A 114,634-nucleotide genomic window follows, 5' to 3' on the forward strand; every position below is an offset into this window, starting at 1 on the left:
CAGCTGATGGTAACATAATGTGTCAATTGCATTGAATTGATGTCAAATTTTGACATCTTATGTTGCCAACAATTGCCGATGCGGCTACCTGTGTACTTGTACCATGCCTGACACTTGCCCTCTACATTTAACCCTGCGTTTACACATGACAGAATAGTTGACTTCATGTATTGATTGTCAAAATCCCAAAACTTTTAAAAATTATGAATGAAAATCATAGATTTTTTGTTTTTCGTTCACATATTTTTTCTTCATTTTCTTTTGTTTTCAACACATTTCAATTATTATCTCACTTTTTTTTACAAAAATGTCAAAAATTTGTTAGCCCGACTGTCTTTAAAAAAATGATGGACAGCTGGAAGGCGGCAGACAAATGTATGTAGGTGTTTGTAAATCAGAGTTGTATTTGAATGTGTTATCGACAAAAATAGGTCTGTACGATAACCCAAAAGTTTGTACAAACTTTTTCAAAAAGCTGTTCGGTAATAAACATGTTTAGTTAAAGAGAACTTGCAAGTAGTTGCAAGAACCTGCAAATACTTTCTACTTGCAAAGTTATCGAACAGGCCTAATATTTAAATTATACCCCGGTTACACTTAACCGGAATAACCCAGTGGGTTCGGGTTTCAAATGTCAATTTCATATTGCAAATGTCCAATAAATCCTCATAAAGTGAGTTAACCCGACAGAAAGCGCTATGGAATCGACATTTGAAATCCAAACCGTGCTATTAATAGACTCTTACAGGTTCTGGAACACATCGCAAATGTTCGTTTTTGACAAACTTGTAGTTTCTAGTCTTTCTATTTAAAACTCAGCATCATTTTAATACAATTTTTGAGTTCATAACTACTAAATTGATGTATATTTCCAATTTTACTCTGTTTATTATCCAATTTAATGACATACAGAATAAGAGGTAAATGTATTATAGGTATTAACAAGATGTTACACAGCAATCGGGATATGGTTTGGTGTAGTCTGGGTCACAAATTTTACTGCTACGTTGGCAACTGAAGAATAAAAAATGACAGAAAATATACTCATGTATTTCATTTGTAAATCAAATAAACGTAAATCTAGAGCTTACACATTAATTTGTATTACATAATCATCGCGACAATAGACACTCAGACATTTCTTTTCAGTTCCATTGGAGAAATAAGTTTCATTGACTTTAATGCTGATTTCATGTTCATCATCCCAACAGTGATTATCCAGAGCTGCAAAATTTCCAAAAATATTAATAAAGTATTTTTGAAAAAAAAAAATCACCGGAATCACTCACTTGGATGTTTCTTATTTCCCCTTAATACGGCACTTTGTGATGCTGCCAAAGCAGTAACCATGGCCAAGATTAAAAATCCAATGCACTGCTTCGAAAACATTTTTGAAAACTGACTACATCTGCATTAGAAATCTATAGTCTTAAGGCAAAAGATGACGGAATATTTGTGAGTTTTTATTTTTTTGTTTGTTTAAATATTATTCTTAAGTTGTTGTTGTATATATTGCAAATTATTGGCAAATTTCTCATTTGCTAAGATTCTCAAAGAATATAAACAACAAGATTCTCAAAGAATATAAACAACAACAGTTGAATCCGGTTTGCGATTAGTGTGAAAGATAGCTTGTTATATATTTTCGGGAGAATTATCTGAGAGTGTTACACTAGTTAACAACTTTTTTGAAAATTTATGTGTTAAAGGTAAGAACACAATAAAAGCCTGGGTACATAAGCTGCTTCGCCTGGTTGCCTTGCTTTCCTGCTTCATTTCTGACGTAATAAAAATAAAAGAATAAAGAAGGCCGAGCCAATTGCGAACTGGGTTGCCCTTTTCTTTTTTATTCTTTTATCAGAAGCAAGCAAGGCAAGCAGGCGAGGCAGCTTATGTACCCAGGCCTTAAGGCCTGCGTACATAAGCTGCTTTGCCTGATTGCCTTGCTTTGCTGCTTCAATAAAAAAATAAAAGAACAAAGAAGGCCGACCCAATTTCCAACTGATGGCAACCCAGTTCGAAATTTCGTCTTTATTCTATTATTTTTATTACGTCAGAAATGAAGCAGGTAAGCAAGGCAATCAGGCAAAGCAGCTTATGTACGCAGGCCTTTAAGGCCTCGACATATAAGAAGCATGGCATTCTTGCTTAAGGGGTAGTTTACACTATATGTAAATGTCATATGACGTGAAATTTTCCATCATTATATAGTCACTAATATGTGCAATATTGGGCATTTTCCTTACGTCATTTACTTTGTGCGTCCACACCAGCAAAAATTTAATGAAATTACGTCTCCACATTGCCTACTTTCGTGTCATATGACATTGATAGATAGGGTAAACTACCTCTAAGTCATATCTGGTAAATGACTAAAGACCAAGTTCGACCTAATAAAAAGATTTCAGAATCACATTTGAATTAGGTCAAACTTTTTCTTTACTCATTTACGAGATATGACTTAATTAAGAATGTCATGCTTCTTATGTGTCGACGTCTTAAGTTTTATGTACCGAGGCCTATATTATTTCGGCAAGTAATACCCTGTTTACATTATAGCTTTTATAAGATTATAGGATTTATTTAACGTATACCCAATGGAATTTTCATGTGAAATGCAAATCCGGTTATATATAAATGTACTATAATTCATACGCCTACACAGGATCAATGCATTAATATATGTTTTAAATGAAATTAAGTTCACACTTTTGCAATGAGGTCACCTGTACGTTGTACGTTGTTTTATTCTCAACCAGACAATAACATTTACCTTGCCCAAGTAATTGTTGAGATGTTTTTTTATTGTTAAATGAGCTCAGGTATTATTGGGATTAATCAATGTGGGAAAATGGGTATGAAAAACAATTGAGAAAAGAAGACGTTTGCCGTTGCAAATGAATATATAAAACGGCTGAAAAATATTATTTTAATTAAATATCAACTGTTAAGAGGAAAGAAATTTTGTTTTTGAACGGAAACAAAAACAAGAAAGCAAATGTTTTCCAAATATTTTATTATCGCCTGTGCACTATTGGCATTTTTAGCAATGGTCACCTCACAGGCTACATATTTAGGAAATCGAAGACATCCAAGTAAGTAATGAGATGTTCAATATCTTCAATTTGTTTGTATTAAAAAAATGTGCCTTTTTAATATTTTTAGCTCTGGCTGACTACTGCTACTATGAAGACTACAATCTTACCATAAGAATTAATGAAACTGCATATCCACAAAATGTAAACAGCTGCTTTAAAGTTTTCTGTCGTGAGGATTATGTTTTGCGCCTTAATCAGTAAGTTGGGGCCCATTTTCGTTGTAGTTCTATTGCCAGGACATCAGTTACCCTGCGTTTACAAATGACAGGACAGTTGACTTCATGTATTGGTTGTCAAAATCCCAAAAATTGCCTTTGTGACGTAGGCGTCCAGACAACTGCAAAAACAGTTGTAAAATTATGAATGAAAATCGTCGAATTGCTTTTGTTTTCCGTTCACATATTTTGTTTTTGTTCATGTTCTTTTGTTTTCAACACATTTCAATTATTATCTCACACATTTTTACAAAAAAGTTCAAAATTTGTTAACCCGGCTGTCTGTGAAAGAATGATGGACAGCTGGTAGCCAAACGACAAATGTATGTATGTGTTAGTAAATCAGAGTTGTATTTGAAGACAAACTGTCTAGTGTAAACGCCTAGTTAAGGGTGAAACCTAGAAAGAAGTGTTATTGACTTGAACCTAAAAGCCTCGATACACAAACAGAACGGCATTCTTGCTGAAAGGCATCGGTAAGGCCGTCATCAGACCATCTGCTTTTTCACAAGTATGACATCAGCTGTTCTGTATATTAGTATACACAAAGTGACAAGATACATGTGAAAAAGCAGATGGTCTGATGGCCGCCTAAATAAACAGCTTGACATTCTTGCTTAAGTCATTTCTGGTATAAGAAAAAAAACGACCGACACGAATTCGAACTAGGTTGACCTTTCCGATTAGTCTTCTACCATAAATAACGTAATAGTACGGTTAAATTATTGCTGGGTTAACCCACTTCATGAGGATTTATTTGACGTTTGCGCTAAGAAATTGACATTTGAAACCCAAACCCACTGGGCTAATCAGGTTAAGTGTAACCGAGGTGTAAACAAGAAAGCCCGTTTTCTTATGTGTCAAGTTAGAACCATTGCCACGATAATAAACGGTAGTCTAAACTTGTTTTTAGATTTACGCCGAAAACACATCCAACGTTTCAGTAAAGTTGGGCGTCCTTTCTAATAAAAGAATAAAAGAGCAAAGGCACCATAGATGGAATTTTTCTTTATTCTTTTATCAGAAATGACACCCAACGTTACGACGTTACTTAATTGAAACGCATTTGCTTTGTCATTATTTTCGCAATTTTATATTCTCTTTCTCTGTATTTACAGCTGTCCACGTCGAGCTATCCCATGCGAGAGAACTGATTTATCGAAACCCTTTCCACAGTGTTGTGTTTGTATTTAATCTAATATTAAAACCATGGCGGAATAAGAAGGTGTCACATCGATAACAATAATCGGTCAATTTACCAGACCAAACGTCAAAATATCGCACTACTGTGAATTGCTGTTTACCTTTTGTATGTAATTTTATTCACAATAATGCATTTTGACAACTAATGTGATAATCAGCTGTTTTTGCCGTTGTACCTGTATTATTGTGCCATGATTAAAATTAAAACTATAATAAAAAAATCAACTATTGCAATTGGTAGACTGTTCGAATACTGAAGGGAATTCGTATTCAAAATGCCAAGATCTTTTCACGGTTGATCTGCTTTTTTATAAAAAATAGAATTGTTTTGAAATAATTTCCAATAGTTGAGGGGTTTCTACACGGTATGTTTTTTACATAACGACTGTCTTTTTACACATCTGAATTTTTTGCACATGGTGTGAACCATACAAAAATTTCAATCCATCAAAGTGATATGGATATACATACATATGCACTTTTTCCAAATAGAACGCGCTCTATTCTCGTCTGTACAACAAAAGGAACACCGCTGTTTCGTTTGTTCAAAATATAAAAAACGAAGACAAAAGAAAACGAACGAAAAATAAATTTATGCTGTGCAGAAGGAATTACATATGGGCGAAAAAACAGTGACAGTTGTTGTTGTAACAGTGTTTTTTATTATGTTTCTATGTTCGTTCCTCTGTTCAATCTGGCTCTGGGTCTATCTCCAGTTCCAGAAAAATGGCTGCTTCGATGGGATGTAGCCACAGATCCACTGGAGTTAGATTTGTAGGTTTGGCGGGCAGTTTATAAGGTGTTCTGTGTCGTGCGGGCCCATGCCGCATACTGGGCAGATGTCTTGCACGGCACGATCGATTTCCGACCAATAAGAATTTAGGCGACTGCAATATCCCGAGCGTAGTTGAGCCAAAACTAGTCTGGTTTGTCGTGGCAGCTGACGCTCCTCAGCTGCGATAGATGGGGGATGTACTCCGAGTACTTTATTCATACTATAATTGCTTAAGGCCTTGGCAACTGCGTCCGTGTGAATGCGAACGAAAGCATCTCATTGTATTGCTTTACTGGAAGAATCTTTGCCTCCTCATGTAGATGGTCCACTGAAGATGTGAGGAGGCACCCTGTTGCTGTTCTCAATGCGGCATTCTGGCAAGTTTGAATCTTTTTCCAATTCGTATCACATAATCTCGGGGACCAGACTGGAGCCGCATAGCTTACCACAGACCGACCTATCGCGTTATATGTGGTCAACAAGGTTTCTTTATCTGCACCCCAAGTGCTGCCACTAGGGACTTGAGGACCTTGTTCCTACTTTTCAGCTTGTCGCAGATAGCTGTGGCGTATGCGCACGACCTGAATGTAGTGTCGAATGTGACGCCTAAAATTTTGGGGCAGTTTGTGGTCGGAATTCTGCTACCATCGACCACCACATTCAACTCACGTCCTAACTGCGCTGTCCATGTGGTGAACAGAGTGGCTATAGATTTTGTGGCGGAAATCTGCATATTCCTCGAATGGAAAAAGGTGGTAAGATCGGTTAAATAGTTGTTCAGTCTCTCACAGATGTCATCAGGATAGGTACCCGACGCCTGGATCGTGCAATCATCCGCATACGTTACGATCTCGATGCCGTCTGGAGGGGGCGGAATACAGGAGAGGTAGAGGTTAAACAGATCCGGAGATATCGCCCCACCTTGGGAGACTCCCAGTTTCACTCTGCTAGGTTTGGACTTCTTATTCCTGAATTCCACGTACGACTGGCGTCCACACATATAGTTGACTATCCAACGTTTCAAGCTTGGCCGGAGGGTTGTCTGCTTAATGTCCTCAAACAGCGTTTAGTGCCTGGCTGTATCAAAGGCTTTTGATAAGTCAAGCGCCACCATCACTGTTCTATCGCACGGTCGTCTCTGGTTGAGTCCTTGACAAATATATGTGGTAATGGCGTGCAGCGCTGTTGTAGTGCTGTGCTGCTTACGGAATCCATGCTGATGATCGGCAACTTGATAGCTATTTCTGATACTGGGGAGGAGCAAGGCCTCAAGTGTCTTTGCTACGGGCGACAAAAGCGAAATCGGTATGTACGATTCACTTTTGCTGGCATCCTTGCCTGGCTTCCGCAGTGGGACCACCCTGCCCATTTTCCAGACTTCGGGAACAACGAGGGTGGCTAGCGACAAGTTGAGAACTTTAGTGAGCCAGGGCTCATCCAGCTGCTTCAGCATTACCATGGAGATTCCATCAGTGACCAACGCTTTGGATGATTTAGCGTTTCTGATGGCATTGGCAACATCATCCATTGTAAATTGTGGTGGTTCATCCTCTGCAGGAAGAGATCTGATGCGACGTAATACTCTTCTCTTCGCCCTGCCACTCTCGGGGTGCTCGACAAACTGTCGATTGAAATTACTTGCGCACCTCTTCGGGTCAGTCAACGTAACGTCGCCAAATGTGACTGAGGTCCTATATTCCTTTCTTTCAGGGTTCGAGAGTGACTTAACCGTTGCCCACAATTCACCTATACCGGCTCTAATGTTGCAGCTCTTCAGATGATTTAACCATTTGATCAGCTTATGCTCGTCGACCAGCCTGTTAACTTCCAGTGTCAGCTCCCTGACTCTGAAACTCGGCCAATCAGCTTTCTTATGATTGACGATCCCCCACCTCCACTTCTGGTGCGATCTTTCCTTAGCACATTGTAACCATCACAATGCTCTAAGCTGTGGTTGTCGTTCAGCTTGGTTTCTTGCACCACCGCGACCTTGATGTTCTTCTGACTCATGAAATCTACTGTTTCCTCGATCTTACCTCGGAGTCCATTGCAATTAAATTGCAAAAAGGATGCATTCACTGGGATTGGGACAACAACGGCTGGTGTTACAGGCTGTGTGTGCGGTTGTTGTCGAGGGGACTGCGGAGGAGTTTCGTAGTCAGACGACGAGGGAGTTTCGTAATCCGACGACGACTCACTGGGGACTGTGTTCACGCAGCATGCAGCAACATAGTCCCTCACGTGGACAAGTCCAGAGCAACACCATAGATGCACCTACTCCTGACTGCACCTCCTCTTACTGAAGGTTGGATGTGGGTGGAGATGTAGATGTGACAAAATGAGCACAGATATATTGGTCCTGGGTTTTCCTCCGTCCCGGCACGGGCCATAAAATTCGGAGCAGGCATTCCGGGATATGCTGCTCCCAACACAGAAAAACGAAACAAATACAAACATATGTACACTGAGGTGGCAGCCGATGGCCGGAACTATGATTTTGTGTTGCTCCGGGTCAATCCGGTACGAAAGAACCCGCTGCAGTGGGATTGCAGACAGGATTGTGACAGTTATGCATAACATGTATAAACATACCTTGTAGAAACCACTTTATATATGTATAATCATAAAGGCCTGGGTACATAAGCTGCCTCGCCTGCTTGCCTTTCTTGCTTCTGATAAAAGAATAAAAAAAGGGCAACCTAGTTCGAAAATACGAGAAAAGATCTTTATTCTTTTATTTTTATTATGTCAGAAATGAAGCAGGAAAGCAAGGCAACCAGGCGAAGCAGCATATGTAGCCATGCCTTAAGGGCCAAATACATACGGTCCATGTGACGCGTTGAAAACAACAACCACATGAAAAAAGTATAAGTGATGCCAAGTTTGTTCTTGAAGTATTCATGTGGTTGTTGTAACGCGATGCTCAACGGACCATATGTGCTGCGGCCTTTACGTGTATGTACATGCTTTCTGTTTCTGCTTAAAAGTCTCTGTACATTAGTCCCGGTCCACACAGCGTGAATTTCAGTAAAAAATGTCATTAGCTTTGTTCCATTACTTTTTTAATGGTAAGAGTGGTAAAAGAGAAAAGTGTCAAAATTGCTCGAAATTGCTCTCTCATGAACAATTTTACCAGAAAAGTAAAGGAACGGAAAAATGGTAGATCTGGCAGCAATGTCAAAAAGAAACATAAAAAGATCTATTTTCATATTTTATTTCACAGTTTTTAATTTAGTTTTGTCAGCGTTCGACTTTTTCTTCTGTTTTTCGTCCTTTTCTTCTTCATTGTGAAATAATCGTCAAACAAAAGTCGAAAAATCAGTTCTCCCATTTTTACCTGCAGAAATTTTGCTGGTAGCCTGTGTAGAAGAGATTTTTTTCGATCTCTCTCCTCTCTGACTATCTTAAAAATTGATTCCAGTTTTGCCACTTTTCGGGGTTAAGGAACGCTTTGCAGGTTAAAAATGGTAACAAATGGTAAAAATGGTAACCTCATGTAAGTAAAGGAACACAGCTATTAACATTTGTATTTCTGGATCGAGTTCCATAGGTCCGTGTTTAGACACACAAATTTCTCGGGAAAGTAAGTTCAGTTTTTAGGCAATAGGGGGTAGGAAAGAGTATTGAGGAGCTCTTTCCTCTCCGCCCTCGCCCAAAAAACTCAATTTACTTTCCCGAGAAATTTGTGTGTCTAAACACAGACTAGTAGAGTAAAATCATAATAGCTATGTTCCTTTACGTTCAGGAATCTTCAGGTTCCTTTATTCATGAAATTATTCTTTTATTTTTGTTATGTCAGAAATGAAGCGGGAAAGCAAGCAACCAGGCGAGGCAGCTTATGTACCCAGACCTTCAAGGGGTGATTACATAAGCTGCCTTGCCTGCTTACCTTGCTTGCTTCTGATAAAAGAATAAAAAAGAAAAGGGCAACCCGGTTCGAAATATGCTCGGCCTTCTTTATTCTTTTATTTTTATTATGTCAGATATGAAGCAGGAAAGCAAGGCAATCAGGCAAGGCAGCTTATGTACGCAGGCCTTTACTTCGGCAAGTAATTCATACGTCAACACAGGACCAATTCCTTTATATTTGTGTTAAATGAAATTAAGTTCACACTTGTTGAAAGAGGTCACTTGGGGCTCAATTCTGTTCCTCTGAAAATATGAAATGATAACTTTTATAAAGGAAAGAACTGTCAAATGAAAAAAAAAATATAAAGACAATATTTTTCATTTGAAATTTTGATAGAACAAGAATCCAGCCCCTGTACTTTGTTTTATCTTCAACCAGACGAATAGTACATTTAGATTTAAAAATGCACTCGAAATTAAATATCAATTCCATATCGTATACGTCAAATAAATCATACCCAGCAAAATTTGAAGGAAGGGGTTCCATACGACGACGTGATTTCATGGCATCTTTTGCATTGGTTCAAACGAAGTCGTGAAAGATCCGATCTTTTCATCAGCATTTGAACCCATTCCATCGATCCAATAGAGATGAATTTTGTGTTTTTATTTATACACATTTTTCTAAATATATATTATATATATGTATTAATTATTTACAATAGGCTTCATGTTATCAGAGACTCGAAATCACAACCAACATTGTTAAAACTCTCGTCGTAATGAAAATATCATTGCAAAGGTTTGCTGAAAATGGCCTGCCAAAGCATTGGTAAAAAGGGCATGTCAAAGCATTGGTGTAAATGACATGCTTTGGATCCAAAAATGAATAGCATCTATTGGGGTCCACGCTCATATAAAATTCATCGATGAAGATGCTAAAAAGATGACATGCCAGATCACTTGCACCAATGATTGAATGACATCTTTGGCGTCGAACATTTTGCTGGGTAGTTATAAATCGACTGATTGTATTTCACGTATACGCTATGGAATTGACATTTTAAATGGAGTGGTTTTTGTAACTCTAGAGTCTAGACATTGTTGAAAAAAGTTAAACACCCAAGTATTTGTATTTGAGATAATGTTTTTTTTTTTTTTTTTTTGTTAAATTAGCTTAGATATTATTGGGATGTGGGAAAATGGAGAGGACGTTTCACATTGCAAAACAAATATAAAATGGGGAACAAAAATTATTTTAGTTAAATTTCAACTGTTGAGTGGAAAGAAATATTTTTAGTTTAACGGAAAGAAAAAACTGGAAACATTTATAAGAAATGTTTTCCAAATACTTTATTATCGGCTGTGGGCTATTGGCCTTTTTAGCAATGGTCACCTCACAGGCTGTATATTCAGGAAATCGAAAAGATCCCAGTAAGTAATGAGAAATACATATTTTTAGTTTCAGTTATTTAAAAAACCCTCTCTTTTAATTTGTTTAGCTCTGGCTGGCCACTGCTACTATAAAGAATACAATCTTACCATAAAAGTTAATGAAACTTTGTATCCACAAAATGTAGACAAGTGTTTTAAAGTGTTCTGTCGTGAGGATTATGTTTTGCGCCTTAACTAGTAAGTAGTGGGCCCATTTTAGTTGTAGTTCTGTTCTCAAAACATCAGTTAAGGCTGAAATCTACAAAAGAATCGGTGCTTTTACCTTAACGTCGAAAAACACAATCAACGTTAAAGTAAAGTTTTGCGCCATTTCTGATAAAAGAATAACAAAAAAATCAAACTTGACTGCACTTTGTAGCTCTGTTCCTTTACGTTCAAGAGTCTTCAACTTTTACCACTTCTTACTCGGAAAGCGTTCCTTTACTTCAGACACCATACAATTCATATGGGGGCAGTTTACAACTTTTGCTACTTTTGCCGGTTTTACCATTTTCAGAAGTAAAAGAACAGACCATGTCTCTTATTATTTTACCAGAAATGGCGCAAAACTTTATTTAAACGTTGATTGTATTGTCGGCTTTCGGCTCAAACGTTAATTGTGTTTTCGGCTAAAGGTCTCGGCACGTAAGCAGCACGGAATTTTTGCTAAAAAGCCAAGCTTTAATGAATTTTTATTGTTTGATTCGCTTTCTTGGTTTGTCATTTCTGGTAAAAGAATAAAGAACTACCGAGACAAATCCAAACTAGGTCGCTCTTGCCCTTTTATTTTTTTTTTACCAGAAATGTTACAATGCCTCGGTGCATAACCAACTGGCTTTCACTCTTAAGTCATTTCTTATAAAAGATTAAAGAACGACCGTACCAAATTCGAACTAAGTAACCCTTTGATTTTGAACAAAAATAATTAGTTTCACAATTTAATATTTCTTTCCTATGTATTTACAGCTGCCCACGTCGAGCTATCCCATGCGAGAGAACTGATTTATCGAAACCCTTTCCTCAGTGTTGTGTTTGTATTTAATCAAATATCCAAACTATAATAAAAAATTAAAAAAAAACACTTGTTTTGAAAAAATGGCCAATAGTTATATATAAATGTGTATACGTTTTCTGTTTCTGCTTAAAACTTATTTCAGACTATACACTTACCCCCAGTTTTTGTAAAAGTTTTTATTCTTCTCACACGAATTGTCAAATTTTGTAGATCGATTTACTTGCTTTAGCGCAAATGTAGAGCGCTGATTTTTAAATGAGGAATTCTTAACGATATATGGAACGGGTATACGAAAAATTAGATGTGTATGTCTTCTTGCAGCTGAGCTATGGATGCCTAAATTATTACGAATATAGACGAACGAACAACATGAAGGAAACCCCCCTTCGATTGTATATGTGTATGTATTGAGAAAATGATTCCTAGACAAGACACTAGGGTGACTTGATAAAGAAAAAGACTTCCATAAATACTTCATAATTACAAAATTGTAAAAATGTTTGTATAAATAGAAGTTATCAAAATCAGCCTTTGTCTTCTAGCCATTAGCATTCAAATACGCCTGATGAGCCTGGCTTAAACCACCAGGCGAAACGATCGTAGCGTAATGGTTGAGTGTGTGGTATTTCGCTAGAATTCATTTTTCAATACAAAACTCCTTAGGCCATATTAGCTCGATTAATCCAATTAATTAATTAAAAACTTTCATAAATAATGGCCTTCGTCCTAAAAAGACAATAATAAATAAAAAATAAGTTACAACAAGTAAAAAAGTTAAGTTCTGCCGGGGCCAACTTTTTATACCTTTCACCATAACATATTCTGATACTAAATGTGCAATATTATTTTCTTTCCTGTCCACAATTTTAGGGGGAAATATTTTGTGGCCACGGATACCCAAAATGCATCTAAAAATGTCTTCAATCGGGCTGCACCTTTATATGGAACTATATCAAAGTATGGACCTGTGTTGAACATTTTTGGTGTAGAAGTTTTGTGACCGCTGAGAACCTCAAATTTCGAATCACAGATAGGTCGGTTAACAAATGTAGCTGTACTCCTCAAAAATCCTAAAATCGGGTAGTAAAAAAATGCATCTAAAAATGTCTTGAATCTGGCTGCAAATTTATATGGAGCTATATCAAAACATGGACCATAATAATTTTAGGGAAGAAGTTCTGTAACCATTGGGAAACTCAGACGTCAAATTACATATGTATAACTCGGTGAAAACATATGTATATGTACATAGTTAAAATTGTCAAAATACCTAAAATCGGAAGGTGCTGTTATATAGAGCTATACAGAAGCATGGATCTATAGGTCTGTACGATAACTTCGCAAGTAAAAAGTACTTGCAAGTACTCAGCAAGTTCTCAGTAACTTCTCTCCACTTATTTTACTCTCTCGAAGATAAAAATTTGCAGAATGTTATCGAACAACAATTTGCAAAAACTTGCAACAAGTCAGCTGATTTGACAAACAAGAAGTTTGGCGGATAAGATTTAATTTAACAATCGAAGATTGTTTACGAAAATTGTTTGATTATCCATTGCTACAAAAATAATTCTCTTTCCATATCATAAATTAACGGCTGGCCGTCCACATAGTGATCCTCCACCTCCATGGATGCGCCGCTTTTTGCTGGGATTTGATACCTTAGAAATAAAACAATCATCACAAACTATAAAATAAGTTATTTTACAAAATAAGTCGTTTTTCATAATTTATTTAGTTATCCCTTCTCTTTTTTATCTTGTAATTATTTTAATAACCAATCGTTTGTTTATGTTTTTTGCCAAGAAACATTCGAATTTACATCAGCTGATCAAACTTGCAAATTCTTACAAGGAAAATTTTGCTTGCAAAAACTTGTATCTTCTCAGTAACAAAAGTCTCCAAAATTCTCTCACAATTCTCTCCAAATTCCCTCTCTTTTACTTTACAAGTTTGTTATCGAACAGCATTTTGTAAAAGTTTTTACAAATTTGTACAAACTTTTGGGTTATCGTACAGACCCTATGTTGACAATTGTTGGCTACAGGTAGTTGTGTGGATGGAATCCCCAAAAACACCTAATATCGGGAGGTATCTTTATATGGGGGCTTATACCAAAAACATTGACCTGGGGCTCTATTCTGTTTCTATGAAAATGTGAAATGAAAACTTTTATAAAGAAGAAAACTGTCAAATGAAAAAAATTATGAAGAAAATATTTTTCATTTCAAATTTTCATAGAACAAGAATCCAGCCCCTGTATTGACAATTTTCAGTGTGCCAAAAATTTTTCAAAATGACAAAAAATTGGAGAACCCGTTATATGAGCGCTATAACAAAACAGGGACTTATAGTTACCATTTTTGGTGGGGACGTCTTGTCATCACTGGGAACCTCAAATGTCAAATTATAGATAGTTCGGTCAAAAAATGTAGCTAATATCATCAAAACACCAAAAATAGGGAGGTACCGTTATATGGGGGCTATACCAAAATTTGGACCTATGTTAACAATTGTTGGTGGAGAGGTTGGGTGGCCCTTGGGAACATCAAATGTTAAATTACAGGTAATTCGGTAAAAAAAGTAGCTAAACTCCTCAAAATACAGAAAATCGGGAGGTGCCGTTATATGGGGGCTATACCAACACATTAGCCTATATTGAAAGTTTTTGGTGGATATGTTTTGTGATCACTAGGAAACTCAACTGTCAAATTACAGGTAGTTCGGTCAAAAATTGTAGCTAAAATCCTCCAAATACCGAAAATCGGGAGGTACCGTTATGTGGGGGCTATACTAAAACATGGACCCATGTTGACAGTTTTTGGTGGAGATATTTTGTGAGCACTGGGAACCTCAAATGCAAAATTACAGGAAGTTCGGTCAAATAATGTAGCCAACATCCCCAAAATACCGAAAATCGGGAGGTACCGTTATAGGTGCTATACTAAAACATGGACCCATGTTGACAGTTTTTGGTGGAGATATTTTGTGACTATACTAAACATGGACCTATGCCCATATCTTTTGTAATATAAGTTTTTTGATCACTAGAAACGCTGAATGTCAAATTATAGCTAATACGGTTTGTATATGCGACTAAAAACGGCAAAATACCTGTACTGATATAGGCCATCATCGAACGTAAACTGCCTGCAAATAAAAGACGCATCTTCCCAAAATTTCAGCGTCCTATCTCCATTTTTGGGGATGCTAGAGTGATTACCACAGACGGACGGACGGAAATACACAGAGCGACTCAGAATTTTACGCTGATCAAGAATATATATACTTTATAGGGTCGCAAATGATTATTTCAATGTGTTACAAACGGAAAAACAAACTTAATATATCCTCCATTCTATGGTGGAGGGTATAAAAACAGGGGGTTATACGATAATTAAGTGCATTTTCTCGATTTGTTTGACGTATATTGTACAAAAATGACAACTTAAATCCACTGGATTTGTTAAATCCAGCATATATAAATCTATATACATATATATATATATATATATATATATATATATATATATATATATATATATATTGTTACGAATGTAACTGATAGGTTTAAGTTAGTTTAGTTTAATTTCCGTTAATTTAAAAATTTGAATTGTAACGTAAAGTTTTTATTACGCAGTTACTTTATTTAAGCAACAACAACTACCATGTAGAACTCTCTTCATTATTCTAGATGTTACTTTACCTTTCATTATGTGCTTTTATTTTGTTTTGCCATAATCATGTAATTATCGTTAGTTGCTACTTCTTTCTGGCATTTTGTTGTTGTTGTAATTACGTCATTACTGTGCTTGTCGTCCGCCTGTATTCCCCCCATGTATGTATGTGAGTATGGTTGTTCGCTTAGTGCGAATGTGCGTCTGTGTGTTCGTTGCACAGATTCGAGGTGTTGCCAGACTTTCTGGATAATTCTAGACCAAGGAGACTTTGGGGTATAAATACAGGGGAACTGGTAATGACAAGTTAGTTGTGTTTTAAGCGTTGAACTGAACAGATCGGTTAAAGAATAGCTGCGTGCTAACTAGATACAAGCTGTGTGCTTAGTAATTAAAGTCGGATTTAGCGCATTATCAGGTTTTATTTGCTAAATCCGGCCAAAATCTAAATCTGTCATAAATCCTCGTATACAACTCTGTTTTTTGCAACATGTTGCTAGAAAATACAAAAAGTTGCAAACTGACACAAGAAACAAGGTAGATGCATCGGTGAATTGCTACACTAAAAATAATTTAAAATGTAAAAATTTGTAAACAAGGCGGAAAAATTGAATTTGTTTTGATGTACAAAGTTGATTTTAATCAACCAAGACTAATATTTATGATGTCTAGACGATAAAATAATTCGTTTATTTATTTTAGATGGGCAAATTGCGATAAAATAATTCTTTATTTGCTCTTTAGTTAGCTTTAGTAGCATAATGTGCTAACATTTACAGTATTAAACAATACATTTCTAATTTGACGTATGTTTTTTGACACGAATTCAATTTACAAAAAATTCTTTTAACGTTTCACATTCGTTCAGATGGGCTGATGCATCTACCTTGGTAATTGTGCTATGAACAAAAATCAGCTGACTGCCATTGAAATCCTCCAAAATGTATATCTAAATGCAATGAGATTTGTACTGGATTTATTAAATCCAGTCGAGGATTTATGGCTAGTCTAATAGGTCAATTAGATATGACTTCATTAGCCGGATTTAGCACATTATCAGGTTTTATTTGCTAAATCCAGCTAAAATCTACCAGATTTCCCATACAAAAATAAATACTCGTATTGAGTGGATTTGTTTTAAATCTGGCATAAATCCTCGTATACAACTCTGTTTTTTGCAACATGTTGCTAGAAAATACAAAAGGTTGCAAGCTGACACAAGAAACAAGGTAGATGCATCGGTGAATTGCTACACTAAAAATAATTTAAAATGTAAAAATTTGTAAACAAGGCGGAAACATTAAATTGGTTTTGATGTACAAAGTTGATTTTAATCAACCAAGACTAATATTTACGACGTGTAAACGATACAATAATTCGTTTATTTATTTTAGATGGGCAAACTGCGATAAAATAATTCTTTATTTGCTCTTTAGTTAGCATTAGTAGCATAATGCGCTAACATTTTCAGTATTACACAATAAATTTGTAATTTGACGTATGTTTTTTGAGACGAATTCAATTTACAAAAAAATCTTTTGACGTTTCAATTTCGATCAGATGGGCTGATGCATCTACCTTGGTAATTGTGCTATGAACAAAAATCAGCTGACTGCCATTTAAATCCTCCAAAATGTATATCTAATATGCCATTTAGATATGACACCATTAGCCGGATTTAGCGCATTATCAGGTTTTATTTGCTAAATCCAGCCAAAATCTACCAGATTTCCCATACAAAAATAAATCCTCCTATTGAGTGGATTTGTTTTAAATCTGGCATTAATCCTCTTATACAACTCTGTTTTTTGCAACATGTTGCTAGAAAATACAAAAGGTTGCAAGCTGGCACAAGAAACAAGGTAGATGCATCGGTGAATTGCTACACTAAAAATAATTTAAAATGTAAAAATTTGTAAACAAGGCGGACAAATTTAATTTGTTTTGATGTACAAAGTTGATTTTAATCAACCAAGACTAATATTTACGATGTCTAAACGATAAAATAATTCGTTTATTTATTTTAGATGGGCAAACTGCGATAAAATAATTCTTTATTTGCTCTTTAGTTAGCAGTAGTAGCATAATGTGCTAACATTTTCAGTATTAAACAATACATTTGTAATTTGACGTATGTTTTTTGAGACGAATTCAATTTACAAAAAATTCTTTTGACGTTTCACATTCGTTCAGATGGGCTGATGCATCTACCTTGGTAATTGTGCTATGAACAAAAATCAGCTGACTGCCATTTAAATCCTCCAAAATGTATATCTAAATGCAATGAGATTTGTACTGGATTTATTAAATCCAGTCGAGGATTTATGGCTAGTCTAAATGAGCTATAAATGCACTGAGATTTGTACTGGATTTAATAAATCCAGTCGAGGATTTATGGCTAGTCTAAATGAGCTATAAATGAGCTATTAGAAGACGTTGAACTAAAACTTCCATTTCGAAAAAAAAATAATTTTATCCTTTCAATTTTGAGTTAAGGCCTGCGTACATAAGCTGCCTTGCCTGCCTACCTTGCTTACTTCTGATAAAAGAATAAAAAAGAAAAGGGCAACCCAGTTCGAAATTTCCTCGGCCTTCTTTATTCTTTTATTTTTATTATGTCAAAAATTAAGCAGGAAAGCAAGGCAATCAGGCAGAGCAGCTTATGTACGCAGGCCTTAACTTGCCTTGTAAGAAGTCACAACCTTATACTATGTTTACATCATGGTACAATAATACAGGTAGCATTATAATGCCAGCTGATGATAACATAATGTGTCAACTGCATTGAACTGATGTCAAATTTGGACACCTTATGTTACCAACAATTGTCGATGCGGCTACCTGTGTATTTGTACCATGGTTTACATTTACGAAATCCACTCGATTTCATCTGTCAATTCCTTTGTGTATACGGCAAATGAAAACTCATCTGAAATCCATTGGATTTCATTTGGCGTTTAACCTATGGATTTGACAGTTGAAATCGAGTGGATTTCGTAAATGTAAACCAAACCTTACTAATGTTTTTAAAGTTTTTAAGAGATCATACGTAAATATCAACTTCTTCTGTTTTGTTTTGTTAAATACCGTTATAAATTACAAAAACAGTGCTGGAATATTAAAATATGATGTGTTAAGTACCGGACCACACTACAGTAATTTCACTTTAGTTTTGATATGAAATTATGCGTCTCTAGATCGACGTCCATAGTAGAGTAAAATCATAAAATTGCCGTAGTGGGGAGTTCGATTTATGAACACCTAATTTCACGAAATTTTTTAATGAAATTCACGCTAGTGTGGACCGGGACTTAGAGACAATTTGCTGAATTGTCGCAGAGATTTGCTGACATCGAGTTTTATATTTTTGTCGCAGTGTGCATTATCTTTATTATCTCGAATTACGTATTTTGTGTTTGAACATAAAATGAACAGAATGGACTTTAATTTAATGCATAATACGGGCAAATAGCTTTAACCGTCCCACAGATATGGGTCGCCAAATAGCCAAAAAATCGAGACTTTCATAACATCGAGGCTACTGGGGGCTTGTTAACATATTCCAATTGTGCTCAAACATTGGTAATCGTAAAATCCAACAAAACTAAACAGTATAGGCTGCATACCCCGCCTAAAAATCCGACATCGATTTGTTCCCTTTGAGTTACAACCAGCCTAAAGGCCAGAACAGAATCAATCATCGCTTGCTTCCCAAATGTCAAATTATAAAGGAATGTCAGAATTCCTTTATAATTTGACATTTGGGAAGCATGCGACGATTGATTCTGTTCTGGCCTTAATGCTACAAATTAAGAAAAAGAGAATATTAAATTTTACTAAAGTGTTTGCTAATCAAATTTTATATTTTTGCATAGTTTACTGTCGTAAAGCCCTAAACACATCCAACGTTTGAGTAAAGTTTTGTGTAATTTCTGGTATATGAATAAAAGACAAAGTGCTGCCAAGTTTAAATTTTTCTTTATTCTTCTACCATAAATGACACAAAACTTTATTCAAGCATTGGATGTGTTTAGAGCTTAAGGGGTCTCAATAACATAATAATCTGCTAAAAAATCGACGTTAAATGGCCAACTATCTTATATTGGAACACTTTGAAGATTTTTAACGATGTTTCAACTTTAATTGACAATTTTACGACTTTAAGGACGATTTTCGGCCAAAAACTTTTTGCATATTTTTTGCATAAATATTTTTTAAAAAATAGGCAAATATACAAAATCCGATTTCTACTGATCATCGATAAAAAACAGAAATAAAACAAATTTTAGAATTTCTAAAAATTTTATTTGTTCTCTCTTTCTTAAAATGTATAATCACAGTTAGTACAACAACGTGGGAAAGGTTGATTAGGATCCACTACACCACATGTGGGCATACCTCTAGGGCAGCTGGAAAAATAGAAATGAAAAGGAATATATTATTTGTTGTTGTCATTTCTAGTAAAAGAATAAAAGGTCAACCTAGTTCGAAATTGGCTCGGTGGTACTTTATTGTTTTACAAGAAATGACTTAAGGCCTCGACACATAAGAAGCATGCCATTTTTGCTTAAGTCATATCTGGTAAATGACTAAAGACCAAGTTCGACCTAATAAAAAGATTTCAGAATCACATTTGAATTAGGTCGAACTTGGTCTTTAGTCATTTACCAGATATGACTTAAGAGCTAGATACATAAGCTGCCTTGCTTGCTTCCACGATGAAATTATAAGGTGGCGTAAAACGGCCAGCTGATTGGTTTCAATGTGTCAAATATTTTGTTATTGTGAATAAATTGTATGAAAACGTAAACAAACATTTTGACATATTGAAGAATTTTCGGCCAAAATAAAGTTGTTGTTGTGCTACTTACGTGACCTGTTAAATAGATCTTGCATGCTTCTGATAAAAGAATAAAAAGAATAGGGCAACCAGTTCAAAATTTGCTCGGTCTTCTTTATTCTTTTATTTTTGTTATGTCAGAAATGAAGCAGGAAAGCAAGGCAACCAGGCGAGGCAGCTCATGTACCCAGGCCTTTAAGCAAGAATGCCATGCTTCTTATGTGTCAAGGCCTTCAGCCATAAAGCGAGAAATTAACCCTGCGTTTACTAGGCGTTTACACCTGATTTACTAACACATACATACATTTGTCGTTTGTCTCCCAGCTGTCCATCATTTTTTAATAGACAGTAGGGTTAACAAATTTTTGACATTTTGTGAAAAAAGAAGTGAGATGATAATTTAAATGTGTTGAAAACAAAAGAATAGGTACAAAAACAAAATATGTGAATGGAAAGCAAAAATAAATCTATGATTTTCATTCATAATTTTACAACTGTTTTTCCAGTTGTCTGGACGCCTACGTCACAGAGGCAAGTTTTGGGTTTTTGACAATCAATACATGAAGTCAACTGTCCTGTCTTTTGTAAACGCAGGGTTACGCATGACAAGACAGTTGACTTCATGTATTGATTGTCAAAATCCCAAAAACAGTTGTAAAATCCTGAATGAAAATCTTCGGTTTCTTTTTGTTTTCCGTTCACATACAGTCGGACCTCGATTATCCGTGAAGGTCGGGACCGGAGGAGGAAATGTGTTTTTACTCCCAGGTAATGAAGTTTATAACGAAAAATAGAAGAAATGGATAAAAGTCCAACATATCTTTTCTATCACGGATAATGGATGTTCCCGGATAATCGATTCACGGATAATCGAGGTTCAACTTTATTTTGTTTTTGTTAATGTTCATTTGTTTTCAACACATTTCTATTATTATCACACACATTTTTACAAAAAATGTCAAAAATTTGTTAACCCTTCTGTCTGTGAAAAAATGATAGACAGCTGGGAGACAGCCGACAAATGTACGTATGTGTTAGTAAATCAGAGTTGTATTTGAAGACAAATTGTCTGGTGTAAACGCCTAGTTATGTGTCACCATCTTTAAAGGTCTTGGTACATAAGCTTGAGGGTGACTTGTATAGTCACTTCCTGTAAAAAAATAATGGTAGAAACACAATGACTTTTGTTGCTTGCATCGCGCTCAATTTTATGTAGATGTATAAAGACCAAGTACTACCTAATTCAAATGTGATCCTGCATTTCTTTATTCTTTTACACAAATTGAGGCTTGGATAAGCATGAACTTCTCATTGTGTTCTCACCTTAATGTTTCGTTTACAAATGACAGGACAGTTGAGTTCATGTATTGATTGTCAAAATCCCACAACTTGCCTGTGTGACGTAGGCGTCCCGACAACTGCAAAAACAGTTGTAATATTATGAATAAAAATCATCGATTTCATTTCGTTTTCCGTTCACATATTTTGTTTCTGTACATATTCTTTTGTTTTCAACACATTTCAATTGTTATCTCACTTATTTTTACAAAAATGCCAAAAAGTTGTCTTCCCTTCTGTCTGTGAAAAAATGATGGACAGCTGGGAGACAGCCGACAAATGTATGTATGTGTTAGTAAATCAGAGTTGTATTTGAAGGCAAACTGTATGGTGTAAACGCTTAGTAAGCGATAAAGGACAATACAGTTCGAATTTGGCTCGGCCGTCATTTATTCTTTTAACAGAAAGGACTTAAGCAAGAATGCCATTCCTCTTATGTACCGAAGTCTAGGAAAAACGTCTGGAAATGTAAAATGGAAGTACTTACTAAGTAACATCTATAATATAATCCTCGCGGCAAAATACTTTGAAGCATTCGTAACGAATTGTTGGATGCAAAGTTTCATTTACTTTAATCGTGAGTTTATGTTGATCCCAGTAACAGTGGTTATCGAGGGCTTAAAAAGAAGAAGAAAGAAAAACAATCACATTAAAGGGGGTGTATAGTGCGTTTACATATAACTTAATTAAATAAATAAATCCACTGGATTTTAAATTTCAATTCCACTGCGTATATGAGGCGCTCATCGCCAAAACGGCCTAAACCACATGTTCAAAAAAATCATACTGACCATAAAGATCTAACCAGGTCTTTTTAAAATACATACTAAAAAAAATCCATTCTGCATTGTTAAACACTAGGTTATACTACTTGATAAAACAATGCAATTATTGCAAAAGGTACCGGTTAGATCTATATAGTCACTTTGATTTTTTTGAATATGTGGGTTAGGCCGTTTTGGCGCTGGGCGCCTCATACATATATCAAATAAATCCTATTAAACAAGGTTATCCCGGCATAAAAGCTCTGTTGTGTATCGTTTTTGTGTACTTTTTAAGATTTTATAGCCTTTCACTTACTAGGATGTTTTACATTTCCAAAACTACGAAAGCCCTGGCTGGAAGCCAATGCCAACAAAACCAAAAGAACAAAAGCACAGTATTGCTTGTGACACATTTTGTAGACAACTGATGAATTGATTTGAAACAGTTTATAGTTATATAACAACTGTGGATTTCACAGAATTATAGCAAGAAAGACTCATAGTAAAAAAAGTCATAATTTTTTGAAACATTTCAATACTACACCATTGCATTTGAAGAGGAGGGGACGGCTTTGTTTAGAAATCTTTGTACTTATCTCTAAAAATTAACCAACTGACCTAGAACTAGCAGTGCTCAGCGTAATAACAAATAAATTGTATTTGGAAGTGTTACGTAAAGAATTCAAATCTTATCAGTAACAGGGAAAACATTTTCTGGAGTCTTCAATTGTTTAGAAAAATTAATATTATTACAATTAAATAAATTAAGCCGAACACACGGTACACATTTATTAAGGCCTCGACACATAAGAAGCATGGCATCCTTGCTTAAGTCATATCTAATAAAAGACTAAAGACCAAGTTCGATCTAATAAAATGATTTCAGAATCACATTTGAATTAGGTCGAACTTGATCTTTAGTCATTTACCAGTTATGACTTAAGCAAGAAAGCTATGCTTCTTATGTGTTGAGGCCTTTAGGTTGTGTCAACGGCGAATTACGAATATGTTATATTAAATATTTCAAACGAAATCCAGTGGGTGTCAACTGTCAATTTCATTGCGCTTTGTCCTTTATATTTTTACCCGAAATTATGTGCGGCTTCCATACCAAGGCATGCAAATTATCTAAGCCCCAATTTATGTAAAAGAATAAAGAAATGCAAGAAAAGTTGCGAACGGTCCTCTTATCAATTGTATGCTTCTCGAAGTAAAGGGTAAAACTCAGTCAGATCGTTGCTTGCTTTGTTCCTTATTCTTTTACCAGAAATGAAGCCACACAACCAAGAAAAATCCATTGTATTTCTACCTAAAGGGAACGTTTTTCGAGTAAAAAGTGGTAAAACTTGAAGATTATTGCACGTAAAGGAACAGAGTTTATGTTTTGAAAGTGAAAATTAAAAACAAGTGTATCTACAGCCGTCATTCTTTTTCATTCTTTTAATATCTTACATGCCTTCTAATCTCTATTAGAATGCCGTAATACATCTTGTACAGCAAGTTTTTCATCTTAAACGCATTGTATGCTTCGTTTTGATGAATGACTAAAATATACATATAGAATGACTAATTTTTTATATGTATTTTACATAGATTAAATCTTGACAATAGAACACCATGAATGAACGATTGAATTTGAATTGCTAATTTATCATTAAAATCTATAAAAATGTATACAAACAACTAGCTTGCATTTGAGTGGCGTAAATGATTCCAATAATTTTATTTCTAATTTGTTCTCAATTGCACAGAGTCTTATCAAAACAAATATATTTACATACATGGCTGACTACCTAACTAATTAAACTAATTAATTATTTCAGTGGCAAATGATAAAAATAACTACTTTTGACAATTATTTTATTGGGCTTTAATTAATTAAGGAGCATTAGGTACAGTTGAAAAAATGTCTACAATCGTGGAAGGTTTTTATGTTGATTTTGGGGGGGGGGGGGGGGGGATTGTCTTTAGGAAAACGTACTTTAAAAATAATACTTAAAAATATTAAAGCCGAAAACACATCCAACGTTTCAGTATCGTTGGGCGCCATTTCTTATAAAATAATAAAAGAGCAAGGGCAACATAAATTGAATTTTTCTTATTTTATCAAAAATGACGCTCAACTTTACTGAAACTTTGGATATATTTTAAGGCCTCGACACGGTATTCCTGCTTAAGTCATATCTGATAAAAGACTAAAGACCAAGTTCGACCTAATAAAAGGATTTCAGAATCACATTTGAATTAGGTCGAACTTGTTCTTTGGTCATTTACCAGATACGACTTAAGGCCTAGGTACATAAGCTGCCTTGCCTGCTTGTCTTACTTGCTTCTGATAAAAGAATAAAAAGGAAAAGGGAAATCCAGTTCGAAATTTTCTCGGCCTTCTTTATTCTTTTATTTTATATTATGTCAGAAATGAAGCAGTAAAGCAAGGCAACCAGGCGAAGCAGCTTATGTACCAAGAATGCTATGCTTCTTATATGTCGAGGCCTTTAAGGCCTGCGTACATAAGCTGCCTAGCCTGCTTACTTCTAACTAGGCGTTTACACCAGACAGTTTGTCTTCCAATACAACTCTGATTTACAAACACATGCATACATTTGTCGTTTGTCTCCCAGCTGTCCATCATTTTTTCACAGACAGTAAGGAAGACAAATTTTTGGCATTTTTGTAAAAATAAGTGAGATAATAATTGAGATGTGTTGAAAACAAAAGAACATGAACAAAAACAAAATATGTGAACGGAAAACAAAAAGATGTCGATGATTTTCATTCAAAATTTTACAACTGTTTTTGCAGTTGTCGGGATGCCTACGTCACACAGGCAAGTTGTGGGATTTTGACAACCAATACATGAAGTCAACTGTCCTGTCATTTGTAAACGCAGGGTTATAAAAGAATAAAAAAGAAAGGGCAACCAAGTTCGAAATTTCCTCGGCCTTCTATATTCTTTTATTTTTATTATGTCAAAAATGAAGCAGGAAAACAAGGCAATCAGGCAGAGCAGCTTATGTACGCAGGCCTTTGGGCTTAAATGTAATTATTCCTTACGTTTGAGTAAAGTTTTATGTCCTTTCTGGTAGAAGAATAAAGAAAAAATTAAACTTGGCTATGTCTTTTATCGATTTACCAGAAATGACACAAAACTTTACTCAAACGTTGGATGTGTTTACAGCTTTAGAGCCTTTATGTCGCTGCTTTAATGGCCTGCGTACATAAGCTGCTCTGCCTGATTACTTTGCTTTCCTGCTTAATTTTTGACATAATAAAAATAAAAGAATAAAGAAGGCCGATCAAATTTCGAACTGGGTTGCCTTTTTCTTTTTTATTCTTTTATTAGAAGTAAGCAAGGTAAGCAGGCAAGGCAGCTTATGTACGCAGGCCTTTAGGCGTTTACACCAGACAATTTGTCTCCAAATACAACTATGATTTACTAACACATACATACATTTGTCGTTTGTCTCCCAGCTGTCCATCATTTTAACAAATTTTGACATTTTTTGGAAAAATGTGTGAGATAATAATTAAAATGTATTGAAAACAGAAGAACATGAACAAAATAAACATGAACCAATAAAAAGAAAACGATGATTTTCATTCATAATTGTTTTTGCAGTTGTCGGTACGCTATGTCACACAGGCAAGTTTTGGGTTTTTGACAATCAATTCATGAACTCAGCTGTCATGTCATGTATAAAAGAAAGGTAAAGGCCTGCATACATAAGCTGCCTCGCCTGCTTACCTTGCTTGCTTCTGATAAAAGAATAAAAAAGCAAAGGGTAACACAGTTCGAAATTTGCTCGGCCTTCTTTATTCTTTTATTTTTATTATGTCAGAAATGAAGCAGGAAAGCAAGGCAACCAGGCGAGGCAGCTTATGTACCCAGGCCGTAAAACCTGGCTTGCTTGTAGGGATCTCTCTAAAGCCGGCCAACTATCGATATTCCCAACATTACATATCGACGCCTCCAAACAATAGTATGCTAAGTCGACTTAGCATGTTTTCAAGTTCTTTACATTTTTATATTTAACGTCCTTTAACTTAAATTCTGTCAAATTTTGGTAATGATCGGACAATCCGAACAGAAGTTATAAACAAATATTTACTTAGCATAGTACTGAAGGTCAAAGAAATTTCCAAACTTTTAGAGCTTGTCCTGCAAAACTCGCTTTTCAGAATTAGCAAACTATTATTTGGAGGTGTCGAACATCCTTTAACTTAAACTCTGTCTAATTTTGGTAATGATCGGTCAATCCGAACAAAAGTTATAAACAAATATTGACTTAGCATAGTACTGAAATTCAAAAAAATTTCCAAACTTTGAGAGCTTCTCCTGCAAAACTCACTTTTTAGACTTAGCATACTATTATTTGGAGGTGTCGATATGTTCATGGCAGAACTACCAGGTAGTGGCATCGTAAAAATTTGAATATGTTATGTCAAAACTTTCTTTATGTTGTTGGGGAAATTACAACAAAAATAATTTTTTTATAAAGGGATTTGACTTTTCATATTCGATCAGCTGGTGTGATACCACTACCTGGTAGTTCTGCCATGCATATGTTCGATATGTCATTGAAAGAATCACAGAAATGTGTATAAAGGAGATTTTATTTAATAATTAAAAATTTTATATAATGTCCCCACACAAAAAAGGATGAATTACAAAACAGATACCGAACACTGTGCACAAATCTATCGAAATGTAATACAAAAACATCAAAAATTGAGAAAAGCTTCAGTTGAACAGCGAGAGTGATGGAGGATTGACACCTGATATTTGCTTAACAATACCAAAGTATATTATTGTTGTGTATTTTTGTTTAAACATTTGTATAATCAATGTTTTATGTTTGTTTTTTCTAAAAAAGATCCCTGATGATGACCGTCAAAGACGGCCGAAATATTGGAAATAAATAATCAAAATAAAACAAATGTTTTCGTTGTTTTATTAAAAGACCTACAGCCGAACAAAACTCACAAGAAGAAATTTAACAAATCAAAGGTCGACAATAAATAAAAAACAGAAACAAAAATATAAAAAATACATTTTACTTAAAAAAAAAAACGGACTAAAGCTGTAAAAATGACACAATTACCCAGGTAGTGACATTGTTCAATTTTGAATATGTTATGTCAAAACTTTCTTTATGTTGTTGGGAAATTACAACAAAAATATTTTTTTATAAAGGGATTTGTCTTTTCATATTCGATCAGCTGGTGTGATACCACTACCTGGTAGTTCTGCCATGCTGTAAAGGTAGAAACACAATGAAATTTCATCAGTTTCATGTAGAAGATTAAAGGTCAAGTACTACCTAATTCAAATGCGACCTAATTAATTTGAATTATGTAGTACTTTGCCTTTAGTCTCTTACATGAAACTGAGCGTGATAAAGCGGCGTATTTCATTGTGCAAACACAATGAAATATGGCGCTTACTTCACGCCCAATTTCATGTAAAAGCATAAAGGGGAGGTACTACCTAATTAAAATGCGATATGTATTTATTTATTCTTTTACATAAAATAAGGCTTGGAGAAGCATGAATTTCTCATTGTGTTCTAACCTTAAACACATCCAACGTTTGAGTAAAGTTTTGTGTCATTTCTGGTAGATGAATAAAAGACAAAGTGCTGCCAAGTTTCAATTTGTCTTTATTCTTCTGCCAGAAATGACACAAAACTTTACTCAAACGTTGGGTGTGTTTAGAACTTTACTTTCTCATAACTACAAAACAGAAAAGCAGCATAATTTATATTTATTTCAATAAATTTTAGGTTAAGGATTTTTAATCCGATAATATCGATAGAAAAAATTATCTATCGATATTGAATTTTTAAATTTCGATCGATTTTTTTCCACCTCTGGATCTTTCAACAACGGCTTATAAAATGTATCGAATATCGAAAAATGTAAAGCTGGGTACACATTGTCAGTTTTGAATGACAGCTTTGCGGTTGCTTGCTAGTGTGGCAGTTCATTTCTGTCATTCATCATGCAACCACAAAATATTTTGTGGTTGCTGGACGGTTGGACAGTTATCGATAATTTCAAAAAATCGTCATTCAAAACTGAAAATGTGTACTGCACTTAAAACTTTGTTTGGACTGCATCGAATCATGCATTGACTCCACATTGCACAATTTCTAATGTTTTGCTGGGTTTGTTACCATTTCCCTTTTATTCATGTACGAATACGCTAGCCAATGACTTAAGCCAAACAGCGGGGCTTCTTCTGTATTGAGGCCTTCACTCTCTTGAAAATGGTCATATTTTTTTTTTTTTTGGAAATGTACCTTATTAAGGTAGAAATCTAATGGATTTTCCTTGCTTGCGTGGCTTCATTTCGGGTAAAAGTATTAAGAACGACCAAGACGAATTTGAATTAGGTTTTTTTTTTTCATTTATTCTTTTACTGGAGCAAAGCAAGCAACAGGCTGATTGTGTTTCTACCTTTAAGGTTTTACAAAGATTATTTAGGTAACTTTTTTAAAGGATTTGAAAGACGTAGTTCAAAAATGGTCACACTTTTCTTATATATCCCTTATGGCCGCGGCACATACGGTGCGTTGTGCGTTGCGTTACAACAACCACATGAAAAAAGTGTAAGTGAAGCCAAGTTTTTTGAAAAACAACAATATGGCTGACGCATTAAAGTTAAACATAATTTAACTGTTTTGGGACAACGCGTGTCTCAACGTGTCACTAAACGGACTGTATGTGCCGAGCGCTTTAAGGCCCCGGCACACGCGGTCCGTTGAGTGTCGTGTTACAACAACCACATGAAAAATTTGAGAACAAACTTGGCATCACTTACACATTTTTAATGTGCTGTTGTTTTTAACGCGCCACGCGACTCACAACGTACCGTTTGTGCCGGGGCCATTAGGTAGGGTATTTTTCCAAGAATTCACAGAAAAATAAACTGGGATTTTTTCATTCTTTTGATAAGCATCCAATGCAATTTTCAGACAACAAATCTGGGATTTCAAGCACTATTATTAATACGTCTCGTTAGTTAGCTTTTTAACCTCCTAGGTAACAGATATTCGGAACAAAATGAAATATTATTTTGTATTTGTTTTCATATTACAACTGATAATCATTTATGCTGAAAATACAGGCGATGCAATGAAAACCAATACCACCGAAGAATATTATGTGGGTTTGAAATGAATTTCGTTGAAATGTTATTCCTATCTATTCATCTATTTTTAGAATCCATATGAAAATGAGAATGATTTATTTCTGTGGAAAAATTTATTCATCAAAGTGAATACCCTGTTGGTGGCAACTGATAAGCTCAACAATAATTATGCGGATCTAAATAAAAAGTTGGTATAATTTGAAATAGAAAACATGGATTTATGTTAATTAATTTATGATTTTTTTTCAGAATCGAAGATATTAGTAAAAGGTATGTAAATATTACTATGTTTACATTTACGAAATCCACTCGATTTCAACTGTCAATTCCATTGCTCAAACGTCAAATGAAATCCGATCGATTTCAGATGAGTTTTCATTTGACGTATACACAAAGGAATTGACAGATGAAATCGAGTGGATTTCGTAAATGTAAACATAGTATATGGGTGTTTTAGGGAACACATGGAAAGGAAACCTACAATAATGGTTTTAAAGTAGAAACACAATGACTTTTGTTGCTTGATTCACGCTCCATTTCATGTAAATGAACAAAGGCCAGGTACTACCTAAGTATATACGAACTTGGATTTCTTTATTGTATTTCTACCTTTAAGGTTAAAATGCAATGAACTTTGTTGCTTGCTTCATGCCAGGCAAGGTACTACCTAAATCAAATGCGATTATGCATTTCTTTATTCTTTTATACAAATTGAGGATTGGATAAGCATGAATTTCTCATTGTGCTCTCACCTTTATGTTTATTTTAGAGATTGCAACCTATCAATATTCGATCACTGATAACTCGATTTTTTCTTTATTCTTTTATCAGAAGCAAGCAAGGCAGGCAAGGCTTCTTATGTATCTAAGCCTTTAAGGTGAGAACACAATGAGAAAGTCATGATTATATAATATATAATTATATAATATATAATAATATCTGGTCTTTATTCATTTACTTGAAATTGAGCATGAAGCGAGAAACAAACGCCATTGTGTTTCTACCATTTGAGCCTGGGTACATAAGCTGCCTCGCCTGGTTGTCTTGTTTTCCTGCTTCATTTGTCCCGGGCCACACTATAGTAATTTCATTGAAATTTAGACATGTAATTAGATCGAATTCCATAGAAGAGTAAAATCGTGAAATTCCTGTAGTGGGGAATTCAACCTAAGAACACCTAATTTCATGAATTTTTTTAATGAAATTCACTTTAGTGTGGACCGGGACTTTCTGACAACAAAAATAAAAAAATAAAGAAGGTCGAGCCAATTTCGAACTAGCTTATGTACCCAGGTCTGGGTACATAAGCTGCCTCACCTGCTTGCCTTGCTTTTCTGCTTCATTTCTGACATAACAAAAATAAAAGAATAAAGAAGGCCGATCAAATTTCGAAAATTGGCTCGGCCTTCTTTATTCTTTTATTTTTATTATGCGAGAAATGAAGCAGGAAAGCAAGGCAAGCAGGCGAGCCTGCTTATGTATCCAGGCCTTTATTCTTCACAAATTCAATTCCTATCGGTTTTATCTGAATTTATCTTTATTTCCAGACAACAAGAACAGGAGAAGGAAATTAAAACACTAGTGGAACATGTCCAACGGATGAATTTCACCAATTACAATTTCAACACGGAAGTCAATAATGGGTAGGTTTTAAATAGTTGCACAGTCGAAAACACATCCAACGTTTCAGTGAAGTTGGGCGTCATTTCTTATAAAAGAAAAATTCGGTCTATGTTGCCCTTGGTCTTTTATTCTTTTATCAGAAATGACGCCCAACTTAACTGACGCATTGGATGTGTTTTCGGTTTAATGAAAACTGCCTTCTTTATTCTTTTATTTTTATTATGTCAGAAATGAAGCAGGAAAGCAAGGCAAGCAGGCTAGGCAGGTATCTAGGCCTTTAAAGGCCTGCGTACATAAGCTGCCTTGTCTGCTTACCTTGCTTACTTCTGATAAAAGAATAAAAAAGAAAAGGGCAACCCAGTTCGAAATTTCCTCGGCCTTCTTTATTCTTTTATTTTTATTATGTCAAAAATGAAGCAGGAAAGCAAGGCAATCAGGCAGTTTATGTACGCAGGTCTTTATTCTTCACAAATTCAATTCCTATCGGTTTTATATGAATTTATCTTTATTTCCAGACAACAAGAACATGATAAAGAAATTAAAACACTAGTCCAACAGATGAATTTCACCAATTACAATTTCAACACGGAAGTCAATAAGTCGATGGTCAGACTAGCAATGTTTCTTGAAACCAATTTCGGTAAAGTTTCTTTTCAAGTTTCGTTAGTGTCCACACACGTTAACGTGAAATTTAAGATTTTTGCGTGTCCTCTTTATTTTACCATTCGCGTTTGTTGTGTTTCTCATACCAATAAAAACAAAACAGACATAAATAAACCAAAAAAAAAAAAAAAACAACATAAAATAATTAACATTAATAATTAAATTAATATTAATAGTTAAATTTTCACTATTTCATTAATTAAATGTTTTTATTAAATCTTTTTATGTTTGTTTTGTTGTTAACGTTTGCTTGAGAAAATAAAAATGAAAGAAAATGGAAGAAAAAAATCTTGCAACGAAAAACAAGAAGAGGCAACATAACAAACACAGAAAACCGTGTACATGGGTTTCACTACTTCATACCCCTCGCCTATAAACTTGACGTCGCCATGTTGAAATCGTGCTAGTCTGACCATCGACTAATGGGTAGGTTTAAAATAGTTGCTCAGAAAATATTCCTAAAAATCCATGTTTTTATACCCTCCACCATAGTATGGAGGGTATATTAAGTTTGTCATTCCGTTTGTAACACATCGAACTAATCATTTGCTGTCCTATAAAGTATATATACTCTTGATCAGGATAAAATTCTAAGACGATCTAGCCATGTCCGTCTGTCCGTCCGTCTGTTGTAATCACTCTAGCGTTCGCAATAATTGAGATGGAATGCTGAAATTTTGCACCCGAGGGTCTTTTTTCCATAGGCAGGTCAAGATCGAAGATGGGCTATATCGGTCCACTCTTTGGTATTGCCCCCATACGAGTATAACGGAACCTCCGGATTTGAGGTATTTTGACGTTCTTCGCCACATTTGCAGACCGAATTAGCTATAATTTGGCACTTAGGGTTCCTAGTGATCAACAAACTTATATCCCAAAAGATATGGGCATAGGTCCATGTTTTGGTATAGTCCCCATATAACGGTACCTCCCGATTTTCGGTATTTTGAGAATTTTAGCTAACATTTTTAACCGAACTAGCTGTATTTTGCCATTTGAGGTTCTCAGTGGTCATGGTCCGTACCTCCCGACTTTCGGTATATTGAGAATTTTTGCCACAATTTTTAACCGAACTAGCTGTAATTTGCCATTTGAGGTTCTCAGTGGTCATAAAACATCTCCAACGAAACATCGTCAACATAGGTCAATGTTTTGGTATAGCCCCCATATAACGGTACCTCCCGATTTTCGGTATTTTGAGAATTTTAGCCACAATTTTTAACCGAACTAGCTGTAATTTGCCATTTGAGGTTCTCAGTGGTCATAAAACATCTCCAACAAAACATCGTCAACATAGGTCCATGTTTTGGTATAGCCCCCATATAACGGTACCTCCCGATTTGCGGTATTTTGAGAATTTTAGCCACAATTTTTAACCGAACTAGCTGTAATTTGCCATTTGAGGTTCTCAGTGGTCATAAAATATCTCCAACGAAACATCGTCAACATAGGTCCATGTTTTGGTATAGCCCCCATATAACGGTACCTCCCGATTTTCGGTATTTTGAGAATTTTAGCCACAATTTGTAACCGAACTAGCTGTAATTTGCCATTTGAGGTTCTCAGTGATCATGAAATATCTCCACCAAACATCGTCAACATAGGTCCATGTTTTGGTATAGCCCCCATATATCCGTACCTCCCGACTTTCGGTATTTTGAGAATTTTAGCCACAATTTTTGACCGAACTAGCTGTAATTTGCCATTTGAGGTTCTCAGTGATCATGAAACATCTCTACAAAACATCGACAACATAGGTCCATGTTTTGGTATAGCCCCCATATATCCGTACTTCCCGACTTTCGGTATTTTGAGAATTTTAGCCACAATTTTTAACCGAACTAGCTGTAATTTGCCATTTGAGGTTCTCAGTGGTCATAAAATATCTCCAACGAAACATCGTCAACATAGGTCCATGTTTTGGTATAGCCCCCATATATCGGTACCTCCCGATTTTCGGTATTTTGAGAATTTTAGCTACAATTTTTAACCGAACTAGCTGTAATTTGACATTTGAAGTTCTCAGTGGTCATAAAACATCTCCAACGAAACGTCGTCAACATAGGTCCATGTTGTGGTATAGCCCCCATACAACGGTACCACCCGATTTTCGATATTTTGAGAATTTTAGCCACAATTTGTAACCGAACTATCTGCAATTTGACATTTAAGCAATAGTGGGAGGCAGTAGGAGTCTATCCATTGTCGAAAAGTTGTTCCACCTACAATTGTGAAAGGACCCTAATTATTCCATTTTAATAAAGACTATTTTATGGTGGAGGGCATAAAAAATTCGGCCCGGCCGAACTTAACGACTTTTTACTTGTTTTTTTTTTTTAACTTTATGTTTTTTTAGTTCTGTTGGTACTTTCTGTAGTTCTATTTTTGGTCAGAACACACCCCAATACCTGCTTCTTCCAGTGGAAGACTCAAGTCGAAAACACATCCAACGTTTCAGTGAAGTTGGGCATCGTTTCTTATAAAAGAAAAATTCGGTCTATGTTGCCTTGTTCTTTTATTCTTTTATCAGAAATGACATAGATTTTTTTCCTTATTCTTTCATCAGAAATGACGCCCAATTTTACTGAAACGTTGGATGTGCTTACTACTTAAATCCACTCGTCGCTTGCTGTGTACGCGTCATTTCTTCTAAAATAATAAAAGACAAAGCGCAACTTAATTCGAATGTGTCTCGGCCGTTTTTTTTCTTTTACCAGAAATGAAGTGAAACAAGCATGAAAAATTCGTTGAGTTTTGGCCTTAGTATGTACATATGTATATTTTAATATTTTTTTTCATTAAACTACTCTAGTGGGTGTCGCGTTATAACAACCACATGAAAACTTCATGTGGTTGTTATTTTTAACGCTTGACGCGACTCATAACGGACCGTATGTGCCGAGGCCTTTAAGCCCTAAACACATCCAACATTTGAGTAAAGCTAGACGTCAATTCAGATAAAAGAATAAAATGACAAGGGCAACATAGTTCGAATTTTTCTTGATTCTTTTATCAGAAATGACGGCCAACTTTACTCAAACGTTGGATGTGTTTAGGGCTTTAAAGGAGAGAACACAATGAGAAAATTTCTGTAAAAGAATAAAGAAATCCAAGATCGCATTTATATTATGTAGTACCTGGCCTTTGTTCATTTACATGAAATTGAGCGTGAAGGAAGCAACAAAAGTCATTGTGTTTCTAACTTTAGGGGCTGAAGGCCTGCGTACATAAGCTGCCTCGCCTGCTTACCTTGCTTACTTCTGATAAAAGAATAAAAAAGAAAAGGGCAACACAGTTCGAAATTTCCTCGGCCTTCTTTATTCTTTTATTTTTATTATGTCAAAAATGAAGCAGGAAAGCAAAGCAATCAGGCAGAGCAGCTTATGTACGCAGGCCTTGAGTGCATAAGCAGCCTCGTTGCCTGGCTTCCTTGCCTTGACAATTTTGACATAATAAAAAATAAAACAATAAAAAAGGCCGAGCCAGTTTCTAGAACTAGGTTGACCTTTTCTTCTTTATTCTTTTATTTTTATTATGTCAGAAATGAAGCGGGAAAGCAAGGCAACCAGGCGAGGCAGCTTGTGTACCCTGGCCTTAATTCTGTAAATAAGGAGAAGGTTTCGTTGTTAAAACGATGTGTAGACCTTTTTTCGGCTATAAAATAATCTCATTAATTATATTTCTGTTATAGTCCAACTCTTTCCATAAACACCAACAACTGGACAACGATCCTGAGACGCATAGATGGTTCAGTAGATTTTTACCGTAATTGGACGGATTATAAAGCGGGATTCGGTAATCCACCTCAAGGAGAATTTTTCATCGGTCTGCAAAAACTACATGAATTAACAACATCCGTGCCAAAAACTGAACTTAAAATCGTATTAGAAGATTGGGAAGGGAATGAGTTCATTGCTCTTTATGATGGCTTTCAAATTGCTGATGAAACGGAAAAATATAAAATCAAGCTTTTGGGTAATTATAGTGGAAATGCTGAAGATTCTATGGCATATCATAGAGATAAAAAGTTCAGCACATTCGATAATGAGAACGATAATAGTAGTAGTACAAATTGTGCCATGCTTTGGAAAGGTGCTTGGTGGTTTGACAATTGCTATTACAGGTGGGTGGTGTATATTTTTTCCATGGTTGATACTTTTCATATAATTTGTAATTATTTTTCTTTCTTTCAGCCATCTAACTGGACCTTATAAACAAAAAGAGAATGCAAATGCAACGGGCATTAGCTGGTTCAAATTAAAGGGTCATTATTATTCATTTAAAAAGGCGGAAATGTTGATACGTGAAAAGAATTAATAACCGGACATTTAGAGCATAGTGCATGGTAGAATAAAGTAAAGGTAGGCCACAGCTAACAGCTGATTACAAGTTTTTCTTTTTATGGCCTAATCTGTCAAAAGCAGGGTTGACATTTTGTACTGTTTTTGACGTTATGCAATCATAAAGGTAGATGTATCGCTGAATTGTTCCAACAAAAAACTTCTGCTGTAACACTATATCCTAAAATTGAAAACAATTACAAATAATGTGTTTTCGCGTGGCAAAATAGAATTGTTGATTTTTTAGCAAAACTTACGAATGAACAATTCATCAAATACTGATATTAATTTAAATTTGTTCCAAAAGTACGGGAATGTAAAAATTACAATTTTTTTAAAAATTCTGCTGACATTTATCTGCAAATCGGATGCCAGCAATCACGATGTCAGATTAGCCAAACTTGTAAAGTAGAAAATAAGTGAATTACATTTTGTCATTGTTTGGGAAGAACTTTTGCTATTTTTGGAACACTTTTCCAACAAGAATATTCTGGAGCCTAGCTAAAGAAATGTTTTTACACTATATGACACTTTTAATATATAAAAAGTGAAGCTCTAAGTTCCATATGTTTTTGTAATACGCGATAGCTATGCAGGTACATCTACCATTATTATTGTACCATGCCATTTGACGTTTTAAGCCATGGCTGCAGGGTGGCATTTCTCAGTGATTTTCATACCTGGCCTACCTCTACTTTATTGTACCATGACATATGGTCTGTTCCTTTACTTTTGAAAATGGTAAAAGCGGCACAAGTAGTAGAATTTGTAAACTGCTCCCATATGAATGGTATGGTGTCCGAAGTAAAGAAACGCTTTTCGAGTAAAAAGTGGTAAAACTTGAAGATTCTTGCACGTAAAGGAACAGAGCTATAGTGGATTTAGGAAATCCAGTGGATTTAAGTTGTCAATTTTATAGTCATTTCATTATTCCTGGTCCACACTACAGCGATTTTAATGAAAACATTTCATGAAATTAAACATTCCTAAGCTGAAAACACATCCAACGTTTAAGTTATGTTTTGTGTCAATTCTGGTAAAAGAATAAAAGACGGAGTGTGGCAAGTTTCAATTTTTTTATTCACCTACCATAAATGACACAAAACTTTACTCAAACGTTGGATGTGTTTTCAGCTTTAGATCGAGTTCCCCACTGCAGCAATTTCATGATATTACTCTACTGTGGCACTCGATCTAGGGACGCATAATTTCATGAAACTTTGTCAATAAATTTACACTAGTGTGGACAGCGACTTAAGCTGAAAACACATCAAACGTTTGAGTAATGGTTTGTGTCATTTCTGGTAGAAGAATAAAAGACAGAGTGCTGCCAAGTTTCAATTTTTCTCTATCCTTCTACCAGAAATGACTCAAAACTTTTCTCAAACGTTGGATGTGTTTTCAGCTTAAGAAAAGACGGCAAACTTAACTGAAACGTTGGATGTGTTTTCGGATTAAGTGTATACTCTAAAAGCCGTTTAAGTGATCTATGTTTATATTCATTTCTTACTTATATATTTACATTTATCCAATACTGCATTGTCATAAATTTTAGGTTATGTAAACATTTTCAAGGAATTATATAAAAATGTTTTCTTTATTTGTCTGTAGTAAATTGCAAGGTGTTGATTATTATTTACAGAATTCACTTTAATCACCAGTAAACATATGTATGTACTTACGGTAAATTGGCTTAAAGGTAAGATATATTTCATGGGCACCAGGTCAATTTATTAAAATGCATGGAATTTTACGTCTTGGTCAGAAGAAAATACGTTTGGCAGCTTGTTTCCAAGAAGATACAAAACAGAAATCCCAAACACAAATGATTCTTGTATCTTTATGGGACGAGACATATTGACATAGTTTACTTACGGCTTTAACCGGTTTTTTTGTGCTGCATAACAATGTGTGCCGGAATTGCCCAATTGTTTGATATGGTGAATCATTTATTTGAAAACTAAAATTTATTTCCGTTTATTTTGTTTCAAATTATAAACAATGTACTGTTATTTAGATAGCCAACAAAAGTCATTGACTTTTAAGTGTAATTAAATATAGAGTGGGGAACTACTTGAAAATAGTGGCAGTTATTTTTTTCTCACACTTGTCATAAGTATCAAAATTAATTAAGTGATATCAGTCTCACAATTTTAGGAACTAGTGTCAATAAATAATCAAGTTATAATAAGGGGACATCTACATAGTAGATCGTCCCTGTGACAATTGGATCTTCGCTCGGGTACGACCTGGGTTCAAATCGGAAATTATTCCCTCTCGTCTTTATGGGATTATCTTCTTCTTTATTTGCATATTTGATCTCCGAATATAAGCGACCAATACAATTATATATAATTATCTGTTACAAATTTTAAGGTATGTTCTTATATTTTCAATGATCTCCATAAAAGGGAAGGGGATCATAACATCACTTATTAAACAGCGAGTCATCAGATATCGTCTGATGCCACCACCTGTTCCTTCCCATTTCGATACGTTCCTTGAAATCGTATCGTCAATATGTATATCCGCCCGTCAACAGCATTTGGGCAAGTTATCTCCCTAGCATAATCAATTTGCTGAAAGGGCATAACCCAATTTTCCTTGGCGATTTCAATGCTCATCATGAAATATGACTCTCTCAGTTGATGAAAGATCCACACGGTGTTTTTATTGTTAGGTAGATAGACGAATCCGACTTCGCTTTCATCAACGAGGAAACACCCCTAAATTTACAGTCAGATGATCGATCTCTCCCGATATTTAAGGCCTGGATACATAGGAAACCTCGCTGCTTGGTGTTCTTGTCTTGCTTCAAAAATAAAAGAATAAAGAAAAAAATTGCAACTTAAAGGCCTGGGTATATAGGCTACCTCGACTGATTACCTTGCTTGCTTCTGATAAAAGAATAAAAAAGAAAACTGCAACTCAGTTCGAAATTTGCTCGGCCTTCTTTATTCTTTTATTATGCCAAAAATGAAGCAGAATTCCACTCATGCGAATAAAAAGATCCATCCAAGGGCTCAATTCTGTTTCTATGAAAATGTGAAATGAAAACTTTTATTAAGGAAAAAACTGTCAAATGAAAAAAATTATAAAGGAAATATTTTTCATTTCAAATTTTCATAGAACGAGAATCCAGCCCCAGGACTTCACTCTTGACACAACAGCTCGACCAAATACGCGCCAACGAACCATCGGACGAACGAATTGTGCGATAGAACACGGAAATACAGGACCTTGTTATCGTATGCAGGTGTTCCAAATGTCTACAACATCTCGATCACTGTACAATCAGTTCTAGCATCTAGAATTTCGCAATTGGTAGTTCTGAATATGTGGAAGGTGGCTCGTAAAATTCCCATTCTAAGCCAGACAAATTCGCAACCAATAGAGAATCGTACCGCCCGATCTCCCTTCTTTCTACTGTTGCAAAAGAATCCCTCTTACTTCCTTCCATGCCTAAAACACCATTTCCATCTTGCAACATCAACATGGATTCAGAGAAGCTCATAGAACTATCAAGGCTTTGCAAGAGGTAACATCAAAGATTATAAATGACCTAAATCAGCAACGACCACCCGAACTGTCGATTTTGGCAGCTCTTAATCTGTTCATGACATTCAACACGGTCGATTATTCCATGCTGCTTTCCGACATCATGAATCCCAATCTTCCTAATGGTGAAAACGTTCTTTTGCTAATTACCTAAATAGTAGGCAAGCCTTTGTCGAATTCCGTTGTCAAAAATTCAAGTTCGGCAATATTAAAATGGGAGTACCCCAATACATTCTAGTCTCCCACCTCCACCAGCAGATATTTCAGTGGTGTCGTATGCAGCTGCAATCACAACAGATAGCCACAGCATATTCCACTCCCCAACTGCTTAATCAAAGCACTCCTCATCCCGATAACATATCAGGACAATGGCAAAACATTGCCCACTCCATTCAAACAGCCGCATAATCAGTACTTGGACCTTCACCAAGGAATCCATGGTATGACCAGGAGTGTCGTGCTGCTACCGAAGAGAAAAATTCGGCATATAGGGCTACTTTACAATCAGTAGCAACCCGTAGCGCACGAGAGAGGTATCGGGAGAAAAGGAGAGAGCAGACACGTCTTTTCCGCAGGAAAAAGAGAGAGATGGAAAAGCGGGAGTGTGAACAAATCGAGATGTACAGGAGACAGAATTAAGTCCGAAAATTCTACCAAAGAGTGAAACATCAAACTGATGGCTTTGGAACTGGCACATCCTCCTGTAGAGACCAGCAAGGTAATCTGGTAACTGATACAGATAGTGTGCTAAGGATATGGAAAGAGCATTTTTCCAAACTGTTGGTATCCAATAGTAGCGGAGTCGACGAAGATACCACAGATCCAATCCAAGAAGATGGAATGTATACCACCCGGCCAAGATGAGGTAAAGACAGCAATAAACCGGCTGAAGAATAATAAGGCAGCAGAAGCTGATGGCCTACCATCCGAGCTGTTTAAAACCGGAGGCGACACGCTGATAAGGTGTATGCATCAGCTAGTTAGCTCCATCTGGCAGGAAGAACGCGTACCCGACGATTGGAACCTGAACATCCTGTGTCCCGTCCATAAGAAAGGAGATAAGACTTTATGCTCCAACTACAGGGGCATAAGTCTTCTCCCTATCGCATACAAGATAGTGTCAGGGATATTGTGCGAACGACTAAAGCCCATGGTCAACGAAATTATTGGACTATAACAATGCGGCTTTAGACCTGGCAAGTCCACCATTGACCAGATATTTACCCTGCGCCAAACCCTGGAGAAGACCCAAGAGATGCAGATCGACACCTACCAACTTTTTGTCGATTATACAGCCCGCTACGTTCAAAGGTATTCCAAGCAATGTCTGAATTTGGTATCCCCGCAAAGCTTATTCGGCTTTGTAAAATGACTCTAACTGACACAAGATCTTCAGTTAAAATAGGAAACAACCTCTCCGAGGAGTTTTGTACCAAAATAGGTTTCAGGCAAGGAGACAGCCTTTCGCGTGACCTTTTCAACATCCTGCTAGAAAAGGTTATACGAGAGGCAAGCCTCAAAAGAAGTGGCACAATCTACACCAATAGCCACATGTTACTTGCTTATGCTGATGATATATGTAGACATCATGGGACGATCAGTAAAAGAAGTAACCGATACCTTTATGAAGGTCGAAGGAGAATCTGCTAAAGTGGGTCTGGCGGTAAACGGTGAGAAGACCAAGTTGATGGTGTCGACGCGTAATGCGTCCATTGAGATCGGACCAACTGTTGAAGTTGGTTCCTATAATTTTGAGGTAGTAAAAGACTTCGTATACCTCGGCACCGCCTTAAACACAACAAACGACATCAGTTGTGAAATAAACAGAAGCATTGTATTGGCCAACAGATGCTACTTTAGCTTAAGTAAGCACTTTAAAAACAAAGCCACAACTCGTCAAACAAAAATAACGCTTTACAAAACACTGATAGTACCCGTGCTTATGTATGGTTCCTAAGCCTGGATACTTGCGCAAGCAGATAAGGCAGTGCTTGGCGTGTTTGAGAGAAAAATTCTTCGAAAGATCTACGGACCGATCTGCGTTGACGGTGAATATCGACGTCGTATGAACCACGAGCTGTATCTGGTATACAAGGACATCAATATAGTTAAACGTATCGAGATGCAGCGATTGCGTTGGCTAGGCCATATAATAAGAATGAGCGATGATGAACCCGCTAAAAAGGCGTATAAATTCGAGCCACAAGGCGGTGCACGCAGAATTGCCAGGCCAAAGAATAGATGGCGCAAACAAGTGAATGATGAGATGACAAGGCGCGCTATTCCAAAAAGCGAAGCACGAAACAGAGAGAATTGGAAATCTTTTCTTAGTTCGGTCTATGGAACAAATGTTCTGTAATGGGCCAGCTAAGTAAGTACATATAAGGCGATTACTTGCCCTGTCTTCAACTATGCCGCCCCGGTCTGGAGAATCTTGCAAAGGCCACAAAACAATGCTCTCCGAAGTGCTTCAAGTTGCGTCCAGATAACAAATGTGAATCATTCGCGGAGTCCAGGATACTGTCAGTCAGGCAACATAATGTGCATCACTTTGTTATGTAAAATCCACCACCTGGACACACCCTTTAAGGCCTAGAAACATACACGGCTGCCTTTCATTGTCCGCTTTATTTCTGATAAAAGAATAAAGAAGGCCGAGTCAATTTCGAACAATGTGTATAGGTTGCCTTTTTCTTTTTTATCAAAAATTAAGCATTGCAAGAAAGCCAGGCCTCGGTACAAAAGAATTACGACTGTTTGGTTATGCCTTAAATTATATTATTTTTAAAGAACATTGTTCAAATGAGCTCTAATAGAAGCTTCGAGGAAATAGAAGTTCTAAATTCAAGCCATCGGCGGCTGGCTTTCTTGCTTAAGTTGTACAGATTAAAGGCAAAAGGGATACATAGTTTAAAATTGGGTCATCAGTCTTTATTATTTTGCCCGAAATGACTGAAGCAAGAATGCCATGCCTCTTATGCATTTACCGAGGCCTTTAAACCGACTCTTCCACCTAACATTTTTATAAAACATGAGTCCTTTTATTTGTCAATTCCATAGAATATCTGTGCTGTTTTACGGGCAAATATGAAATGCGTTTAAACTTTAAATGCAAATATGAAAAGATACAGACCAAAAGGTAATCTTTAAAACCCTTTATTGATTCTTTTTTTAAAAGCTTTCATAATCCTAATCCCCTATAGAACATTTGCCGATATTGCCCTAGGTGTATACCGTCCAAGGTCATGATGAGACATTCAAATTATACCTTCTTGTCTACAATTAACCTAACTAAGTTTCCAGCTATCTCATAAATGTTGTAGTACCCACTTCAGTGATTTAAGTAGACGAACGAACGACAAGAAACGTCACAGCAGCAGCAGTTGAATTGAAAGTGACGTATAATATCTATGTGGGTTGTTGTGTGATTGTTTTTGTTTTTTTTTACTGGATAACTTGGCAAGTAATTAATTTTATATAAAAGCAACAAAAATTAATTCAATCTACAACAGTCGTCCATTGTAAGTGGCGTAAAGAACATCAGAAAAGATTTCTTAAAAGAAACAAAACGATATTTCCTTTTTTATTATTCTGAGAGTTGTTGTTGTTGTTTCTTTTTGTTAAAATATAATTAAACAAAACACGAAATTATAAATTCAAAAACATGAAATTCGTTACCAGTGCCATTATTGTTGTTGGTGTTTTAATTGCTAATGCTGTGGCGGATGTTCGCTATCGCGGCAATGCTGTACATCCAGGTTTGCAAAAGAAACCTTGTTTTAATTTTTAAAATATATACTAATTTGTTAGTATTCTGTATCTTGTATAGATTATCCCAATCAATGCTATTATGAGGACTTAAAACAACCCATACCCAAAAATCAATCATTTTCACCCATTAACTTGGAAGATCATTGCGAGAGAATCTTCTGTCGCTCGGATTATGTCTTGGTTATGGAATAGTAAGTAGAACTTGAGGGAGCAGTTAAAAGAATTTAATTTTTTATTTAAAATGCCTCATTTCCTGTGTTTTAGTTGTGGTCGCCATAATCTAGTGCCCAATGCCACCTGTACTATTGGACGTGATCCTCGCCAACCCTATCCAGGTTGCTGTCCCACTTTGGTATGCGAAAATGAAAGCAATTTTATATAGAAGACGACGATAAAAAATGAAACTAATTAAGAAAAATGGGGCCAATTTATTACCCGTCCATACCCCTCCACAACCCCTCCCCTAATAACCAAAGAATGTGAGTTTACTGTATTTTTGTGCTGTTATGTTTTTTTGTTTTGAAAAGCGAAGAACGGAAGTATGTTTAGGAAAAATTGTTTGAAGTAATAAAGAAAAACTGTGAATATTTAATAAAAGAAGTTACTGTTTCAGATCAATGCCTAAATACGTCCGTATTCCCAAAGCGTTTGAAGTAGAACAAATGTATTCTTAATCCATATCTACATTAGGCAATTTTCCTTGTGGCAATTGTCAGTTTGAAGGAGAGAGATGTGAGACATATGGTAACCCTTTGCCTCTCAACACAATTGCGTAATCTATATATGGACTTTTGAATACTACCGAAATACGTCGAGCGTATTTTATTTTTATTTCGAGTTGAAAAAATTCAACTCTAACAGAACGTATAATATGTTTTGTATATACATACATATGTATGTATGTGTGCCTTTTATATTTTGAAAACAAAAGCCAAACGAATCATGAAAATCAATATAAAAAAATGTAAAGGAAAATTAATTTTGCCTACGAATGAAAAAAGTTTTAACAAGTTTTAATCGCGGTTTTGAGTTTTAAACGGGTCATAAGGTATTTGGGTAATACGGACGCCCCAAGAGCGCTTTTGTGGTAGGGTGGTGTCCACACACGTTAACGTGAAATTTAAGATTTTTGCGTGTCCTCTTTATTTTACTACTCGCGTTTGTTGTGTTTCACATACCAATAAAAACAAAAAAAAAAAAACACAAAATAATTAACATTAATAATTAAATTAATATTAATAGTTAAATTTTCACTATTTCATTAATTAAATCTTTTTATGCTTGTTTTATTGTTAAAGTTTGCTTGAGAAAATAAATATGAAAGGAAATGGAAGAAAAAATCTTGCAACGAATAACAAAAAGAGGCAACACAACAAACACAGAAAAACCATGTACATGGGTTTCACTAATTCATACCCCTCGCCTATAAACTTGACGTCGCCATGTTGAAATCGTGCTAGTCTGACCATCGTCTATAGGCGTCAGATACAACCGTCAGTGACAAAACAACTGAAAACTGGCATAATAAGAAAGGTATGGCAGAGCTCACAGCTGATTACAACTTTTTTTCGTTGGTGACCGACTTGTGTGAAACCCATTTTGATAGGTTTTGCTTTTAATGTTCAAATTGTGACAAATTTCACAAACACATAGTCCCGGGCCACACTACAGTAATTTCACAGAAATTTCGATATGAAATTATGCGTCTCTAGATCGACGTCCATAGTAGAGTAAAATCATAAAATTTCTGTAGTGGGGAATTCGATTTAAGAACACCTAATTTCATGAAATTTTTTAATGAAATTCACGCTAGTGTGGACCGGGACATACATACAGAATTTTTATCGTAATAAAAATAAAATGAAAACAAAATCCTTTATAATTAAAAAAAAAAAACAGAAGTTGTCGCGTGTGACACCCCTCAGACGGTATTGAGACTGTAATGTATGCAGATGATTGCACGATCTTAGCGTAGGGTCCTATAGTTGATGACATATGTGATAGGTTAAATGTCTACATAGCTGACCTAGTTCAGTTCTTCCATTCGAGGAATATGAAAATATTCTCCGGTAAATCCACTGCCACACTGTTCACCACTTGGACGGCAGGAATGAGGTTCCCACTAAACATATTGATCGATGGTGTACTGATTCCGACCACTAACTATCCCAAGATATTGGGTTTAAACTTCCATAGGTCGTCCGTGCATGCCACAGATCAGAAGCAGGGACAAGATCCTCAGATCGCTGGCCGGCAGAACAAAGAAAGCTTGTAACTTCCTACAAAGAAATAAGCCGACCTGTGGTAAGCTATGCGGTGCCAGCGTGGTAGAGTTGGGCAATCTAGTTCCCGGAGCGGATCGATCTTTCCAGTTCCTTTTCCCAAAAGGAACTAGTTCCTTAAAGTAGTTCCATAGTTCCGACATCGATATAGTTCACCGAATTTTTCTCTTTCATCGTTCTTTTCATTCCAAAAAGTACCGAGACCGAAATAGTTCAACGAATCTTTCTCTTTCATCGATCTTTTTGTTTTTCGTTTTTCGTTCTAAATAGTTCCGAGACCGAAATGTTTTCATTGTTTGGTGGATGAATTGACATAAAAATAAATAAATTGAAAGATCGACGTAGGCGTTAAATTGAAGGAACGAGAAAAACTAAAGGAACTATATGAACTATATAAACGCAAGAGCTGGATATAGTTCCAATAGTTCCTTGTCCGGAATAGTTCTTTGGAACTAGTTCGTTTCGGAACTACACAACTCTAGTGTCCAAGACACCACTTTTGTAGAGAAGTTTTACATGGCTAAATACTCAAGGCCTCGGCACATACGGCGCGTTGAGCGTTGCGTTACAACAACCACATGAAAACTTCAAGAACAAACTTGGCATCACTTACACATTTTTCATGTGGTTGTTGTTTTCAACGCGCAACGCGTTGCACAACGGACCGTATGTGCCGCGGGCTTCAGGAAATGTCGCCAACATTACTGAGGGGTATTAGGCCACCGTTGAAAAGTGTTTTAATGTTGACACCCGCCCACGACCTTATGTGTGCAAGGCGGGTGTGCATACCATTGCACCACGGTGGCACACGGTAGTTGTCGAAGCAAAAACAAAGTCAATATTACCATGAAAAGCAAAGTTTGGGTGTTTTTCGTTCGTATTCATTTTCTTTCGACATAGTGAAACGGGACCTAACCCTGCGTTTACACATGACAGGACAGTTGAGTACATGTATTGGTTGTCAAAAACACAAAACTTGCCTGTGTGACGTAGGCGTCCCGACAACTGCAAAAACAGTTGTAAAATTTTGAATGAAAATCGTCGATTTATTTTTGTTTTCCGTTCTCATATTTTGTTTTTGTTCATGTTCTTTTGTTTTCAACACATTTCAATTATTATCTCACTTATTTTTACAAAAATGCCAAAAATTTGTCTTCCTTTCTGTCTGTGAAAAAATGATGGACAGCTGAGAGACAAACGACAAATGTATGAATGTGTTAGTAAATCAGAGTTGTATTTAAAGACAAACTGTCTGGTGTAAACGCCTAGTAAATGAAAAACCAACTTAGTAGGAATTCTTCTTTCTTTATTGTTTTACCAGAAATTAAGCGACGCAAGCAAGAAAAATCCATTGAGTTTTGGCCTTAGGGGCCAAATACATACGGTCTTTTGTGTGACGCGTTGCACATTGAAAACAACAACCACATGAAAAATGTCTAAGTGATGCCATGTTTCTTCTTGAAGTCTTCATGTGGTTGTTGTAAAGCGACGCTCAACGGACCGTATGTGCCGAGGACTTTCAAGGTAGAAACACAATGACTTTTGCTTGAGCTTCACGCTCAATTTCATGTAAACGAATAAAGGCCAGTTACTACCTAATATAAATGCGATTCTGGATTTTTAATTTTTTTACAGAAATTGAGGCTTGGGTAAGCATGAATTTCTCATTCTGCTCTCACCTTAAAGGCTCAAATACAATGAAGTTTGTCGCTTGCTATAAGCTCAATTCCATGTAAAATAATATAGGTAGAAACACAATGACTTTTGTTGCTTGCTTCACACTCAATTTTATGTAAAGGAATAAAGGCCAGGTGCTACCTAATTCAAATGCGATTTTGGATTTCTTTATTCTTTTACACAAATGTAGGCTTGGATAAGCGTGAATTTCTCATTCTGTTCGCACCTTAAAGGCCAAAACAGAATCAATCGTCGCTTTCTTCCCAAATGTCAAATTGTAAAGGAATGCCAGGGCCTCCTAAAGGGGTACGCAGGCGGATTTGCAAAGAGGATATGGCATTCCTTAATAATTTGACATTTGGGGAAGCAAGCGACGATTGATTCTGTTCTGGCCCTTAAGGCCTGCGTACATAAGCTGCCTCGTCTGGTTGCCTCGGTTGCTTCTGATAAAAGATACTACCTAACTAGACGTTTACACACAGTCAGCATTGGCAAGACAATAGCAAAGTTACAAACCATTTTCACCAATACATTCATACTTTTCTCTATACATATTTAAAAATTTATAAATTTATTTGTGAAAAAGGTTTGTATTTTTGCTATTGTCTTGATAATACTGGCATTTGTATTCTTTTACAGACATTGAGGCTTTAAAGGCCGAAACTCAATCAGTTCATTGTTTGCTTTCTTCGCTTTGCTCTAGTAAAAAGATAAATGAAAAAAGCAATCTAGATCAAATTCATCTTGGACGTCCTTTATTCTTTTACCAAAAATGAAGCAACGCAAGAAAATTCCGTTGTGTTTCTACTCTAATAAGCGCGAATTTCGTATTGTGTTCGTATTGTGTTAAATTCATATCACAGCTTTGAATACGGTCTCGTTTCGCATCTACGGCTATCAGAAGTACCAATTAATGTACACATACATACCTCACAGGCCTGTACCCACAACATCCCACCTCTAGAAGGTATGCAGATTTATACCGGTGATTCAAAAATGGAAACGGGACAGGAACAGGCGTCGATAGTGATGCCCTCAACTCACGGATTTCATATAAGTAAACGAAATTTTTTGTGTCTTCCAAGCCTAAATTTTAGCAATCAAAAGAAATACCTGTTTCAGAACCAGCAAGAAGCTACGTTATCGAAAAAATTGTAAAAAATCCTCGATTCTCGAAGTTCTGGAATACACCAGACATGTATATTTTTTCCCGATAAAGAGTTTTTATGTAAACTTTAAAATTTGTATTTTAATTTATTTAAAAAAATATATATTAATTAAACAATCTTTGGGAAAATTTTGATTGTATTAACACTTTACACAACAGGCGGGAAATACACCATCGTAACGCTTTTTATTCTCACACGTAACAGGGAACTTTTTGCATCTAAAATAAAAAAATTCTTATTTGGAATCCTCTGCGGACAAAAACTTCCTTTAAAACTTACTCATCCACCACCGTTTGGAAAGTATCGGTGCAAGTGGCCCTCTTCAAACACTTGCCATCTGTACCAAAATCAACATATTCCTCACCGCGTTTTGCATAGGGTAAATATTTCAAAAATACCATATCATCCTGAGAGTTTTTATAGCCACAAACAGGTTCCGTAACGGCAGATGTTTCTATTAGCAGAAAAAAGAAGGGAACAAATTGAAAACACAGAATTTTCTTTTATTTTATTTTTTACACCTACCCGGTAACAGTTGCATAAAAGTTGCAATCACAAATAAAGTTAAGGCGTATACAATTTTCATTATTACGTACGTATTAATTTCTTTAAATTTCTGTCATAAACTAAACCAATTTTTGTTAGGTAATTTGCTTTTATAGCGTTAATTTTCTAATGACTAGACAGGGGTCATACGGAAGAGGGGGGTGTATTCATATTGTAATATGCATTTGCTAGGCTGAGACTTGTTATTCATTAAGAAAAGAAAAAAAATATACTAATAAACAAATAAGTTAATTAAACTACAACAACAAAAACCAAACAAAAGATGCTGTTACTTGCCATAAATATGTACAAACAAATTGAAAAAATACAGATGAGTATAAAAGATTAAGCTGAACTTGAGCTGAAGTGAGAGAGAGCAAACTCTTTTTGAATTAAAAAAAAACACATTTGGTTCAGCTATGAAGTACTTTTTATACTCTATTTTTAGGATTTGCTTCATGTAGGGTCCAAGCCTAAAGGCCTGCGTACATAAGCTGCCTCGCCTGCTTACCTTGCTTGCTTCTGATAAAAGAATAAAAATGAAAAGTGCAACCCAGTTCGAAATTTGCTCGGCCTTCTTTATTCTTTTATTTTTATTATGTCAGAAATGAAGTAGGAAAGCAAGGCAATCAGGCAGAGCGCTTATGTACGCAGGCCTTAAAGGCCCCGGCACACACGGTCCGTTGTGCGTCGCGTCACGCGTTAATAACAACAACCACATGAAAAAAGTGTAACTGATGCCATGTTTGTTCTTGAAGTTTTCATGTGGTTGTTGTAACGCGACGCTCCTCAGACCGTATGTGCCGCGGCCTTAAAGGGCTCGCAGGGTAAATGACTAAAGACCAAGTTCGACCTAATTCTAATGTGATTCTGAAATCTTTTTATTAGGTCGAACTTGGTCTATAGTCATTTACCAGATATGACTTAAGCAACAATGCCATGCTTCTTATGTGTCGGGTCCTTTATTCGTTTACATGAAGTTACTAGACTTGTACAAATTTGAGTAAACGAACACACCTATTGCTTGCTACTGATAAAAGAATAACAAAGATATAAATACATAAAGATTGGAAAACTCAATTGTTACCATTTGTGTAGTGAACGTTTTCCATTACAACCAAATTTTGTCTTATCAAGACAACAACAAATTACCAACGGAAACACTGAATTCATAATTCGGCGAATAAAATTGTATTCATGGTAAAAATATAATTCATAGTCTTTAAAGATATTTACCAAATACATTGCTTGAAGTCTGCATACAATTCCACAAATAATTTTGTTTGTTGGTATATCCGCATTGGCTATGTTTTGCCCTCATTCCTTGTAACTGGCCTCAAATTTTTTTGTAGAACGCTCACAATTACCCACAACGCTTGAAATAGATTCTAATACTCTGGTCATTCAAATTCCATTCACCGTGTATCTTCTTACAGTTCATCAATATATTTATATTTTTTTTACTAAATTTATTCCTGTTCTGCTCACATTTTACAACTTTTCTAATTTTATTAGCTTCACTTAAAATTTCTTGTTTTTAACTGTGCTTTAATTGTTTACGAATGAACTAATAACATATCAATTAAAATTGACAGATAGTAAATGAGATTAACAGCTATCCCATTTTTATAAGTTTTGTTTTGATCGGATATCCTATTTATGTGGTGACTATAGCTACATCTCCAGATCGTAAGCGGTTTGTTACTTGACTAACAAATACAAGTTGTTTGACAGACATATCTGATTATTGTTTTTGGATTTCTTTTTAAGCTTAAATTGCAATTAAACGATCAGAAAAAATAATTTTTTATAATAAATTGAATATTAACTCTTATAACAAACAATAAATCTGATTAATATTCAATCGAATTCTTGTCATTGAATCGTACAATTCCATACTAATTGTTGCAACTTTGAGACAAGTTAATGAATGTGGCAACATTGAAGACTGATTTTTAAGCCCTTGTCAAAATGACAACAAATCTAAGGTATCAAGTTGCACAGGTTGTGATTTCAACTTCCTTTACAAATCTACATTGCAAGTGTTAACATCAATTTTGATTCTGCCAATAATCAGTGTTTTTAGTCAGCATCATTAGCTGCAAAGCTATATAATTTTAATATTTGAAAAGATCAAATTCTGTTTTTGAAAACTTTTGCCTAATTTATAAAAGCAATAGAAGGTGAGCATACAAAAAAAGATTGGTTAGTTTTTGCTTTAAAACAAGTATTTCTTTTAAAGATTACAACCAGAAAAATACTGGAGAAATTCACTTCACCTTTCTCAGAATCCGTGCTACAAAAAGTGGTCTATACCATAAAGATTCACGCTACCCACAGGGTAGCGTGTTGACCCTTTCGTGGATTCTTCAAAAATCGCATGGAGTGTGCTACCTCTACCTTAAACATAATTTCTGTGAGTTACTTCAACTAAAGCAAAAATTGCCACCCAATCATTATTGTGAAGGGAGTGTTCAACATATGATGGGGATCTGTGTATAACTATATTGCAAATCATCATCCTCAATCAAGTGCTTGCCCGTTCGTTAATTAATCCAGATAAGTGAACATATCGATTATCATCAATATGAGCCTGTAATAGGATACATTCCAAAAATTCAAATCTTCCCATCATATTGCTTCCATACCGACAATACCCAACAAGTGATTCTATCTCCTCAATACACCGGAGATACATCATCCTAAACAACACGCAACTTCAGATACATTTTTACGTATTTGCAACAAGTGGTCAGAAGACGTAACCCCTTGCTGATAATCATTTATGAGCCGCTATGACTCAACTAACTCTGGATTCCCGATGAACTTTATTTAAGTATACGTATGGATATCAATATCACCACATAATATTTAATAATTTTTTTGAGTAATTTAATTTTTGAGTCAAGAGCATTTAGAGTATTCTAATCAACGTAAGAGACAGCACTCGCCCCGTTTCCATCTACTTTCCTTTTTGCAGCAACAGCAACCATCAATTCGATGCAGGAGGCCTTCTTCATTCAATAGTTGGTGGTAAGTTTGGTAACAGCTGATTTTTATTTGTCCCTTATTGATATTTCATTGCGCTCTTACATTGATTTATTAAAAGAAACAAGTAATGAGAATTTATAATAAAAAAAATGAGTACCGTTCATAATGATTTCTCCCAATTGAGGTGAATATTGCCATAGTATAACAGTTCCAGATTAAGTACTCACTCCCATTATCGATTCTCATTACGTACGGCATAACAAAGAAATAAAAAAAAAACACACACATATCTATACTTACATACATAGTATGTAAATTTGTAATTTGAATAACAATTTTTTTTGTATCTTTGTTTTGCTAAGCGTTTTGCCTACCGTTTTATACAGAATAGATATTTAAAAATTTTAACCCCTTAAGGGCTGAACATTTTTTTTGTGTTCTCATAAAACTAAATGATCAAAATGAATTGTATGTATATATTTCAATTCTAAATTCCTTTTTGATTAAGCCATAAGCTGATCATTTCATTTTCTTAGTAATATATTATCTAAATTATGCATTATGATTTGAATAAAATAGAGATTGTATGCCAAAGGATGGCCTGGTAAATTAATATCTGATGTTTTCTGCCATGTGAAGTGAAGAAGTGTAAGTATGGATGCTGGGGGTCCTGGATATACATTTTTAGCGCCTTCAGGACGATGGATGGTGTGGGTAAAGAAGCGCAGCATTCTCACAACAACACCCGTGAGAATCGATAAACGAAAAAGACATAGGTATTTATAATAGGTTTGTCATTATTAATGTTGCAGTGGCTAATATGGGGATTTTTGTTTATATTTATTTAGTCCACTCTGGTCCATTTAGTTTATGCAATAATTTAATTTAAAATAAAAAGGGAGTCTACATTAATTCAATGTAGTGGATAAAGATTTTTGTGGAAAAAGGACCGAACCACCCCACCCGACTGATCGCTGGCAAAGCAAAGGCTCCCGCAGTCCTTCATTCACAGAAATTCTACGGTGTTAAAATACCATATCCTCCGGGACACTACATTTGTTACGATATCATAACAACATTCTGTTAAGTAGTTAGCCATTTCAGGCGATTTTAACCGCCGAGTTCATATTCAATGAACGGGAAACTGCTATGGAATACAATCCTGAGTCCAACTTTTTGCTTTCCTATCATTTGTATAAGCCGAATTGCGCTTTAATGAGGTTTTTATCATTAGCTGTGTCTTTTTACGTGATAATTTATAATAATTTGGTGTGTCTTTTTACTTACTAAATGTTGCTGAAACATTTTTTTCAGCAACTTTTCCTTTATACAACTGTCAAAATCTGCAACATTAGTAATAATTATTACAAATTATCACGTAAAAAGACACACCTATTATTACTAATGTTGCAGAGATTGACAGTTGTATAATGGAAAAGTAGCTGAAAAAATTGTTTCAGCAACATTTAGTAAGTAAAAAGACACAGCTATTACATACCCCAGTTGTTGGTAAAATGTTTATATACTTTGTTTCATAAACAAAAATTCCATTGTTCAAACGTCAAATGAAATCCAATCGATTTCAGATGAGTTTTCATTTGACGTATACGCAACGGAATTGACAGTTGAAATCGAGTGGATTTCGTAAATGTAAACATATGGTATGTTCCTTTACTTTTAAAAATGGTAACAGTGGCAAGAAATGGTAAAAGTGGTGAACTGCTATCATATAAATTGTATGCTTTTGAAAGTAAGGGAACACTTTGCGGGTAAAAAGTGGTAAAAACTGGTAACCTCAGGCACGTAAAGGAACACGACTATAGTATTATGCATCTTTTCCAGTCTTTACAATTCTATGTCTTTGGAATAAACAAAGACCTACAGAAATAAAGACTTGAACAAATGCATTTTCCAAAAACATATGATAATAGTTCCATATTTTGGTTGCAGATGACTAAACAACTTACTGGAATTGATAACAGAAATGTTAATAGCTTTTGATTCCAATTTATCCCCACAGAAAACACGTCGTGTTTTGTGGCTAAAATTTGTTTCTTTACTTTTATTTATTTCTTATTTAATAAAAAAACAAAAGTGAATGCCTTCAAATTTGTGTTTAAATTTGTTTCTTGCAAATATTCGAATGAATAACAGTTTTCATTTAACAGAATGTTATGATATCGTAACAACAGAGCTTAACTCCATCTATTGACAAATTTAACAATTGAGTTTTCCAATCTTATTTATTTTATTTTATAACAAATTTTTGGAAATATTAACGCGCTTTTCTGTGTTTGGAAGAATTGATTGTCAAAGACATAGAATTGTAAAGACTGGAAAAGGTGCATAATGCAAATATGTCTTTGAAACAAAGTATATAAACATTTTATCAACAACAGGGGTATGTTAATGTTAAAAACTCCATTAAACGTATTTCGGCTTATACGAATTATAGGTCCACAAAAAGTTGGACATAGGATTGTATTCTATAGCAGTTTCCAGTTCATTTAATATGAACTAAAGCGCTCGGCACATACGATGCGTTGTGCGTCGCGGTACAACAACCACATGAAAAAAGTGTAAGTGAAGCCAAGTTTTTCGAAAAACAACAATATGGCTGACGCATTGAAGTTAAGCGCTCGGCACATACGGTGCGTTGAGCGTTGCGTTACAACAACCACATGAAAAAAGTGTAAGTGATGCCAAGTTTTTTGAAAAACAACAATATGACTGACGCATTAAAGTTAAACATAATTAAACTGTTTTGGGACAACGCGTGTCCCAACGTGTCACTAAACGGACCGTATGTGCCGAGGGCTTTAAACACAATTTAACTGTTTTGGGACAACGCATGTCCCAACGCGTCACTAAATGCACCGTATTGGCCCCGGCACATACGGTACGTTGCGCGTCGCGTTACAACAACCACATGAAAACTTCAAGAACAAACTTGGCATCACTTACATTTTTTCATGTGGTTGTTGTTTTTAACGCGTGACGCAACGCACAACGTACCGTATGTGCCGGGTCCATATGTGCCGAGCGGTTAAAAACGCCTGAAATTGTTAACTACTTAACAGAATGTTGTTATGATATCGTAACAACAGAGCTTAACTCCATCTATTGACAAATGTTAACAATTGACTTTTCCCATCTTAGTATAGCTTTGTTCCTTTACTTTTTTAATGGTAATGCCAAGTCCCAATTTACATTAGGCGAGTATACTTGCGGCAATTGTCAGTTTGTAGGTGAGAGAGGGGGCTGAGAGGCAAAGGGTTACCATATGCCTCACCTCTCTCTCCATCAAACTGACAATTGCCGCAAGTAAACTCGCCTAATGTAAATTGGGACCAAGTTTACACTTGCGCTCCACAGGATTTCACGAAATCCTGAAATACACCCCGGTGTTTACACTTATATTTTGTTGATTTCAAACATATCACAATGATCAAGGTAGATGCATTACTCAGCTGATTGAACATGAATTTTCAAAACATGTTGTTGTAAATTGAATTAAACATCAAAAATATACGACAATATAGAACTTTACAACTTTATTTGGAAAATTATCGTAAAATTATCTATATATCGTATCAATTATGTATAGTACCAAAAAAAAATAAATAATGATTTTATCGTTGAGACATCATAATAATAAATTTTGATAGATAAAAGCTGTGCTCAGAACCTGCAAAATATTAGTACTTGCAGTAGTCTTCCCGTTTAGTGCTAAAAATGCGTTCCCGTACTCCGAAATCTAGCAAGACTTGCACTTCTCTTTAAACAAAAATAGCGCCGAATAACACCCTCTTCTCCCGTTTTCTGTTATACAATTTTGGCCTAGTAGAAACTAGCAGCAAGCAATATGTTCATTGGTATCTAATATTATAGCTGATACGTTGATTTTGACATTTCTGCTGGAGTTTTTGCAATTTCCGTAATTTTTCCGTCCCCGTATTTTTAAGGAAATTTGTATGAGGGAGAAGTTTTTGACAATTCGATCTATTTTCTAAAATTACCATTAAAAAAGTACGGGAACACAATGACAAATAGCATTGTAACAAGGTTATTTAATATTTTTTCACGTTGTTTAAAAATTTTGATACTAAAATTTTTTGTTGCTGCACATCTACCTTGTTTATTGTGATACGTGAAAAGTGTTGCAACTTTTGGTACTTTTTTAGGCAAAAGCAAGGTTGTATATCATGTGTACTGTGATTTCGATGTTGATTTCGCTGAAATCACGAAATGAGATGATTTCATTGTTGTATGCGAAATCATGATAAATTTTGCTTGATTCCGTACGAAATCACGAAACGCCTTCGAAATCACGAAACAACGCCGAATGTAAACCAAGCATAAGGGTGGTAAAAGAGAAAAGTGTCAAAATTGCTCTCTCATGAACATTTTCACCAGAAAAGTAAAGGAACGGAAAAATGGTAGATCTGGCAGCAATGTCAAAAAGAAACATAAAAAAATCAATTTTCGTCTTTTATTTCACAGTTTTTAATTTAGTTTTGTCAGCGTTCGACTTTTTCTTCTGTTTTTCGTCCAGTTTCGTCGTTAATCGTCAAGCAAAAGTCGAAAAATCAGTTCTGCCATTTTTTACCTGCAGAAATTTTGCTGGTAGCCTGTGGTAGAAGAGAAAGCCATTTTCGCTCTCTCGCCACTCTCACTCTCTTAAAAATTGCTTCCAGTTTTGCCATTTTTCGGGGTTAAGGAACGCTTTGCAGGTTAAAAATGGTAAGAAATGGTAACCTCAGGTAAGTAAAGGAACACAGCTTATATTTACATCTTTGTGCTGGTGCGTTTGTAGGGATGTACAAACTGACTTATGTCCTTTTGGGTCCCCTAAAAAATGCTAATAAAATGTAGCGAATAATCGTTGGATTGCATCCGAATGCGATTAAAATGTATGGAATTGGAGTGCATTTTTCACGACTCTGATTGAACTGCATTCGAATGCAGTTGAATGTGAGAAATGGATGTCATTCGTTGGATCGCAACAGAATGAAAGAACTAGTCTACATTGCACTACTTCCAATTAATTGTGCTGGGATGTTATTATTGTTGTTCTAATTTTTAGTCATGTTTTGATTAATTTAGATTTCAATGACACTGAATTTTAATTTAGTTTTAGATTACTCTCTGTGAGTCACAATTTCTGTGACTGACCCAAAAGTGTGCTCTTTTACGTTTTCAATACTACAAAAATTATTAGAACACACTGTAAATACATACATACATATGAATGTACAACCACAAGTTAATACGTAACTTAGATGTGTATCAAGTTTAATATTTAACTCAAGTTGAGGTCTTAATTGTTTCTAGTGTTAATTTCAATTAAACACCCCCATAATTTAAGATTTTAAAATGTTAGCTTCTGCGTTGTTATAACAATTTAGGAAAAAAATCTTTTTATTAAAAAAAGTTGCAACAAAAACAACAAATTGCCACTTCCTTCTCGTTCTATGTTCTAGGGCGTATTTTCATTTCAGCAAATTTTAAAGAATAATTATAACCCTTCCATGTAGACCATAAGATTTTTTGCATCTCCGGGGCTTCACCTCGTCGTCTATATAGGGAATTCAAGTTGCTACAAACAAACGAGTGTCAGATACCAACAGTTATTTAAATCCTGAAATCCAACATACCTATCAACACAATTATTAAACCACCAGCCACCACCATAATTACGTGGACACAATCCCGAATTCGAATGATCCAAGGTGGAGAATTTCATGCCCCTATGATAGGCCAATGCATCACCAGCCGTACCGCTATATTCACCTAATTGCCTAATGGCATATTGTTCATCTTCACCGCCAATTTCGAAGAGATCATATTTGGCATGACGTTGTTCATTTTCCCAATCACCTAGAATTACAATTAGTTCCTGGGGTCCTTCATAGGTTGTCATTTCGTGTAACTTCTGTAAGCCAACAAAGAATTCACCCTGCGGATTGCCAAATCCATTGCGATAATCATCCCAACCGCGTTGAAAATTTTCTGAACCATCTTGTCGACGTAAAATCACTGTCCATTCTTGGGGAGAATTTGAAGTGGATGATGGTGGTGGAGCCAAACGTTTTTCCGCAACATGTACTGCCGGACATTTCCGATCGTTTTTGGCGTGTTTTAATAAATTCGATATATCATGAGCCTGATGAGATTGCCTGTAAGAAAGGATTTGGAGTTGTGGTTGATTGTGTCCGTCAGTTTAAAATCTGAACATTGTTTAAATACTTTTCTCCCATTTCCTGTATTAGATCCCTCAAGGTGTTTGTTTCATCCAACAGTCTATCGAGTTTGGCATAGAGTACCCTCCATAGTTCGGCATCATTGTCTTCGGGTATTGGATCCTGTGGGAAATATAGACAATATATTAGAGGAGGGTCGGGCAGAATGCCAATTGGCTACAGGTCAGAAGATTCACAAATCGTTGCTACTGAAATGAGAAATCCGAGTATACACTGGCCCCTAAAATTATCTACTCTATACTAGTTGACCCCGTATGTCACGTGGGGATATTCTGAACGAAAATTCCCCGTGAATTTTTTCACTTTTTCCCTTACGGGGAATTTTCGTTCAGAATAACCCCAACGAACTCTATGATCGAGGGTCATTGATCCTGTAAAACATAACGCCGAAATTCATATATTCCGAAAAAACCTAATCAATGCCAGATGAATTAGAAAGTCGTCTACGTGATACTAGTTGACTCCGAAAGTCATCTTCTCTAAGCTACATGATTTCGAAAGTAATTTACTCTGTACTATTTAACACCGAAAGTTATCTACAGTGTGTTAAATGACTCCGAATGTCATTTACTCGATACAAGATGACTCCGAAAGTTATCTTCTCCATGATAAATGACTCCGAATGGTATATAATCTATACAAGATGACTCCGAAAGTCATCTACACTGCACAACTTAACTCCGGAAGTCATCTAGTCTAAAGTAGATGACTACGAAAGACATCTGTTCTATAAAAGATAACTCCGAAAGTCATCTACACTGCACAACTTAACTCCGAAAGTCACCTACTTTGTACTATTTAACACCGAAAGTTATCTACCCTGTGCTAAATGACTCCGAATGTCATCGTCTCGATACAAGATGACTCCGAAAATTATCTTCTCTATGATAAATGAGTCCGGTATGGTATCTAATCTATACAAGATGACTCCGAAAGACATATAATCTATGTCAGATGACTCCAAATGTCATCTGCTCTATGCCAGATGACTCCGAAAGTCATCTACACTACACAACTTAACTCCGGAAGTCATCTAGTCTAAAGTAGATGACTCCGAAAGACATCTGTTCTATAAAAGATAACTCTGAAAGTCATCTACACTGCACAACTTAACTCCGAAAGTCATCTACTCTACACTGCACAACTTAACTCCGAAAGTCATCTACTCTGTACTATTTAACACCGAAAGTTATCTACCCCGTGCTAAATGACTCCGAATGTCATCGTCTCGATACAAAATGACTCCGAAAGTTATCTTCTCTTTGATAAATGACTCCGAATGGTATCTAATCTATACAAGATGACTCCGAAAGACATATAATCTATGTCAGATGACTCCAAATGTCATTTACTCTATGCCAGATGACTCCGAAAGTCATCTACACTGCACAACTTAACTCCTAAAGATGAGTCCGAAATACATCTGCTATATAAAAGATAACTCCGAAAGTCATCTGCTCTATAATAAAGGACTCCATAATTTTCTCGTATTATTTCGACTTACCTGACCCTTAACGCAATACAGCAAAGATACCGAAATAAAAAATATCCAATGTATTTTCATTGCTGTTGCAAATATGCTCTACGTTGTTATACCGCAAACGTTTGAAATCTTACTACCCAGCTTTCTTAACAAGTATGTCATGGTATATGCATTAAAAAATGGTTAAATAATAAAACAAAATAAACAAAGATAACAATTTTCAAAGATGATTTCATTATTTCACGACTATTTTGGAACGGTACCCTATAAAGGATACATTAAAATTTCGTATACCTTAGCGTATGAAGATCTCCTCAGCACAAAATCAAGATCCTTTCAAAGGGAATCAATTCAATTTGAGGCAGGACCTTAAATTGGGCGCCAGGTATCAAAGAATCCACTGACATGCTAAATTATTTAAAATTATTTGCAATCTCGCCCTGAAACAATGTACCGATAACTATAATCGGTCCATAGCTTCGATGTTTGTCTCATACCTACTTTGTTGTTATCACTTTGGAGTTTATACATACATACATATCTGTGTTATCTTCTAAGTGCATCAGAACAAGAAGATTTATCTCTTTAATCTATGGGGAAAATATTTACATTTGTTTATAAAATATAAATTTCGCATTATTTGTTTATTTAAAAATGTTGTTGCCAAACACACAATTAAGTTTCATTTCTAAATATTTTAAAAATTGCACTAAAAGTGAAACTTTTATAGATGTCCAACACGTCTGTTCCAATGGACAAACTCTGCACTTTTGCAAGTCTACGACGGTGTACTAAACGAACAACATTCAATGACCAATCATGTACCTACAGAAGAGTACAATAAGAGACCTTCCATCTATAAGAGTCAATAAAAGACTTTTATAAGAGGCCTTCTTTCTACAGCAGATCTCAAAAAAAGATTTTCTATCATCAGTAAGTATAATTTTATATACGGAAGACCTCAATAAGATATCTTCTCTCTAAAGAATACCTTAACAAGTAGACATCTATCTATAAAAGACCCCAATCAGAGGTCTTCCTTCTAGGTAAGACCTCAATAAAAGAACTTCTATATGCAGAAGATTTCAATAACAGGCCGTTTGTCTAAATAAGACATTAATAAAAGGGGTTTATATCAACAAAAACCCTGAATAAGGGATATTCTATCTAGACAGTAAGTAAGTAAGTAAGACTTCAATAGGATGCCTTATATCTTTACATTTTTTAACTAGAGAAGACCTCAAAATGGTCTTCTATCTGTTGTTGTTGTTGTTGTTGTAGCAACGCATATATGTTCGTTCGTGTATTATTTCAGTTATAAAGTTCCTCTGTATCCAGACTCAAGAATTCTGCAACCTGGACTGGTTGCGTCCATAAAGAATGAGGAGACAGGTGAGTGGGGTTAGCTGGGCAGTTGAATAAATGCAGAGTATCGTGTGGTCCCAATCCACATGCTGGGCATATGTTGGGTATCGTGGCGTCAATTCTGGCCCAATACGAATTGAGGCGGCTGCATCGTCCGGATCTTAACTGAGCTAAAACCACTCGTGTTTGCCTTGGCAGCTGTCGTTCTTCTGCTGCGATGGATGGGGAATGGTTTCCAAGTACGGCATTCACACTGTATCTTCGTACTGCTTGCGCAACCATGTTGGTGTGAATGCGATTCAAGCCTGCCTGATAGGCTCGTTGATCTAGCGGTTCTCTTTTATACCTTTGGGCCTCTCTCACTAGATCATGAAGGTCTCTCCTGACGTGCCTGGGTGGGGGCGCCTGTCCATTAAATCGTGACAGGGATGCTCACTGCGGTAACACCCAAGCAGGTACTGCATCGACAACATCTTATTGTGCTGACGCACCGGTAAAACCTTCGCCTCCTCATGAAGATGGTCCACTGGTGTCATGAGGAGGCACCCTGTTGCAGTCCTCAGGGCGGCATTCTGGCAGGTTTGAATCTTCTTCCACTGCGATGCGCTAACCTTTGCGGACCACGCTGGCGCCGCATAGCTTACCACAGACCGGCCTATTGCATTGTAGGTGGTCAACAAGGTTTCTTTATCAGCACCCCAAGTGCTGCCGGCCAGCGACTTGAGAACCTTGTTCCTACTTCTGATCTTATTGCAAATAGCTGTGGCATGCGCGGACGACTTGAACATGCTATCGAACGTTACACCCAGTATTTTAGGGTAGTCAGTGGTCGGAATCAGTGCACCATCGACCAATATGTTCAGTGGGAGCCTCATCTCAGCCGTCCATGTGGTGAACAGCGTGGCTGTGGATTTAGCGGCGGATATTTTCATATTCCTCAGATGGAAGAACTGCACTAGGTCAGCTATGTAGACATTTAACCTATCACATATGTCATCGACGATAGGACCCGACGCCAAGATCGTACAATCATCCGCATACATCACGATCTCTATGCCGTCTGAAGGGTGTGGAATTTCAGAAAGGTAGAGGTTAAACAGTTCCGGAGATATCACCTCTCCTTGGGGAACTCCCTGTTTCACTCTACGGGTTTTGGACTTCTTGTTTCTGAATTCTACAAACGACTGGCGTCCACACATATAGTTGATTACCCAACGTTTCAAACATGGCTGGAGATTAGTTTTCTCTATATCCTCGAACAGCTTGGCATGGTTGACGGTATCGAAGGCCTTCGATAGGTCAAGAGCCACCATGACTGTTCGGTCGCACGGCCTTTTCTGGTTCAGTCCTCTACTGATAAGTGTGGATGTGGCGTCTAATGCTGTTGTAGTATTATGCATTTTCCGAAATCCATGTTGATGTTGGGCAACTGGAAAACACCTTCTCATCGTAGGGAGGAGCAGCGCCTCTAGGATCTTTGCTACTGGCGACAGGAGTGAAATCGGCCTGTACGATTCACCTCTGCTGGCATCCTTGCCAGGCTTCAGTAGCGGGACCACCCTGCCAACTTTCCAGGCATCCGGTACAACATGGGTGGCTAACGATAGGTTGAGAACACTTGTTAAATACTCAACTCCAGGTTCATCCAGCTGCTTAAGCATTACCATCGATATTCGGTGCGGGCCCAACGCTTTGGATGATTTAGCGTTTCGGATGGCATCTGCAACATCGCTCATCGTAAATTGTGGTGGTACCTCCTCGGCTGGAAGAGTTCTTCTTATACGGCGTAGCACACTTCTCTTCGCCCTATCACTCTCGGGGTGCTCTATGAACTGCCGGTTAAAATAACACGCGCACCTCTTTGGGTCAGTTACTGTCACGCCGTTGAAAGTAACAGCCGTTCTGTCATCCTTCTTTTCCGGACTCGAGAGTGATTTAACCGTTGCCCACAATTTACTTATTCCTGCACCAATGTTGCACTGCTTCAGATGGTCTAGCCACTTTTTCCGCTTATGTTCGCCCACTAGCCTGTTGACTTCAAGAGTAAGTTCTCTAACTCTTGGGTCTTCGGGGTTCGTACGACGAAGCTCATCACGTTCATTTGCTAGTCCCGTCGCCTCTGCTGGGAAATTTGGTCTTATTTCGGGTATTCGAGCAGGTATGTAGCGAGCGGCTGCTTTAGTGATGATGTCTCGGAAAGTTCTCTCAGCTACCCGAGGATCTGAGGGAGTGGGCAATTGACTGAAGCGGTGATTGGTAAATTCTCTGAAACCTTGCCAATCAGCTTTCCCATGGTTCAGGAAAGTACGGCGTTCAGAGGTTATGAAGTCGGGTAGTCTGTTTACGGAGACGATGATAGGGAGGTGGTCCGAACTAAGGGAAATGACGGATTGCCAGGTTACGTCATTTATCAGACCTGGTGCCACAATGGTGATATATGGCGAGCTGTGGCAGTTTCCTCTAATCCTCGTAGGAGCGTCTTCATTCACCGTGCAAAACGTGGAGCTATCGATTTGCTCTGCCAGTGCTGTACCCCGCTGGTCATTACCTAGGACGGAGTGCCAAAGCTCATGATGAGCATTGAAGTCCCCTAGCACCAGACGGTTATCGCCCTCTAACAGCGAACTAATATTGGGCATATAACGTCGGGCACAGCTATTCATCGGCGGTATGTACACATTAAGCAGCTCTACCTCGGCAGTACCACATTTTACTGCTACCCCCATACACTCTATGTATGGGTCACTAGAGCCAAGCTCAAGCGAGATAGGTCTGTACTGGGCAGACTGGTGTATTATGAAGGCAAGTCCTCCTCCTCCGCTTCATGTGCGATCCTTCCGCAAAACGTTGTAACCATCACAACGTAAGCTACAGGTGGCGGTGAGCTTTGTTTCCTGGATCGCGGCGACCATGATGTTTTTCCGACTCATACAGCCTTATCATGGATTTTCACTAGTGAAAAGTTTCGCAAGTGAAACAATTTTCCCTTTCACTTTTTCCCTTATCGCGGTCCATGGGGGAGATGGAAAAAATGCGAAAAAGAGATAAACAAAAAAGATAAAACCTTAGATAACTTTTAGTGTTGCCATGCTGTAGTTTTCTGTAGGCTGTTTGGGGATGTTCGTGGGACATACACATTTTTTGCTTTCTCATAAAAAAATTAAGCGATAACAACAAATTTGGCAACTCTACACAGTAAATCTGTGGTGGTGCTTTCATGTAATAAATAGGTGTGTACGATAACCCAATAATTGGTCTGTTCCTTTACTTTTGAAAATGGTAAAACCGGCAAAAGTAGCAAAAGTTGTGAACTGCTCTCATATGATTAGTGTGGTGTCAGAAGTAAAGGAACGCTTTTCGAGTAAAAAGTGGCAAAACTTGAAGATTCTTGCACGTAAAGGAACAGGGCTAATGTGTACAAATTCGTACAAATTTTTGCTGAATGCTGTTCGATAACAAAATTATCCAGCAAAAGAGAGCGAGTTTGGAGAGATTTTTGGAGAGTTTTGTGACTGAGAACTTGCAAATTTTTGCTGGGAAAATTTGTCCCGCAAAAATTTGCAAGTCTGATCAGCTGATTTGAAAACATTTGTTTTGTTTTATTTTTTACTAGCAAGTGCCCGCTACTTCGTTAGCGGAGAATTCACATGAATATAAAGGAGGATAATAAATAAATAAATTGAAATGCAGAGTATAGTTTCACCCGTTCCTATTTACAAATTCTTTATCCAGTAAAGTACGACAGTTTAAGGTTTTACCACATAATCTTTCTAAAAATCATACCTGTGGTTTTCAAATAGAACTACATAAATCGATTAATCAATTTGTGTTATTTTGCTTTATTGATGCCGTGTAGAAGTAGCTAGAAGCTATCAACGGCAAAATTTTGTTTTCAAAAAATGTGGGCCGTAGTATTTTTAAAACTATATTCTCAACGACTGTTGTTGAAACTACATATTCCTTTAACATTTGGCATAACTAAATCCCTTTAGTAAAGAAAGTACTTAGCTCAACCGTCACTTCAATGTTCCTCGGAGGGGCAAAACAGTTGAATTGTACTACACTAAGCGGTATTTTATTAAACATGGTTCGATTATCTGCTTACTTACAGTATTATTGGCATTAAAAATAAGTGCAAACAATGACAATGTCTTAAACATATCAAGCAGTAATTAGGAATTCAAATGTATGGAGCTATATCCAAATCTGTAGTGCGATTCTCTAACACATTTTTTGAGTTACCGACAAAAATCGGTAAAATTAAAACGCAAAATTATAAATGAAAAGTTCAAATAAAAGTTGACAACACTGTTCCTATCGGTGTAACTCACAAAATTAGTTAGTGAATCGCACTACTGAACTGATTTCATTACACATTTGTTATAAAATAGTTGTTTGGTGGATAGAATATACGGAATCGGGAGAATATATGGGAGCTATATCCAAATCTCAACCGATTCTCGTCAAAAGCAATAGCTATAGTCCTTTGGTCAAAATTGCGACCATCATAAATTTTAACCCGGATGATAAATGCGACAAAAGTGCATTAACGGATGGACGGGAACGTATAAATGGACTCAGAATGTGATGCTATGTAGATCATCGAAAGGAACCATTGATCTATTTCGTTTCCTTTTGCATGTTACATACAAATGCACAAATTGATAATACCCCTTAAAACAGTGTGGTGTAGGGTATAACAAAAAATTCTAAAATCGACAAACTTTATCATAGGAAGATTTATGGCCAGTTTCATTAATACAATACATATACAAATTCGTTCAAACTACTACCAAACTTTTTTTTTTTTTTTGAAAAATATATAAAAATGTATGAGTCATGTTTGCTTTCAGTCAAACAAATATTTTCTACAACAGCAGGAGTTTGGTTGGTAGCATGGTTTAATAAGAAAGGTTAGCCAAAGCTTTATGTCAACTTAAATTTTTTCATTCGAGTATGCCTAAAACTTCAAAACAATATAAACAAACTGTATATGTATGTGTGGTGTTTGAATAATGTGCCAAACAATTTTAAAAACAATCGATTTCAATGATTTTTAAAATTGGTTTTAGACCATTTGTATGGAAGAAATTGGTGAGATTTGCATTGAAACAATGAGTTTATGATATTCACAACTCGATTATGTGGAGAAAACTTAACTCTTCATTCATTTTTCGCGTTTTTTATAAAATGCTCAAAAAATGAATTGTAAACAAACCCACTTGTTGCTTATATTTTGAAGTTTTAGGACTTCAAGAAAAACAAGGGTTCTATAGATTTTTTTCATTTAAATCTACCTCTTTACTTATACCATGGTTGGTAGTAATTCGAACGGATTTGATTTCCAACAATCTTAGAGAAACAGGCCATTAATTAATTATTTTGTCTTAAAATATTCAGCGTGAATAGAAATCTACTATACTATAATCATTCAATAACCATTATTCAAAAACGCAGATTTTTTCACTGAAAAGTAAATGTATTTCAATTTTTCTGCAGAGCAAAAATTTATTTACAGCCAGTTTCTGTATGTCGAAAGAAGAATGTGTGCGAATGAAACACGCCCAAACTCTTGTGTGTTTTTCAATTTTTTTTTTTTTTTGTTTTGAAGCAAAAGCAAAGGAAAAATTATTTCGAAAACTAAAGTTTGGGCGTGTTTCATTCGCACACATTCTTCTTTCGACATACAGAAACAGGCTGTTAGTTTCGTTGTAATTTTAAATATGTAATGAATACTTTACACGATATGTTTTTACATATGTGTTGAAACTTTTCATATACATTTTATATGTACATATTTAGGGTTGGTCGACTTTTGACATTCTTTTTCACATAAACATTGAGGATGTCCGAAGAAAGTATTCTGCGAAAAATGTATACATTTGACTGTTTTAGTTATCTAAATGTTATACAAATTTTATTTGTATAACATTTATCGTATCAGGACTTTCAGGAAAAGTTGGTCTTAATATAACGTATACCTACTTTGGGTATCAATTACAGCTTTTAAACTCCTAGGATTTAAAAAAAATACAATTCCAAATGTCATATTTTATTGGTATTTGTGCCATTGATCTTTTTTAAGTCTCTCATATTAGTGGGCTGTCTTATTCCCGACTTCTGTCTTCAGATGAACCCATAAATTTTCAATGGGGGTAATATTTGGACTTTGGACTTTAGTGTCGATGTCTTCGTTATAGTTGTATAACAACCAAGTCCTACGTAAATAAGATTTACGTCTGTATAGACTATCTTGTATTGGTAGAGTTTATATTATAATTTTCAGTGTCCAAAAACCCAATGTTGACGTTGTCGATTAAATAATTTTTCAATGTTTCCTCCGAAATCCGTATTTTACCAAAGCCCTTGCTTTATATACAACCCCATGCCACAGAAAAACGGATTGTATAGACAAAGGACTGCTCTCACCAATTTAATTAACATTGAGTTTGGTGACAGAACAACTGTATTAAAAATACAATTATAATCATATTTTGTTCAAACAAAAACTGTATGGGGTTAGTTTTTGACGAAATCTACATCCTAAGATAAATGTATAAATGAAAATATTGCATTTTTTTTAAATCGCCTTCGAAAAACGTTGAGTATTTTTGTTTGGATCGGTTAACAACATATAACATGATGTGGTGCTCTTGAACCAACATTAAATGAAAGGAGCTTACACCTGGGAATAAAAAAATCGCCTGAGCGTTTTTAAACAAATCACGGTCAAAGTTCACATTTTTTGGGGTTCTTAGGTTTTCACGCCCTATCAAAATGGAATAAAGAAATTGTTGTAGCATCGAAAATTATCTACAAAATTGTCCTTTATGATATTTTTGTAGGTTTTACCATTTGTAAGATATAGATGTTCAGATTAGGACAATTCACTGACTGTATCGTCTCCATATGAAACAATGTCACGACTGCAATTTCCCTACTTTAACTTATATATCGCAAAAATGGTACAACCTAGGAAAAAATTCCGAAATTTTCACAGCTATAAGATTTTTTTAGTCCCATTTTGACAATACATGCCGTTTTCAAGCAAACTCGCGAAAACCTAACAAAAAACCTAAAACTGTGACCTGAACTTCTATATCTCAAAAATGGTAAAACCTAGGAACAAATCGAATGAGTAATCCTTTGTCTATACGATTCATTTGTTAACATCGATTTCGTTTTCAGAACAACTCAATTAAAAACACAATTTAAAAACATTTTGTTCTAACAAAAACTGTATGGGGTTAGTTTTTGACGAAATCTACATACTCAGATGTAAAAGAAAATCTTGAAATTTTTCTCAAAAATCGACTTCGAAAAATGTTGAGTATTTTGGTTTGAGTCTGTTGACAGCACTCAACATGAGTAATCCTTTGTCTATACACTTCATTTGTCTATGCCCATACCATAACTTACAGTTCTCCGAACTTTACAGTATGTATTGCATTTTTATTTTCCAGGGCTGTGAGAGGGTTGCGCCATATTTTTTGGGTTCCGTCGTAATAGTGCAACATAATTTTCATCTCATCAGAAAATATAACGTCATCAAAGTACTTGAACGGGCTTGAAATCTTCTTAGTAGCAAATCTAATTCGTTGCTTTATATTTTGCGGGGAGAGAACTTTTTCCTAACCCTTCGTGATGAATACTTGTTATGTAATACTTTTCTGCCTTTTTCACGTAACACACATACTCCAAAATCGTTTTCAATTACAGAACCAATCTTTTGTCTCTGTCCCCAATATTGATTTCATTAATTATTTAGCAACTTCTTCAAATTACAGATTTTGAAATTGAAAATTGAATAGTTATGACTGTACATCTCCATATACGATAAAATTCTAAATTGCAAATAAATCGTTGTAATATGCACAATTTTATTGCACTTTCATTGATTTGCAAACATTTAGTTATTACCAAAAAGTCAGGTCCATACAGTTTTTAGTAGTTGTTATTTCTGGCCGATTTCTGAATTTATTCCCCTAATGTTGTCTTCAACATCAACTCATTTGTTCAACAAACCCAACATTATTTATTGAAAGAATTTTTGTTTTAATTTTAAATTGAAAATCAAAATTTTTACAAATGCATCGTTTGTAATCATTTTTTCTAACTGGATTTTAACGAATGAAAATCTTTTGTGCGACACCTGTTATGTGAAAACAAAATCAGGATCGGTTTGTATTTTTTGCGTAATTGTCTTTCTATTATTTAGTGGTTTACGATAAAATAAGTGCGCCTAGAAGTAAACTACAAAATTTGAAATTATGTGTGATCTCTTACGATATCAAGAAGTTATAGCATTGTTAATTTGACACATGTCTTGCAGAGGGCCAACTAAGTGAATAAGTACGTAATAGTAATGAAAAATAAGGATTTTTGTTGTTGTTATTTTTTGTGGTTCCAGGACGAATTTTCTAAAACCCGGCCTTATCTCGCACATTTGCATCAACAGTGACCCACTGGTAAAATTTCAAGCTCCTAGCTTTAGCCGTTTTGGCTGGGCGTTGATGATGAGTCAGTCAGTCAGTCAATCACTTATCACCAAGCTCATTTATATATGTCTATAGATTCTTGTTTGGCGAAAACATAAATAAACATTAAAGTATCAAAAAATTAAACAATAAAAGCTGAAAAATATAAAAAAAATCATGGAAAACAAGAAATTCAAATTGATGCAAAAACTTTTCTTCTTCTTCTTTTTCAAAACAGTTGATTCCTTGCAAGTTTTTACAAATTGTTGTTCGATAACTTTCTGCAATTTTTCTTGCTTGAGAGAGTAAAATTCACTGAGAGAGGTTGCTGGAATTGACTGAGTAATTTTTGCTGGGAAAGTTATCGTACACACCTAATGAGTGTGTGTGCGCATTTATTGTTTACTTTGCATTCGAGCCTATTCATGTGGAAATAAAAATTGAGTTTCATAGAAAAATACCTATTTTATCAATAATTAAATGCATTAAAATTTTAGCATTGTATTTAAGAAGCGTGTTTGATGTTTTTATTAATATTTTTGCCCAATTCCCCATCAATTTATTTGCGAATTTTTTCACAAACATTTTTCGCTTTCCCTTTCGTTTGTGATAGCTATTTTTCACACTTGGCGGATTTTTTCCCTTCCGACCTTCTCCATGATAAGCCGAAGGAGGAAAGGGAAAAAATTCACGGGGAATTGCTGTTCATGATAAGGCTGATAAAGTCCACAATTTCACTGACCTTATTGCGGAGACCGTTGCAATTGAATTGCAGGAATGATGCATTTCCGGGCCGTTGAACAACATGTGGTGTTAGATGCTGTATTTGTTGTTGTTGTTGGGGAGACTGCGGGGGCGTCTCGTATTCCGACGACGACGAAGAGTCAGACGACGACGTAGAAGACGCACTGGGTGATGCGCTGACGCAGCAAGCAGCAACATACCTGTCGCTGTAATCCCGGGTGCTACTAAGGCCAGAGCACCCACTATAATGCACCCATTCCATACATCCATTACATCTCACCATTGTTGACATGTGGTGGATGCGGATCTGGCAAAGGGAACAGATCCATACTGGCCCGGGGTTCATTTCTATCCCGGCACGGACCAGAAGAGCTCGGTGCAGGCATTCCGGGATAAATTGCCGCTCCCATGGTGAAAAAAATACACGAACACAAACACATAATTGTTGAGGTGACGGCCCCTGGTCGAAGATTCCTCCGAGTCAATCCGGTGCATAGAACCGGCCGTCGCGGGATCTTCTATCTGTAGTAGTCCCCAATGAAAGGACTTCATTCTCTTTACAGTTTTTCTATATACAGAGGACCTCAGTAAGAGATTTTTTTATCTACAGAACACATAAATAAGAAACTTTCTTTTCAGAAGTCCTTTATTGCAAGTGGTCTCCTATCTCAAGAAGACCTCGGTAAGCAGTCTTCTACCCACAGAAGACATCAATAAGATGCGTTGAAGTGTCACGATGTTGATGTATCAGTCAGTATCAATAAAAGTTATTCTATATACAGAAGACCTCAATAGGACATCTTTTTTTAAGGGCCTCAATTAAGCTCTTCTATCAACAGCAAATCTCAATAGGTGGGTCTTCTATCAGCAAATCTCAATAAGAGTTATTTTGTATACAAAAGACCTTAATAAGAGGAGTTGTGTCTACCAGCCATGTCACAGAAACCAATTCCGATCGAAAGTGGAATTGATTCCGTATTTAGCTTCTTCAGATACCGAAAAACGAAATTTTTTTTCGGAATGAAACCACTTTTGGTTTCTTAAGTGGAGTTATATTTTTTGGAATCATGTCACTTTAAAACACTCCAATAACACTTAAAAATAATAAAAATATTGTATTATTAACAAAATCATATTTAATTTTATATTTGTTTATCATTTTCGCACATTTCCATTACTTCTCAATCAACGAAACCAATTATTAACAACCCAGCAACATTTGAAGGAAGGGGTTCTATGCGATGACGTGATTTCATGGCATATTTTGCATTGGTTCAAAGCAAGTCGGGAAAGATCCGATCTTTTCATTAGCATTTAAATCCATGCAAAGGAAGTCGTGAAAGATCCCATATTTTCATCAGCATTTGAATCATTTGTACAGATCACTAGAAACAAACAAGTCGATTTGTACATCCCTACATGTAGCGACATTAAAACAAAAGGGTATACATTTCCAAAATTTTTGTTATAAAATTACAAATTAAATGTAGGTTCACGAACTAGAAATTCTTAAAGGAGTGCTGTTGGAGTCCATGTCGAAATCTGAACTGGTGATGAGAAGATAATAGAAAAGCTTTTGTAAGATGAAACAAAATCAGTGGCTGAGAGTGGACGAAGTAAACTCTGTTGCGGTGCAGCGGCGGTGATAAAATTTAAATTTTGGGTGTAAACTTTATGCTGATAAATTAGTTCTAGTTATAGCTCTGTTCCAGAACTAAAAAGTTTTTACAATTTTTACCACTTTTACACATTTTGCGTTCCCGTACACAAAATTTATATGAAAATCGTTTACGACTTTTACAACTTTTACGACTTTTACCACTTTATAAAGTTCGGGAACAGGCCATATATCATGAATTAGATTGAATTAATAAAGAGTTTGGTTTGTCATGAAAATCATATTTCAATACAGAATTTTCCATTTTTCCAAGACATGAAAATGTCATGCCAAAGGGTAGGTGAAAATGACATGCCAAAGCATTGGTCAAAATGACATGCTTAGGATCCGACAATGAAAGTCATCTTAAGATCCGAAAATGAATGTCATCTTATGGTGGTCACGCTCATATAAAATTCATGAGTGAAAATGATAAAAAAGATGACATGCCAGATCACTTGCACCCATGATTCAATAGCATCCTTGGCATCGAAGATTTTGCTGGGAAAGTATTGCCACATAATTTTTTCGTTGTAAATTTGCAATTTGCAAACATTACGAATGTAAAAGAGAGAAGAAACAAAAGAAAGAAATTAAACAAGGTATTATTCAATGTTATGTATGTTTATTACTTTGTGTCTCGATTACAGTAGCAATAGAAAAATTGAAATTCCAATAAAAATTAACTTTATTTTCGCACAATCAAACTTTCATATCATATGGTTTTGTTTTGTTTCTTTTAATTCCTCTAATGTTGCCATATTTATACTAAATAATACGATTTCGAAATTCATCAAATCGATCGGAATCTGAAGAAGCTAAAACAAAAACGATCGAAATGAAATTACGGAATTGAAACCATTCCGATCGGAATCTGTGACATGCCTGTACAAAACGCTTCAACATGAGGTCTTCTCATCGTGAAATTTTCTATATACAGAGGACCGCAATAAGTCCCGGGCCACACTACAGTAATTTCACTGAAATTTTGATATGAAAGTATGCGTCTCTAGATCGACGTCTATAGTAGAGTAAAATCATAAAATTGCTGTAGTGGGGAATTCGGTTTAAGAACACCTAATTTCATGAAATTTTTTAATGAAATTCACGCTAGTGTGGACCGGGACTAAGTGGTCTTCTTAAGACATATTAGGTTACTTTCACAGCAAGAACTTTCTCAGAGAGTAAGGATTTTTTATTCTCTTTTGCAAGAAAATTGTAAAAAGCATGGCACAATAAAGTAGGGGTAGGCCAGGTATGAAAATCACTGAAAAATACAACCGTGTAACCATGGCTAAAAACGTCAAATGACATGAAGCAATAATAAAGGTAGATGTACCTGTATAGTTACTCGGCTTTACAAAAACATATGAAATTAAGAACCATGGTACAATAATACAGGTAGCATTATCATGCCAGCTGATGGTAACATAATGTGTCAACTGCTTTGAATTGATGTCAAATTTTGACACCTTATGTTACCAACAATTGCCGATGCGGCTACCTGTGTATTTGTACCATGTTAAGAACTTCACTGGTTATGTTAGTCGAAGGTCACACTAGAGTGGTTTCACTGAAACTTTTAGGGATTCTTAAATCGAGTTCCCCACTACAGCAACTTCATGATTTCACTCTAGTATGGACATCGACCTAGGAACCCTGGATTTCATGAAATTGTTTCAATGAAACCATCTAGTGTGACCAAGGACTTAAAAGTACTAAATAGAGTAAAATCATGGCAGAAATACCAGGTAGTGGTATCACACCAGCTGATCGAACATGAAAAGTCAAATCCCTTTATAAAAAAATTATTTTTGTTGTAATTTCCCCAACAACATAAAGAAAGTTTTGACATAACATATTCAAAATTTTACGATGCCACTACCTTGGTAATTGTGCCATGAGTCAAATATTAAATTCACTTCAGCTTAGCTCCAGAATATTATTGGTAGAAAGGTGGTCCAAAAATAGCAAAAGTTGTACACAAAACTTAAGGCAGTGAATCCCACGGGAGTTGCCAATCTTCTACTGGGCGCGTCTTCCCGGGTGGCGGATGGGAAGGGGGTTTCTGAGATATGCGGGGTCAGCAACGCCCGAGGGAAACTGAAGGTGTTTTCTGTCTCCACATATCTCAGAAACCCTGGGGGTTTGTTTTTCTTTCAAACCCCCCGTGGACCAAAATTGGATCGGGGTAGTTCCCTTAAATAAATCAACTAAGATGGGTAAAAGACATAAAAGGAGTAAAGTTACGGTGCTGGGAGTTAATAACCCAGTACCGGCGGTAAGCGTTGGTGAGATCACAAGCCACGCACCGTCGAGATCAAGCGATTGTGATCCGGCTGTCTCAGGTGTGGATGCCTTGGCACCTACAGCCGTAACTGCTACAAGTGCAGAATATACAACCCGAAATATTGTTGACGAACCGGATTTTCAAAAGGATAATGCTTTAGCCAAAACTGGTGTTAATCAGTCCACGGCTGACAGGACCGAAGTTTTGGGCGGGGACGACCTACACCTCAAAGTGATTGGGGACAGTCTGGAGAGACAGAGTAGGGAACTCCTTGACCAACTGGAGAGACTTGTTCCGACCATACCACCAGAGGACATGCTCAACAATCTCACCCTCACTGACGACGAACTGGACATTACGGTGATCCCAGCTGAGTCAACAAGAAGATCTGATGGCGACATGTCCACTGACGGTGATGTGGTCGAAGAGGTTGTGAACCTAGGTTCGCAACCACAGACAAGTCGCAACCAGTCTGGTCCTGTATCGGCACCAGCCGATACTAAGCTTCAAAGGCAGATTGCCACGGAGTCAATGGATGTTGATGGAGAATCTAAAGATGATCCATCAACAGCCACTGACTCTAAGTCGATGACCATCGAGGGGGAATCAACGGAAGCTCCAACAATTGCCACTGACTCTGAGTCTCCGGCCTGCGTTGGGGAATCCAAGGAAACCTCATCGATGGACACCGACGCAGTCGCAATTTCCGCCAAAGAGGCTTCAGATACGAGGCACTACAAACGTGCGGCTTCGTATCTGCGCAAGTTCGTGGGAAGGGACGCGAGCTCGCATACTAAGAGAGAGATTATGTTCATCAAGAGCAAGCTCAAGTACATACGGAAGTTCGAAAGAATCTAGCCAAATGCACCCAGATGCGAGCTCTTGGTGGACAAAATCTTTCTCCCGAACCCTGCTTCAGCCAAAGACTCAATAGAGGCTGCGGCGGCAAGCAAAAAGGTGGAGGTGAAGCCTGCTGCTTCTGGCAGCAAGGTGGAACATAAAGCTGTTCCGAAGCCGAACCCGAGCCAGAAGGGACTGGAAAAGGATACGGGGCATAATCCGACAACAAATGATTCTCGTAAGAGTAGTCAACTGGAGAAGGTGACTGTCCCAAATCCGGATCCTACCCCAACTGATGAGGGTAAAGCGGACGAACAGAAGGTGTCTAAGACCTGCGCAAGCCACTCGGGAGTAACGACGGGTGGATCGACTGGGAAGCAGCCAAGGGAAGCAGCACCAGTACTGAGAAGGCGTCCACCTCCTCAGGAAATGCTGTTACCAAGGCACGTGATCGAGGACGTAGGAAACCCTACGCCAAAACGGCCACGGTGACAAACGATGACGAGCTCCTAGTTGCAATCATCGACCGAGCTGACCCCTTCGGGAAAATCAGCGAAAGTCACTGGTTGCTCTTCGAGACTCGGCTTCCTTTAGCCATTGTGTCCACTGAGGCGAACCAGGGTGACCGCCAGTTTGGTGGCGCCTTCCTTCACAAGGGAGTTAAAGTCATTAAATGTATCAACAGGAGCTCGCAAGAGTACCTTAAGAAGACCGTTAATGGCTTTGATGAACTTTGGGAGGGGGCAAAAATTGCTGCGGTGTCTATAACGGAGATTCCGTCCAGGAAGGTATTCCCAGCATGGGTTCCCCCACCTACCGTGGATAAGGAACTTCTGCTGAGGATGCTGGAGCTCCAGAACCCAGGTCTCCTTACTAAGGACTGGACTGTAATGAGTCTCACCCCTTGTAAGGAGAATGGAGGGATGGACATCAAGATGGCGGTAGACTCCTCAGGAGAGGAGTACCTTAAGGTTCGTGAGGGAAAACTGAACTTCGGTTCAGGATGGGTTCGGTTCCGACTGATTCCACCTCGCGAAAATCAGTAGGAGTAGGTAGGCGGCAGGTGCTACGCATTTTGCAGATTAATCTGCATCATTGTAAAGCAGCTGCCGCCGAACTACTCCTGTCCCTCACGAACTCAGAGGTAGACATTGTTCTAGTCCAGGAACCTTATATATAAAAAATAAGGTCTCTGGACTGAACAATGCCAACTTCGAGGTCTTCGCATCGTCCGAAGGGGACAAGGTGAGGACCTGTGTGGTAGGTAGGAAGAACCTCAATCTAATCTTTCTATCTAATAACAGTAATGGAGACATGTGCACGGTGCGACTGGAGAACGGCAGGGAGAAGGCCACTCTCCTGTCCTCAATCTACATGTCGTATGAGGACCCTGATCCACCAAATCAGGGGGTACACAGGCTGCTAAAGGAGAACCTGGGCGTTTGTAACGTTATCCTCGGATGTGACGCCAACGCCCACCATTTTCACTGGGGCAGCAAAGACACAAACACTAGAGGTGAGTCGATTTTCAATTTTATATTATCTTACAATCTAAGAATATGTAATATAGGAAACGATCCCACCTTTAAAATTAGAGACAGGGAGGAGGTCATTGATCTAACCCTGTCTAATTTAGATGATTCTGTCGTCAAGAACTGGAGGGTATCCAACAAATGCTCCTTTTCGGATCATATGAGGATATACTTTGAAATCTCTTTCGACGGAGTCCGCCAAAATCCTTATAGGAACCCGAGAAGGACGGACTGGGGAAGGTTCACTGATCTGACGAACCATCAACTGACACTCCCCGGAAGGATAGAAACAGTTGCTGAGCTTAACAGTAAGGTGTCCAACCTAACAGAAATCCTTCTTCGCTGCCATAAGGATGCCTGTCCATTAACTTATCCCGGGAAGAAATCCCAACCGGTGTGGTGGAACAAGGATCTTGGCGAACTGCGGAAAAACACCAAAAAGTTGTACAACAAGGCGCATTCGACGAAACTTGACAGTGACTGGGAATCGTATAAAGCGAGTTTCACCAAATACAAGAGTGAAATCAAGCGCGCCAAAAAGAAGTCATGGGTTTGTTTCTGTGAGTCTGTAGAAGGGGTAAACGACGCTGCCAGATTCCGTAAGATACTCTCGAAGGACCCCAAATCCATCGGTAGTGTCAAAAAACCGGACGGCACGTGGACAGACTCAGGTCTTGAGACTCTAAACCTTCTAGCTGAGACCCACTTCCCTGACTGCACGGATGCCAGTAACCTTCACATTGAATGTGACAACTTCCAAGTCCAAGAGTCAGTGGACGATAGCCTCATTGATAAGGTTGTAAGCAGAAACAAAATAAAGTGGGCAGTAAGTACATTCAAACCCTATAAGTCACCTGGTCCAGATGGAGTAATTCCTGCGATGCTTCATTTTGCTGCACCGCAGATATACCAAATTCTGGAGGAGATCTTTAGGGCCTGTTTGTTTCTTTCCTGCGTACCAGATCTGTGGAAAGAGGTAAAGGTAACTTACATCCCCAAAGCCGGGAAAGCCAGTCACACTGCACCGAAAGACTACAGACCTATTAGTCTATCCTCCTTTCTCCTCAAGACACTCGAACGACTGATCGATCTGGAGATTAGGAGCTTTGTAGACACTGCCTCGCTGAGCAACTCGCAGCATGCCTACATGAAAGGTAAATCTGTCGAAACTGCTCTTCATGAGGTCGTGGGTTTCATTGAGAGAAATTTGGAGAATTCAAACTCTAACTTGGCGGCTTTCCTGGATATAGAAGGAGCCTTTAACAACGTAAAACTTGAATCCATTCATCTCTCGCTTATATCGGTCAACACCCCGGAAACCCTGATCTGCTGGATAAAGAGAATGCTGGAGAGCAGGATCATAAATTCCAGCATTGGGGAGTTGACAACAAGGAAGACAGTAACTAGAGGTACTCCCCAGGGAGGTGTACTCTCACCGCTGCTGTGGCTACTTGTGATAAACAATATTTTGGCGGAATTCGACAATCAGGGCATCAAGGTTGTCGCATACGCGGATGATGTAGTTTTATTTATTTATTTATTTATCAACTTTACAATAATTCTAAGCCATCGGGCCAATTTAAATGAATTACATTATATTACATATGTGTATGTTATCACTACTCAGAGTGCATATAAAACTAGGTATATGATATAATCCTATAATTACAAATACTCCAAGCCATAAGGCTAAAAAAAAATACAAATATTTATATTCCCACTACTCAAACGTAAGAAAAGATTAAAAAAAATGTAAAAAAATAAACTATAGATAATAATAAGGTTATAACCCTTCATATTTGAACTGACAGTTAAAAATAAGTGAGATCACTAAAATAATAAAAAAAAAAACAATTTGGCGTTCATCAAACGATGGAAAGAGAAAGTATCTGAGCGTCAGAGTAGGTGTTGCAGAAGATGTCTTGAGAAAGAAGCTGGTGATATATTAAATACTTTTAAATTGTTGGGCAAAATATTATATAGCCGCGCTACTCTTACTTCGAATGAACTATCCATTAAAAAAATAGCACTAGAAATATTCAATTGGCTCCTTCTTGTAAAAGTGGAGAAGTTGAACAAAGACATTAAAAAAGTAGGACATTGGTTACGAACCAACTTATAGAAAAACACCAGTAATCGAAGTTTTATAAAATTTGGAAAAGAGGTCCCTAGTAATTTAATGGTATACGGCGTAATGTGATCACGCCTATTAACGCCGTAAACATAGCGAACTACTCTATTAATTGCGAGCGTAATCAAGTCAATAATTCCCTGACCTGCACCAGTGTAAACCTCCAAGCAGTACAAAACAGTAGGCAGAACTAGACTATGAGCCAGACGATATCTAACACTCATGGGCAAATATAGATCTGTGGCATAAAGACATCTTAAAGAAAAATTTATTCTTGAGACTACCATATCAACATGACGGTTAAAGCTAAGTTTATCATCCAACAAGATGCCTAGAATGCTCACTTCATGTACAAACTCAATAATTGTGTTGCTATATTTCAATGTCAGATCATGAACCGGAACAGTGGAGAAACACAGGGCTTTAGTCTTTGACGGATTGATGTTCAAATTGTTATCTGACATCCAAGAGTACAAAACTGACATAACCAGATCAATTTTTGATTGAAGAACTGGTAAAAATCTGACCTCACCAACAAAAAGCAAGTTAATATCGTCCGCATATGCAAACGGCATGCACCAACTCTGCAGCTTGGGAAATAGGTCATTAATGAACAGTATAAACAAAAGTGGACCCAACACCGATCCTTGGGGTACTCCACTTTTAACCGGAAGAATGCCACTATACCTCCCACCAGCACATACAACCTGCTTTCTGTTCGTTAGATAAGACATAAGGAGCTTACAAGCATTATTAGAAAATCCATACAAAACACTCAGCTTGGTTAGCAATAATGCATGATCGACACGATCAAAATAACTGGCAAATTCTTGTCCACAATTTCGGAGCTTATGCAAGGAGCCTTATCAAAGCTGTCTCGTTGGGCCACCATAAATGGCCTTGGTGTAAATCCAACGAAAACAGAACTGGTATTGTTCACCAGAAAGCGTAAGCTTGGCGACTTCATACCACCAACATTGGATGGAGTGCGGTTGCATCTATCTCCTGAGGCCAAATACCTAGGTACAATCCTGGATTCTCAACTGAGATGGAAAAGGAACGTCGAGGAACGGACGAAGAGAGGTATGATCGCACTCTATTCATGTAAGAATTCGATTGGGAAAAGTTGGGGTTTAAATCCAGCTATTGTACACTGGTTGTATAATACTGTGGTGAGACCCATCCTATCCTATGGATGTCTTGTCTGGTGGCATGCGCTTCGACATAAATCGAACTCGGGCAGCATAGACAAGGTTCAAAGGGCAGCCTCGATCCTGATAACTGGAGCTTTTAGAAGTACACCACAAGCAGCTCTGAACGCGATGCTAAACCTCTTGCCCACGAGACATAGCATCAAAGGTCAAGCAGCACGTAGTGCCCTAAGGCTACATGAATTGAATCGTTGGCGTGACAGCACCTATGGTCATGCATGCATTCTTCGAGAGCTAGGGCCAAACCTTAGCTTAAATCAGCAGGGGAAATTCAGCGACTACTTATCACCAACCCATAGATTTTATGATTTTGAGGTCGTTATCCCTAGTAGAGATGACTGGATCCGTAGTAACCCTCCTCTGGACGGTCTGGCTTTCTATACAGACGGTTCCAAGATGGAAGAAGGTACCGGAGCTGGCGTCTACTGCGAAAAGCTTTGCCTCGAATACTGTTATAGGTTGAACAGCGACTGTAGCGTTTTCCAAGCAGAAATCTTCGCGATCAAAATGGCCGCAGAGTTGATAAAAAGTCTGGATGCTGAAATCTTTGAACCGGTGACTATCTTCGTTGATAGTCAGCCGGCTCTTAAAGCCATCAAATCCCCCAATATCAAGTCTGAGGCCGTTCTTGAGTGTAGAACTGCCTTGGCGAACCTAACTAACGCTGTCCGACTCTGCTGGGTGCCGGGACACTGTGACATCGTGGGAAACGAGAAGGCAGATGAACTGGCAAGACACGGATCTCAATCAACAAGTCAAGCTATCACTGTTTCTATTAAACCACCCATATGTCACGTTTTTCGGAAGGTGGAGACGTTCTTTGAAGAACAAGCCAAGGAACTATGGCATAATGAACCAAGGTGCAACGTGTCAAGGGCCATTTGGCCGAATCTTTCAACAAGGAGAACAACTTCGCTTTTAAGTCATTACCGGCCATTGCAACATCCGAGCTTTTATCGGCAAATGGCAGGATGATGGCGTGGACTATTGTAGGCTCTGTGAAGATGAGGAGGAAACGGAGACGATCGAGCATATTTTATGTCGTTGCCCGATGTTAACTCGAAAGCGGTATAGATTAACAGGAATACGCTTTCCTCCAAGCTTAACCTTCTACTCAAACATGGAACCAACAATCATAAACAACATCATCAAAAATCTGAAGTGGCTGGGACGGCGCGACCCATAAGCGTAACTACTTCTCTGACAGTTTTTTCCACCATCGCCAAATAAACCACCCTCTCTGTCTTTATTATATCTTCATTCTTTCTTATTAATAATTCATTTATTACTACTCTCCAAACCACACCCCCCCCCCCCCTTTTTTTTCTTTATTCTTCTCTCTTTTCTCTTCTCTTTTCAGGTAATTCTGAACCTCCTTTTTTCTTTATGGATGATCACAATGGACCGAAAGGTCTCCGAGTGGCGTAGTCAATATACATATATATTGACTACACATCCCCAAACCTAACCTAAGACAGTGAAAACAAAAATGTCATTCTCTTATCTTATACTTGATAATTTTGGCTGATCTAACATTGATACTGCTGGCATCCGATTTCCAGATACGGCGACATTTCAGCTGGAATTTTTACAATATTTGTAATTTTTTTCATTCCAGTACTTTTAGACAGTAAACAAATCGTTCTTTCGCAAGTATTACTATGTATTAAAAAATCAACAATTTAATTTTTAGTACTTTTCGTACCGTTCCCGTAGGAATTTCCAAAACCCCAAGCCTTATCTGAAACCTGCGGTCCAAGACTGACCCTCACCCAAAATTTCAAGATGTTAAGGTTAGGGTGCCACCGTGGTGCAATGGTATGCACGCCCGCCATGCACGCAGAAGGTCCTGGGTTCGATTCCCCGGCCAAGCAAAATCAAACATTTTTCAACGGTGGCAAAATACCCCTCAGTAATGTTGGCGACATTTCCTGAGTATTTCAGCCTTGAAAAACTTCTCCACAAGTTGTGTCTTAAGACACGCCGTTCGGACTCGGCGATAAACAGTAGGTCCCATATCATTGAGCTAAATATGAATCGGGGTGCACTCATTGATATGAGGGAAGTCTCCCTTGTCCCGTATGGGATGTTGTGGAACAATGGCCTGTTCCCGTACTTTATAAAGTGGTAAAAGTCGTAAACGATTTTCATACAAATTTTGTGTACGGGAACGCAAAATGTGTAAAAATGGTAAAAATTGTAAAATCTTTTTAGTTCTGGAACATAGCTAATGTTTTTTATGTTAATAGCTGGGGGCCACCGTGGTGCAATGGTTAGCACGTCCGCCTTGCACTCAGAAGGTCTGCGGTTCGAATCCTAGGCCAAGCAACATCAAATTTTCAACGGTGGCAAAATTCCCCCTCAGTAATGCTGGCGACATTTCCTGAGTATTTAAGCCATGAAAAACTTCTCTACAAGTGGTGTCGTAAGACTCGGCAATAAAAAGTAGGTCCCATATCATTGAGCCAATATATATCGGCGTGCACTCATTGATATGAGAGAAGTCTCCCTTGTCCCATCTGGGATGTTTGTGGAACAATTATATTATATATAAATTATTATGTTAATAGCTTCCAGATTTCCACTGCGAACAGTACATCAATAAGAGATGATTAAAATGTATCTATTTGTGGAAGATCTCTTATAGAAAATTTAATAGGTGATGGACTTCTCTTTTTGTACAAGAAATCCAAGTTTTTCTTTTATCAATTTTAATTACTGCATGAAAAATATTCATTAAAAAATCCCCGCCTTAGTAGCACCCATTTTAACAAATAGAGATTTCCTTTGTTTTTCATATTTGCATTTCTTTAAAACAAATCCATTATTATTTTCAATATAGAGAAATACAAAATAAAAATTACAAACAAGTGTATCAATTAGCATATAAAGTATGTAGTAGGTATAAAAAATAATTTACAAACTAAAGAACAAAAGGAGAGGGGAAAAAGGCTTAAGACCAAGCAGTTCTTATAGAAAAACAAGAAGAAATAAAAAGCTATAATGAAAGAATACAAAAGAAAATGGCAAAAAGACTTAGCCATTTTTAAAGGGAATTCCACAACCAGGATTGACTACCTGGTGTTCAATCACCCACTCCCTCTCTCTGCCTTCTTCTCCTCCTTTTGCGAGCGTTTTGAGAAAATAGTAGTCTTCAGAGATTGTTGTTTTGTGTTTTATTGGATTTTTATTTGTTTTTAAAATAGGTATTTTCTGTTTTCTTCTTTTTTATAATAAGCTTTACTTCTTTGCTGTTTTGTTTCTAAAGATAGAGTTCTTAGATGCCTACAATTCTGTGTGTGTTTTTTGTTAATTACAATTAAAAGTAAATTAAATTATGCTCAATATCCTTTTTATCCTTTAGCCACTGCGCTTTTCTGTTTTGGGCAATTTAAACGAATTTTTTGACTCCCTTGGAAATAGTGGAGGTGACGATGATGTGCTAAGGGGGAATGGAGTTGAACCAATTTATTTTTAACAAAAAATAATAAATGGTTTAATTTTGGACACTGACTGCAGCACTGGCACAATACCACAGAGTAGCCAGAATATGAAGAGCAGGAAAGAGAGTGGAGGGTGAACGTGTGTATTGTGTGTGTTTGTTGTTTGATGATTTACAAGTCTTCATCCTCGTCGGGCAAAGCCGTTTCTTGGGCCTCTTGCAAATCTCTTTCGATCTGTAGTTGCCAATCCTTGTCCATCTTGACTTCTGGGGGCAACAGAGCAGGCATTGCCACAAATTCCAAATTGGGATCACCTACCAATTTACGGGCCAACCAGAGGAAGGGTTTTTCAAAATTGTAATTTGATTTGGCGGAAATATCGTAGTACTGCAGAGAAAAGAGAAAATGGCATTAATAGGTTAATAAAATAAATTAAATTGATTTCCTAGTTTCCCTCCTTACCTGCAAATTCTTCTTTCTGTGGAACACAATACTCTTTGCCTTGACTTTACGATCCTTGATGTCTACTTTGTTGCCGCACAACACAATGGGGATGTTTTCGCATACACGTACCAAATCTCTGTGCCAATTTGGTACATTTTTGTATGTGACACGAGATGTCACATCGAACATGATAACAGCACACTGTCCCTGAATATAGTAACCATCACGCAAACCACCGAATTTTTCTTGACCAGCTGTATCCCAAACGTTGAATCGAATGGCACCACGATTTGTGTGGAAAATCAATGGATGCACCTCGACACCAAGTGTGGCAACATATTTCTTTTCAAACTCGCCGGTCATGTGACGCTTGACGAATGTGGTTTTGCCGGTACCACCATCACCAACCAAAACGCATTTGAATGTTGGAATATCTTGTTCGGGTTGTGCCATTTTGTTGTATTAGTTGCTGTTGTTGTTGTTTATAAAAAACTTTTAAGAGAATGCTGAAAAGAAGAAGTACAAAGAAATTATTAATAAAAAATATGGAAGAATAAGTCAGGGAAAAAACAGGATCGTAAACCAAAAATTATGTGAGTGTGCGAATAATCAGAAAAAGAATTTATAATAAGACCTCCATGAGAGGTCAGCTATATATGGAAGATGTCTTCTATGAAACACCAACACAATAAGAGGTCATTTATCTATTGCAGAGTTCTAGAAGAGGCCTTCTACTATATGTATATATATGAGGACTTTTATGTATAGATGGTTTTTCTATTGAGGCCGTAGAGTTTTTCTGCATATAAAAGACATTTCTTGAAGTCTTCTCTATAAAGAAGGCCTTCTATTGAGTTCTGCAATATATGGAAGACCTTCTATTAAAGTCTTCTGTATAAAGAAGACCTTCTATTGAAGTCTTCTGTATACAGAGGACCCTTTATTGGGGACTTCTGTGTATTGAAGACCCCTTATTGAAGTCTTCTGTATAAAGAAGAGCTTCTCATGAGGTCTTATTGAAGTCTTCTGCATAAAGGGGACCTTTTATCGAGGTCTACTGTATACAGAATACCTTCTACGGATGCCTTCTGTATATAGAAGATCCTCTATTGAGGTCTTCTGTATAAAGAAGACCTTCTGTCGAGGTCTGCTGTATATAGAATATCTTCTATTGAAGTCTTCTGTATATAGAAGGCCGTCTATTGAGGTATTCTGTATATAGAAGACTTCCTATTGAAGTCTTCTATACAAAGAAGAGCTTCTAACAAGGTCTGTTGAATATAAAACGCCTTCCATTGTAATCTTCTGTATATAGAAGACATTCTGTCGAGGTCTGCTGTATATAGAATACCTTCTATTGAAGTCTTCTGTATAAAGAAGACCTTCTGTCGAGATCTGCAGTATATAGAATACCTTCTATTGAAGTCTTCTCTATATAGAAGGCCATCCATTGAGGTCTTCTGTATATAGAAGACCTCCTATTGAAGTCTTCTGTATAAAGAAGAATTTCTAACGAGGTTTGCTCTATATAGAAGACCTTCTATTAAGGTCTTCTGTATATAAAAAACCTCTTACTGAAGTTTTCTGTATAAAGAAGACCTCATATCGAGGTCTGCTGTATATAGAAGGCCTTCTATTGGAATCTTCTGTATATAGAATACCTTCTATTGAAGTCTTCTGTATAAAGAAGACCTTCTGTCGAGGTCTGCTGTATATAGAATATCTTCTATTGAAGTCTTCTGTATATAGAAGGCCGTCTATTGAGGCCTTCTGTATATAGAAGACATTCGTGTTGAAGTCTTCTATACAAAGAAGAGCTTCAAACAAGGTCTGTTGAATATAAAACACCTTCCATTGTAATCTTCTGTATATAGAAGACATTCTGTCGAGGTCTATTGTATATAGAATACCTTCTATTGAAGTCTTCTGTATAAAGAAGATCTTCTGTCGAGGTCTGCAGTATATACAATACCTTATATTGAAGTCTTCTGTATAAAGAAGACCTTCCGTCGAGGTCTGCTATATATAGAATATCTTCTATTGAAGTCTTCTCGATATAGAAGGCCATCTATTGAGGTCTTCTGTATATAGAAGACCTCCTATTGAAGTCTTCTATACAAAGAAAAGCTTCTAACATAGAAGACATTCTGTCGAGGTCTGCTGTATATAGAATACCTTCTATTGGAGTCTTCTGTATAAAGAAGACCTTCTGTCGAGGTCTGCAGTATATAGAATACCTTCTATGGAAGTCTTCTGTATAAAGAAGACCTTCTGTCGAGGTCTGCTGTATATAGAATACCTTCTATTAAGGTCTTCTGTATATAAAAAACCTCTGCCTCCTGTCGAGGTCTTCAGTATAATAAGGTCTTCTGTATAATATTCTGTATATCTTATTGAAGTTTTCTATATAAAGAAGACCTCCTGTCGAGGTCTTCAGTATATAGAATACCTTCTATTGAAGTCTTCTGTATAAAGAAGACCTTCTGTCGAGGTCTGCAGTATATAGAATACCTTCTATTGAAGTCTTCTGTATAAAGAAGACCTTCTGTCGAGGTCTGCTGTATATAGAATACCTTCTAATAAGGTCTTCTGTATATAAAAAACCTCTTATTGAAGTTTTCTATATAAAGAAGACCTCCTGTCGAGGTCTTCAGTATATAGAATACCTTCTATTGAAGTCTTCTGTATAAAGAAGACCTTCTGTCGAGGTCTGCTGTATATAGAATACCTCTTATTGAAGTTTTCTATATAAAGAAGACCTCCTGTCGAGGTCTTCAGTATATAGAATACCTTCTATTGAAGTCGTCTGTATAAAGAAGACCTTCTGTCGAGGTCTGTGGTATATAGAATACCTTCTATTAAGGTCTTCTGTATATAAAAAACCTCTTATTGAAGTTTTCTATATAAAGAAGACCTCCTGTCGAGGTCTTCAGTATATAGAATACCTTCTATTGAAGTCTTCTGTATAAAGAAGACATTCTGTCGAGGTCTGTTGTATATAGAATACCTTCTATTTAAGTCTTCTATATAAAGAAGACATCCTGTCGAGGTCTTCAGTATATAGAATACCTTCTATTGAAGTCTTCTGTATAAAGAAGACCTTCTGTCGAGGTCTGCTGTATATAGAATATCTTCTATTGAAGTCTTCTGTATATATAAGGCCGTCTATTGAGGTCTTCTGTATATAGAAGACCTCCTATTGAAGTCTTCTATACAAAGACGAGCTTCTAACAAGGTCTGTTGAATATAAAACACCTTCCATTGTAATCTTCTGTATATAGAAGACATTCTGTCGAGGTCTGCTGTATATAGAATACCTTCTATTGGAGTCTTCTATATAAAGACCTTCTGTCGAGGTCTGCAGTATATAGAATACCTTCTATTGAAGTCTTCTGTATAAAGAATACCTTCTGTCGAGGTCTGCTGTATATAGAATACCTTCTATTGAAGTCTTCTGTATAAAAAAGACCTTCTGTCGAGGTCTGCTGTATATAGAATATCTTCTATTGAAGTCTTCTCTATATATAAGGCCATCTATGGAGGTCTTCTGTATACAGAAGACCTCCTATTCCTCCTTCTGTATAAAGAAGAGTTTCCAACGAGGTTTGCTGTATATAAAAGACCTTCTATTAAGGTCTTCGGTATATAAAATACCTCTTATTGAAGTTTTCTGTATAAGGAAAACCTCATATCGAGGTCTGCTGTATATAGAAGACCTTCTATTGGAATCTTCTGTATATAGAAGACCCTCTATTGGGGTCTTCTGTATATAGAAGACCTCATATTGAAGTCTTCTGTATAAAGACCTTCTGTAGAGGTCTGCCTTATAAAGAAAACTTTTTGTTGAGGTCTGCTGTATATAGAATACTTTCTAATGAAGCCTCCTTTATGTAGAAGACCTTCTATTGAGGTCTGCCGAATATAGAAGACCTTCTGTTGGGGTCTTCTGTATATATAAGAACAGCTGTTGAGACCTTCTGTAAATAGAAAATAGAGGTCGTTTGTATATAGAATACTTATTATTGAAGTCTTCTGTTTGAACAATAACATCCTTAGGGGTCTTAGGCATATAAAAGACTTTCTATTGAGGTCGTCGGTGTATAAATGACCTTATATTGAAGTCTTTAAAGACCGTCTATATATGGATGAACTCTTATTGAAGTCTGCTGTATAAAGAGGAACTCTTATAGAGTTCTTCTGTATGTAGAAGACCTTTTATTGAAGACTTCTATGTAAAGAAGACTTTTATCGAGTTCTGCTGTATATAGAAGACCACTTACTGAAGTAATATCTATAAAAAAGAAATTGTATTGAGGCCTTCTGTATATAGAAACCCTTCTATTGAGGCCTTTGAAGTCTTAGAAGACCCTCTGTATATGCAAGAACTCTTGCCCTCTTATTGAAGTCTTCTGTATAAAGAAGACCTTCCCTATAGAGGTCTTCTGTAATAGTAGACCTTCTTTTGAGGTGTTTTGTATATAGAAGACCTCTTACTGATGTCTTCTATATATGTAGATGATGACCTCTTATTTAGTTCTTCGGCATATTGAGGACCATCTATTGAGATCTTCCTTATATAGAAGACCTTCTATTGATGTCTTTTGTATATTTGCAGTTCTCTTACGGATAGAACACACACGAAAATATTTCCGCGGATAGAGAGGATCTGCTTGATTTTTAAGACATTGATTTGTGTTTGTTGTTAGAGAATCTGCTTGATTTTGTAGGTCTCTCAAAAGATTTTGTGGTTAGAGAATATGTTTTTCTTTCATTTTTTTTTTTGTCATCTTTATTCTTTTCATGTTTTATTTTTATTCTGAAAATTTCCAAATTTCTTTCTCAAGATGCTAGAAAAAGGCTTGGCTTTCATTTGTATTCTTCTTCACACTTACTTTCTTCCTTTTGAAGCTCTGCTTTTTATCCCTTTTTTCCCTAAACGAAAATAATTGACCGGCTTTTTTTCGTTTGTATTTTTCTTCCACACCCGCAGGAACTTTATTTCGGCAGCTTTTGTAGTTTTTTTTTTATTTAAACAGGATTTCAGCCAGAAAAAAATATTTCACAATTTTTTCAAAACTTTTTTTTTATAAACTATAAACAATAATTAACAAATAACTTATTTTGGTTTGATATTTTTTCCAGTGAAGATCCTTTCTTTAACAAGGACGAGTGATGACTGACGATTAATAGAAAAGAAACCAACTAAGGTACCACTAAAACGAAGATCGAAAATAAAGAATAACAAGAACAACAAGCAAAAGGTGCCATGCAAAATATGAAGCACGCAAGAAGGTAGAAAGAAAAAAGTAACTAATACACCGCCACCAATTATTTTACAACACCACTATAAGGGAACGTCATAGAGCAATGTCTTAGGTACAAGGACGATCGTTCACACACACACTTCGAAAGGTAACAAGAAAAAAAAAAACAAAAAATTTCATAAACAAAGTGTGTGTTGAGATCACTATAGGGGTAAAAATCCAGCTGTGCATTGGAATATTCTTAAGCCTACTTTAAGAAATTTTGCGGCTGTCGATCTTTACACGATCACATTTTTTTTTTGCATCAGCAATTTCACAATAAAAACAACAGCAGTTGGACTGCTTGGGACCTTATGTCTTTATTGTTGTTGTCGAAAAGGCGAAAGACAAAGAAAGGAAAAACCCTAAAATTTAAAAACCCACAAAAGATGCGGCAGATGTTAATATGAAATGAGGAAGAAGCAAACAAGAAGAGGAGTTAAAAAGAAAAACATCCTTGTGACATAAAAGAAAAATAGGATATTAACATAAGGATATGACAAGAAGAATAGCATAACAAAAGCAATTAAGGAATTGTGAAATATGAAAAATAAAATTGCACAACAAAGGCGAAAAAATAGTTGAACGCTAGAGAAATTTCAAACTAAGTGTTGAAATTTTGAAAGCAGGATCCTTCCATGGTAAACTTTAGGTTGTAGGAAAAGTATTTTAAATGAATTGAAGTCTACAGCAAGCTAAGCTCAGCTAATGAAAACAAACTTAGAAGATAGACCAAGTTGTTAAAAACAAAATATATAAATATGTAGGGTCTTGAGAAGAGAGGTTTGATGAGAGTTCATAGCGTAGATAGGGGTTGGGTGTTCAGATCAAGAAGCCTTTCAACATTATCTACCCTAAGGAGTGCATAACAAACCCGAGCTAAGGACCTAGCATTGCCTATAACATTACCAGCCTCTTGGAACGTAATAACCACACATGTAGGCCTATTATGTAACTTTGACGTAAGACAAGAACGGCCAGAACCTTCAGATATTTTCGAGTAGAAGAATGGATTTTTCGCAACAAACAGCCAAATGATGAATATCAGCTCCCCATGAGTTTTCTCAATTTCTCCTTTAAGTTGAAACGTCAGAAAGACAAAAAACAGGGGCAGTTAACGTTCATAATTATTCTGAACGTTGCTGCTGGTCAAATATAAGAAATTAGACAAAATCTCCCAGCAGAGGCGGGGGGACTAGCGAATAGGAGTGATGACTTGATCGGAAGAATTAAATTTTGAACAACAATTAAGTCAGTCTCGAACACTGATGAAGCTAGGACCTCAGCCAGCCAGCCAACTTTGACGTTACGCTTACTAATCCGAAGAGGTGAGCTAGTAATTTTACCCAACAATTATTCGAGCAACACGGGAGTGACTGGGGGAAGACAACTAAGTCCCATAAAACTTATTTTTCCGAGGAGGAAACAACACAATGGTTGATGTTGGAAATGCCATTAGATCGCTAAGTCATCCAAAGCGTTGGACCCTATGGAATCTCCATGGTAATACTGATAATAGCAAAGTTATCAAACTTTCGCTAGCCACCCATATCGTGCCCGAAGTCTGGAAAATGGCCAAGGTAGTCCAGCAACTGAAGCTAGGCAAGGATGCCCACAAAGATGGATAGGAAAGAACAATTTCGCTTTTGTCGCACGTAGCGACGAATCGAGAGGCCGATCATCAACATGAATTACGAGGGCAGTTCGGAAACTTCTTAGCATAGGACAAAAAGCGCGGTATAAACAGAAAAAAAGTTAAGTGTTTTGGAAACTTCCATCTCTGTTATGAACACATGTTAAATTTTGTTTCGATCTGGCAACTCCTTCATATAGAAATAGGTGTTCAACAAGTAACAAAGTATCAGTCGGCTTTGCCGACAGAGATATATATACCCTCAGCATGTGTATATTGAAACAATTTTTTCCCAAAATACATATGTATTTAGGGGGTTTTAAAAATGTTGGGCGTTTGAACAGACAAAAATGTTGATTAGGATTAATGATCAAAAGTTTTGCGGAGGAGATACTAAAAGGAATGGATCGACATTGACCGTTATGGAAGTGGATCTCCAGCCGCAACATATGGTGCCATAGGGGGTTTTTACACTCTTCGGGCTGTTTGCTCAAGAAGTATGGACTTGCCCCTGAAAAAAACTTTTACCATCGTAATTGAGGCAGCGAATGCAAGTTGTTCCAACAAAAATCAAAGTGATTCGATATCAGGTCTTAAAGTGAACTTATCCGAAATTTTGTGTGGGAGGTACCGGATGGAGTGGACAAATATAGTCTATATTTGAACCTGATCTATATCTGGTAGATGTATTAGGATGTGTAAAGTATAGACCAATTCGGCCACTCCCTTCAAGAGTTACCGTACGAACAATTTTTCCGAACATTTTTGAACTTTTGTGGGGGAGGTACCTGAAGGAGTAGACCGATATGGCTTATCTTCAAACTTAAACTATGTTTGGACAAAATATTACTAAGGCTATTTTCTCAGGAAGTATGGACTTGCCCCTGATGAAACTTGTACCATCGTATGGAGGGCAGTGAATACAAGTTGCTAAAACAAAAATCAAAGCGATTTGAGAGATGGTCCTAAACTGAACTGTTCCGAAATTTTGTGTGGGAGGTACCCGAAGGAGTGGACCGATTGAGTCCATATTGAAACCTTATTTAAGTCTGGTACACATTTCACGATGGGCAAAGTATGAACCAAATCGGTTACTCCCTTCAAGAGTTATCGTGTGCACAAATTTTCCGAACATTTTCGAACTTTTTTGGGGGAGGTACCGGAAGGAGTGGACCGATATAGCCCATCTTCGAACTTAAACTAAGTTTCGGTAAAATATTACGAAAGCCAAAATTTGAACCGAATCGTTGTATCCGTTCGAGAGTTATCGTGCGCTCCAGCCAGCCAGACAGACGGACATTGCTCAATCGACTCCAAATTGTCTGAAACACATTTGGTCCAAACATACTTGGGGTCTAAAACCATTATTTCGATGAGGCACATTTTGCCCGTATGAAAGTGTATATACCCTTCATAGCCTAAAGGCTGAGGGTATAAAAATCAAAGCGATTCGAGAGGAGGTCCTAAACTGAACTTTTCCAAAATTTTGTATGGGAGGTACCCGAAGGAGTGGACCGATTGAGTCCATATTGGAACATTTTCGAACTTTTGTGGGGGAGGTACCGGAAGGACTTGACCGATTTGGCCCATCTTCGAACTTAAACTAAGTTTGGGCAAAATATTGCGAAGTGCAAAATTTGGTTCGAATCGGTTGATCCGTTCGAGAGTTACCGTGCGCACCAGCAAGACAGACAGCCAGACATACGGTCATTGCTAAATCGACTCCAAATTGTCTGAAACGGATTTCGTCCAAACATACTTGGGGTCTAAAACCATAATTTCGATGAGGCACATTTTGCCCGTATGGAAGTGTATATACCCTCGTTAGCATAAATGCTGAGGGTATAAAAATTAAGTTACAGCGTTTTTTTTTTGTTATAAATGCAATAAATACTCGAAAATAATGTTTCGCTTCGCCTCAATAAGTATATTCTTCATGATGCCATCTCTCAAATAAAACCCTTGTTATACCCTCCACCATAATACTGAGGGTATAATTAAATTTGTCATTCCGTTTGTAACACATCGAAATATTCAGCGGAGACGCTATAAAGTATATATGGTAATGGGGCGCCTTCGCCACTGGGGCGGCTACGCCAGCGCCGATTTTCTCGCAAAATACAAATGCTACAAAAAATCCGTTAAAGGTAAAATTATGAGTTTAATGAAGATCTATCATCTCCCAAAAGTTGGCAGTTGTGTCATAGGTATGATAGCGGACACACGCGGTTTTGTGTTTTTGGGGTATTGGGAAAAATAATTATATATTATATTTTTTGTGATATCTTCCTTACCTTTTGTGATATCAAAAACACATTTTATACCGTTAGAAGACAACTACTGAAGAATATAAATCCCAACAATTCGCACGAAAAAAGCAATTGCAAATGTCAATATATTAATATTATGAAATATGTAAAGGGTGGGGCGCACAGTGGAAAAAATACCGATCTAGCGCGCCAAAAGTCAAAAAAATCACATACGCCAATTTAAAAATGATTGTTGCAGTATTAATCTAAGGTGTCCACAGAATGCAACGGCATTTAAAATAATTTATTTTGCATCAGTCTAAGCGGAATAACGGTCCGTTTTTGGTTGAAATTTTTTTAACTAGTTTTCATAATATAGTTTAGTAGTAAATTTGTGATCGTCACATGCACTCTTCCTACAAAGTAATTTTAAAGCTTTATTGAATTTAACATTTCGTGAAGCAGGTGATTTAAAAAATTTTGAATATAAGATGTTATTTATTGCAACTCGGATTTTACACTTAAAACATGTGACATCCGATTTTTTTCCAAATTGAGCACTTTGTTAAAGCTATTACTAAGGAGTGTCGCGGGATGGCGCGTAGATTTTTTATTTTATTTTTAGTACACATAGTTCTTAACTAATTTGTAAAATTTTAGCTGCAACAAACTGCAACATTTTATTTTATTACTATTCTTATTAATATCATTTTTTATGTAAAAATGCTGAAATTAGAGCGGTACCTTTCTATGGGGGCCATATCAATGCGTGTACCTGTGCCGAAAATTCTCCGTCGGAATATTTTATACCACCAACGAAGACCAAATGTCAACTTTCAGCTATATCGGCTGGATAATATGGCTAAAACCTCCAAAATTACCGAAATCGGTGGTACCGGTCTATGGGGGCTATATGAAAACATGGTCCTATACCGAAAATGTTTATAGGAGTGTATGCATAACCCCCACGGAGACTAAATACCAAATCCTAGCCGTTTCGGTTGGATAATGTGGTAGAAATCTTTAAAATACCGAAAATCGATAGGTACCATTCTACGGTAAAAATACAAATTTAATAAATATATTAATAAATGAAGTAAAATTGCTGTTCATATCGAATTTATAAACAAACATACAATAAAACATAGACTTTTACTTTTGGCGCGCTAAATCGGAACTTTTTTCCACTGTGGGGCGCCTACGCCATGATAGGGGCGTGGTGAGTTAATGTTAGAAATTTGTCATGTTTAACTTAAATTCTGTATATCATAGACATACTACACTAGCGGTATTCACTCATCGTTGTAAAGTGGCATTGTAGATCTTGTACATGTTGTTAATATTGTAGATCTACAAGTGTTTACAATACCACAACAACAAAATACATGAAAGTTTAATTTACCACAGGGTTGTTAATTTACTCGACCTAAAAGTCTTGTAAACATTCCATTGTACTTTTACAAGGGTTAGAACAGCTGATTGTTGTGCCGTCACTTTATTGTGAGTTTTATTTTATGTCGGAGTTTTGTTTTTTGGTGGAAAAATGGGAAAAATAAAAAGAATAAAAGATAATAAAATAATGAAGGCCAAGAAAAAAACAAATTTTTATGAAAAAGTGTAATAAAACTGAAACAAAAAGATAGACTTACGACGACGTTAAGATGTTTTGATTTGTTTACGACATTCACAAAAAAGACATTCACACTTCGTTGTAAAAAACCCTGGTACATATAGTACATTAACAAGAGTTGTAAATCTACCACAATGAGTGAATACCGCTACTATAATGTGAAGTTAAAATAAAATATTATCCTAAACGTATCTTGTTTTAGTTACATTATGGTTTTTGTACCTACATTCAAGGTACCTACTTCAATTAACCGCTAGAATCGGTTACTTTTTGTGCATTTTAAAATCATTTTTGATTAGTCAGTAGAAAACATGTTCCTTTTTTGCATAATATTGATATTTATGGAAGAAGTATGGTAAATTACAGTTTTAGAGTCCGTTGGAGATTGTTCAATATCGATGGCGAAGCTGCCCCATGGGTGGGGAGGCTTCACCACTTTTTATACATTTTGTAAATTCTCTAAATAATATTTTAAAAACAAAATTATAGCCATTTATGTATCAAAACTTATAGTCAAGATGTGCTTATATTTGTACCAAATATAATATTTGAAAAAACTTTAACGGTGTCGGTATGAGAACATTTTGAACAAAAACGTGGCGAAGGCGCCCCATGTTACCATATATTCTTGATCATGGTAATATTCTAAGCCGATATAAAAATGTCCGTCTGTTGATATCAAGATACTGCCCGCAGTTTTTTTAATTTGGTACGTAGCCTTAATTGGAGGTACAAAACTTTCCTCCAGAAATTTATCGGTATATGTTCACGGCTTCATATAGACTGCCCCCATGGAATGGTACCTCCCGATTTTCGGTGTTTTGAAGGTTGTGGGCACAATAATCCACCAAATTGCTGAAATTTGGTCTTCATTTGGGATACTAAACTTTCCATATAGGCAAAGCTTTAGTTCGATTGTTCAACTGCAACTGTGTTAAAAATTAGTTACTAGATTTTAACTAAACAGACAACAAAGCAAATTATATAAAACAGTGTAAGAATTAAGTAGACTGGTAGGAAGTCCCGACAAACTTTACTTGTTTGAAGTATCCGTCTCGTATAGTATACGCTTCCACTTGAATAAAATTCCCTTTCCAGAACCTGAAAGAATCTACAAATATTTACAACTACAATCATTTTGGCATAATCTGAGTTTACCATCTAGCTCGGATTGCTCCATAATTTTTCCATTATGTTATTGAAAAAATTAGATTTTTGCAGTTCTGGAAGAGACCAAAAATTATGTGTTAGAAATGTCGAAATAATACGAGTCGAGTCCCTGAAGAGATGCGTTTTTAGAATATCATATTACAATTCCGTTCCAGTAAAACAATAAATATATTGAAAATTCGTACAGAAGGCTCATATCTTGAATATTATTAACTTCCACTGAAATGAATGTATAGCATTATACGAGTCGAGTCCCTTAACTGAACTTAGGCGTGCCTTCTAATTGCTATCCTTAAGATGGTTCCATGTCATGAATATTTAACATTTACTCGAATAAATGTATGGCAATGTGATGAAATTTCCAAACAATACTAAATCTTGGGCGTTCCTTTTTGTTGATATTCGTCCTTATAGGAATTTTTACAAGATCATTGCAATTCCAGTAAAACAATGAAGTCCAATTAGAACTTTTTTTACATATTCTCTTCTACATAATAAAGAAGACTGGCAATGTCGTTTCTAAAGATGATTAAAATGCTACAAATTCGTGAAAATTCAAAATTTGTTAAAATATTTTCAATACAATTTTTTTAAAATACTTTCCAAGTGTGGGTTTATAATGTCTGTTGGTTAATTCTTCTTTAAATATTTATTCCATGAATCATCATCATAGAACACAGAAATACACTCAGTTCGCAATAAAAATCCATTTGTTTTCATATAAAACGTGCGACGGCATGTGTGGCCCAACAGCATATCGACTTGGGCATGTGGAGTTGAGAAACAAGAAAAGCTATGATGAAGAGAAACATAAAAGCAAACGATTCTGGCGCCAAAAACTTCAACTTTGGCAAGCAGTGGCATTCATTCAAGCAAACATACACGAATAAAATGAATAAGTGGGTAGCTCTTGTGGACAAAATGTGATGTTAAGACTAATAAAAGCTAAGTTAGCAAATCTTTAAATGAATGGCAAATAAAATACTAAAATTAACAAATATTAACGTAGTTAAATATTTTTTTTATATTTTAACAGAGTTTTTAATGGACTTTTCTTGCCATGTTAAATAACAGAGCATAAAATAAAACGAAATCAACTGTAGGCAACAAAGTAAAAAAAAACGCAGGCCACCAACAAAAAAGGCAGTTGAGGGCCAACGAAAAAATGCCTAAACTTAACCTAACCTCAAACTAAATGAATGACGACAATTAAATGAAAAAGTCTTAAATAAGGCTGGTTGTTAATATATTAAACATATTTTCATGTTTTTATATCAATTTTCCTTTAAGCTACTCATCAATGGCTTTCTACAACTCCTTGTCCCACATCAAATCATATTGCAATTTCCATGTAAACATTAGAAAAACTTTAGCAAAGCCAAGCGAACACATGTTTTCCTCATGTGCAAAAAATAAAACATTTTTTGAAATCAACGACAAGTCTTTCAATTGACGTCAGCGTCGACTGTGCTGTCTGACGCCGAAAAAGCACAAAGGCTACTTTACTTGGCTGTGGTTTGCAATTGCAATATGATTATGGGAAAAAGGCGTCCCCGCCAACTCTTGTCAGGCAAATCAGGGTAATTCCAATAACTTTCCTTAAATTTCATAACACTTTGTAATTTGCAAAAAGCCTGTCTCTCATTTATTAATCACTTTTTTGTTTCTTTCTCCATGTTTCCCGTAGAATATTCTACAAAGTTTTCGGCATTCGGACAGACGAGCAATTTTTTGTCATTTTGCACACACACACATACCAGCACACACCGCACGACGACTCCACGCTGTTGCCGATGATGATGATTTAATAACTTTTTTCTTTTGTAAAAAAATACCTTAAATTATTTGTGAATTTGTTTATAAATCGTTGCACATACTTTTTAATATTCCTTGGTTTGGGATAAATTCGGGGATCTTCTTCAGCCAACAAATTCCTTATTGGACTCGGGAACACACTTTAACTTTGACTGCAGGAAAATAATAATGCCGCGCCGCTAAACGAACAACGTACGAAAAATTGACTATTTTTAAGTGATGCCAAGTTGATTTGCTATCATTTTCAGTGACTGTCTGTTTCAGAGGAGGATTTGAGTCGATTTTCAGTCGGCGACGCTCCGCCGCTCTTTTTTTTAGGGTTCAGCCATCTCCGAGAATTTTATTAATCTTTTGACTTGGAATTCAGATTGTCTTATGCTAGGTTTACATTTAGGAAATCCACTCGATTTCAACTGTCAAATCCATAGGTTAAACGTCAAATGAAATCCAATGGATTTCAGATGAGATTTCATTTGACGTTTGAGCTATGGAATTGACAGTTGAAATCTACTCGATTTCGTAAATGTAAATGAACTTTAAGTGGCATATGAAGTTAAATATAGCTTCATTACCGTGCTTTTTGACTCGTAAAAGAGAGAAAATTTGTTTTCACACAAAAGTTTTTTTTCAAAAAGTTCGGGACCGCAAAAATGGAAAAAACGTCAAAGGAGCTGGAACAAATGTCAAAGTCGGCGTACCAGCCAATCAGACGCCGGCATCCATTTTACTATTTTTTACACGCTCAAATTTGTCGAGTAAAAAGTTTTTAAAGAGCGTCATTCAGCGCCATTTTTGTTTAAAGAGAAGTGAACATTTTACAACTTTTTTGTGTACGGGAACGCTTTTTCGCGTAAAAGGTGTAAAAATGGTAAAAATTGTAAAAACATTTTAGTTCTTCAACAAAGCTTCTCTCTTTCCTTAGCCCGAGTTATCATTTTTCAGTGATTAACAGAGCTGTTGTGCTATCATTAAGTCTGTCTGGTTACTTTCCCAGCAAGAATTTTCCAGCAAGAACTTTCTCAGAGAGTAAGAGGTTTTTATTCTCTTTTGCTAGAAAGTTGTAAAAAGTAACCAGACACCTTCCCAGCAAAAACCAGCAAGCAATCAGCTGTCTTGCCAAAACAGAACAATTTGTCTGCCAATAAAGGAAGCAAACACGTTGTATTTTATTAAAAATAAAAAAGAAAATGAAACAAAAAAAGTATTTTTCCACTTCACAAATTTGTTCTCCATAAAACAATACAATTAGACTATGTATGTTATTTCCACAATAAAATTGTTTTTAATTTTCACAAACATAAATCAACAACAAATTAAACACAGATGATTGATTGTTTTCAGGAAGAAGAAGAATTGCTAGTTGCTGCTAGAAGAAATTTGTCCAGCAAGAATTTGCAATCTCTCAGTGAAAGAACTGTCAAAATGTCTCTCTCGAATCGCTCTCTTTTGCTGGTTTTTTGTGTTAACAGACGACTTCCAGCAACAATTGGTACAAATTGTTACAAATTTTAGGGTAACCAGACAGACCTATTTTCAGTGATAGCCAGTTTCCGAGGCGTTGTTACACTGTAAAGGCCGCCGTACATAGGTCCGTTGTGCTTAAGCTGAAAACACATCCAACGTTTGAGTAAAGTTTTGTGTTGGGCGTTGAGAAAAAACAACAACAGAGCGATGCCGACACCAAAGTCCAGCTTTGATATGTTTGCCGGCATATATTTCAAATGAATTTGAATTTTTCGGCATCATGCCCAACAGTGTAAAAACGGCCAAAACGACACAAAACTTTACCCAAACGTTGGATGTGTTTTCAGCTTTATTTTCAATATTTTGCAAAAAAAAGGAAAGAAAAAAAATCCGTCATCTGCGTTCACACAGAATGCACAAAGACTTAAGCTGAAAACAGATACAACGTTTGATTAAAGTTTTGTGTCGTTTTGGCCGTTTTTACACTGTTGGGCATGATGCCGAAAAATTCAAATTCATTTGAAATATATGTCGACAAACAGATAAACGCTGGACTTTGGTATCGTCGTCGCCCTGTTGTTGTTGTTTTTTCCCGACGCCCAACGCAAAACTTTAATCAAACGTTGTATCTGTTTTCAGCTTTATAACTAGTAAAGATTGAACAAAGTGCATTTTCCAATGAAAATGCAATCTTGAGGTATAGATGGCGTTGAAATCGACTGGAAAAATGTGCTTTTATTGCAGCAAGTTTAAATGGCATATGTGAAAAAATAGTAAACAGACAGAAGGCAAATGCCAGAATCAGAAAAGTACGTCCCGTCCCGTGTGCAATGAAATAAAGCCCTCGGCACATACGGTCCGTTTAGTGACACGTTGGGACACGCGTTGTCCCAAAACAGTTAAATTATGTTTAACTTTAATGCGTCAGCCACATTGTTGTTTTTCAAAAAACTTATACTTTTTTCATGTGGTTGTTGTGCCGCGACGCTCAACGCATCGTATGTGCCGAGCGCTTAAGAATAAATCACATTCCATTTTACACAGAATGTTGTCGCTGTGCCTGCTTTAAAGTAGATGCTGATAAATTAAATAATCAGGACTTCGTTCAGCATGAAATTATCCAAACAAAAAATGTGTATATTTGTTACAAGGCAATTTCTCTTGATTTGCTATTATTATTACAATAAAAAAGTATAAAATAAGATAAAGGGTGGTTTTGCTTATTCCATGATTTTTATTGACACCTTTTACCTTTACCTATAGATTTGATATAGATATTTTCTGTTGATAGGGAACTCAATATTCCAAACTTTGAACTTTGTCTAATATATTTTTATAACTGAAACCGCTAGATACGGTTATAGTAAAATATTCACCAATAACAACAATATTTCACAAGGTACGCTAAAAACTGGATTGATATGGGAGCTATACCAAATCATTAGCAGCCAAACTATCTGAAATAAATTTTAAAATTTACCCGCGAACAATTCTCAACCTGTAGTTAGCCAAATTTTTTGAACTTTTGTGGTAGTTGACGGAAGGATTGGGCCGATATAGTCTATCTCCAAATTAGTTTTAAGTTTGGGAGAACTATTACAATGTGCAAAGTTTGGACTAATTCGCTAAAAGCCATTTTAGTTGATGTCTGTAGGCTTCTTACCGTTTTAGGGTAATTATCTCTGGAAGTATGAACTTGCCTCGAAAAAAATTATATCTTTGTAATGGGAGATGCGAGGGCTATTGTTAAAAGTTCAAAACGATACGGTGGCTGGATTAAAGCTGAAAACACATACAACGTTTGAGTAAAGTTTTGTGTCGTTTTGGCCGTTTTTACACTGTTGGGCATGATGCCGAAAAATTCAAATTCATTTGAAATATATGCCGCAAACACATCAACGCCGGACTTTGCTGTCGGCGTCGCCCTGTTGTTGTTGTTTTTTGTCAACGCCCAACGCAAAACTTTACTCAAACGTTGTATGTGCTTTCAGCTTTACTTTTAGCATTTTCGCGTAAAATAACAATTTTGTGGGGGGTACCCGAAGCAGTGGACAGATGTAGTCATATTCGAACTTGAAACTTTACGAGGTGTAAATCGGTTGATTTGTTCAAAAGTTATAGTGCCAACAAGGCAAGCGGAAGGAAAGGGATAACTCGACTCCAAATGGTGTGAAATGGATTTGGCCCTAGCATAGTCCCAATTTACATTAGGCGAGTTTACTTGCGGCAATTGTCAGTTTGTTGGTGAGAGAGGGTGTTGAGAGGCAAAGGGTTACCATATGCCTCACCTCTCTCTCCAACAAACTGACAATTGCCGCAAGTAAACTCGCCTAATGTAAATTGGGACATATATTCTAAATCACATTTTTCATCGTATCTAATACTATGTTTACATTTACGAAATCCACTCGATTTCAACTGTCAATTCCATTGCTCAAACGTCAAATGAAATCCAATCGATTTCAGATGAGTTTTCATTTGACGTATACACAAAGGAATTGACAGATGAAATCAAGTGGATTTCGTAAATGTAAACATAGTATAATTGTGTATACCCTCGGAAAGTTCCGATTTACATTGGGCGAGTTTACTTGCGGCAATTGTCATTTTGTTGGAGAGAGAGGTGAGGCTTATGGTAACCCTTTTCCTCTCAGCACCCTCTGTCACCTAGAAACTGACAATTGCCGCAAGTAAACTCGCCCAATGTAAATTAGGACAATCATATAGTACGTTTATATATAATCGGATTTAACAAACCCACTGTGTTTTATATGTCAATTCCTTTGCGTATACGTCAAATAAATCCTCATTGAGAAGGTTAACCCTGCAAACGGCTCTAATACAGGCCTGCTCAAGGTGCGCACCTGAGCTGTCGGTGTGTGTCAATTTTCTCACACACACAATTTAAAAAGAGAGCTTTTGTTTTTGTTTTGAATATTTTCAAAATTAAAAATCAGTCTCTATTGAAAATTCAATGAGGAAGGTTCTGTTTTCGAATTTGTCTATGAATTTATATGCGTACACTGAAAAAATGAATGAAGATACTGAATACGAATTTTTATTTGCCTAAAATTTTTACGGCAAATTAGAGTGTTTGGTTTGTCAACGCACTTTGGTTTGTCACGAACTTGATTTGCAACAAATTATAACATCAACAGTCACATTTGGTCAAAATAAAATAATTATTCTACTCAATATTTTGAAATATAAAATAAAACAAAACTGTTACGATATTTCTCACAGTATACAGAGAGACAAAGGAAAATTGAAATTTGTGTATTTCAAAACCAACACAATTACAAAATGTGTTTGTATGTGTCTGAGCAGGCCTGCTCTAATATAAAGAGCATACCATGGTATAATAAGAAAGGTATAGCAGAGCTCACAGCTGATTACAATTTTTTTCTTTGGTGACCGACTTGTGTCAAACCTATTTTGATATGTTTTGTTTTTAATGTCCCAATTATGACAAATTTCAATTTCATATATACAGAATTTGTGTCATAATAAAAATAAAATTAAAACAAAAGCCATTACGATTAAAAAAGAGAGGCTGTAATGGATGTGGATGATTGTACGATAGCTTAAATGTGATCTGAAAATATCCGCCACTACTCTGTTCAGCACATAGTCGGCTGAAATTGGTCTCCATGAAACACATTGGTCAATGATTCCGACCACTAACACTCCAAGATATTGGGTTTAAATACCAATAGCATGTTTAAGTTGTCCGTGCATGCCACAGATCAAAAGCAGGAACAAGGTCCTCAGATCGCTGGCAGGCAAAATAAAGAAATCTTGTAACCTCAACAAAACAACAGTAGAAGAATATTCAAACGTGCCCTCATGACACTATTGAAGATGGAGACGAAGATTTTACCCTTGCATCAGCACAACAAAATGTTGTCGATGCAGTACCTTATTAGGTGTTATCGCCGTGAGCATCATTGCCACGACACAGTGGACAGGCTTCCCTCGCCCAGGCACGTCAGGAGGGATCTTCATGATCTGGAAAAATAGGTATAAACGATGACATCTTTATCAACGAACCTATCAGGCAGATTTGAATAGCATTCATACTGATGCAGTTGCGCAGGCTGCACAATGCTTGCTACAGTGTGTATTCCGTATTCGGAGGCCACCACTACCCATCTATTGCAGCAGTAGAACACCAACTATCAAGATAAAACGAGTGGCTTTAGCGGGCGATGCAGTCGACTCAATTAGTATCGGGCCCGAATTGATGCCACGATATCCAACACATGCCCGGCATGTGAATTGGGACCGCATGACACGCTGCATTTGTTTAGCTCACTCACCACTGTCTCCTGATTCTTTATGGGCGCAACCAGTCCATGTTACAGAATATTTGAATCTGAATACAGAGGAATCAGCACCAGGTTACTGAAATATGTAGATATTTGCGATGCTACAACACCAACATCTGTAGCAGCAACATTTTTAGCAGATCCCCATAAAAAATACATATGTATTTGTTTTTCTTTATAACGTTCCATTTATTTGTTAACATTTTATGAAATTTGAAAACAAAAATAAATAAAAACAAAACTTGAAGTTTGTCACCATTGACAATTTTGAAAGAAAGCGGGCATAGGTGTAGGGTTGATTTTCTATGGTTTTTTCGAACCTGTTCTACCTTCCTTATTCTACCATGGAGCATACTAACAGGGTGTTTTTGTAAAAATGCTTGCCTGTCACACGAACCGTTCGTACTAAAACGTATACGTTCAAAATTTGGTTCTTGTAAAATTTTACGAACCATTCGTTTTTATCTGAAAGCTTTCGTCTATTTCATAAAAGCTTTTATATTTCAGGGTTTCCATGATACTTATTTTGTGAATTTTGCATAAGCATCTGCACGTAAAATGTGTTACTTGATGGCAACCCCGATAAACAGATGAAAAACAAAAAATAAGAAAAATATGTAATCAAATTTGTCCAAAAATAATTGTGATAATATGATGAAACGGATGTACATATACGCGTGTGCTTCTATGGAAATAAATAAAATTGCATTCTCTTCCAGTTTTCGTGTATTTTGTGCCATTTATTACTCAAATTATTTAATTTTCATTCAAAACGATGGGTCTTTTCCATTCGTTTATTTTTGACGTATTCGTTCGTCTGATTTTGTTACGAAAACTAAAAAAATTACGAAAATAAAAGCTTTCATTTGTTTGCCACACGAATACAAACGTCAACCGCTATGAAAACCAAATTGTGCCTTCGTTCATGAAATCGACGAACGAATGGACAAAAACTTTTTACAAAAACACGCTGTAAAGGCTGTGAGTATAATTATATGGGTTAGCTCCGTTGTTTGGCCACCTACGCCTTTGGCACACTTTTGATTTGAATCTGGCTGCTCCACAAGACCAACAAAGAACATATTTTTTGTAATTATTTATTTCTGCCTTCTTTTTCAACTGTCAAATGTGGTTTTTATTTCTCTATTTGTTTTGAGAATTCCAGTGCATTTCGGAGAGTAAAAAATAATTTCACTCAAAAATGTACATAATCATGGTAGAATAAAGTAAAGGTAGGCCACATCTTACAGCTGATTACAATTTTTTACTTTTTATGGCCTAATCTGTCAAAAGCAGGGTTGACATTTTGTACTGTTTTTGACATTATGCAATCATAAAGGTAGATGTATCGCTGAATTGTTCCAACAAAAAACTTCTGCTGTAACACTATATCTTAAAATTGAAAACAAGGACAAAAAATGTGTATTCGCGTGGCAAAATAAAATTGTTGATTTTTTTAGCAAAACTTACGAATGAACAATTTATCAAATATTGATATTAATTTAAATTTGTTCCAAAAGTACGGGAACGTAAAAATTACAATTTTTGTAAAAATTCTGCTGACATTTATCTGCAAATCGGATACCAGCAATCACGATGTCAGATTAGCCAAACTTGCCAAGTAGAAAATAAATGAATGACATTTTTCACTCTCATAAGTTTGTGAAGAACTTTTGCTATTTTTGGAACACTTTTCCAACAAGAATATTCTGGAGCCTAGCTAAAGAAATGTTTTTACACTATATGGCACTTTTAACATATAAAAAGTGAAGCTCTAAGTTCCATATGTTTTTGTAATACGGGATAGCTATGCAGGTACATCTACCATTATTATTGTACCATGCCATTTGACGTTTTAAGCCACGGCTGCAGGGTGGCATTTCTCAGTGATTTTCATACCTGGCCTACCTCTACTTTATTGTACCATGTACATAATAGCTCTGTGCCTTTACGTGCAAGAATCTTCAAGTTTTACCACTTTTTACTCGAAAAGCGTTCCTTTACTTTAGACACCAATCAATTCATATGAGTGCAGTTTACAACTTATACTATTTTTGCCGGTTTTACCACTTTCAAAAGTAAAGGAACAGACCAAATGTTAATGTCATGATATTGTAACAAAACCTTATCTAAAACCCCACCGACATCTACTGCAAATTTATGACAGTCCAATGTCTTATCTTGTTGTATTATACATCTTTGTAATGCACCCATATTGCCGTCGGGTGCCGCCTCGGTGTAATATCAAGTTAATAGTTATTGGCTAACGTAACGTAGAATCTACGAATGTCATATTACCGTTAGAATAAAAACAATTTAAAAGCAAGAGTTTTACAAAAAAATAGTTTATTCTATACTTTGTCTTTTATGCACTTCTCTTCATCACTCCCACCCCTAAAATATTATAAACAATAAAAATACTCTTCTATTTAATATTTGTTAAATATCAATTATAATTTATTTGATAAACATTATCTCTACGATTGAAATTTGTTGCCGGATTTGATGGTCTTATTTCGATACGGCGATAATTTTGGCCAACCGGCATTGGTACTTCTACCTGTATTTTCAAACTCTGTGTTATATGTTCTTTCAGCAAACGTCCATAACGATCATAGATCCGGGTCTCATAGGTATAGCTATTATCATCCATGGAATATTTTGTGCACTCATATGTTGGACAGCAGCGTGGATAGTCGAGAAATTCGTTGGCTACTGGTACACGGGAGCAGTTGCCTTCTAATTTCGGCACTTGACATCTGAAATGGAAGAAGGTGGGTATTAAATGAAATCTTCAATGGATTAAAAAGGTTTTATTTTTTAATAATTTGAGAATGAGTATTCAAGAGCAACATTGGCCACATATACGTGAATTTTTTAAAGAAAATTTCTAGAGCAACATCGTCCACTTAAAAGTGGATTTTTGAAAAAAAATTCTAGAGAAACATTGATCACTTAAGCGGGGATTTAAAAAAAATGTCTAGAGCAACATTGCCCACTGAAGCGTGGATTTTTAAAGAAAATTTTCAGAGAAACTTGGCCACTTAAACGTGGATTTTTTTTAAAGAAAATTTCTTGAGGAACATTTGCTCTAAAAACGTGGATTTTTTAAAGAAAATTTCTAGAGGAACATTGGCTTCATAAACGTGGACTTTTCAAAGGAAATTTCTAGAGGAACATTGGCCACTTAAACGTGGACTTTTTAAAGAAAATTTCTAGAGCAACTTTGGCCACTTAAACGTGGATTTTTTAAGAAAATTTCTAGAGCAACTTTGGCCACTTAAACGTGGATTTTTTAAAGAAAATTCCTAGAGCAACTTTGGCCACTTAAACCTGGATTTTTTTAAAGAAAATTTCTAGAGCAACATTGGTCACTTAAACGTGGATTATTTAAAGAAAATTTCTAAAGCAACATTGGCCACTTAAACGTGGATTTTTTAAAGAAAATTTCTAGAGCAAGATTGGCCACTTAAACGTGGATTTTTTAAAGAAAATTTCTAGAGCAACATTGGCCGCTTAACCGTGGATTTTTTAAACAAAATTTCTAGAGCAGCATTGGCCACTTAAACGAGGATTTTTTAAAGAAATTTTCTAGAGCAACATTGGCCACTTAAACGTGGATTTTTTAAAGAAAATTTCTAGAGCAAGATTGGCCACTTAAACGTGGATTTTTTAAAGAAAATTTCTAGAACAAGATTGGCCACTTAAACGTGGATTTTTTAAAGAAAATTTCTAGAGCAACATTGGACACTTAATCGTGGGTTTTTTTAAAGAACATTTCCCGAGCAACATTGGCCACTTAAACGTGGGTTTTTTGAAGAAATTTCCTAGATAAACATTGGCCACTTAATCTTGGGTTTTTTAAAGAAAATTTCTAGATCAACATTTACCACTTAAACGTGGATTTTTTGAAGAAAATTTCTAGAGCAACATTGCCCACGTAAGCGTGGATTTTTTGAAGAAAATTTCTAGAGCAACATTTACCACTTAAGCGTGGATTTTTTGAAGAAAACTTCTAGAGCAACATTGGCCCCTTAATCAAGGGTTAAAAAAAAAAACATTTCTATAGCAACACTGGCCACTTAAGCGTGGATTTTTAAAGAAAATTTCTAAAGCAACATTGGCCACTTAATCGTGGGTTTTTTTAAAGAACATTTCCCGAGCAACATTGGCCACTTAAACGTGGATTTTTTAAAGAAAATTTCTAGAGCAACATTGGCCACTTAAACGTGGATTTTTTAAACAAAATTTCTAGAGCAACATTGGCCACTTAAACGTGGATTTTTTAAAGAAAATTTCTAGAGCAACATTGGCCACTGAAACGTGGATTTTTTAAAGAAAATTTCTAGAGCAACATTGGCCACTGAAACGTGGATTTTTCAAAGAAAATTTCTAGAGCAACATTGGCCACTGAAACGTGGATTTTTTAAAGAAAATTTCTAGAGCAACATTGGCCACAGAAACGTGGATTTTTTAAAGAAAATTTCTAGAGCAACATTGGCCACTGAAACGTGGATTTTTTAAAGAAAATTTCTAGAGCAACATTGGCCACTGAAACGTGGATTTTTTAAAGAAAATTTCTAGAGCAACATTGGCCACTGAAACGTGGATTTTTTAAAGAAAATTTCTAGAGCAACCTTGGCCACTTAAACATGGATTTTTAAAGAAAATTTCTAGAGCAACATTGGCAACTTAAACTTGGATTTTTAAAGAAAATTTCTAGAGCAACCTTGGCCACTTAAACATGGATTTTTAAAGAAAATTTCTAGAGCAACATTGGCAACTTAAACTTGGATTTTTAAAGAAAATTTCTAGAGCAACATTGGCCACTGAAACGTGGATTTTTTAAAGAAAATTTCTAGAGCAACATTGGCCACTGAAACGTGGATTTTTTAAAGAAAATTTCTAGAGCAACATTGGCCACTGAAACGTGGTTTTTTTAAAGAAAATTTCTAGAGCAACACTGGCCATTGAAACGTGGATTTTCTAAAAAAAATTTCTAGAGCAACATTGGCCACTGAAACGTGGATTTTTTAAAGAAAATTTCTAGAGCAACATTGGCCACTGAAACGTGGATTTTTTAAAGAAAATTTCTAGAGCAACATTGGCCACTGAAACGTGGTTATTTTAAAGAAAATTTATAGAGCAACATTGGCCACGGAAACGTGGATTTTTTAAAGAATATTTCTAGAGCAACATTGGCCACTGAAACGTGGATTTTTTAAAGAAAATTTCTAGAGCAACATTGGCCACTGAAACGTGGATTTTTTAAAGAATATTTCTAGAGCAACATTGGCCACTGAAACGTGGATTTTTTAAAGAAAATTTCTAGAGCAACATTGGCCACTGAAACGTGGATTTTTAAAGAAAATTTATAGAGCAACATTGGCAACGGAAACGTGGATTTTTTTAAGAAAATTTCTAGAGCAACATTGGCCACTGAAACGTGGATTTTTTAAAGAATATTTCTAGAGCAACATTGGCCACTGAAACGTGGATTTTTTAAAGAATATTTCTAGAGCAACATTGGCCACTGAAACGTGGATTTTTTTAAAGAATATTTCTAGAGCAACATTGGCCACTGAAACGTGGATTTTTTAAAGAATATTTCTAGAGCAACATTGGCCACTGAAACGTGGATTTTTTTAAAGAATATTTCTAGAGCAACATTGGCCACTGAAACGTGGATTTTTTTAAAGAATATTTCTAGAGCAACATTGGCCACTGAAACGTGGATTTTTTTAAAGAATATTTCTAGAGCAACATTGGCCACTGAAACGTGGATTTTTTAAAGAATATTTCTAGAGCAACATTGGCCACTTAAACGTGGATTTTTTAAAGAAAATCTCTAGAGCAACATTGGCCACTTAAACTTGGATTTTTTAAAGAAAATTTCTAGAGAAACATTGGCCACTGAAACGTGGATTTTTTAAAGAAAATTTCTAGAGCAACATTGGCCACTGAAACGTGGATTTTTTAAAGAAAATTTCTAGAGCAACCTTGGCCACTTAAACATGGATTTTTAAAGTAAATTTCTAGAGCAACATTGGCCACTGAAACGTGGATTTTTTAAAGAAAATTTCTAGAGCAACCTTGGCCACTTAAACGTGGATTTTTTAAAGAAAATTTCTAGAGCAACATTGGCCACTTAAACGTGGATTTTTTAAAAAAAATTTCTAGAGCAACATTGGCAACTTAAACTTGGATTTTTTAAAGAAAATTTCTAGAGCAACATTGGCCACTTAAACGTGGATTTTTTAAAGAAAATCTCTAGAGCAACATTGGCCACTTAAACTTGGATTTTTTAAAGAAAATTTCTAGAGAAACATTGGCCACTGAAACGTGGATTTTTTAAAGAAAATTTCTAGAGCAACATTGGCCGCTGAAACGTGGATTTTTTAAATAAAATTTCTAGAGCAACATTGGCCACTGAAACGTGGTTTTTTTAAAGAAAATTTCTAGAGCAACATTGGCCACTGAAACGTGGATTTTTTAAAGAAAATTTCTAGAGCAACATTGGCCACTGAAACGTGGATTTTTTAAAGAAAATTTCTAGAGCAACATTGGCCACTAAAACGTGGTTTTTTTAAAGAAAATTTCTAGAGCAACATTGGCCACTGAAACGTGGATTTTTTAAAGAAAATTTCTAGAGCAACATTGGCCACGGAAACGTGGATTTTTTAAAGAATATTTCTAGAGCAACATTGGCCACTGAAACGTGGATTTTTTAAAGAATATTTCTAGAGCAACATTGGCCACTGAAACGTGGATTTTTTAAAGAAAATTTCTAGAGCAACATTGGCCACTGAAACGTGGATTTTTTAAAGAAAATTTCTAGAGCAACATTGGCCACTAAAACGTGGTTTTTTTAAAGAAAATTTCTAGAGCAACATTGGCCCCTGAAACGTGGATTTTTTAAAGAAAATTTCTAGAGCAACATTGGCCCCTGAAACGTGGATTTTTTAAAGAATATTTCTAGAGCAACATTGGCCACTGAAACGTGGATTTTTTAAAGAAAATTTCTAGAGCAACATTGGCCACGGAAACGTGGATTTTTTAAAGAATATTTCTAGAGCAACATTGGCCACGGAAACGTGGATTTTTTAAAGAATATTTCTAGAGCAACATTGGCCACGGAAACGTGGATTTTTTAAAGAATATTTCTAGAGCAACATGGGCCACTGAAACGTGGATTTTTTAAAGAATATTTCTAGAGCAACATGGGCCACGGAAACGTGGATTTTTTAAAGAAAATTTCCAGAGCAACATTGGCCACTTAAACGTGGAATTTTTGAAGAAAATTTCTAGAGCAACATTGGCCACTTAAACGTGGATTTTTTAAAGAATATTTCTAGAGCAACATTGGCCACGGAAACGTGGATTTTTTAAAGAATATTTCTAGAGCAACATTGGCCACTGAAACGTGGATTTTTTAAAGAATATTTCTAGAGCAACATGGGCCACTGAAACGTGGATTTTTTAAAGAATATTTCTAGAGCAACATTGGCCACTGAAACGTGGATTTTTTAAAGAATATTTCTAGAGCAACATTGGCCACTGAAAGGTGGATTTTTTAAAGAATATTTCTAGAGCAACATTGGCCACTGAAACGTGGATTTTTTAAAGAATATTTCTAGAGCAGCATTGGCCACTTAAACGTGGATTTTTTAAAGAAAATTTCTAGAGCATTATTGGCTACTTAAACGTGGATTTTATAAAGAAAATTTCTAGATCAATATTGGCCACTTAAACGTGGATTTTTAAAAGAAAATTTCTAGAGCAGCATTGGCCACTTAAACGTGGATTTTTTAAAGAAAATTTCTAGAGCAACATTTGCCACTTAAACGTGGATTTTTTAAAGAAAATTTCTAGAGCAACACTGGCCCCTTAAACGTGGATTTTTTAAAGAAAATTTCTAGAGCAACATTGGCCACTTAAACGTGGATTTTTTAAAGAAAATTTCTAGAGCAACATTGGCCACTTAAACGTGGATTTTTTAAAGAAAATTTCTAGAGCAACATTGGCCACTTGAACGTGGATTTTTAAAAAAAAAATTCTAGAGCAACATTGGCCACTTAAACGTGGATTTTTTAAAGAAAATTTCTAGAGCAACATTGGCCACTTGAACGTGGATTTTTAAAAAAAAAATTCTAGAGCAACATTGGCCACTTAAACGTGATTTTTTTAAAGAAAATTTCTAGAGCAACATTAGCCACTTGAACGTGGATTTTTTAAAGAAAATTTCTAGAGCAACATTGGCCACTTAAACGTGGATTTTTTAAAGAAAATTTCTAAAGCAACATTGGCCACTTAAACGTGGATTTTTTAAAGAAAATTTCTAGAGCAACATTGGCCACTTAACGTGGATTTTTTAAGAAAATTTCTAGAGCAACATTGGCCACTTAACGTGGATTTTTTAAGAAAATTTCTAGAGCAACATTGGCCACTTAAAATTGGATTTTTTAAAGAAAATTTCTAGAGCAACATTAGCCACTTGAACGTGGATTTTTTAAAGAAAATTTCTAGAGCAACATTGGCCACTTAAACGTGGATTTTTTAAAGAAAATTTCTAAAGCAACATTGGCCACTTAAACGTGGATTTTTTAAAGAAAATTTCTAGAGTAACATTGGCCACTTAAACGTGGATTTTTTAAAGAAAATTTCTAGAGCAACATTGGCCACTTAAACGTGGATTTTTTAAAGAAAATTTCTAAAGCAACATTGGCCACTTAAACGTGGATTTTTTAAAAAAAAATTTCTAGAGCAACATTGGCCACTTAAACGTGGATTTTTAAAGAAAATTTCTAGAGCAACATTGGCCACTTAAACGTGGATTTTTTAAAGAAAATTTCTAAAGCAACATTGGCCACTTAAACGTGGATTTTTAAAGAAAATTTCTAGAGCAACATTGGCCACTTAAACGTGGATTTTTTAAAGAAAATTTCTAGAGCAACATTGGCCACTTAAACGTGGATTTTTTAAAGAAAATTTCTAAAGCAACATTGGCCACTTAAACGTGGATTTTTTAAAGAAAATTTCTAAAGCAACATTGACCACTTAAATGTGGATTTTTTAAAGAAAATTTCTAAAGAAACATTGGCCACTTAAGCGTGGATTTATCAAAGAAAATTTCTAGAGCAACATTGGCCACTTAAAGGTGGATTTTTTAAAGAAAATTTCTAGAGCAACATTGGCCACTTAAACGTGGATTTTTTAAAGAAAATTTCTAAAGCAACTTTGGCCACTTAAACGTGGATTTTTTAAAGAAAATTTCTAGAGCAACATTGGCCACTTAAACGTGGATTTTTAAAGAAAATTTCTAGAGCAACATTGGCCACTTAAACGTGGATTTTTTAAAGAAAATTTCTAGAGCAACAATGGCCGCTTAAACGTGGATTTTTTAAAGAAAATTTCTAAAGCAACATTGGCCACTTAAACGTGGATGTTTTAAAGAAAATTTCTAAAGCAACATTGACCACTTAAATGTGGATTTTTTAAAGAAAATTTCTAGAGCAACATTGGCCACTTAAACGTGGATTTTTTAAAGAAAATTTCTAGAGCAACATTGGCCACTTAAACGTGGATTTTTTAAAGAAAATTTCTAGAGCAACATTGGCCACTTAAACGTGGATTTTTTAAAGAAAATTTCTAAAGAAACATTGGCCACTTAAACGTGGATTTTTTAAAGAAAATTTCTAAAGCAACATTGGCCACTTAAACGTGGATTTTTTAAAGAAAATTTCTAAAGCAACATTGGCCACTTAAACGTGGATTTTTTAAAGAAAATTTCTAGAGCAACATTGGCCACTTAAACGTGGATTTTTTAAAGAAAATTTCTAGAGCAACATTGGCCACCTAAACGTGGATTTTTTAAAGAAAATTTCTAGAGCAACATTGGCCACTTAAACGAGGATTTTTTAAAGAAAATTTCTAGAGCAACATTGGCTACTTAAGCGTGGATTTTTTAAAGAAAATTTCTAGAGCAACATTGGCCACTTAAACGTGGGTTTTTTAAAGAAAATTTCTAGAGCAACATTGGCCACTTAAACGTGGATTTTTTAAAGAAAATTTCTAGAGCAACATTGGCCACTTAAACGTGGATTTTTTAAAGAAAATTTCTAGAGCAACATTGGCCCCTTAAACGTGGATTTTTTAATGCAAATTTCGACAGCAACATTGGCCCCTTAAACGTGGATTTTTTAAAGAAAATTTCTAGAGCATTATTGGTCACTTACCTGTCCTCCCATAGTTCCAGCGTATCCAAACATTGAACACTTATACAACGTCCAGATCGGGTAAATGAGTCACCAACATAAAGTTCACGACCTGTTTCGGTATCAACACATCTTGAATTTGAATTAAAACGATCTGGAAGGAGAGCGAGCGGAGGAGGGGTATAGATTATTTTATATTGATGATAATAGACAAATTTAAAACGCAAAATACACCCATGGCACAACTATGTATACAGCTTGACGCCATCCAGCCATCGTACTTAGGACTTACCACGACCATATGTTGACCTTGACGGAAGGCCAAATATTAAAATATTGGCATTGGCAAAAAGTAGTATTGAAATAAGTAGATACATTTCGGATTTCCTTTAGTTTTTGTTTAATATTTCCTCAGATTTTGTTGTAATAATTGTTGTTAATGAATTTAACCTTTGGAAATTGAAAATAGAAATTTTTATTGTTTTTTTCGCTAAACTTTTCCTCAGCTTGTCTCTCTCCTTAATCGGCAATTTTCAAACTGAAACTGATTTTTGAAATTTCTCGAGGTGTTCCTGTCCGAAACGCGCTTTAGTTTCGTCGAGATTATAAACTGTCAGTCAGTCTGTCTTTGCAAAAACAATGTGTGATTCCTTATCAATGTGCGGTCACTGTGTTTTGTTGTGGTTGTTGCTGGCGTTGTGATCTCTCTGTGGTGGGCATCGATCGGACTGGAAGCATATTCATGAATGTTGTGTTTTGTTTACATTGGACGTTTTGTTTTTATTTCTGTAGAATTTCAAAATATTTGCAACAGATAAGACTGAAAGGCAAGAGCATTAGCTCGAGCCAAGCAGCAGCATCATCATCATCATTAATTTTAGCTCATGCTGGAGGGGAGACATTATGTAGACAACACAGAAGTCAGAGCTATTTTTAATTGAAAAGAGTTAACCCACAGTAAGCTGTTTGC

General features: G+C 36.2%; 11 protein-coding genes and 1 long non-coding RNA gene across 14 annotated transcripts; 6 read left to right on the top strand and 6 right to left on the bottom strand.

Moving 5' to 3' along the window:
- Positions 1 to 864: 864 nt before the first annotated feature.
- LOC141397431 (uncharacterized) lies at positions 865 to 1,491 on the bottom strand. The gene is made up of 3 exons (XM_073973586.1): positions 1,290 to 1,491; positions 1,092 to 1,224; positions 865 to 1,014 (listed from the first exon to the last, which is right to left on the bottom strand). The coding sequence occupies exons 1-3, from the start codon at positions 1,387 to 1,389 to the stop codon at positions 939 to 941; spliced, it is 309 nt and encodes a 102-aa protein (XP_073829687.1). The 5' UTR covers positions 1,390 to 1,491; the 3' UTR covers positions 865 to 938.
- A 1,317-nt stretch (positions 1,492 to 2,808) lies between these two features.
- Positions 2,809 to 4,756, top strand: LOC141397433 (uncharacterized). The gene is made up of 3 exons (XM_073973587.1): positions 2,809 to 3,095; positions 3,166 to 3,295; positions 4,432 to 4,756. The coding sequence occupies exons 1-3, from the start codon at positions 2,999 to 3,001 to the stop codon at positions 4,505 to 4,507; spliced, it is 303 nt and encodes a 100-aa protein (XP_073829688.1). The 5' UTR covers positions 2,809 to 2,998; the 3' UTR covers positions 4,508 to 4,756.
- Positions 4,757 to 10,422: 5,666 nt separating this feature from the next.
- Positions 10,423 to 11,655, top strand: LOC141397434 (uncharacterized). The gene is made up of 3 exons (XM_073973588.1): positions 10,423 to 10,574; positions 10,643 to 10,772; positions 11,541 to 11,655. Exons 1-3 carry the CDS (start codon positions 10,478 to 10,480, stop codon positions 11,614 to 11,616), a joined length of 303 nt encoding a protein of 100 aa, XP_073829689.1. The 5' UTR covers positions 10,423 to 10,477; the 3' UTR covers positions 11,617 to 11,655.
- Positions 11,656 to 19,515: 7,860 nt separating this feature from the next.
- Positions 19,516 to 22,668, bottom strand: LOC141399612 (uncharacterized). The gene is made up of 3 exons (XM_073978702.1): positions 22,522 to 22,668; positions 21,929 to 22,058; positions 19,516 to 19,672 (listed from the first exon to the last, which is right to left on the bottom strand). The coding sequence occupies exons 1-3, from the start codon at positions 22,616 to 22,618 to the stop codon at positions 19,585 to 19,587; spliced, it is 315 nt and encodes a 104-aa protein (XP_073834803.1). The 5' UTR covers positions 22,619 to 22,668; the 3' UTR covers positions 19,516 to 19,584.
- Positions 22,669 to 29,213: 6,545 nt separating this feature from the next.
- LOC141396807 (microfibril-associated glycoprotein 4-like) lies at positions 29,214 to 38,002 on the top strand. Its single transcript, XM_073972462.1, has 6 exons — positions 29,214 to 29,372; positions 29,430 to 29,545; positions 29,608 to 29,628; positions 30,906 to 31,001; positions 35,336 to 35,767; positions 35,838 to 38,002. Exons 1-6 carry the CDS (start codon positions 29,271 to 29,273, stop codon positions 35,959 to 35,961), a joined length of 891 nt encoding a protein of 296 aa, XP_073828563.1. The 5' UTR covers positions 29,214 to 29,270; the 3' UTR covers positions 35,962 to 38,002.
- A 4,605-nt stretch (positions 38,003 to 42,607) lies between these two features.
- Positions 42,608 to 43,913, top strand: LOC141396444 (uncharacterized). Its single transcript, XM_073971910.1, has 4 exons — positions 42,608 to 42,681; positions 42,746 to 43,300; positions 43,372 to 43,504; positions 43,578 to 43,913. The coding sequence occupies exons 2-4, from the start codon at positions 43,207 to 43,209 to the stop codon at positions 43,693 to 43,695; spliced, it is 345 nt and encodes a 114-aa protein (XP_073828011.1). The 5' UTR covers positions 42,608 to 42,681; positions 42,746 to 43,206; the 3' UTR covers positions 43,696 to 43,913.
- Positions 43,914 to 48,493: 4,580 nt separating this feature from the next.
- On the bottom strand, positions 48,494 to 49,121 carry LOC141396848 (uncharacterized). Its single transcript, XM_073972524.1, has 3 exons — positions 48,967 to 49,121; positions 48,721 to 48,895; positions 48,494 to 48,659 (listed from the first exon to the last, which is right to left on the bottom strand). The coding sequence occupies exons 1-3, from the start codon at positions 49,025 to 49,027 to the stop codon at positions 48,581 to 48,583; spliced, it is 315 nt and encodes a 104-aa protein (XP_073828625.1). The 5' UTR covers positions 49,028 to 49,121; the 3' UTR covers positions 48,494 to 48,580.
- Positions 49,122 to 50,948: 1,827 nt separating this feature from the next.
- Positions 50,949 to 52,591, top strand: LOC141396980 (uncharacterized). The gene is made up of 2 exons (XR_012411290.1): positions 50,949 to 51,170; positions 51,230 to 52,591. It is a non-coding gene; the product is annotated as an uncharacterized lncRNA (long non-coding RNA).
- Positions 52,592 to 57,365: 4,774 nt separating this feature from the next.
- LOC141397203 (fibrinogen C domain-containing protein 1-like) lies at positions 57,366 to 59,884 on the bottom strand. Its single transcript, XM_073973269.1, has 4 exons — positions 59,746 to 59,884; positions 58,228 to 58,343; positions 57,636 to 58,157; positions 57,366 to 57,577 (listed from the first exon to the last, which is right to left on the bottom strand). The coding sequence occupies exons 1-4, from the start codon at positions 59,803 to 59,805 to the stop codon at positions 57,451 to 57,453; spliced, it is 825 nt and encodes a 274-aa protein (XP_073829370.1). The 5' UTR covers positions 59,806 to 59,884; the 3' UTR covers positions 57,366 to 57,450.
- A 16,407-nt stretch (positions 59,885 to 76,291) lies between these two features.
- LOC141400204 (uncharacterized) lies at positions 76,292 to 81,441 on the top strand. The gene is made up of 3 exons (XM_073979671.1): positions 76,292 to 76,342; positions 76,402 to 76,613; positions 81,332 to 81,441. Exons 1-3 carry the CDS (start codon positions 76,302 to 76,304, stop codon positions 81,397 to 81,399), a joined length of 321 nt encoding a protein of 106 aa, XP_073835772.1. The 5' UTR covers positions 76,292 to 76,301; the 3' UTR covers positions 81,400 to 81,441.
- Positions 81,442 to 82,733: 1,292 nt separating this feature from the next.
- On the bottom strand, positions 82,734 to 97,910 carry Ran (RAN, member RAS oncogene family). Of its 3 annotated transcripts, XM_073979669.1 has the most exons (4): positions 97,721 to 97,871; positions 97,601 to 97,661; positions 83,877 to 84,364; positions 82,734 to 83,801 (listed from the first exon to the last, which is right to left on the bottom strand). In XM_073979669.1, exons 3-4 carry the CDS (start codon positions 84,309 to 84,311, stop codon positions 83,586 to 83,588), a joined length of 651 nt encoding a protein of 216 aa, XP_073835770.1. In that variant the 5' UTR covers positions 84,312 to 84,364; positions 97,601 to 97,661; positions 97,721 to 97,871; the 3' UTR covers positions 82,734 to 83,585. The 3 variants fall into 3 exon arrangements, with proteins under 3 accessions (XP_073835770.1, XP_073835769.1, XP_073835771.1); XM_073979668.1 differs by lacking the exon at positions 97,601 to 97,661 and having other exon boundaries at positions 97,721 to 97,910; XM_073979670.1 differs by lacking the exons at positions 97,601 to 97,661; positions 97,721 to 97,871 and adding an exon at positions 88,751 to 92,580.
- Positions 97,911 to 105,873: 7,963 nt separating this feature from the next.
- On the bottom strand, positions 105,874 to 114,269 carry Vago (vago). The gene is made up of 3 exons (XM_073973769.1): positions 113,957 to 114,269; positions 113,686 to 113,818; positions 105,874 to 106,209 (listed from the first exon to the last, which is right to left on the bottom strand). The coding sequence occupies exons 1-3, from the start codon at positions 114,039 to 114,041 to the stop codon at positions 105,897 to 105,899; spliced, it is 531 nt and encodes a 176-aa protein (XP_073829870.1). The 5' UTR covers positions 114,042 to 114,269; the 3' UTR covers positions 105,874 to 105,896.
- Positions 114,270 to 114,634: the final 365 nt, after the last annotated feature.

Source organism: Musca autumnalis, unplaced genomic scaffold, assembly GCF_047663935.1.
Source record: "Musca autumnalis isolate F117 unplaced genomic scaffold, ASM4766393v1 scaffold_3, whole genome shotgun sequence".
NCBI classification, from domain to species: Eukaryota; Metazoa; Arthropoda; class Insecta; order Diptera; family Muscidae; genus Musca; species Musca autumnalis.

Bases quoted from the DNA above. Each gene is read 5' to 3' on its own strand.
- LOC141396848 (XM_073972524.1), bottom strand. From the start codon at position 49,027: ATGAAAATTGTATACGCCTTAACTTTATTTGTGATTGCAACTTTTATG. The intron at 48,896-48,966 runs GTAGGTGTAAAA...TTCTGCTAATAG, and splicing joins TTTTATGCAACTGTTACCGG to AAACATCTGCCGTTACGGAA. The intron at 48,660-48,720 runs GTAAGTTTTAAA...TTTTTATTTTAG, and splicing joins TTCCAAACGGTGGTGGATGA to ATGCAAAAAGTTCCCTGTTA.
- LOC141399612 (XM_073978702.1), bottom strand. From the start codon at position 22,618: ATGTGTCACAAGCAATACTGTGCTTTTGTTCTTTTGGTTTTGTTGGCA. The intron at 22,059-22,521 runs GTAAGTGAAAGG...CTTCTTTTTAAG, and splicing joins TGGAAATGTAAAACATCCTA to CCCTCGATAACCACTGTTAC. The intron at 19,673-21,928 runs GTAAGTACTTCC...CTATTTTTCCAG, and splicing joins TATATTATAGATGTTACTTA to CTGCCCTAGAGGTATGCCCA.
- LOC141397203 (XM_073973269.1), bottom strand. From the start codon at position 59,805: ATGAAAATACATTGGATATTTTTTATTTCGGTATCTTTGCTGTATTGC. The intron at 58,344-59,745 runs GTAAGTCGAAAT...TATTTCCCACAG, and splicing joins TGTATTGCGTTAAGGGTCAG to GATCCAATACCCGAAGACAA. The intron at 57,578-57,635 runs GTATGTTGGATT...GTTTGTTTGTAG, and splicing joins TTTAATAATTGTGTTGATAG to CAACTTGAATTCCCTATATA.
- Vago (XM_073973769.1), bottom strand. From the start codon at position 114,041: ATGTATCTACTTATTTCAATACTACTTTTTGCCAATGCCAATATTTTA. The intron at 113,819-113,956 runs GTAAGTCCTAAG...CTCTCCTTCCAG, and splicing joins AAGGTCAACATATGGTCGTG to ATCGTTTTAATTCAAATTCA. The intron at 106,210-113,685 runs GTAAGTGACCAA...CTTCCATTTCAG, and splicing joins CTGGAACTATGGGAGGACAG to ATGTCAAGTGCCGAAATTAG.
- Ran (XM_073979668.1), bottom strand. From the start codon at position 84,311: ATGGCACAACCCGAACAAGATATTCCAACATTCAAATGCGTTTTGGTT. The intron at 83,802-83,876 runs GTAAGGAGGGAA...TTTTCTCTGCAG, and splicing joins ACAGAAAGAAGAATTTGCAG to TACTACGATATTTCCGCCAA.
- LOC141397433 (XM_073973587.1), top strand. From the start codon at position 2,999: ATGTTTTCCAAATATTTTATTATCGCCTGTGCACTATTGGCATTTTTA. The intron at 3,096-3,165 runs GTAAGTAATGAG...TAATATTTTTAG, and splicing joins AGGAAATCGAAGACATCCAA to CTCTGGCTGACTACTGCTAC. The intron at 3,296-4,431 runs GTAAGTTGGGGC...CTGTATTTACAG, and splicing joins TATGTTTTGCGCCTTAATCA to CTGTCCACGTCGAGCTATCC.
- LOC141396444 (XM_073971910.1), top strand. From the start codon at position 43,207: ATGAAATTCGTTACCAGTGCCATTATTGTTGTTGGTGTTTTAATTGCT. The intron at 43,301-43,371 runs GTTTGCAAAAGA...TATCTTGTATAG, and splicing joins CGGCAATGCTGTACATCCAG to ATTATCCCAATCAATGCTAT. The intron at 43,505-43,577 runs GTAAGTAGAACT...CCTGTGTTTTAG, and splicing joins TATGTCTTGGTTATGGAATA to TTGTGGTCGCCATAATCTAG.
- LOC141397434 (XM_073973588.1), top strand. From the start codon at position 10,478: ATGTTTTCCAAATACTTTATTATCGGCTGTGGGCTATTGGCCTTTTTA. The intron at 10,575-10,642 runs GTAAGTAATGAG...TAATTTGTTTAG, and splicing joins AGGAAATCGAAAAGATCCCA to CTCTGGCTGGCCACTGCTAC. The intron at 10,773-11,540 runs GTAAGTAGTGGG...ATGTATTTACAG, and splicing joins TATGTTTTGCGCCTTAACTA to CTGCCCACGTCGAGCTATCC.
- LOC141400204 (XM_073979671.1), top strand. From the start codon at position 76,302: ATGCCAACTTCGAGGTCTTCGCATCGTCCGAAGGGGACAAG. The intron at 76,343-76,401 runs GTGAGGACCTGT...ATCTAATAACAG, and splicing joins CATCGTCCGAAGGGGACAAG to TAATGGAGACATGTGCACGG. The intron at 76,614-81,331 runs GTGAGTCGATTT...TTCTCTTTTCAG, and splicing joins CAAAGACACAAACACTAGAG to GTAATTCTGAACCTCCTTTT.
- LOC141397431 (XM_073973586.1), bottom strand. From the start codon at position 1,389: ATGTTTTCGAAGCAGTGCATTGGATTTTTAATCTTGGCCATGGTTACT. The intron at 1,225-1,289 runs GTGAGTGATTCC...GAAATTTTGCAG, and splicing joins GGGAAATAAGAAACATCCAA to CTCTGGATAATCACTGTTGG. The intron at 1,015-1,091 runs GTAAGCTCTAGA...TTTATTCTTCAG, and splicing joins TATGTAATACAAATTAATGT to TTGCCAACGTAGCAGTAAAA.
- LOC141396807 (XM_073972462.1), top strand. From the start codon at position 29,271: ATGAAATATTATTTTGTATTTGTTTTCATATTACAACTGATAATCATT. The intron at 29,373-29,429 runs GTGGGTTTGAAA...ATCTATTTTTAG, and splicing joins ATACCACCGAAGAATATTAT to AATCCATATGAAAATGAGAA. The intron at 29,629-30,905 runs GTATGTAAATAT...CTTTATTTCCAG, and splicing joins ATCGAAGATATTAGTAAAAG to ACAACAAGAACAGGAGAAGG.